Source organism: Mytilus edulis, chromosome 12 (assembly GCF_963676685.1).
Source record: "Mytilus edulis chromosome 12, xbMytEdul2.2, whole genome shotgun sequence".
Classification (NCBI taxonomy): domain Eukaryota; kingdom Metazoa; phylum Mollusca; class Bivalvia; order Mytilida; family Mytilidae; genus Mytilus; species Mytilus edulis.
In genome coordinates this window covers 43,560,763-43,679,434 of record NC_092355.1, presented here as the reverse complement: position 1 = coordinate 43,679,434, position 118,672 = coordinate 43,560,763, and the positions used below count along the sequence as shown (strand labels likewise).

General features: G+C 31.6%; 3 protein-coding genes and 1 long non-coding RNA gene across 7 annotated transcripts; 2 read left to right on the top strand and 2 right to left on the bottom strand.

Moving 5' to 3' along the window:
* Positions 1–52,276: 52,276 nt before the first annotated feature.
* On the bottom strand, positions 52,277–55,094 carry LOC139498537 (uncharacterized). The gene has a single exon (XM_071286966.1). The coding sequence runs from the start codon at positions 54,857–54,859 to the stop codon at positions 52,556–52,558; it is 2,304 nt and encodes a 767-aa protein (XP_071143067.1). The 5' UTR covers positions 54,860–55,094; the 3' UTR covers positions 52,277–52,555.
* Positions 55,095–62,187: 7,093 nt separating this feature from the next.
* LOC139498538 (uncharacterized) lies at positions 62,188–66,349 on the top strand. Its single transcript, XR_011657959.1, has 2 exons — positions 62,188–62,244; positions 63,328–66,349. It is a non-coding gene; the product is annotated as an uncharacterized lncRNA (long non-coding RNA).
* Positions 66,350–70,260: 3,911 nt separating this feature from the next.
* LOC139498536 (uncharacterized) lies at positions 70,261–80,716 on the top strand. The gene is made up of 6 exons (XM_071286965.1): positions 70,261–70,305; positions 74,021–74,174; positions 74,467–74,605; positions 74,846–75,028; positions 75,999–76,160; positions 80,078–80,716. The coding sequence occupies exons 2-6, from the start codon at positions 74,022–74,024 to the stop codon at positions 80,677–80,679; spliced, it is 1,239 nt and encodes a 412-aa protein (XP_071143066.1). The 5' UTR covers positions 70,261–70,305; position 74,021; the 3' UTR covers positions 80,680–80,716.
* A 7,944-nt stretch (positions 80,717–88,660) lies between these two features.
* On the bottom strand, positions 88,661–107,321 carry LOC139498535 (uncharacterized). Of its 4 annotated transcripts, none has more exons than XM_071286964.1 (7): positions 106,851–107,321; positions 104,825–104,985; positions 99,519–99,660; positions 97,992–98,168; positions 91,703–91,870; positions 89,839–90,835; positions 88,661–88,953 (listed from the first exon to the last, which is right to left on the bottom strand). In XM_071286964.1, exons 2-6 carry the CDS (start codon positions 104,978–104,980, stop codon positions 90,195–90,197), a joined length of 1,284 nt encoding a protein of 427 aa, XP_071143065.1. In that variant the 5' UTR covers positions 104,981–104,985; positions 106,851–107,321; the 3' UTR covers positions 88,661–88,953; positions 89,839–90,194. The 4 variants fall into 4 exon arrangements, with proteins under 4 accessions (XP_071143065.1, XP_071143062.1, XP_071143064.1 ...); XM_071286961.1 differs by having other exon boundaries at positions 88,661–88,876; positions 89,586–90,835; positions 106,851–107,221; XM_071286963.1 differs by having other exon boundaries at positions 89,670–90,835; positions 106,851–107,221.
* Between the last annotated feature and the right edge of the window lie 11,351 nt (positions 107,322–118,672).

Below are 118,672 nucleotides of genomic sequence, written 5' to 3'. Positions count from 1 at the left end.
ATCAATTTGATGGCAGAAAAATAAAGGCAATTAAAAGATTTTATTCCAAATAAAACAACAATCAAAAGCCAACTTCTGAAAGTGCTGCGTCTGGAAAAATTGATATGAAGGCATTTTTCCCTGTTATATCAGAACTAGTTGCTCTTTCGAACAAGATCAAATATTTATTTTTAACCTCTATGTAAATCAGATGAAATGGTAATGTATCTGCGGGGCTAAAGCCCCTCAGATCAGAGAAGTTTACATTTGAAAATTATACTGTATATTGGAAAAAATTGATTGTTACATTTGAAACCTTTTTTGTAACTTTCACGCATTCTTTAATGCCCCATCTGATATGAATATACTCTATACAGGCTTACATTGGAAGCATTTAATGTATGCATTATAAAAAAAATCATTAGTACGTAAATAGACTCTGGCGATATTAGCGATACATTAGTGCAAACTTTGAACGACAAAATCACTCATTCCCTGCATGGTGATTAAAGATTTAGACTATATATGATCATCTGGGAAACACCAACGAGATGTTTAAACAAAAAAAAATGATTTTGAAGAATTGATATCAAAATTAATTGTTCAAAGAAAATCGATATGGACTTTTTACTGTATAATTTGACAACTATATCAAATAATCTACTACTATCTATTGTTTTACATGCAATAAAACTTTAAATATTTGACAACACGATCTTCTTTCGAGAGATTAATTGACTGGTGACATATTTTATTGAACTATTCTAGACAATCACTGTAGAATACATGTAAACAAACGTACTGAACTTTGAAATATTTGAAAATATAAAAGGAGTTTGCTTCTCAGTTTGAAAATAATTAACTTCTTAAAACACTATTTTATATTGTCAGGGGATTAATAAAGGAATCAAATGAGCAAAAAAATATATGGGTCAATGTGCTTGTTTTCGAGATAATAGCCATGTGAATTTTGGCGGGAAAATATTCTCTCTTGACTTTTCATAGCTTTATCATTGACAGGTTTAAGTTCTCAAAAACTATTAAACAATAATTAAATTTTATAAGACTTTTACAGATAGCTTATCATCATACATGTAAGAGATTTTTAAAAGAAAAATGGGAGTCAATGGGCAAATTTTTTTGTTGCATTCAAACGGATAGAACCAGAGGATTCCGAAAATCTGACAAATATCCCAAATCATGACAAGCGAACTTCCTTAAAACGGTAAGATGAATTGACCATTTACTTGAATTCCTTCGTACATTTTACAGATGGCACCAAGAGTTGGTTGCCTTTTATGGAATATATGTGTTTCACAAATGAAGACGGATATGTTGTAATTGTTGTCAATTCAATTTCATCTTCCTTTCCCCGAATATTACCTTCCGAATAATATTCTTCCCCAGATTTGTAATTACATTAGTAACATAACGGGTGTCACATGTAAATAATTGAAAACAACAAGTTTTATAATTTCAATGCGTCCGAAGCGCTTTTCTGGATTTACCTTCATCAGGAACGCTCAAAGCCAAACATTTTAAATTCGAGGATATATAAGTACCGAAACCGTTGAAGAGCCATATGACAAAATTAGGCTAAAATTGGGAGCCAAATTCATCTGAAGTCAACTTTGCCTGAGGGAGTTGAAACCTTGGTTTCTCTATAATTTCGAAATTTATAAAACGTGTCACATGTAAAGCAGCATTGCATACTCTTCTGTAGCACCAGAAATTATCCCTGATTTGATGGGTTTATATTTACTATAAATTAATGCACAAATCAGAAGCACAGTATCACATGCTTGGAAAGATCACCCAATGAACACTACATAATTTTGCTTGTTTGAAATTAAACAGACAGTAGGCCCGTACCAGGATTAATTTCGAGTTGTACATGACTTTTAGTTTCTAAACTGTGCATTTTACAATTTCATCATTCCATTTGTATTTTATTTGAGGACACAATAGCAATAACGATATGATCTTTATCCAAGAATTTATGTAAATTCTTTATGAATGATGGTGGTTCTCATTTTAGTCAAACATTTCAAGCCTCTGTCACTCATATCTCTTGCATGTAACTTCACTGTTAAATTGTTAAATAGAAATCTCCAATGCACACTGAATTGAAAAACGTTAATTTCTAGTTTATTTTATGGAAATATACATCTAAATTTAAAGATCTTATTGTATTCATATCAAACCCACAAAGATGCAAGAAAAGTTTGTTGTATACATTTGCAATGAGTCACTTTATCCTTACCCACCAATTTGTTTCATCCTTAGCATGCTACTTAGAAGAAAAGTTGAACAATGATACCACAGTCACTTAAACACTTCTTAATTTACATATTAGATAAACAAATTATATTAATACGTATCATTTTAAATTGATAAGGAATTTCCAAGAGGAAAGGGTGCATGCTGCAACACCACCGAAAGCTTTATTATTGCGAAGCCCAGGAGGCCGTGTGGTCTAGCAGGACGGCTACAGTGTAGGCGATTTGGTGTCACGATATCTCAGTAGCATGGGTTCGAATCCCGGCGAGGGAAAAACAAAAATTTGTGAAAGCAAATTTACAGATCTGACATTGTTGGCTTCACGATAAAAAAGCTTTCGGAGGCCGTGTGTTACCTTTCTTCGTCAGTTTTAATCTAGGGTCGTACTACAGTACATGATATATAAGGCATGGAGATGTTATTGTTACAGATCAGCTAAATTATTTATAGTAAAGGATCCTACAAATATATATATTGCACGTGTGTTAATGTAGATAATGTAATTTTCATTAGGAACTCCTTTTACAATAAAACTATGCCACTTTAACCATGAAATTTAAAAATAAAAGGTATTTTGTAAAGGACAATTCATATAAACTACATTTTCTTGCAAAAAAAAATAGGGTTGTGTGGCATATTTTCAAAAATGATATGCCTTGAATATTTAATAGTAAAATTATGTACAACCCCTCCCTATGTTTTGAATCTTCATGAGAATGCAATGTGTCTGGTATCCAACAATATTTATACAAGTAAAATTCCGAAGTTTTGTCTCTCATTTATGATACATTGAGATCATTACTGGGAACTAGTATGTTAACAAAAGTACCACCTTAACACTCAGACAATAAATTTCCAATTCGTATGACGTCTAAACGCTAAAGCAAGTCTGGTCAAAATTAGAGGGTTATACGGTTAATTAACATCAAGTTAACGCTTTTATAAATAGTTTAACTTAACTTATATTGACTTATTACGCTAGTTGGTCAGTATACCGCAAATTTACCGCAAAAAATTCAGGAGAAATAATTACTCAAACATACAAAATAAGCATTCTGACGTCAGGATCTTTAGGAAAGTGAAAAAAATATCAAAATTACATAATCTATACCCATAAAAGATAATAACAACAATAAAACGCTTTTTAGCAATTATATTGGATTACGTAATGTTCTTTGTGTTTCCTGAAGATATATTTAATAGCCTTACAAATGCAATGTATCGTACTGAATTCGTTCATTTTAACGGTTCCTGATCTAATTATTTGCCCAGTCGAGCAATTAACTCAAACTTTTGAAACAAATTACGACGTGTTTTATTAATCCATAACAATGGTGTTTCTAATAATTAAGTTATGATTTGGCAGATTATTGTATACGTTTTTAAATCTAATTACTGGATTGTTCAATGAATTTAAGTAATAAGTAATTAATCGAATTTCAAATCTCAACAATTTATTTGAGTCAAGGTTACAAACAACTTAAATATTTGCACGAACTCTTAGCGGTGCGTTACTGGGTGAGTCGACGGGGTAAACATGTTCTTGCTATGCATGCATCACCAGGCATGTCTCAACACTCAGTCAATATGTCACTATAGGGAAAACACAATCGGTAAAATACACACATGTGGAATTTGTTCATGATAAATTGTAATGAAACACTGCATACATCTATCTTATTTTAAAAGTTTCATATATCACATGTCATCATTAAAGCGGGAGATTTGGCATGCCACAAAACTAGGTTCAATCCACTATTTTGTTTCTTAAAATGGCCTGTTCCAAGTCGGGAAAATTGCCAGTGTTATATTATAATTCATTTCTGTTTGTGTTACATTCTAATGTTGTGTTTCTGTTGTATCGTAGTTCTCTTATATTTGATGCATTTTCCTCAGTTTTTGTTTGTAACCCGGATTTTTTTCTCCAATCGATTTATGAATTTCGAACAGCGGTATACTAGTGTTGCCTTTATTCATCACAATTTCGTCACAAAATACATCTTCAAGTCGTATGTTTGGTTGAGATTGTCAAGTCGAGAAAAACTCCAAATCTAAATGATATTTGGAGAAAGATAAAAATGAATTTTTAGACATAATGTATAAATAATATTCAACTTTACAACCGAATGAGAAAAAAAACCAAGTGAATCATGGACATACATAAATTACCTAATTTTGGCAGATTGTTCGTCTCTCTAAGTCATATTTACAAACAAAATTCTATGATCGTAACTAATTTGAAATGACGTTCAAAATCATGGTACATCCCATAGTTTCTCTCACTCAACTTTACAATAGCTAAGAAGTATTTTACGCTTACAGATTAAATATCTATTTTAACGCATATTTATAATGAATTCTGTCGTCAGTTTTTTGCATGTTGGTTCAAGGTAATATTCACTTTATATAGCACATACATATAGAAATTATTGATAAATCATGTAAATTAAATAGATCTAGAAATCATTAAAACATAGATTTTCTGCAGTTTCAAACATACTGCAAGCCATACGGTCATCAATATCTATAGAAAATAGAATGTAATTCTATCTGTAGGGATTTGTAAATTAATTTGATTCACATTAATCCAGTAATGACAATTGACTTTTTTTCATTTCTGACAATGATTTATTAGATTTTTGTTATTTACTAATGACATGGAAAAAGCTGTCATGAATACAAGCGACAGTAACCATAATTTTGTTGAGTACTGAAGCTTAATCTTTATCTTAAGGTATGCTCGATTTAACAAGTGTTTTTGTTCGTAGTCATTTTCCTGAAAAAGAATCAATTGACATATGTAAGTGCATTTATCTTTTTCGGGTCGTGAAATACAGTTATAGAGGGATTCTTCTCTGTGAAATAAAATAAATTCAAATTTCTTACATTGGCTACATTTGTAAGACTGAGCATGCTGAAAGTCAAAGACAACAACTACCTTCATGGACTTGTTTAAAGAATTTGGACAAGTCTTGCATAATCTAATCAATGAAATAAGAAGTACAAAACACCATTAGAATTTAAAACAAATTAGGCTTGTTGCTGTTATCTCGGCATCTTTTTATTTAGTTAACATCAGCTATTACATTCTTATGTATATCTAATAAACCATATGTAGTTCTTGACCTATCTATGGATCGACATTTGCGTTGTGTCCTCACGAACCAATACGAAACACCTGACTAAATTTAACTTTATCGAACTAAGGAGAACGTAATAAATATATAAGTACAACACCATATTGATAAGTATGTACAATACAAATAATTGAAAACAACACGTTTAATAATTTTTTGCGTCCAACGCGCTTTTATGGATTTAGCTTCATCAGGAACACTCTATGCCAAACATTTGAAATCCGAAGATGTACAAGTACCGAAACCGTTGAAGAGCTATATGTCAAAAATACCTAAACTTAATAGCCAAATTTATCTAAAGCCAACTTTGCCTGAGGGAGTAACATGCATCTTAAAACGTTTTATTGTGAATAATTCATTGCTGTATTTGCACATTTTCTGAATAAAAAAGAAAACAGAAAATATTTATAAATAACCTGTAATTGTTATATATCTTAACACTTTAGAGTTAAGTTTGGAAATCCAGAAGGCGAATATGTCTATTTGAATTTGACTTTTTTATTTCTATGTAAACAGCATCTGATTATACCAGAACATATAAAAGTTAGTCCAGAATTGGTGACATGTGATATCCTTACACGTGATTTTTTAAACTGTTTTTATTTTGTTTTTCAGTTTGTATGGAATCTACTAGAGAATTGATTAATGGTAATGTGTTAAATCATAAACAACATTTCGTAACAAGGCATCTCCATTTGCCATTGCCCAACCTCATTCTAAATTTCAAACTGACATCCATTTTGAATTGATTGTGATACCAGAAAGAAGTAATTGCGCACATATTTACGATTGGTACCCCTTTTATTAACATTTACCATTTTGCATTTGATACACTATAACAATGGCATTGACAAAAACCTGAAAATTATTTTCTAAATGCAACGAGTCAAACGGTTAAATTTTAAACTCCTGTCATGAAATTCTGAAGTCAAATAGTAACTATAATTGCAATATTTTATTTTTGTACTTGATTTTGACAAAGAAAAATTCATTATATAAATTAAAAACCAATTGTTCAGAGAACAATTGAAGGTCTTTCCACCAGTTAATATCTATTTTGATATTGAAATATAAAAAATCAGTCTAAAATGTCAGTTCATATGGCTTTATGATGTATAGTTATGAATTTAAAGCAAAGGTCAAAATCTAGAACGTCAAATTAACCTATGACCTTGACCTCAATTTCAAGGTCACAAACTGAGGATTTCAAATCAAAAGACCCTAGTCTCTAATATGTATGGTTAATAAGTTATATCATTTTAAACATAATTTAAGATATGATAGGGCTAAAACTCCCATTCATTGTTTATGCACCCTTTTAACTAAAATTATTTAGTTACAACATGTCGCAACTAACAATTTATACAAAATAATTTGTCGATATCTTATAAGGTTAATGAAAATGAGTGAAAATAAGACAAATTCAAAAATTAAAATATGACCTTGACCTAATTTTCATTTTTTTGGACCAAGGACCTCAAATCAAAAGATCCTAGGTCTCTATCACTTATGGTGTTCCAGTTTAAAATACATTTTAAAATTTCAAATACAAAAAGGGAAATAACTCTCATATGGAGCGTTTATATTGCTTCGGTCGAAATTGGACAAATCATGCGAAGGATATAACGAGCAATTTTATAAAATAAATTTGTCGTAATCTTTTACGGTTGCGAAGGAGTTATGGACACAAGGAAAACAGTGTTTGGGGAGATAACTCCTACAAAGAAAAGTATTCGGTTACACAGGGTAAATTTCAAAAGCGCATAAACTGTTCGATATCATATACCAAATATCTAAGCGACATATTGCGAAACGAATGTTTATCGCAAGAACAAAATTTGGCAGAAGAAAAAAAAAAATAATCAGAAGAAAAACAATAGGTCTTTCCACAGAAAAGTGGAAAGACCTAATAAATGTCAAATAAACTTAGTTGGCCCTACACTAACCATTTTACAGTTGTTGCATTTGTCTCTGAGATCCAACGTTCATTGAGAGGAGTGTAAAATTAAATTGAGTTGATTCTGCAACAGAACCACATCTTTGATATTTAACATTTAAATCCGTGTTCAATTCTATTTAATCAAGATAAACACGGCAGGAATCGCAGGATTTCCAAACGGAACTGGAGCAGATGAGTCGAGAGGATATGCATTCATTACTATGAATACACATCAAAACTTATGCAAATGCGCGCGGAAATATACACATACTGGTTTTTAGTAAAAAGTCAAAAAGAGAAGAAAAACATGTTCTTCTTAAGTTGAAATCTTTCAACTGTAATAGTTTAAAGCATATGGTTATGTTTACAAATACTTGTTAACTTTTTTTATTGTACTAGTATTGTTGATAATAATCAGAAGTCACAAATTATCAATATGCAGATGATTGGAGTATGTAGTGCAATTGAACTTATGTCTTCATTTGTCCTTCACATAACCGTGTTTGTCTTCTTTCTTTTTGATCAAGATGAAAACATATGTAATACACTTTAATAAAAATATTGTCATGTGATTCTTTCATATCATATTGCGATATTTTGTCTCAACTATGGATAAATAACGGCTATACAATTTTCTCTAATAAATGCCGTTTGATTGGATGTGATTTTGTGAACCTAGACTTTTTTTATTCTATGATAGGTTATTGCGATACAATGTATGATATATTTGAGTTTCAACTAAATTTCGTTTAAAATATCACTGACGAGAAATATTTTTTTGTAATTGATTCCAACATTAACATTATTAAGTTACAAGTCCAATACATTTAAGCCATAATTTTTTTCTCAAATGTAAAAATAGTTTTAATTCCTTACGAAGATACTTGGATAATATTTTATAAAGCTATAATTTTACTTTTGAGGTCAAAATTTATCAATTATATTAAACTAATTTCTTATGTCGTTGAAATGTTTTGTTTTGTATTGTTTAACCTGATTAACTTCGTTTCGTGTAGAATGGTACAATAATCAGACAGTTCAAAAATAGATAAACTCTGGGTCAGGCATCAAAGTAAACATCAAATCAAATAATACATTGATTAAAACGTAATTGAAACCGATAATCACACAATTATATAAACACAATGTCAACTAAATGGGAATAAAAATTAATCAAATTATATTTGTACAAGACAAAAGAAGACCTTTGCCACAATTGATTTATAAAGTCATTCGTTTGTTTGTGATATTCCATTGAACAAGGATTGAATTGACCAACAGTGTGATTGTCAGGTTAGATAAAACCATACCGTATCATCATTTAATGGATGATTTCTATTTATTATCTGAAAACATATAGTCAATAATATAGCCTTGTATTATTTTATTTTCGTATAATTTAGACAGAAAGAGCATGAGATTTCTGATTTAGTATCTAAAGCATTATTGAGATAATGAATTATTATAAAAAGTATAAAGTAATTATTAAGGAAATGGTCGGTCTCTATACGACAATAATGTACGCATCATTATTGCAATAAACGAAAATATAATTATAGTGCGTTTATGGCATGAATCCAAACTTCCCGGCACTGGCATTGCAATACGGATATAGTTTTATTAAAAGTGACTGTTTAACAATTTTGTAAAAAAATTGTAGGAATGTATGACGTATGTCTGGTCAATGCAATGCTCTTATTACTGATCACAATTTTGTATTACGTTTTGTCCTTTTTGGTTTAACATGTTCGATCGGTTTGATATTTAAATCTTTTCTTTTTAATGAATGAAAATGTATTCAAATAAGGTTTGAGTTGTGACTAGTATGCAAATAATACATCAGCGATCTTTTTTATTGCTTTTTTACTTAACTAATCCAAACAGACTGCTAAAAGCAAAATATATTTTGGTCAATATACTGCATTATAACAATGAAATCATGTTGTTTAATTCGAAGTTAATGTTCTCTAATACTTAAATATCAGTGATTGTGTTTCGTTACCCAAAACGTCGTGAAAGAAGTAAAGATAAATAGTTTAGAACAATTGAAATATCAATCATTTGTTAAGGCAAAATGAATTCATTTTAACCCATCTGCAATATCCCAAAATCGATACCCAACTTTAAAGTTTATATGTTTATGTTTTCTGTCTTAAGCGAAGTGTTTGAATCACTCTATCTTAAAAGTAATGGCGGATTAAATAAAATGCAGTATTCGTCATCTGAATTAAGACGCTTTGACTCGAGAGACTTATGTAGACGAAACGTACGTCTGGTGTACTAAATGGATATCACTGTTTTTGATATCCTGTCGTGTCTGTCGTTCATGGAACAAGTTCGTTGGTGTTCTGCAGTTTGTATGATGTGTCGACTATCATATTATACATTTGTGCGTTTCTCTGTGATGAATTCTCTTGCATGTGTTTGTGCTGTATTTCTGTCATGCAGTGTTCTAATTTTAGCGATATCTATTTAACATTGTCATAAAGCGGAATGTTAGGCTAGCCATTAACATGGGTTCAACCCACCATGTTTCTTAAAATGTCCTGTTTCAAGTCAGGGCTATGGTATTTGTTATCTATTAGTTCGTTTGCATGTATATTAGGGTTTGTCTTTGATGCATTACAGTGTTCCTATTAATCCTTTATTTTCCTGTTACAGTTGATGTGTTTACCTCGGTTTTAGATTGTAACCCGGATTTGTTATTTCTCAATCTTTTTATGACTTTTGAACATGGGTATACTACTGTTGCTTTTATCTGTTTAATTTCAATTTTTCAATTCAGAAATTATAAAGTTAACGTTTTAACAAATATAGAAAACAATCATGCATTCCAAATATTTAAAACAAAATGGAACTAGTAAAGAAGATCGATAGAAAGACGAGTTTACTTATTTGTCTATCAGAAAACAAAAACGACGAAAAATTATAAAATTGAATAAAAGGTTCAGACGGAAAGAAAATAACAAAACAAAAAAAAAATGAAATGAGAAAACATGAAAAAAAAGAAAAGAGATAAAAAAACTGACGATATTAATTTAATTTTTGCGATAATTATTTTCCATCAAAAAAGTACAACATTGCGTTTTCTCCTATAAATGATATACAACATGACGTTTGAGCGGAATGCGTTAGAGAAATTCATTTTTAAATGGCATAATACGCAACATTTTGCTAATTTTAATAATCTGCAATATTACACTTACGAAAATTTGGCCAACCTAAATAAATTTATTTATAGCTTATTTCGTTATATTTAACCCTAAATATTCCTCTTATAGTTTAGTTTAAATATATTTATTTATAGTGGATTGGGAAACAAGTTTTGCAACTTATATTAATCCCTTTCCACTTTGCGGGTGTGAGTGCTGCCTTGTAGCGGCATTTGCCTGCTCTTTTTCGAAATCTACAAGGGTGTCTTTAACGTGCAAGAGCTATGGCGCTCTCTTAACACGGGTCAACCATTTATAGTCCCCTTCCGACGGACTAGCATCGTTTCCTGAAGACCATACTCGCAAATTTTGTCAAGGGAGAGCCGAAAATTCAGTCCCTGACATTTTCATCCCAGACGGGAATCGAACCAGGAACCTTTGTGTTAGAGTTGATGTGTTTCCCTCGGTTTTAGTTTGTAACCCGGATATGTTTTTTTTTATCAATCGACTTTTTAACAGCGTCGTACTACTATTGCCTTTATCTATACCTTAAGTGGAAACATGACCAACATATTTTTATTAGTTATCAAAAGTACCAAGCTTATAACGTTTCGTCCCCGAGGGTATCACCAGCCCAGTAGTCAGCACTTTGGTGTTGACCTGAATATCAATTATATGGTCATTTTTATAAATGTCCTGTTACAAAACTTTGAATTTTTAGAAAAAACTAAGGATTTTCTTATCCCAGGAATAGATTACATTGCCGTATTTGGCACAACTTTTGGAATTTTGGATCATCAATGCTCTTCAACTTTGTATTTGTTTGGCTTTATAACTATTTTGATCTGGACGTCACTGATGAGTCTTATGTAGAGGAAACGCGCGTCTGGCGTATTAAATTATAATCCTGGTACCTCTGCTGACTATTTACACCACTAGGTCGATGCCATTGCTGGTGGACGTTTCGTCACCGAGGGTAGCACCAGCCCAGTACACAGCACTTTTGTGTTGACATGAATATCAATTATATGGTCATTTTTATAAATTTCCTGTTACAAAACTTTGAATTTTTCGAAAAACTGAGGATTTTCTTTTCCAAGGAATAGATTACCATAGCCGTATCTGGCACAAATTTTGGAATTTTGGATCCTCAATGCTCTTCAACTTTGTATTTGTTTGGCTTTATAACTGTTTTGATCTGAGCGTCACTGATGAGTCTTATGTAGACGAAACTCGCGTCTCGCGTATTAAATTATAATGCGTATTATAACTATAAATTATAATCCTGGTACCTTTAATAACTATTGATATGCTAGACATGGGTTTCGTCTACATAAGAATAATCAGTGACGCTCAGATCGAAAACGTTAGAAAGCCAAGCAAGTATGATGTTCAAGAGCATTGATGAACCTAAATTCCAAAAATAAGAGGGACGAAAGATACCGGAGGGACATTCAAACTCATAAATCGAAAATAAACTGACAACGTCATGGCTAAAAATGAAAAAGACAAACAGACAAACAATAGTACACATGACACAACAAGGAAAACTAAAGAATAAACAACACGAACCCCAACAAGTTGTGCTTAATACGGCTAAGGTAATCTATGCCTGGGATATGAAAATCCTTCGTATTTCGAATAATTCATACTTTTGCAAACAGTAGATTTGTAGAAATGACCATATAATTGATATTCATGTCAACACCGAAGTGCTAACTACTGGGCAAGCGACATGCTTCCGAAACGCATGTCTGATTTAGCTTTCATCAGGGACACCCCAAGCCGATATTGGAAGCCAAAGATGTATAAGAATCAAAACGTTAAATATTTGAAAAAAAAGGATCTAAATTATTACCCACATCCATTAAAAGTCAATTTTACCTGAGAGAGGTAACTTCAGAATTTATATACGGACACTTTACGAAAGATTAGTGATAAATAGTGTAAGTACCGAAGTAGGTATACTGAATTCAAGTAAGATTTATGTATTCACCATGATTGTAATAGGCATTTTGTTTCGCAACCAGCACATAATTTCTAGTACATTTAAAAATTACCTATACATGATGGAGAGTGATTGAAATCATTTTGATTCAGCCGTCTTATATAAAAGTTAGGACAAATAAATGAATGATGCTGATTTCTGTAATGTAAAATTAACGCACTTTTGAAATTGTAAAGATTTTCTTTTGAGATAGATCATCATAAAATGTCGATGTTTAACCAATGATTTGATGTCAATGAGTTTTATATCTTTAGTTACATTTAGTTTTTTTAAATGATGATGAGAAAAACGATAGAGGCTTAATGATGTCATTAAAATGTAACATCATATGTTTCCTTAGAACATTTAATTCATTAGAAGAGTATTAAGATAAACGATTCGCAAAATTAATAAAAGAAACTACTCTGTATCTCTCTATAATTATATTTCTATATTTCTATATATGAATGATGTTCGTAGGAAGATACTTTTGATGTGATTTTCTCTAACAATCTTTTTTATGATACATTGTTTTTTCTAAGAATACAGGTTGTAGCCGTTGTTGGTTTTTTTCTGTCTTGTTACTTTTTATTTATGTTTTGTTCTTTTTTTGTTATGATTGAGTTGTGGTTTTTTGTGTCCGTTTTCAAAAAAAATTATATATTTTTTTTTAGGTGGGGAGGGTGTAAAAAAGTGCTGCGTTTATTAATTTCCAAGTTTCTTTGTTTCAAAAGGTTTTTAGATGAAATGCTGCTAATAATTTACCTAAAAAAAAAAATATTAACAAAACAAATAAATTTACTGTTATGAAATATTTGATCAATCAAACGAACAAATACCAAACTTTTTAACCTATTTGTACACTAAACAAAAATGCCTTGGTCGTTTTCTATTCATTCTATTTATAAAGCAATATTTGTTTTTCATACATTTGATTGTCGTTAGTTGTGTATTCGTACTTAAAGTCGTTGATGTAGATTGGCAGTTCGTCACAGAAGCATGGATAGTCCAAAAAGAGGGGCGAAAGATACAAGAGGAACAGTCAAACTCATAGATCGAAAATAAACTGACAACGCCGTAGCTAAACAATAAAAAGACAAAGATACAAATAATAAGACAAAAGATACAACATAGAAAACTATAGACTAAGCAACACGAACCCCATCAAAACTGAGAGTGATCTCAGGTGCTCCAGAAGGGTCAAATATGAAGACCTTAATATATCAATAGTCAAACCAAAAAAGGTACCCTCTGAGTAAGAGATCAAAACATTGTGTTAACTCTTTGACTCCGGCATGTGAATATAGTTTAGGGAAGCGATTTCCTAAATTTATGAAACACTTCACTGATTTAGGATTTAAGGACATTCGCTTCTTAGTTTATAAAAAACAAGCTTTTCATAAAAAAAAGTATATATTGTTAGGGGATTAATAAGGAAACCAAATGTACGAAAAAAATTATGTAGGTCCATGTGCTTGTTTTCGAGATATTAGCAATTGAAATTTTGGCGGTAAAATGTTCTCTCTTGATTTTTCATAGCTTTATCATTGACAAGTTTAAGTTCTCAAAAACTATAAATAATAACAAAGATTTTATAAGACTTTCACAGATGGCTTATAATACAGATAATTGATTTATAAAAGTAAAATGGTGGTTAGTAGGCAAATTTTGTTAAGACATTTTTAAAAATGGATAAAACCAGAGGATTCTGAAAATCTGACAGAAATTCCAAAACATGAAAAGAGATAATGCTTAAGTAAACTTTCCTCGTTCTGTATTATATAATCAAACTTATGTATGCTTGTTTACCTTACTAAGGCCTTGTTCACATTGACCTAAACTCGGTGTTGTGTTAGTGTAACTCACACATAAACTAAACATAATTACGTTCCCATTTATAAAACTCAATGTTTACATGTAGTTTAAATCATGTTTTGTTTACATGCAGTCGATAGTTGATGTAGGCCTTGTGTAGGTTAAGTGTATACAAAACTAGGCATTCAGAACATTTTGCAATGTATATTTAAAAAAGGAAACGACTTTTATATAAAATTGATATTTATAGCACTTATTAATAAAGTTCTTTACAGATATATTTATTTGTTATAAAAACACTTTACGTAGCCTTATTAACCCCTTATCAAGACTCATCCATCATCATTGCCGAACACATAATTCATTTGAAAAGGTCTTCCCGAATCGACTGGACGTACATACTGACAGAAATGTTTGCCGCAGATCTTTACTCAAACAACGATTCACTCATAAATGCATTACTGAAAAAGGGTGAGGTTAATTGTTTGTTTGTGTAGTATCTCAGATCCGTTAAAATACCATTAGAAATAAAAAAAAAATATTACACCCATCCTTTCCAAATACTCCTTGGAGAAAAAATACCATTTGAAACAAACAGAAAAGATAGAAATGTAGTGATCCTTAACATCGCAATTCTTTTTCTTCGTCTGTTAGCACGCTGATGCAGCCTACTTTTTTAATGCGTAATCGAGACATCTTTAAAGTACTGCAAATCATCCAAAAATGACTTTCTTAAGGAGCAACCACTTTACTTAAAAGGGGGGGGGGGGGGGGGGTTCTGAATCAGAATTTATTCTATTTAATTATTTTTTTTGATGTACCAATTCAATATTTAACACTCTAATGGATGAGCTAACTTTTGATTCAGAATATTTGTTCCTTCTAATCATCTGTATGACCCGATTTAAAAAAAATATAGAAAAATCCACCCCCCCCCCTTTTTTAAATTCAAATGGTTGTTCGATAACTGCTAGAAAAGTTGTTCGAAAATTTGAATATGGTTCTACGTAATGAACATTTAAATGATATATAGTTTACAAGTGTGAACAAATCCTATGTACAGATAGCTAAACAAGGTGTATAGATGAAAACAAATTTAATGTGAAACTAGTGTACATTACATTAAACCAAATGTTTACTGTACACGGCGTTTGGTGTGAACACGGCCTTAGGCTACAAACGATGGGCAGATGCAAAGGTATAATTATTTATAAAAAGAATATGTATTTATTTTTATAGACAGCACATGTGTTTTAAAGCATAGAAATACTATTTATTGTACTTCAAGGTCTAGTTTTATTGCTCCCCATTACGACGCAATTTTATTTTGTCAGTACTTAATATTTAATTAATTATCTGTCAACACGCTAAACTGATTTATATGATTGTTTCTGTTGATTATATTAATTCTTTTATTTACAATCACAAACCAGAACTTTGATTACTTGTTGCAAAATTTAACAATATATATTGAATTAATGCAAAATGAAGATTGTTAGCATTGCTTCGTTTCTCGTTAATATCCTACTTCGTATTCTTTGATCGAGTATATCAATTGTATATTAAGCGAAAGGACGGCGAAAGATACCAAAAATGCAATCCCATATGTCGAAATCAAATCAAGAAAAACAACACCGCCATGGCAAAAAAGAAAACAAACAACAGTTTACAAAACAGAACATATAAATTTAAAAGTGGGCAGCACGAACCTTACCAAACACCGGGTGTAATCTCGGGTTCTTCAACAGGATAAACAGAGGCTTATCCGAAAGTGGTTACCATTGTTTTGCTCTTGTAAATACAAACCCGGTGATAAGTCTTTTGTCATTTTTTGTTATTTGATTTACAATTAGTCTTATATTGATTATTGAAAGTTATTTGCTTCGATCACAATCACTTGAATAAGTTGGCTTTTTTCTTAGGCATATTTAACACAAAAGAAATGAAAATGATAAACTTGCTAATAATATTAAATGCAAAGTTGGTCGAACAATGGATATCTGAACTGGAAATTAAAATTAGAGTACAGTTTGAAAACAGGACACGGTGGAAAGACCGAATGATTTTCTAGATTAATACACTAACGGTTAGGGATTACTCAAAGAATCATTGCAAGTACTTTAACGTTAAAAACACTGAAGCCATTCTGTTTCAAAATAACAAGCTTTTTTACAGATTATTTTAAAAAGCATTTTGATTAAGGAACTAAAAAAGCAAAAACAAATAAGGAACCATGTGCTTGTTTTCGATGTATAATCTGACGGAGAATGATTCTCTATATTTTTCATACTACTATCATTTCCCGATTTTGTGTTTCATAAACTATGAAAAGTAACCAGTATATAAAAGGGGCACTATAAATTACTAGATACTACGAATTCAAAAGTATGACTTTTTTTTATTCATTTATGAAACTGAAATAGTGAAATAGTGAAATATATATTTCGTTTTTAGCAGCCATTATTGTTCATTTTGTCAAGTTAAGCTGAGAAAAATTGATGATGAATTATTTACATGCAAGTGAATAATTCGACCTCATTGAATCTGTATTCATGTCAATTTTATTTTTTAATCTACAATATAAAATTGAATAGACCTTAGAAATCCAGATGCACGATTTCGCGTTCTATTTATATCTATATTTATGTTCATAACGCTTATATGACCATCGGAGGTATTCGAAGGTCAACACGTTAAGCCCCAGTCTCACTAGACCACGATCGCACCACGCTCACCGCGATCTAAAATAAATTAAGATCGTGGTGAGGTCGCGGTATGAGCGGCATGAAAATGTTAATTTTCGTTGCTTTCACGATGCTACTATGTCCTCATTACGCTTCTTCAACGATCCCGCTACGATTAAACCACGTTCTCACCGTGCTTATTCTGCGACCTCACTACGCTTATAAAGATCTTTCTACGCTCTTCACGTTCTCAATACGACCATACCACGAGTTATTCGATTGCAACACGAGCTTAATGCGATTATAGCACGTTCTTACCACGATTATACTACGTTCATACCGCGATCTTATTACGTTCTCAGCAATACCGTCAATATCGTGTTTCATATCAATATAGTTCCATTCCTTCTATTTCTGATTAAAACGGAGATTTCTCGGAAACAATACAGTCATGCCACCAATATCTACTAGAACACGTGGGCGTGATGGTGGGGTTGATGTAGAGGCAGAGGGAGCAAAGTATGAACGCCATACTAAACTCCAAATAGTACACAAGAAACTAAAATTAAAAATAGTATGAGACTAACAAGGGCAAGAGGCTCCTAAATTGGGACAGGCGCAAAAATAGTGAGATTAAACATGTTTGTGAGATCTCAAACCTCCCCCTATACGTCTAGCCAATGAAAAGTAAACGCATAACAATACACACATTAAAATTCAGTTCAAGAGAAGTCCGAGTCTGATATGTCAAAAGATGTGACTAAAGAAAATAAACAAATTGACAATAATACATAAATAACAACAGACTACTAGCAGTTAACTGACATGCCAGCTCCAGACTTCAATTAAAATGATACTATACACATAAGTAGTATAATACTTGTCATCAAGAGATGTCGGAACGGCCAATCAAACCTAAATTACAACCTATTGCTGGTCCATAAAGCTCAAATGACGATATTTTAGTGAACGATAGCAGAGATGACACAGATGTGTCAATATATATAGGAAGATGTGGTATGAGTGCCAATGAGACAACTCTCCATCAACGTAAAACTCTATAAAAGTAAACCATTATAGGCCAAGGTACGGCCTTCAATACGGAGCCTTGGCTCACACCGAACAGCACGCTATAAAGGGTCCAAAAAATACTAATGTTAAACCATTTAAGGGGGCTCGCGGGTCTAAATGATTTTTTTAAAATTTAATATAGGATTTCTCTATATTTTTCTATAAATGAACTTTATCTTATACGTAATAGAAAAATGAAATAAAAAAAATGGGGTCACCGTTCATTTACGCTCACAATCTGCCTTCGAAAGAAGCATACATTTTTGTTAATGTCCTTTTTTTCTGTTGAACTAATAGGAGAAATAGCGGTAAAAAAGACTCATCAGTGACGCTTGAATCATAAAATGTTCAAAGCAGATCTCTGCAAAGAGCAAACGTTAGGTTTTGATGTAACGTTGATATTATTGAATGATTTAGAAAACTTTTTTGTGGAAAATGATGTAAAAGATTTAGAATATATTTCTAAAAACTGTGAAGAACTGTTACAAGTGTTAGTTAAAATCTTTGTAATTTTGTACGCAGATGACACTGTTATTATGTCTGATAGTAAGGAAGAACTACAACATTCACTCGATGTTTTTGAACAATATTGTAACATATGGAAACTCCAAGTTAATATAGATAAAACAAAAATTATTGTATTTAGTAAAAAAAAAGGTACGAGACAACTTTGATTTTCATGTATATGGTAATGCTATAGAAGTTGTAGACTCTTATAATTATTTAGGAATAACTTTTAATTATTATATAATAACGGTAATTTTTGTACTGCTAGAAAAAGGATTTTTGATCAAGCCCAAAAAGCAATGTTTGCTCTCTACAGAAAGATAAAACATATATCATTGCCTATTGATATTCAGTTACAACTCTTCGATGCTGTAATCGCACCTATATTATTATATTCATCAGAGGTTTGGGGGTTTGAAAATAAACAGAATATTGAGAAAATGCATTTGCAATTCTGTAAAAATATTCTTGGTGTTCGGAATAGTACACCAAATTTCATGGTTTACGGGGAATTAGGTCGGGTTCCGTTAGATATCTCTATAAAACTTAGGATGGCATCATTTTGGTGCAGAACTATTAAAACAGAGAGCAAATTGTCAAATATCCTTCTAAGACTTATGATTAATACCAAATTTAAATGGATTCAATATGTAAATTCTACGGGGATGAGTTTCATATATTGTTTACCTGTAAAAATGCTGATGTTTCTGCTCTTAGATCAAAGTTTATACCAAATTACTATGTAATGAATCCAAGCAAGAACAAATTCACTGGCTTGTTGTCTATATGTAACGTACAAGTTCAAAGGAAATTATCAATTTTCGTGAAGAAAATCATAAAATACTTAATCTAATTATACCAATTGTCTTTTAAAATATAATATGTATTTATGTTTCGTTTGTCCTGTCTCGCTATGTATTATCTTAATATGTTTGTATATATTGTCCTCTTGTACACAAGTATGTGTCTGAGGTTATGAATAAATCTTGAATATTAAAAGATTAAATTCTGAAATTTTGAAATGGCAAATAGCCTCTATTTAAAGGTGATATTAATTGATAGTTTAATATCGAAATAAAAAAAAAACTAAATTACAGAAATCGCTAAAATTTTACAATTATTTAGTTTATGTACAGCTTATTCGAAAACAACAATAAAAAATATAGGTCACCGATGAGTTAAAAAAGATATTTCAATTTTAATGCCAAAAAATGGCATTTTTGCACCAAAGGAAGATAATTTGGAGCTTTTTCAATGATATCTACATTTTAAAAGTCCGCTGGGGCCAACACGAATTGATTTTTTGGAATGATTTTTGTACCATATGATAAAGTAACAGCTACTTAAGGTAATCAATAAAATTTGTAATAAAAAATTAATGTTTATTTTTTTCTGAAAATCTTATACCCGCGAGCCTCCTTAAACGGGAAAAACCAACGGTCTAATCTATATAAAAACGAGAAGCATGGTTGAACCGTTAGGGCAAATGGATAAATACATTCAGACAAACAAAATCTAGGGAGTTTTTTTTATATATTTTATGTGAAAATGACAATAAAAATGATGGTCGTAGTGATAACGTAGTAAGGTCGTGAGAAGAGCGTGATGAGGACGGCAAGGGCGTGCTAGAATCGTACTATGGTCGTGAACAGCGTGGTAAAGTCGTAGTGGAAGCGTAGTTGGGTCGCGGTGAGAACGTGATGGTCGTAGTAAGGTCGTGATAACGTCGCTGTGAGATCGTTGCGCAATCTCTCCGAATAGAATCACGCTTTCGCTACGCTCTCGCTACGATTGTACAGCGATCTTTGCGATCTTACTACGATCTTAGTGCGCTCTCACTACGCTTCTACTACGACCTTATTTCGCCACGACCGCACCACGATTGTTTTGAACATGTTCAAAGTTGGCGACGCTCTTCACGATCTTGAAGACCTCACCACGACCGTGGTACGATCTTACTGAGACCTACACGATCGTACCACGATCATCAAAATTTGCATTTTTTTCACCGATCGTGGCCTAGTGGGACTGGGGTATAAGTTGATTATGTGGATTTAAGACTAAGATACACAAGAAATGAAGCTACATACTATCCAGTCCATGACCGGTAAATTGAATATTTAAACTTTTTAGAATTTGGATAAATATTCTACATGGTTATAAATCAAATATGAGAATTTGAGTCAAATCTGTAAACATGAATTTGACAGCTAGTGCCCCTTCAAAAGATTTTCAAATATGATTTTTTTTAACTTTATATAATAAAATTAAGTAAATAAAAGCAGGGGTTATCGTGCATTTTTTAATAACAATGCATGGAGGATTCCGAAAATCTGGCAAAAAGAATATTAAAAAGAAAATCAAGGGGCAAACATCCTTAACATTAAGAAATAACAGAATATCGGAATATATATGTCCTAGTTTCGCAACAAAAGTAATTAAGCTTTCGACACTTTTTGTTTATTTAGTGGTATGCAGGGTCAATAAAAAAGAGCTTATGATGTAAATACAAAAATTGACAAGATAAACGTTATCTTTGAAATTATGCCTATTGCAAAAACTCAACTTCCTGTTGGAAAACAAAATATGCATCGTTGCTGCCAAGAACTGTTCAGCTAATGTTAACATTATATAATTAAGAACTGCAATTGTATGTTGTTGTTTTTTTTTACATTTTTGAAGACCATTTAAAATTCTATATGTATATCTATCAAGTTTATAGTTAAGTTCGCTTCGATTAAAGTGGAAGTTTGCGATTGAAGAATTCGAACAAAACAAAAAATTATATTGCAGTTCTTTAAATACCTAAATTGCAAACGTTTAGGATAGGTTTGCAAGAATCAACGTCATTGAAACGAATCAAATTACGATAATAATAATTGAAACATTCTATTTTGTGACGTTTATTTTGCGTTTGTTTTTATTAAAGATGATTCGGATAGTTTGATTTAAATGATAAAAAAATATTTTTTACGATTTAGTTTATTTAATTAAAAGATAACAAGCAACATATCCCAATTTATGATATGAATGGTTAAGAAGTTATCGACAGGCCAGTTTACTTATGGAAATAACAGGATGAACTCCTAAAAACTTGGACCTATAAGTTTAAGCGTTGCAACAGGTCAACTTACATTTTGACAGAAACCTTATGTCGACATCAGGGAACGTTATATATATAACATGACATTTTCTTTTAAATTTGACCTAACTTTGTGGTCTACGGATGTACAAAACTACTCTAGAACCCTTTTATGAATTGCACCGACATACCATTATGTCGATCACAAAGAAGGAAACAAGTATTTGATATTTTACTCCATCACTAAACAGATCATACTGGAAAGTTTAAACAAGTAACTAACATTCGGGAGACAGCGATTTAGTGTAACAAGAAACAAGAATACAGGGAGGATGTAGGAAAACGTTTGGTATTAAAGTTGAAAAAGTATGAACAAAATCAGTTTTACTGCATCAGAAAGAGTTTTTCGAAGCACAATAACTGTTTTACTGGTTAACTGTTTATCAAATAAATTCATCAATATTATGCATTACTAAAAAAGCAATATTTCAGTAAAGAGTGCGGAAAATAAACAAACAATTAGAACAGAACTGACGGGGTTTTATTCAACGGAATATTACACTGTGTCTAAAGGGAAAACGGTACAATTTATTCTGCCATAGGCGACAATACTAACATTTTCTAAATTTACCAGTTTTTATAATAAAAACCTGGATAAAACAGTTATGTGTGGTTTTAGTACTTTATTACTGTATTCTAAAAATTGAAGCCAAATAGTATCATGACCAATTTCCAACGGAGCTTGTTTATGTTATCCATGCCCACCGTCATTTTGCACCAAATTTATGGATTTTTGGAAGCCTTTTCGAATAATTCTCTAGAAAATATTTCAATAGGTTTTAAAATTTATATTGTAAATTTACACACTGCAGTTATTCATAGATAAATAAAAAAAATATATTGTACCCTTACATCCAATCACAGCGCTCCTAAGTTGACTTCCTTCATTTGTCTTGGGTACACAAAAGGCCAACCTAATGCTGGGAAAATGTAATACTACCGTTTTCCCTAAACCACACCGGCAAAATTTGCTCGGACTCGATGGTATCTAACATCCGGCACAATGACGGAACACCAATAGACAAAAGAAAGGTAGGTTTCTCCTTATTTTTTTATTTTTTTTATGATATCGAAGAATATATATACATATACAACTATTTTCTATTGTGAGATGCAATATTTTCTACAACCGTTCTATATTAACGGAGAAATAAGTCAAAATGCACGTCAAAATGACGAATTGAGTGAACCTTGCCTCGAAATTGTTTAATTTCTCGTTAAATTGTTCACATTGTACGGAAAGAAAGGTACGGGAAGATAGATATTGACACGGAGATTGCAAATTTAGTTATTATGAGCATCTCAATAATTGTATTTCTGTGTATGGAACGAAAGAAAAGGGTCATATCAAATTAAAATAAACCAGTTTCGTCAATGTTGTTACTACATTATCACCAGGTTTCGTCTATATATATCACCCGGTTTTTTTTTATTTTTTATAACAAACAATTTATGAAAAGAAACTTTGGCACGGATCTGAACATTGTCTTTCGAGAATTTAAATATATATTTATTGTAAAGTAAACTTGGCGTGTTAAAATCTATTTTAAACGGGCACTTTTGGACATACATGTAGTTAATTATGATAATACACATTTTCCTAATGAAAGGCGTATCCCTTATTTCACTTAACTTCAAACTAATTTTAAATGGAATATAAATACTGAATAGCAAACACTGGTATCTAATTATTTTGTAACATTATTATATTTTCTTTGTTTATAATACATGTAATAGTAGTATGTAAAGATGAAAAATAAAAGGATGTGTTTTGATTGTGCCATAATTTTAATTTACTATACTATATTATATACACTTAGTTTACAATATTTACTATCAATTATTAATACATTTATGCATTCAATCATTGACGAACAGTCCCAAACCGACTATAGTCTATACTGTTCTGCACAAATTAATCATGCATGCAGTCCTGCCAGATTTTCTGGTACTATATATACTGTGTTACTTGCGCACTAAAGCGAGTTTTCACACTTAAGCATTCATAACATAGCAGTGAGATTTGTAAATTTCTCCCCGTTTCTGGTAGGCACATTTATTTTCATAGGCATGTTTTTCACATTATTTCTACAGTTCAAATTCATTTTTTGTACAGTTCAAATTCAATTGAAACTTCAAGATAACTTTCGAAAACAATATTTTGTATTTTCAATGTGAATAAAAGTTGGTTTGCAAAACATGACCGTCATTTATATCTAGGTCTTATTAGAGCTTTCTTACAAATTGACGAAAGGTACGAACGAACGTAAAGGGAGCACGTATTTCATTTCACAATAACAGTCAAAAGAGTCTTTGTTTTATCCAGTAAAACAGCATTCTTTTCTAAATCAAGTTTATTTTAAAAAAAAATAATATAGCAAATAATTCACGATTTTAATATAATCAAACAGAGAAAAATAGTGTCAAATACACTTACGTCCGATACGTTACTTACGTAAACCACGAGTACACACATTTCCGCGGGAATTTTTTAAGCACGAGTTTCACGATTAACATTTAAATGACATTATTGAAGTACGTTACTCTAAATTTAACGACAAGATTCACATTTATTTAAATTTTTTTATTTGTTACAGTACACTTTCAGCAAATTGTCAAAGTGGAATATCGAGATTTGCTTAAAAATGATGCTACAATGTTTTAAAAAGTTATATTGAATAAATCTAGAAAAAAAGACTTTATATATCAAGAAAAATAAATCTACAATTTTGCACCATATCAATTGTGGATTTTATAACGACGATTTAACAGTACACATGTTTGGAAGATAGAAGCGAAGTTGTTACTTATCGTCCAGTGGCTAATATTTCATGAATGTTCTGGACTATAGGCAAAACGCAGTTATACGCTAAAATAACCGTTCCATTGCTCCGGTGTATCATATATACACATTTAGGGGGGGGGGGGGGGCAATGAATATTACCAGGGGAGAGGCGATGATTCATAAGTTATGAAACGAGCAGCAGCATATAGCATAGTATGAAGATCATCTTTTTTTTCTTTATTTTCATTTTATTATTTTGAGCATATTCTAACCTATCGTACGTTCCGAAATCCTAAATATATCTCAAGAAAAATCCAATTTAATAAGTGTCGTTGCATGCACGTTAATTGTCCGAAGTCACGACTATTATTTAAATATGTCAAAATAAAGGATCCCTAAAACGAGTCTTACGTATGATTCGTCAAGCATACGTACCTATCGTCAATTTGTAAGAAAGCTCTATTAGAGCATTTGCATTAATCAAGTATTTGTTGGCGTATCCGTATCGGCGTATCGTATAACAAGTTTATGAGGAAAGGATAAATTAAGTCAAGTTGGTCCCGATGAAGATATTTTATAATGCATTTAATTTTAATTGAGATCGGGGTTAAGTCATTATTGTAAACAAATCTGTTCGATACGTATACTTCGATCCGTGCACGTATCCTGATACGTGAATAATGCAAATGCTCTATTAAGAAGAAGTGACGGTAACCACTTATCCCATAAACATTGACAATGAGACAACTTTCTTTTAGACACAAAAATTATGTTGAATTAATCTAGTTTAGGTCAGCGTATGCCTTAAACAATGAGAAAAACACACAAACTGCATGAAAGCAAGCTATAACAGGGCTCTAAATTATAAATGTAAAACAATTCAAACAAGAAAACTACCTGCCTATTTTATGTTCAAAACGCATATGGTATAAAGCAACCAAAGACAACCATGAAATTACAAGCGTGTGATTCGGGAATGGACTGAGTCAAAGTGTTGTCGCTGACACAAACAGTACAACAAAAGTACAAATAATAAAAAATGATGAAAAAACCTTAACTCGTCCGATGACAGAGCCTGTATAGTAAATGCATGCGCGATGTGTGCCAAAACTTGTATCATAGTTAAAATTATCCCTTAACGATTGTAGAAAAGATTACATACATAGAATGATTAGATTATTATAAAGGTGTCCATCCTTTTGTGCGAGAAAATCACATATCAATTGTGTGTTTCGATTTTTAAGACCGTAAACTTTAATTTCAAGTTTAAACATGTTCAACATATTTTCCCATAACTCATATAGAAAACTCATATTTAGAGAGCTTTAATCTCAATATGTTGTTAAAAAATTTCGGAATGCAAAGTAAATTAAAATATTTGTGTTCTATAAGAGTAGGAATTTAAGTGTTTGCTTATTATTTATTTGAATCTGAGACTCATATAAATAATAAGCCGTTGTCCGGTGAACGAACTTGTTTTCCAACGACCCACAAAACTCCTTTTGAACGTTGAAGTTAAATAATCAATTATAATGTAATGCGATTATGATTTTTTTTTATTTGACCAAACCGGGTTATGCATTTTGAAATCTATGACGAAACCGGGTTGTATACATTGACGAAACCGGCCAGTTCCATTTTGACATGACCCATTTCTTTCGTTCCATACACAGAGATACAATTATGGAGATGCTCATAATAACTAAATTTGCAATCTCCGTGTCAATATCTATCTTCCCGTACCTTTCTTTCCGTACAACTTAACGGGAAATTAAACAATTTCGAGGCAAGGTTCACTCAATTCGTCATTTTGACATGCATTTTGACTTATTTCTCCGTTAATATAGAACGGTTGTAGAAAATATTGCATCTCACAATAGAAAATAGTTGTATATGTATATAAATTCTTCGATATCATAAAAAAAATAAAAAAAATAAGGAGAAACCTACCTTTCTTTTGTCTATTGGTGTTCCGTCATTGTGCCGGATGTTAGATACCATCGAGTCCGAGCAAATTTTGCCGGTGTGGTTTAGACACAGTGTATTAATGGCATTTATTACTATAACGTAGAATGTGCAATTAGTACGGACAGCTGTTCTACGAACACCAAGGACATGTCTTAGTAACGAGATTTCGAACGTTTAAGTTCGTTTGACTTGTAAGTAGAGCAGTTTTCCATTCTGATGAATAATTCCATTAGAATATTTGAATGAACAAGAAAAAGTTATATATAAGTTAAAATATTTGGGCAATCATTTGTTATGCATAAACAATATAAGATACAAACTTCCTGGTCTTCGATATAATTGACTGTCATTTAAATTAAGTATTTCTTATGTAACTCATTCGAAGCGAGTCAGATACTAATGCATTAGTCAGACATCGTAATCATTAACTAATCTTTGACAAAAGATATATTTTTGACGTAATTCTTATATATTCATATTTAACATTAATCTTTCTGATTAATCCTAACATCATTAATGTCCTTCGGTTTTTCCTTCATATCTTCCAACATAAACATGTGTGTATGATTTAGAGCGTACGAATCCAATATTTGTTTGCACAATGAAACATATAAAAATTCTAAAATATAACCAAAATAGGTCAAAGCTATCTACAATGCAACTTATTCATAGACCGCCTCAATATAATATGTATTGAAATTTCAATTTCAGAATTTTGTCTAATGAGGACTCACAATACAGAATCATATCTACCTGAACATATCTCGATGTTGGTATTTAGTCAAATCTTAACCGGGATTTGTGATAATTTTAAAATTTCCAAGATGGATTTTAATGTAAACAAATACAAAATGATTTGGCTTTTAATAAATATATATTTGGGTAAGTTGATGCAAGCATACGATGTCATATTGAATCTTATACTGTTATAGATTTATAATGTTTAACCACCATATTTTATCAATGTGTAAACATGTTAATTTTGGGCAATGGAAATCAAGTAGTTTGTGCATTTTTTTCGAAAGTCTTGTATAAAATGGTAAAATCAAAAACTGAAACACATCTATCGAATGGATAAAAACCGTCATTTACCTGACTTGGCACAGGCATATCCTTATGTTAAAAAGGTGAATTAATTATGGTTTAACACCTACCCGCCCACATATTTGTGATGATGTATGGGATCGGTAAGAAAGTATATCATGCCACTAGAGCCACCCGTCATGTTGATGATGGTAAGAATAATTTCCGTATTTCTCATTGAGTGGTGTCGAAATATCAACATAAAAAAATGAGACGTAAAAATCAGTAGAAAAGTTCTTTGTTAATCGTACCATAACAAATAACATATAAACGTTTAAAAAACCAAAGTACTGATCTAATATACATGTACTGAAGCTATTTCAGTTCTTATTGTATTGATGTTCACCAGTTTGGGTGAAACAATGCAAATGACTTTATCTCTTGCGCACGAGTTTTAAACTGATTTTCGTTGTTTTTCTAAATGGTACACACAAGTTTAAGATAATTCATGTTTGTCTCTAGTAATGTCAAATATGTGATGTTATAGCTGGTCTTTTGAGTATAAAGTATAGTTCACTGAGAATTAAACCACTCTGTTTTCATATTCTAAAATTTTACAGAATAGTTATACAAAGTTTTTATTTGTTCAATATTTTCAAAAAAATAATCTGGTATTTTCTTTTATTAAAGAATCATATAAACTTAATGAGCATTTTAAAATTAGAAAAGCTGTGAATAAAGATGTTTGGTAAAATTATTTTTGCATTTTTCAAACACCAAATCAGTTAATGTGAGATGAAGGTGCATTTATATCTTGATAAGAAGCATTTGAAAGGAATGGTGCATTATGTATTCTTTATTATCACTCCTAGCTTGATAAGCAAAATTAAATCAAATATTTAGTACGTAAGCACTGACGACGCATTTGTTCTATGTTCAGTATATCTACTATCATGGCATTTGAGTAGCTTCTTGCATCACTTGAGAGTCAAAGAAATCGTTTTACGTTTTAATATCTTTTTCAACAGGAAGTAAGTGCCTATCCTACAACCACACAAGAGACGACTTATTAATGTACTCACATGAAAAATAAATAGGTATTATCTCTTTACTACATTCATTATAAATAAAATGAATCTGGCCTTTCCCTAAATATTCCCTAAAGTAATACGCACCTATCAGAATTAACATTGAATATGTTTTTTTGACAACAACAAAAAACAAACAAAAAAAAAACAATAAACAAAACCGCTTAAGTTGCGACAATATATAAACTAGCATATCACGAGCACATTTTAACCAATTACCAAAACCACTCTATATATCGTTATTGAAGACCAATATATAAAGCAGTATGGATCGTAAAATGATATAAATAGAATGGAATGCAAACCTATTAATCAAAACGAGGTAGAAAAATACCAAAAGAGAGGGGAAACCCGTAATTCCACAAATACAGAAAACCCGAAAACAGAAAAACAACAATATGAACAACACTACACAGAAAAACACAAAAAAAAACCGAAAGGGTACGTCAACCGTTTCTACTACAGTAGAAACATTCAACATGTTATTATATACTATGTAATTCTAAATGATTTTACAGTTGCGGTTTAGTTAGTCCTCGAGTTAGTCATCAATTTCTTAAACCATACATTTAGGTAATAGTATATGCAACTTAATTGCTAGTAAAAAGTCGCTAAAAAGTGTCGTATTCAAAAATGTCATTTCAGGGGAACAGATGTGATCATTGCAATGACATACAGAACAATATTCATGGTCAAATTTTACACAGATATTTCATAACAGCCAAATTAAGATGACGTTGGATACACTTTGAAGGAGTGATTAACATTTACCGTTCTGAACCCTAGTCTAACTTTTAGTTACTCATCGTAAAAAGAAACCTTCTACATGTTCTATCAAGGCGGTATATAATTTATTGATCAATAGGCAATCAACTTGAAATATCTGCAATATCTCTATCAAGATAATGTTGTTTTATATGTAACAAATGGATATGCAGTTTGATGGCTAATTAGACATGACAAACCAAAGGATAAAAGTGTACAACAATTTAATTATAATGATCAGCTTTCAATTTATGTAATAGAATTTCGTTATTTAACGAAATTAATTTTTAAAAATTATCATTATGATAATACATATTAACATACTAGTAATCAATGACCGTATTAGTAACTGTTTTTGTTCCTTTATTTTTACCTTGGCATTCTATCAGTTTATCTATCTTCTTCTAATACACATTTACAAATTAACATTTTACGATCGTTCTCTCTGTGTCACGTAATATCTAAAACATATGCCACAGTAGATAAATCGTGATGCCATCGATCAGGAAGTGAATTGTTTGAAATCTACTCTAATACCTAGTATCTGGTATGTCATTTTTCGTTGATCTGCACCGAAAAGCTTCATAAATCATTTGTAATTACTTTGATGGACAATATAATCATTTCTGTTGACTCCCGAGATATCGTCTTGTCTACATATTATATGAAACAAGAGCAAATCAAACAAAGTGTGTATTGTTTTAAAAATTTATCTTTTTGTAAATTGTGAACCAGATGGCGCAGATTGTCTAATATTTCTAATAACAATATAATTTTTTTTCGATAAGACTACCAGCTGGACATTTTGGTGAAATTGATAATGAGAAAAGATAAAAGCCATAGTTTTCTGACCATATCAACTTTTGTTTCCAACAAAAGTCAGAGAAACTCTATTTTTTCCGGTTCACCCTAATTTCATAAATGCAATACTTAATGTAACATGAAAACAAAACTAATTTATTTTCCAAATAAACTTATATTCAAGTGTAATAAAAATAACAATTTCACCGTTTAAGTTCGAATCATTCAATCGCTTAGGTTTTAATGTTGTAATTAACTTTGCATTAAACATGTTAAACAAAATGAACATGTCTCTTTCAAAGTTCATAGATAGTTCATTCAAGACCGTTGTTTATTTAATTGGTCGTTGTGATTTTTATATGTATTTTATTAATGATCAATACAAAGACTGATCTTTGGGTTGCTTAGTTTAAACATGTTTTTTTTTGTGTTGAGGATTGGTAATCAAGTTATTGCAACTTATATTAAGCCCTTTCCACTTTGCTGCCTTGTAGCGGCATAAGCTTGCTCTTTTTAGAAATATACAAGGGTGATTTTTACGTGCAAATGATATGGCTCTCTCTTAACATGGATCAGCCATTTATCGTCTCCTTCCGACGGACTATCGTTGTAACTAAAGACCATAATCGCAAATGGTGTCAAGGTAGAGTTGAAAATTCGGTTCCTGACATTTTCTCCCCGGAACGGGGATCAAAATTGTTTTGCTTGAACAAGGGTATGAAAATAGATATAAACAAAAATGAGACATACAAGTTACTGTTGATTCAATTTTAGGTAGCAATTCGAAGACACATGTTTTTAGTATACGATATAATGTAAATTAGAAAACAAATGTTTTGGACAGTACAACCGTTCTGAAACTGTTTCTATATACTTCAAATTGCAGTAAGGATAGGTCAGATATTTAATCTAAACAGAATGATGAAAACGGGTATCAAACTTAAGAAACACGCAATTCTGATCAAATTATCTTGTTTAACAAATCTTTGTAAAAAAGTATGAGTAATTTAATAAATATGCAATTTTAATATTATTGTCTTGATTGAGAAATTAAAAAAAAACAGGAAACGAATATAGTATTCAATTTTAAATTTAAGAATTTAAAAATGAAATTAAATTCTTGTATTTTGGATATCAAACATGTTGCTGGAGTAACGTTAAAAATAGCATTTGCTCTTTGATGAATCCGTTCATTTTGAAACCGATAAATAACTGCCATCTCAATCGTTTTGTTACCACTTTCGGAAGTTATTTTGTGGCCTTTTGTGTACAAGGCTAGATATGCACAATTTGATACATTTGAAACCTACATAGCGAACTGCGTTTATTTATCCAAATCAAAATTAATTTTCCTCTGTGTCAGGTAAGTGGGCAATAGAATTTGAATCTTTGTTCTCTCTTTGATAAAACGATACCGTAAAACGCCATGGATGAATAAAAAAAATACGTGAAGTGGCATGAACATATATCTATTGGAGTAATTGATCGCCGTTAAATTTGTTGGTGTAGGTGGCAATACTAATTTTACGTTAATTTACACATGATTGGGTCTATTGTAATTATTTAGAATTAAAACATAACATGAATTATCGAGGTAAATGTTGAAAATTTATTGACCAATAAATAAGTTAAGATTTTGTTTCATTTGAATAATGTAAATGACAAAAGATTGATATGATTTTACTGACTAACGCAAATTATTTTTGAAATTGAATACACTGTATTTCAAAATATCTATTCACAGAAAGAAATCGTAGAATATGACATTGTTTTCGATACATTCGATACATTCATTGTATATCAAGTATTGAAAAATATCAGGACTTTCCTTACATAAAAAATCTTTAATTACTAAATAATTAAATGGATTCAGTTATCGTTTCATCAGAATAATGCACACAACAAATGATGGAGAAACGCAAATTATATACTTGAATAAGTCAATTAATCTAGTCAAAATAGTAAATTAGAAGAATATATTATTGGTTTTCGATACATTCATTGTATATCAAGTATTGAAAAAAATTAGAACTTACATAAAAATTTTGGATTTTTTTTCTCTATTATTACTAAATAATTAAATAAATGAAGGTATTGTTTCATCTAAATAATGTGCATATCAAATGATACTAAAGCAATAAATCATGAAGTTTAAGTGACATGTAGAATATAAAAATGTTAAATTAGGGACAACAACAGGGGTTAACCGAATTAAATTCACACAAATCCACTCAGAAGATACAAAAAAAGAAAAAGAAACTGCGAGAAAGGGATTAAGGATGGTGTGTCGATATAGAAAGTGTCTCTTGTAAAAAATGCATTAACCGCCAAGGGGATCTACATTCAGTCAAAATGTCACAATTAGAAACAGGACATAAATAAATGTAACAAAAATCATGAACTTTAAGTAAAATTCAAAAGTAGGGAAGTCAACAAAAAATGCAAAAATTAACTACTTTCAATCAATGAAATATATGAGAAACAACTGTAATATTCCTGATTTCGCACAGGATTTTTAAACTCGGTTTTGTGGCTATCTGAACACCCACGTGTATGACAATTGTCTATAGTTGTCTATAAGACAGGTTGATCACACTATTTGAATCAAAAGACTAATACACCTTTTCAAAATCAGACAATCTGGACATTTTCATCGTTGGTATACCAACATTAGGGAAAAAACCGTCAACTGTTTGTTAGATATCAATCGTCTAGTTAACTGTTAATAATAATATTGGTAAACACACAAATAAAGATATTAGGTTCATAAATTGCTACGCCTGACGTGCGTTTGTCTAAAAAATAATTCATCTTAAATGAGTTTAACGGCCAAATAAGGTTCGAAGAGTTTTTGAGGACCCACACATAACTGCATAACGAAAGTTCGAAAGTTTTGAGGACCCAAACATAACTGCAAAACGAAGTTTCGCAAATTACAGCGTGGGGACTTCATTGCTTGGTGTAGAAAATCCTAATTATTTCCAACAATTAATATTTGAGTAAACAGTTTATTTATAAATATGACCATATATAAAAAATAGTTCATGTCAACCAATAAGTGTTTACTACTAGACTGGTGATTTTGTAGAACACTTTTTGAAATATTACCTAGACCAAGTATGCATATTCTACAACATCGCAGTGTAAAGGTTTATTCCCCAATAACGGGAACATACGTCCAATATCTGACAGAGTCTAGCATATCACTTTGTTAAACTCAACAATCACAATGAAGTCGCAGTTATCGCAATTTTTTCAACATTAACATCATTGAAATAAAATAAAAATGAAATGAATTTGCTTTTGGTGTATTGTCGTGTTTACTCTACGCCAAATCGGAGCACAAGGCTCCAATGCGAGAAAGCGATCCATGCAACGATGCAAATCATTTATCCGAATATTTTGAAACACAGAGTACTACATGTCATTAACGTCTCCTCGGAGACGTTATTAAGAATTGAACGATGGACAGTCTGCGCGCTGAATGCTTCTTACTACCTGATTGGAAAATATTTCGAGACTTGAATAATAAAAGTTCGTTGATTGGTTAGGACAATCCAAACCTAGTAAATGTCTTTCAATCCCGCAGAGTATCGGATTATTCCTCTCTATTTTAGCAATTAGATTTTGCCTGGTCATTAATCAATCAGATTGGTATAATCTACAAAGCGAGAACACTTCCATTTTCATCAGCTAGAGACGACTAGCCTTTTTGAAAAGCTAATACTTGTTTAAACTATGTCTTCAGATCCGTATTTCAAAAAGAAACGCAACTACTTCCGGCATTAAAAGCATTCTTACAAAAGCATGCCCAAGAGAACCAATCTTTTGTCGCTATATTGCTTCTTTAAAGCATTTGATAATGTGTCACACAATGAACGATATTCAATACACAAACGGAAACACAATAGCATTCAAGGAACGAAAACATACTATCTTGAATAACAACATCCTAACAAAAAGGACAATGCGAATAATTGAAGGAAAAATATGAGATGAAGCCTCAGTAGGCTATGGGCAATGATCGGGTAGCTAGTTAAGTTAGACGACTATTTTTATGCAGAGTTTACAAACTGACAAAGACAGAAGAATATTGCAAGCAGACCATAACATCATAGAACATTACATCGGTTGTGATGAATTATCTTGACTTCCCAGGGAAACAAAAACATAACTTGACATGTGAAATAAATCTGAAAACTTCAATCATCTAAGGTCATAAAACAAAGGGTGTTGTCAAGACGTTGTGGGTGACGTTTAGTGAATACTATTTGGAATGCATTGATAGAAGAAATAGTTCATCTCTTCTTTTCCTTTGTTTCCATTGAAATGCACATTGTCAATGTTATCAAAAGAATGACTAATCCAAAAATTCAAATATAAAAAAAAATCAACATGCTTCCAAACAACATTGAGTGAGTTATCTAATAGTTCGTTTCTATATAAGTTGCATTGTTGATCGTTTTTTGTTGCACCTCAGTGTTCTGTTGTTCCGTTGTTTTCTTCTTTATAGTTGAAATGTTTTCCCTGGAGTTTGGTTTGAAATCTGGATTTGTTTTTCTCTCCATCGATTTATGACTTTTGAACAATGGTATGCTACTGTTGCATTCGTTAACTAATGTGTTTTTTGGTCACTCGTTAAATTTTTAATCTATATTTGAAATTTTGGACTATTTTTTCTATAAATAATATTAATGCTATTAAATGCATTATCCTCTCAATCAACTAAAACATCATAAAAAATTGGTATACTTAAGATCCACATAATGCAAGAGGTACATAAAAATACCCCCCAAAATATCAAACTAACTTGATTTGAACATTCATAAACACAATGTCTGTATGGAGAGCCCTTGAAATGTATTCGAACCAAGCCTGAAAACAGCATGGTAAGATCCTTGAAATGTTGAAATTTTACAACTAATGACCAGAAACGTATCCTTTAATTTTCTAAAAAAAGACTCCAAGTGCTATAAAAAGGTGTAAGACAAGAATGCACTAATAAACTTACGTCAAAGTCATATAGATTAATTTGACTCTTCTTGAAATTTTCAGATTCTATTGACTTGTGGCAATTCTCAGTTTCTGATATTTGATTAAATTGCACAATGAAACAATTAACATAATTTTCCAGTTATCAACACGTTCAAATCTACAATGTAATTGCTTTAAATCACTTAAGTTTATTTCATTATCTGCTGAACCATATGTTCTACCTATTAAATAACAAGAAAAGATAAATATTGTTGAATTGATAAAGACATCTTATATAACAGGTTGGTAAATACAAATCAAATGGGTATCCTTACTGATTATAATAACTCATGTTTCAACTGATGTGTACTTTAGTTTCTAACTTTCGTTTAGTAGACATTCTTTGTAATTTTATTTTCAAATGTTGATATTGAAAAAAAAAAATGAAAAACGTTTGATAAACATTTATTGTCTAACTTCAACCTCAATGTTCTCCCTATATGGTCAGGACAAAAGGCGTTTAACGAAAACCGAGAAGACGATAAGAATTTGTTATAACAATAAGTCTTTTATTTATATGCCAATGAAACGAATTTACATTCCACGTTTCTGGTTTCACAGATACGTCTTTTGAATGTCCGATAAAAGACAAATATAATATACAAAAAAACACTTCTAAAATTAACCATCCACGTTTCTCCATTATATATTAAGTATTTATATCTGATGGAGACTCCCTGCCTCTTTCGTGCAGTTGAAAATTTCGTAAGCACTATAAAATTTGCATATGCGTTACGACATGTGTGATGAAGTATAAAATTGAGAATGGAAATTGGGAATGTGGCAAAGAGACAACAACCCGACCATAGAGCAGACAACAACAGAAGGTAACCAACAGGTCTTCAATGCAGCGAGAAATTCCCGCACCCAGAGGCGTCATTCTTCAGCTGGCTCCTAAACAAATATATATATATACTAGATCAGTGATAATGAACGCCATAGTAAACTCCAAATTGTACACAAGAAACTAAAAGTTAAAACAATACAAGACTTACAAAGGCCAGAGGCTCCTGACTTGGGACAGGCGCATAAATGCGGCGGGGTTAAAGATGTTTGTGATCTACATTTGAATATAATATATAATCATGACAACAAAAGAAGCAAGCAATCAAATGTAAGTATGTATATTCATCTGGAAATAAATCATCAGTGTAAGTCATGCAATTGACAACCATTTTAACAAATTTTGATTTAATAAGATATGGTTTACAAAGCCAGACAAACCAGACCATTTCTATTTTTAAACAACAAATGTTTCCATTGCTGATATTCACCGTTCCAAAAATTAACCTTTATAAGCATTGACTCAATCGGTGCGTGTTGATACGTATTGCCAGACACTGTAAATGTTCTGTTGTGTTCATAATATGTTAACATAAATACATTGCACGTAAGTTGATTGTTGTCTTACACTATAAAGTCCTCACGTTTTTACATACTTTATGGGATGACCATTTTACTTCAAAGGAGGTGGGAGGAGGCCCAATCCACTATGGGGTTTACTAACCCTCTATTATATCCATTGGGGGTCAGTAGCGAACCATGTATGAAAAAAATCACAAAAATACTGAACTCCGAGAAAAATATATAGATGATAATATTAGATGTTGACTGAAATTTTTACCAATAGAGCTGTCATTAAATATATTGTTATACAAACGATGGATATGAAACGGATTCATCTACAACTTTGGAACAATTTGATTTTATCTTTAATCTATAGAGATACAACAGGGAAGACTTGGAGCCAATAAACCAAAGCATAGTTCGTCAACGTTTTAGTGAGAAATAGTATGCAGTTTTATACCATGTAAGTTTCCGAAGCTTTCAGCCAGTGTTTACACAGAGCACAGCTGAACAATAAAAAGAAGATGTACGTTTCAGTTGCAGGAATATAAATTTATAAAAAGAAAGACAAACATTTATGTTGGAATCTGATAACCGTATGCTAACACTATAAAGTGTTTTGTATAACGCTTTTGAGAATGATAACATACGTATCCGAATTATTACTTTTAGAGAGAGAGAAAATATGTATCACAAAACGATTTTTTTTTTTACAGAAGTCAATCTTACTTTCATTTATTGCAGAATTTGAAGCCTTGTCCCATTTCTCGTCTTAAATCAATCATTATTCAAGGCAAACAAAAAATGTGATACGAATGAGTATTCCAAATATTTATGCACTAGTGGATGATAAAATTGTGTAAAATGTAGATATTTATGTTTAGAGAAATTGTATATGAATGTATCTCGAAAGTATCATTTTCAAATATAAAAATTCTTCGGCAAAGAAACTGCACTTATTTTATTATAATAACTTTCGGTTGTTAACACATCTATCCATTTTCAATGGACCTGAACACATTTTTGTTTGAAAAGCTGAAGACCCATTAAATTTCGGCTGTGTTCTACTCTTTGGGCGGGTTATTGTATAATTGATATATTCCAAAATTCCCTTGTCAATTTCATTCAACAACATGAAACTTAAAGAACATGACTATTCTTATCTTTTTTAAGTTTTCTATATTGTGTTTAGTGAACTGGTGTATGTCTGTTTTTTTTCTCCTTTTTAACCATACCGTTGTCTATTTATTTTTTACTTATGAGTTTGATTGTTCCCTTTTGCCTCTCTTATTGCATTTAATACTTCATACGTATAAATCATTTTAAAAAAAACATTGTTAGGAGCATTTTTCTGGCCAAAAATAAAACAAGCGTGCAGGTCTAATAGTAGATGTAATTTTCACATCTGTGTTTTTGATATGTAAAAAGTTGACAGGTTATTTTTATATTTGGATACATCAAAAACAGAACTATACATCACTGCTTGTTAGGATGAGAATATTAGTAGAAACATTTACTGAAATGAATGTAGATTGAGGTTATCGAAATATTGTAACTATTGACCGGGTGTTACGTCCTATAAGACTAGACGAAGCTGGTTTGTTTATATACTAGTATCCTGCATAGCCGAACATAATTAAGTCTTTCCACTTTTCTGTGGAAAGACTTATTGTTTTTGTTCTGATTATTATTATTATTATTATTATTATTTTTTTTTTTTTTCCGCCAACTTTTGTTCTTGCGATAAATGTTTGTTTCGCAATATGTCGCTTAGATATTTCTCATATTGTATCGTATAGTTTATGCGCTTTTAAATTTCACCCTGCTAAGCCGAACCATTTTCTTTGTAAGAGTTATCTCCCTTTTCACTGTTTATCATCAAAGCGTATCTCCTTCGTAACAAAAAAAGATAGCGACAAAATTCTTTTTACAAATTGTTCCTTACATCCTCAGTAATTTTTGGCGTATTTGGATCGAAGCGATTCGATGAAATTTTATAGGAGTTATCTACCTTTACAAAATAAATTTGTCGGTATGTTTATTTAACTCATTAACAGATAACCGTATAACCCTGGGATGTTTTTATTTGAGTCCCTTAGGTCCTAACTTAGAAAATGAGGTCAAGGTCAAAGGTCAAGGTCAAGTTCTCAATTGTGACTTTTGCTTGTTTTTGCATTTTCTCACTCACTTTGAGAGATACATATAAAAGAACAAGTGCAAAATGTCTGCTTAATTGTTATGAAGATATGCTACATTTAGTCTTATACAATTAGATGGGATCTTATAGGAGTTGTCGCCCCTGAAATGTCTTGATATGAGGTTATTTGATTATAACTTCAAGTAAGTTCATTATAAAGACATTTGACCTGATACAAAAGGTTAAGTGACAAATGACCTTGAAAAATGGCTACCGGAAGTGACCTTGAGAAAAGCGGAAGTAGCTTTTTTTGCAATTTTTTCACATAAAAGTACTCAGAATCCATATATTTTTTTCATATAGATACATGAACAAATTACTGAAGACTAAAAATGACTTCCAACAAACCGGAAGTGGCCAATTATCTCCCATTCTACATACAAAAGTATATAGAAACTATATATTTTTGCAATCAGTGTGAAAAAGCTATCATATGAGACCAGATGTGACATTCATTTCACCGGAAGTAGCATATTATCTCCCTTATATCACTCAAAAGGATAATTAAACCATTATTTATCGCATCAGTATGAAGAAACTACCTTCTTATCCAAATTTCTGTGGTGTGGAAAGACTTTCAATTGTTCTCTGAACAATTGGTTTTTAATTCTTTTTGTTTTTTTTGTTGCTTTTTTTCAGCTGAAAACATTTATCAAAAAAAAATATATGCAAGAAGTAATGGCAAATGCCAAAGCAAAACGAAAGCAGTAATGTATTTTAGTTATTCAAATCCAATTTAGTTACTGTACCATGATACTGTAATTTTCTTTGTAAGATTCATTTTACTCGACATATATTTCTTTTAACAAATCGTCTCCTCAAAACTTTTGAGCAGAAATTGGTTAAATATTTTGTCATTTGAAAAAATAGATATGTCTTGAGTCTTAATTTCATTATTTTTCATTTCTGTGTGTTGATTATATTATCCCCTCACAAGTGATTTTGTATCCGTTCACCTCCTTATTTCGACTATCTAAAAAGATGTTAGTAATGGTAAAATATTGTCAGAAACAACTCAACAGAAAAACCTACTTCGTGATTATGAGCTATTATGTCATTATTATATTATTATATCATTCAATTTGAACGCGTGGTATTCAGTACATGTGCATCGTATTTTTTATGTCATTTGTTCATAGACAGAACAAATATTACAGTCATTCCTTAAATATTTTGCACTGTAATTTAACAAAACCGTTTCAGGGATTTCTATTGTAAAAGCAATTCAAAAGCCTTTTCAAAAGCAGAGCGGCTTATTGTCAAACGATTAAATGATGTGTTCCTGTAATTTAGTGTTCGAGCATTTCTCTAAGTATTACTTGTAATTTTTATAAATCAGATTAACTCTGAAAACAACTGGCAAAGTATTAAAGTTATCTGATAATTCCATGTTTTAATACGGATGCAGCTAAATGTAATTGGTGTCAATAAGTGAAAGATGATGATATCCCATTGGTTAAGGTATGTGTAGAGAATTGAAAATGCATGTCTATGTTACGATGTACTAGTTAAAATAACAGACAAATGGCATCCATAGCGTTATCAAACAACTCATCCTGGTATTGCTATTACATGTACCTGATTCAGTTTCAATTATGAGAATATTTTTTTTCTTATTTGATAACATTGAAGATACTGCTTCACAGATTTGTGTTCCTTACCTGTAGCTAGCTATGACATGTTTGTCTGTTTAGGTAGTTAAAATTAAGTGTTTGACAACTCGAGTCGCAGACTACAAACAACCATGAAATTCGTTGACAAAAGACACCGATACAGTTTATAATTCAATTATGATATATTAATTTATTTATTATTTTGTTCAAGCGACAAAATTCGTCTTTAAAAAAAACCATATAGGTTTAATTTTCATGTTGTCGCTTCTAAATAAAAGATGATTTGCTGCTTTATTGAGTATACCATACCTCAGAGTACCATACATCTCCTTTTGTTCACATATGTCATATATAATGATTAACTTAGCTCATAAAATGGCCTCCCAATTAAAAACGGACAATAGTAACCCTTGTCATTTGTAAAAATACATGTAATAAATTATATGCAGATATAAAACCTTTGAATGTTTAGTGTGTACTAATATTTACTATAGTCTTCAATGCAAAATAATTAGATCAAACGTTATCATCAAAGAACCCCATTTACAAAAGCCTGTTCACACGTATTCGATAAGATGGCAATAGAAATATAAAGTACAAAATGTATGTCTGCTTTGCAAGATTTATGTCTGCATTTAAAAAAACCAGTGATTTCAACATAAATTGATCAATTTATCAATTCAAGCTTGTTTGAATTCTATGAAGCTCATAAGTCAAAGATCATCTCTTCGTAGTAATAAATGTAGTTAAAAAAACAGATATGCTATAGGAATATAAAGAACATGTTTTCCTTATTTCCAAGAATCTTCATTATAACTTTAAGCTTGAATGTTCATAACTTATGTTACAGGAAATTTATGGCTCTCTTTTGAATTTAATTTATTCATTGATTTGTGTCATTTTCCAGTGAGTGTCTTTTTACTGGGTTGCTACAGTGCTTTGATTATTTAAATATGCAATTAAAGGTATTTCAGTACTTTTGATATTTTAAAGTTTGTATTTCAAATCTATCAATATGTCGACATAGCTATGTTATTTGAGACAGTGGTTTTGAAACGTTGATTGTAATATGAACGAAAATTGATTTAAAAAAAAATAAGTTGATATCATTTAACACAAGATAAAAGTTATTGAGCTAAAAAAGCTGTCAGATAAAAGATAAGTTTACATTGAAATCAATTTTTATATTGCAAAATAAATATCAAATTGCATTCAATTCACTGTGACTCTGTAACTACATTTTATATTCTGTAAAACAACATTAATCTTTATAGGCATGTCTCGTTGAAATTTCGTTAAAAAAAGATGGAGCTTGTATTCATAGATTTTTATCTTTATTTTGATTCGAGCGATACGGATGAGTCTTTTGTAGACGAAACGCATATCTGGGGTACAAAATTTTAATCTTAAGTCAAGATGAGTTGATTAATTGTGCAAACGCATGAAAATATTAACCTTGCGTTCACATGAGATGTGCGAAGAAGGGTCGAGTTTTAAAACGATTCAAATCCCTTTAGAAGGTGTTAACATCTACGTCATTTCGTCTCTGGTGTAGAGTTGTCTCATTGGTAACCCCACTAAATATTCTTATTTTTACATAAAAAAGAGCTCTGTGACACCGACAAAGTCCACAATTCCTCTAAGTCCACAACACCGCTAAAGTCCACAACAAATGTCAGCTAAAGTCCACAACGCCGCTAATGATCAGAGATAATGAAAAATTCCATAAAGGTCTTATATTTTTAACTTGTCATGAGCATAACAATTAGTACCAATGGGATGGCATTATTCAATGATACATTATTAGTACAAACTTAAAATCAAAGACAAATAGATAAATTATTTGGCATCTTTTGATTTTTCATTCATTATTTGAGTTTTACCCTGTGTATATGTAATTTGTGATGTTTGGTACAGGTTGTTGCGTCGTCCAAAACTTGTTTTTATTTAAAGGCAATTAATATTATTTGTTAGTTTAACTTCGACTATTTTGACTGATTTGTTTTGAACCTTTAGGTTGTCTAACGTTTGATATATTTTGCTTTACAGAATTTCGGCATCAAGCTTCCATAATGTCAGAAACACATATGATACGCATAAAATGATAAAAATTGTGTCATACATTTATTCAATTTGATTTAACTACCACTTGATTATACTGCCTATGTACATGTTGAACTATCTGTCTATGAATCAATGCTGGAACCATCCACCCAGATGCCTATGCGTCGAGACTGGTTATAATAATTTTGAATGGAACATTCTTGCTGCAAATTACACGTATTCATGACATTGCACTGTTGACCTAAATTGCAACGCTTTCTCGAAAAGTTACCCAGACGGATTTGGCAGTTCTGTTTATACCCGTGTTGTTTTAGTGCACTGACACGCTTTGTACTTCTGATTTTTAATTTATTAACTTACTAAAGTGTACCTTATGAAGGTTTTACCTAGAAGCTTTTGTCTACTTAACACAACAAGAAATCAAATTGAAATGTCATTGTGTTTTTAAATTTGAAAATTAATTTAATAGAATACCATAGATCAATAGTTCTACATTATCTTAAAAATCTTTTTTTAAGTGTTTAATTCAATCATGATTATTTCCAATAATGTTTTTTTTTTATATTTTTATACAAATACATTTTACGTGCAAGGTCTAAAAGCAATAGTCTCAAATTTCCTTTTACTGAAATGTTGGCAGGTGATAATAATTATTAAAGTCAACATCAGATAGTCCTTTCAAGTGGTAATGGATCAAGTCATACAACTAAGCTGATTGTGGCTGATTTGTGGGCAAACAGATAAATCCAACCTATAAGCACTGTGCGCTTTTAAGTCAACGATAATCGTTTCTGCAAACATTTTAAATCGAGAAAAGAACAATATTATTTGCAAAACATTAATTTTCAATTTTAAAGCTGCCATTTCATGATGTACATAATCAAGCTTGTGCAGAACAAAATGGGAAGATACAAACAGTTAAGCTCCAGCAATTAAACTTTTGTTGGGTACAAGTATCGATCATGATTTTGTTTATTGGGACAAAATTCCTCCCGACTTAGATAGATAAAAAAAACATTTCTAAACATAAGTTTCAGGAACAAGAATTTTAGTTTGAAATTTGTGTTACTGCAAAAAAAATAAATATTGTGTACACAGAATTTGGCAGCTAAAAATGTTGAAAACCGTTTCCCGACTTGCCCCACCCCTTCCCTTTTCACAAATAAAGATTGGTCGGTACTTAATGTGCATATTCAGTAGCTGTAAACTTCATTTCTTTTTGAAAAAAACTTTCTTAAATTTTTCTTTAATGTGCATTTGCGGTAGCCTTGCCAAGTAATTGCACGTTTCAAACGGATAAACGTCAAAACTTCAGCCATTATCTACATACAGCTGCCGTATCATACTGTGTTCAATCCTTTCCTTTTTTGCCGGCGATACCAAAGATATCTCTCTTGATTTATTATTTTTCGCGTAGGCTTTTTTGTCCATTAAGCATTATTTCCTACTGGTCAGCCTATAAAAGTTTAATTCGAAAGTTAAAACCTGTTTCGTCTATAATAGAAAATGGGGTTTTTATGGCCTTTACCTTTGAAATTTTAAAATAAATGGAAAGTGATTATGCATGTATAAATGTTTAACTCTTAATTCAATATTACGTTATTCGTCCAACAGTTTTATGTTGTGGTTAATCTGAAAACAATCATTGAAGTAGTTTTCTTTAAATGAGCTTTATACATAAATATATTAAATACTTTCTCAATGTAATCATACAGCAACATTGAAATCATATATACCAATAAGATATATTAGGCACGTGTAAGCACTTCTGAAGTGTTTAATCATAATCTAACAAACACGCTGTTATTATATTTGTAAATGATTGTAAATTCGGGGGTTTGCTTGAACATTATCTGCCATCAGCATAATCAATTTTCAAAACTTTTTACACTAAATTTAATCTCATTGGATATGTATTGATTGATATTTTAGTCTTGGAACCCAGAGTAACTTTGTATTTATAAATGGCTTTGAACTAGCTTTCAGTAACTGGTGGTACTCTTAGACCAGTACTTTGTGTATATAGTAAATTGCTATTTGTTTTTGTGCATTGTGTCGATCAGACGAGACAAGACTTTTTCAAGTTGTTTTTAAAGTTGCTGTTACTCCACTGTCTCCTGTTGGGATATGGTTGAGCAAACCAAGCATGCGTAACCCTGTCACGTTTTATATGTTCTAAGGGGCCAGCGAATTTCTCGCTACATTGAAGACCCATTGGTGGCCTTCGGGTGTTGTCTACTCTATGGTTGGGTTGTTGTCGCCTTGACACATTCCCATTTTCATTTTCAATTTTAAGACAAGAACCTGTTATTTAGTGGTTCTTATTTGTTAATTTGTTAATTTGTACAATAAATATATATTATAATACCGATGGTTTTCTATTTGAATTTTTCTTTTATTTGTCAAGTCGGGGCATTTTATAACTTACTATATTTACTATATGAGATTCACTCATTATTGAAGGCTGCACGATGACCTATTTTTAATTACGTCTACATTATTTGTTAGAATCTGGAGAATAGTTGCCTCATTGACAATTATACCACATCTTGTCGTTGGTTGTGAATTTTGGGTCATGAACTTTTCTAACTGCTTGAACCCATAAGTTCCTGCTATGTTCAATTTTGGAGAATCTGTGAAATGACAATTATGGATGTTGTCGACAAGTTGCCATTGTACAATGGCAAACATCAGTGTTTGTCTTGGCCTGTTGCAAATTCCGAAGCAAGGTGTTCGTCTCTCCGGACATTCCCGAAGTCCTGCGTTGATTGCCGAGTTTATGAACTTTGGTCCTTGCTTGGAAGTTGGCCCTTTTAATGTCTTATCGGCGTTCATTTTGTTTCACTTACCAAATTTATTATCGATTTGAGTTTATAGGCGGAACTCATGAATATTAGTCGAGAATGGAATATAAGATGGTAAACTTTCATTGGTATATTTCAACTCAGAGTACATGAAGTACTGTTATTGATAAACTTACTGCAAATCAATCTTTGGTTTGAATTAAAAACACTTTTGCCTCTGCATTTGAAAGAGTTTCAAATATTTAATGATTTATAGAACCGCGTATATTACGAAATTTTAATTTTGATTTATGAAATAGTTTAACCCCTCAAATCAATCTTTGTGTCTTATCCAAGCAAATACAAAGTTAATTGTAAATAAATTGGCGCATGTCATGTGCTATAAGAGGTTCGTCTATCTGTACAATGTAATTAAATGCTTATGTTTTATCTGCTATGTATCAAACAGTTAACTGCAGATGGTAAAACAGACGCATGGTTGTTTCATCGTACGTTAAAAAAAGTACAATTTGTTTCATTACCTTCACATATAAGATCTAACGTCGTTTTTTATTTGGTCATGAATCCAGTTACTGTAGATAACTTTGTTTTATAAATTGAGGGTAAATTGTATTTTTGTGAATGTTTGGTATAGTGGTTTTACCAAATTCTGCATACAAACAGTTCGATAATTGGCCGTTATACGGAATCTAAAGGACTATGGGTAATTTCATTGTTCGTACCCCAAAATGAAAGTAACGTTACGTCATTGGTTGAATTTCGATTGTTTAGGACGTTTAAAACCAATCACCACGTTTTGGTGTACACTTTTTAAATATTACCCAGAATGCATTAGGTTCTGAAACGGTGAATTTGAACTTCATTGAACATCAAAATGCATGGTCTATACTTATCCTCACGAAATCCACCATCATTGGTATCTCGTGATTCTCAGTTAATCTACAGTAAGACTTTTCATGACAAGTTAAGCGTGTTGACAATTAAAAACGAAGTGTACGTAATTAGAAGGATGTTCTGTCCTGTCCCTTAAATCTGCATAAAAGTAACATGCTTCGAGTTTATTTAAGTTTTATTGCTAATTAAATCAGACGACCCATAGTACTGGAATGTCAGTGGTGTTTCACTGTGACGCCATACGTATGTTGACATTAACCATGCAGGTATCCTTAGAAGGCATTTTTTCAAATCGGTTTTGCAAAACTAGATATGGTTTGAAGGCCTTACCAAAAAAATATTTGACCAATACTGGCATCATTGTATAAAGACAATACTATATTTATCTTGTAGAAAAACATCTGACTTGGGAATAGAAATGATTTGTGTATTTCAATGCTTTGACAATATGTTACATCTTGTGAGAGGTTTTTATATAATGTTTCTTTTTTCTGATCCATTGATAATCATTATAAATAATAAAGTATGAGAGATACAACGCAAAGTACCTTTTTACAATTATATACACTCGAATACCAACTCAAAGTTATGACAGAGTTTAGCTTTTTAAAAACCAATTAGAAAATTGAAGAGAAATTAATCTTTTTTAAAAAGTTTCAGGTTTATCTTTTTTACGCATTATTGTAACCAATATATATTTTAAAAGGATATAAATAAACATTATTCAAACATAAAAGGCAATAAATAAAACATCATTTTTCCATTTGTAACTTATTTATTTGTACAAATATTTCAAACAGTTTCAGAAATGATAAAAAATTCAATAATTTTTATATCAATGATCTTTTCATCAGCAGTAACGGTTGTCTTTTTGTAATAGATTGGTATCGCTTGTAATCAAAATTGATAGAGATCTTTAGTGGCAGATAAATCAATTTCTTTTTTTAATGTGTAATTGTGTGATTGCTTTTAATAGCATTTATCAGTAATTAATCTGTTTTATGTAGTTTGCTTAAAACACCATTGTCAATTATCTCCTAGTACAAAAAGAATTTTCAACTGTTCTGGAATCAAAACGTAACAAAAATCTCGACAACGTCATATAACGTATATTTATGTTGTACATATTGAGATCAATTGCTGCAGATTTGCTATGGCACCGCCGCCACATTTATTCATATTAAGAAGATGTTATCCTTAATATTTTCATTCAGTTTATTTTTTCCTATATTGTAAAATTATACTACTCGTTTTTATAATAATCTTTCTGTGAACTATTTTCATGATACCTAACACAATTATAACATGCGCTTTTCAAACCATATTTTTCCAAAAAGAATCATTATTCTTATCTGATAAACCAGAATAGAAAAGTTTATATCCATACCAGAAATACTACAAAGTTTTTAATGTTAATTATTGAATTTGAAATTTTGCCGACAACGACCAACTCGGTCTACATTACAAAGCTCAAGTCTAAGGGAAATAAATCAAATACAAATTGTTAAAAATGCAGAATAGATTCATTTAAGAATTGAATGCTTCTTTTTGTAAATTTATTGGGGTGTAAAAGCGTTGACCGAAGTACATTTTGTATGAAGCGCGGAAGCTCTTCATTCTAAAAATGTACGCACGGTCAACGCTTTTACAACCCTATAAAGTTACAAAAGAAGCATTCAATACTTATAATTACATTTTTTAGCTATGATCATGAAAACACGAATTTTATATATTTTATTATTTAATTCACCTGTGCACTTTATTGTTGAAGCACGTGTTATCACGAGTGAAAAGTTGTATTGAGCAATGCAACTGCTTACGGAATAACACGTGATGTGCAGTTAGCCAATCAGAATAAAATATTATAATGAAACATACATCTAATGTAATTATTTACATGTATTATTCACGTGTATCATTATGCATAAGCAGTTTAAACTCACGACACAAATGAGGTTAATGCTTCATAGAAATAAAAGAAGCTGTAAAGTAAACGAGGATTCCTAAGATAGGGAAATTCCGCGTTCTATTTTAAAAATGAAAATTACCCTCCCTATATTTAATTCGTGCGTTTGAAGAGCTTTTCTGTAACTGTTTTGAAGCAGCTGTATTAGGACGACGACATAATATATTGGACATGGACATAAGCACAACTCAACTGGGATTACCAGGTTTTTTAAATTGCATAAAGTTTGTGTTGAATAAAGGTAACTTTTTGTTCTATTGGATAGTGTAACTGCATAAAAAGCCATACTTAGATGTTATAACTATATACAGTGCGTTATTTGTATTGAAATACTAGTGCATTTGTAGTATGTTTTAAAAGCAAAACTTTTGCACTCACGGTGACATCCATGCGCCGAGGCGGTAACATTCAAAATCAAATTATTAAACATTAATTTTCATCATATTTAAACTTAATGCAGATGTTTGTCTATCAATTATTATTTAAAGGGTCTAGCAACATGTATTTCACTAATCAAACAGCGAATGCATTACGTAAGAATTGTCTGGCCATCTAGCCAGAAGAGACTTAAAATCTTATAACTAAGTATTCTAACTTGTGACTTTATAGAAAACAGATTGCTTCATTTATGTTAGTATTAACAAATGTTGTAAAAGGATAGAAGACAGAAGCGTTAAAATGCAAAATACATTTCTGAAATCCACTCATGAACCAGTAGTATTGTTAAGATGCATAGCAGATATTCACTGCAAATTTAAAAAAAAAAAAAAAAAAAAAAAAAAAACGGTCCGTCAGTGTTAGTTAACATCGCATTGTACAAAATGTGTAATAAAACCTTTTACTTTATATTCTTTTAACATATTGTTTTATTTGTTCTAATACTAGTAGAATGTATATGTATAAAACGGCAATCAGTCAGACAAACAACAACCAATCAACCATCTGATTGAAGTAAAACTTGGCGAAACCTAACACATCTGTGATAAGTCCCCAACAAGCCATTAGTACATGTATTTTCTCGAAAAGAGGGACGAAAGATACCAGAGGGAGAGTCAAACTCATAAATCGAAAATAAACTGATTGGCAATCATACCACATCTTCTTTTTTTATATTGACAACGCCATGGCTAAAAATGAAAAAGACAAACAGACAAACAATAGTACACACGACACAACATAGAAAATTAAAGAATAAGCAACACGAACCCCACCAAAAACTAGGGGTGATCCCAGGTGCTCCGGAAGGGTAAGCAGATCCTGCTCCACATGTGGCACCCGTCGTGTTGCTCATGTTATAACAAATCCGGTAAATAGTCTAATTCGGTAGGTCACATTCATCGAAAGGGAAGGGGATTGCAGTTACGACCTAAGGAACATATCCGATATCATCTGTGAAACGGTTATTCCATAACGGTCAACCAACTCGTGATGGCGTCCGTAAAATTTGCGAAGGGATGATTTCAACTTCACCATTTGGAACTCTTGGTTTAATAGCTTCATTGTGAGCAACAACCCTCTATCAAGAAAATCATGCACGGGAATATAGTATCAATTGGGAGATATATACCCTGTATTCAGTTGCTGCTGGAATGTTAAAAAAATCGAGCTCCCGAATATTCTCGAATGCTTTTATGTTTATGTATTTTTTGTTTTCATTTCTTTTCAGTACGTGTAACTTTAAAATATGTATATAACATATGTAAAATGGAACTCATTCCGCCACCTTACAAAATAAAAAAGATACATGTAGACAAAACATATATGTAAAGAATAAAAAATGTTCCTTCCATAATATATTTGTAAATAATCAAATCAAATCAAATCAAATATTTGATTTGAAAATTTGTGTTGTAATACAAAATACTTGTCGATTATATACTGATACTAGTATTTACAAATCAAATCAAATCAAATTTTCAAATCAAATATTTGTATATAATCGACAAATATCAGTATATAATCGACAAGTATTTTGAAAACGAAATGACATTTTTTGTTATAGACTTTTATGGTATAAGGGTCTCAGTAAATTGAAGTTGCGAATGGAACCAACTGCTAGAAGTGTAAATAATCATTTAAACATTTGTTAAAACTAAATTCTTCTATTTCAGTACACATTTTAACACAACATTTTATAAAAAAAAAAAATGATTTATTTACATTTTTCTGGTTTATTAACTACAACCCGTTATGTAAGATCGGGATTATAGACACGGTTTTAGTGATTTCTTTACTGATACATGTACAATATGTCATTTAAATATCAGACGTAATATCAGAAGTCAATTACTGGTAAATAAAAATATTTGAAGATATAACATCACATGGCCACTCTTAAGTAAACGACTAAATTGCTTAAATTAATGTATGTTAAACCATGGATGAATTATATTGACTTTCCATGGTTAAACTTGTAGAATAAGTATTTATGTGAGAGAACAAAAATCAGCTTTTGTTGAAAAAGACTCAATAAATGGTAATTAATTCTAAATTATGCAAGTAACTCCAGCATATGTTCGATTATTTGTACCTTAATGACGCGAGATTACAAAATAAAGGAATATCATGTCGACAGATTCTAAAGGACGGTTCGGGTGTAGGTTTTGCGTATTACAATTTCACAAATGTTATACCCAGATAAACCTGCAACCGTTATATTATTTTGTAAGCAATGATTTTGTATAACAAGTTCTTCAAATGCCGATTATCCCGCTTCAGGGTGGAAATCGCCTTTCAGTTTTTATCTGGTAGTCCAATGTTAGCATACTCGAGAGCGGATGTTATTTTTAAGTGGCATTGCGGCATCAGCAATATATCAGAATGTGTCAAAAAAGGGAAACACGTTATAATAAAAGCTTAATCAGCATTGAATACACTTTAAAAAGGTGTATTGCTTACAAATTTTCCTACGACTTGTTCAAGTGACAAACTGACAATTTCCAGTGCCGCCCGGTATAGTAGAAATAAACGGTTAGAAGAAAGCAATCTAGCCCAGCTTTCCAGCAAAATGCATCCCAGATAACCACTCTAGTAGAGAGTAATCTGACTCACCGTTAATAACATGCATTTAGCATAAAGATGTAATATTTGCCGCTGGACATTATACTTGCATACATCTACCTTTTGTGATGTTTTATAGCAATAATTGTGCACATTTAATAATTACGAAGAAAAGAATTAACTAAATGTACAGGAGTAGGTGTATATTATATAAAATCCCTTTAATTTAGACTAAAACAAGAAACGGGTATTCGGCCAATAATATACTCAAACCTTCTTGTCGAAAACATTTATGCAATGTCAACCCACTATTCTAACAAACTGCAACAATGTATTCCACTCAAAATAGTACAATGTCAACCCACTATTCTAACAAACTGCAACAATGTATTCCACTCAAAATAGTAGCAATCGCAAAACCCCATCTGGACCCCTCGTCAATGATCGAGGACAAATAAATAAAAGTCTCATTACTACCCTTTTATAGTGACTCGCGTTTAAAGTGGGACAATTTTTAAGTCAACGTGCAATGTGACGTCATAGCTCGTCCCATATCAAAAGAATAATATTTGCCCCTCCAAAATGGTTGCCCTGCTTCGTTGCTCTAATTAATTAAATTCAAAGTTTTGTCACACGATGTGCAAGTACTCGTAAATGTCAATTAAGTAATCCTAATATTTAAAAAAAAAAACCAATGCAATTTTTATTAGTTATATGTTTTGTTTTGTTTTACTAAAACAAGGAAATAATAAAGCTAGCTCAAACAATTGACAATGGTTTGATGATATAAATATTTGATAGACTATTTCCGAAAAGCACTTCTATATAAAGTGGTATATCCTCTAAACTTGTTTCACACCAAGGTCATTACATTATCAAAAAGTCTATCAATATTAACGTACACCCACAACATCACAACTCTCAATAAATGTTTTTTTTTAGTTTGTAGCACTATGACTCTAAAGACAACCCGCAATTTTGACACATTTTATGCAAATTTTGAGTGGATATAAAAAAAAGCGTCTAAGATGGCCAAACATTCCAAATAAAAAAAAAATTAAAAAGATACAATTATGTATATGGGAGATATCGATTGATTCTGGTAGCATTTTAAAAACTGTAAAAGTTTTCAATTCTGTATCAAAATGTCTTTAACAGCAACATGTTTGGCAAATAACATTGTAAAATGGTGAAACAAATGCTTTTAAATATGTTTCTATCATAATTGATTGAGTAATTGATTGATAATCTATACTTCCTCCATATAATACGAAGATTTTGCAAAAAACATAGTTTTCTACTGAACAAGTCGACTTATTTTTAAATTGAATAATTTATAATCTAAATATAATTAAAGATAATGATTAAATATCATAAAGTTTTTGTATATCTTGGAGTTTCCAAAGTATTTGCTTTCAAATGATCCGTCCTTACTGTTCTCATTTTGACGAAAACTTGCGTATGCTAAAGATTGCAGAAATTATTCAACGGAGTTTATATTGGTCTCCTGCTCTCAATTTATGAGCTTTGTTCTTTCGTCCGGTTCTTTTGAATTAAAATTGTCTAACTCAACCGAAGTATTTTCGTCACTGTCCCGTATTTGTAATTTTTGTTTACAATAATCTTCAACTAGTTTCAGGATGGCTATGTTTTCTTGAATGTCTTCGTAGTTTTTATCCTTTAATAGTAACATTCGCCAGAGTTTAGGTAACAAACATATAAACAGAGCTGTTATAACCTGCGTAAGTGGATTCAAGTCAGTTAATCTGTGTAAAGTGACAATTACATGAGCAGCTAAGTAGAACATAAAAGTTATAAATGCAAGTTTTAAAAGAGAGAAGAAAATCTCAACACGTACTGGTTTATGGCGGGAAACAACGTACGTAAAAAGCTCACGCGAGATCATGTAATAGTCATCCTCTTCTTTTGCTATGCCTACTTCCGGAAATTTGTTTTTGTTCTTAACGACAACACAACTTTTGATGGTATATTTGAATAATTTGGAATAAGTTAACCTTATTTTATGAATTGATTCAGTAATATAAATTACAATTGTCATAGCAAATACAAAGTACGCATAAGTGCTGCCCGGGTACGCAATGAAACCCGTAAACGTGAAAATCATAATCCTTGTTATAAAAAGAAGGCTATCAACAAATACAACTGTCAAAATATACAGATTGAAGACAAGTATCGCAAGTGTTAATGTCGTAATAGAGTATTGTACAACCCTCCCGGAAGTTCCTAGATGAGAAACCGATCTCTTGATTCCAATGTAATAGGACATTATAGTGATCTTGAAAAACAAAATAATTGGTAAGCTGTAGTAAATCAGAGTTAATAACAACTCCGTGGTACATATCAAAACGAAATACGGAATGCCAAAACCTATTTTCACCGCATTTGTCGCTTTTCCTTCTGTTATATTGTTCATTACTCCGGCAAATCTTTTCACTTGTATTTGTATCGCAAGACTCCAGAACGACGGATTAATCAACATATATATGTGAGCTCTCATTAAATTATACAGCTTTGGATATCCCGACTGTCTTTCAAGATGATAAACTGATCCTAGTTTACCTTTAGTTTTTATGTCTAATGTTAAAGGAGACATCGATAGTCCTAAGTTATTCGGAATTCCTCTGTTGATGAACGTTTCAAGATCACGTGGTATACAGACGAGCATGATGGTTGTAAATAAGTAGAAACCGAGTCCTACATATGGCCCACCAATAGTTGGAATAAAATTTGTTTTGCTGCGTTTGTAGCCGGCTACCATTGATCGAAAATCCAAAGGAATATCGTGTTTGGCCAATTCAACAGTATAGTGATGATCAAAGAAATAGTGAATTCCTACTTGAACAATTACAACAGTAATAGTCATTAGCACAATAGCTACACGGCGTAATATTATTCTACAATATCGAAACTTGTTGTTTTGTGGAGTAATGCTTTGGCTCACAATTGAGAATAGTGACAATGGGTTACAAATCAGCCATTTGTTGGACCCTTTGTTCATGGTGTCATCAATCTGTATGTGTCCTCCTGTATTGGAACTTGCAACTTTCTTGAACACTTTAACTAAAAAAAGAGGAGAAAATGCAAACAACAGTAGTCCTAACACAAACGGAAACCCCCACCATGCTCCGTCGTAGTGTAAATTTTCCCCATTACAAACAATACTCGTCTCGTTAGCCGTGCAACATCTGTAACTTGTAGCTTCCACTGGACAGGATATGTGTTTACACAAAAAATATATGAATGGCTGTATAAATACTTTAGAGTTGTAACACACGGATCCATATAGAAAATCTCTTGGAGCACCTTTTATGGTAGTGCTTTTGTTAACCATTTCTAATACAGCAGTAGCTATTCGCTGAGTAGTTTCTTTTCCTCCAATAATAACAGGACAATTTCCATATACGTTCACTTTAATATTCATTGAATAGGAAAACAGGTCAAGCAAACCAAATGACCATATACCATATTCTTTCGGCCATTTTAAAAACTCATATGCACCTTCTGGTGCCGGATATGTCCATGTCCAGATATGAGGTTCAATAGCACATTTGGTCTTGAAGACTTCTGTGGGTTTAAAACGTAGATTGAAACGAAACAACTCCCAATGAAAGTCTCTGTTTTTCAAATTAAAAAGAAACTGGGTAACACTGATGGGATCTATCTCCATAGAACAATTATCGAGTACTCCATTTTGAAAAGGATATTCTTTTCCCCAGTCTTCGCACCGAAATTTCAATTTAGTCATATTTTTAGCATCGGCAATGATAAGTACACTTAAAAACAACAGGAACATCATTTTTGTTGCTGCTTCTAATTGTTAATTCGATTATCATCTACTTTAGTTTTGACTCCACTGAGGAAACAATTTAGTGACACATATATTCTAGTTTGTGTTGATAATATCCTGTCATTTTCATAAACTAATATGGCCGTGTTATTGACGTTATAGTTTCTATCCGAAAGTCTAAACTAATATGGCCGTGTTATTGACGTAATAGTTCCTATCTGAATCTCAAAGTAAGTACAAGTCAACTTTATTTACTATTTAAGGAAATAATAAAAAAGTTGCTTACAAGTATTGCTTTCGTTTCCGGTGTGTTATATTTCTATCTATATAAAGCTATCTGTCTGTTTTTATTCATTTTATTTATAAAAGAATTGGATATTTAACATTTGTTAGTCTAAAAATCAGTTAGGTAAAAAGGTAAAAAATGGTTCTAAAATATTGCAATAAAAAATTCATAATAGATAAAAGGATTAAAATCCTGTACGCCAAACGTGCATTTCGTCTACAAAAGATTCATCAGTGAAGCTTGAATCCTTCGTGTTGATTTGTATTATAAGGATACGGCTATTGGATGTTCTGTGGGAGGGGCAGGAAGATGTCTTTTTATTTTCGTTACCATCTGTTGATTATTCCCATTTAACAAATCGCCCGTTAATGCTAGGTATTGGTATAGAAGCAAAGTTTTATATATCATTTTTTTTGCGCATACACGAAGAAACTAGGAATTTTTAGGGATTTTTAAAAATCATAACATGGAATTTTCTTTGAAAATAATCCTTGGTTTCTCGTTTTTTTTAAATCAACATTACACGGTAGAAATATAAATAAAGAATTTCAGAAAAAATCCCTATACATAGATGTAATTTATAAAATGTAAGTGATGTCGAAGAATACAGTCAGATGATAATCCAGGATTCCGAAGACGAGGAGGATAAACTAGTCAAATTAAAGAGGAGAACATCTACAAAAATATATGCATTAATCATATATGTAGCTCAATATGACGCTCGCATAAATCCGCCTCTATTTTGAGTTCGCAAGAAAAAAGTTTATAGGTATAAGAAGATTTGGTATCAGAGCCAATGAGACAACTTTCTATCCAAGACACAATTTATGAAAATAAACCATCATATAGGTCAACACGGAGCCTTTGCCCGCACCGAACAGCAAGCTATAAATGGCTCCAAACATGACTAGTGTAAAACCATTCAAACGAGAAAACCAACGGTCTAATCTATATAAAAAACGAGAAACGAGAAACACTTATGAACATCACCAACAAACGACAACTACTGAACATCAGAATCCTAGTATGTAAAGTGAAGAATTACAATAACAGTGCTGATTCCTCAAGTTAGGGTTTTGTCAAGTGCGCTCAAAATTTTATATGGTAAGTTAACACACTTTAAATATAGAAAATGATACAATGTGTTATGACTGCCAATGAGACAAAACTGCACCGGAGATCAATTGATATAGAAGTAACCGACCAACAACAAACAATAAGCAAAACTCTTTTTTTTTTTATATTATCTTCATTTAAACATATGTACCGGTTTCAACAGTCATGAAAGATGAAAGTTGCAACAAGCTAATAGTCACTATTTAGTATATACACATAGTTGAGGAAACATACCATATATATAAAATTATTCTAATGCAACATGGATAACGTCGCAAATTTTCATGGCATCAATTCTCATTTGATGCTTTGAAAATGTACGCGCTAGCGCAGACGACGTATGACAGATTTTGAATGTATGATTGACGTTGTTTTCTGTCAATTTCAGTAGAATGGAGATAACAAACGCGTCGCTAGTAAACTCAATTTGCGACCATCAAATCACTAATTGATGCCGTCGGAGCTTAAAATGCAATACAGTTATCTCCTAAACAGTGATGATGAATATTTGGTTCTTTCTATGCAGGATGTATAAGTTCTAAGCCCGTCAGAAATCCAGATATTTTCAGTTGCCGCATATATTTGTTTGTCATCCCAACCCCTTTTTCATTTCATGTTAATGTCATATGATCCCTTTCAATTTCCTTGTATCTGAATCCTTTTGAACTGGTTGGTCCTCAATGCTTTTCAACTTCATACTACTGATAAGGGTACATATTCGTTTGCTGCAGGTTGAAACATTTAGATGGTGAGTCGTTTAATTTTCTCTATGACATCGTTTATGTTTCGACAATACAGGTATAATTTGGAGATGTATGGGTTATTGTAATTATGAATTAGGTTTGCAATAATGATAATAATCATCACCCCAATGACTTGAAAGAAAATGATACAATAACAAGAATATATCAACACAAGTCTAACCAAACCCAAATGAACCCATGTGCTTTAAAATGGTCAGAAGCTCCTGTTCTTCTTCACAAGATACATATAGTAGGCATCACTTATGTACTGACATGAATTATCATTGATATGGTCATACTTATAAATTAACTGTTTACAAATTTAAAATTTTCAGAAAATAGATTATCTTAGCTGTATTTGGCAAAACATTTTGGAATTAAGGGCGTCAATGCTCTTCAACTTTGTACCTTATTTGGCCTATTTAAATTTATTTTTTGATTCCTTGAGTCCTTTGTAGACTAAACGCGCGTCTGGCGTAACTACAAAATTTAATCCAGGTATCTATGATGAATTTATCTACTAGTATAATATCCGTTTAACAGTCACCTTATACCACGGCCGACACTCGGCTAACCGAGAGATTGGTCGGTTAATCTATATTGAGTATGCGGCTATATCGGCAGTGGGTCTGTTAATCGGGTTGGCTATACGTCTGTTAAGAGTAAAACGCACAATTTAATGTTAAACTCTATCAAATATACAGATTTTTGGCATATTATAAGAATTAAATAATAAAAAAAAAGTGTCTGACAAAATGATATCTATCAAAGAACATTTTCCACCTTTAAAAACATTTCATAGTCTGCGCAGTTTTCAGTAAAAGTAAAAGGCGTCGCGCAAGTATGAAGTATTTATGATTACACGCATAGCAATTTTTAAATAAAAGGCGAAACAAACAATTTTAGATATCATTTAAAAGACACAAAATACTACTTTGGTTCTTAAATATAAATTGACATTAGTAAATATTTCATAATTGTAATATAACGTGAGTAGTACCACGTTTTAGTGAAAATTATGTGAATAAAGTCTGTTAATGGGTTGGACAATTGAAATTGTGTCAGTTAAGAGTTATTTAGCCACGAAAATAATTGTGATACCTTTATATTTTCCCATTGAAAATGTTAAGAATGAGATGTAAAAAAAAATATTGTAAGGGTTCCGCGGAACCCAGTGTCTCGCCTACTTTTGCTGTAAATCGCAGGCTCAACAAAAATGAGGAAAACAATCAATAAAAATATTCCTCTTGATACTATCTTATGATTGTAAGAAGCTTCTGTCCAAGTTTGGTAAAAATTTCGGATAGTTTAAGAAAGTTATTAAAACTTTAAAAACTTTAACCACAGAGTGAATGTAATGTTTCCCCGCAGAACAAACTAAGTCCATGATTTATAGGTAAAATACTGAAAAAATGGAACTTTATTTTTACAAAATTTACTTCTGGATACTATCTTATGATCACAAACAAGCTTCTGTCCAAGGTTGTTAGAAATCCAGTATAGTTCAAGAAAGGTATTAAAATTTCAAAAACTTTAACCACAGAGTGAATATTTGTGGACGCCGCCGCCGACGACGACGGAATGTAGGATCGCTTAGTCTCGCTTTTTCGACTATAGTCGAAGGCTCGACAAAAACTAATAATAATACGATGCAACACTATCCTTCCAGTAAAAGCATTTTTATTTTGACTTTCTTTGAATTTTATTCAAGAGTGTGTCACTTCAATATAGCGTGATCTGGGTTGGTCGCTGGAATATGCATGAATTTATTATTAACGATTTTAATCAGCCTTAATTTTTGTGTCTGCTCAAAGTAGCATGTTCTCAAATCCGATTGAACGTGTCTTTCTAATACAACACAGGGTACATATATAACGTGTTGTCGTTCTCATATGCACATGACATTTGTCACTGGACGTTTAGGTGGTATCCAACACTACAGGGAGATAACTCTGTAAAGTCAGTGATACGGTTTAATTACGTTGTGTTGTAAAAGGGAATAATAAGCTTCTCGAAGATCAAAATTGGTGTTTGTCAAACTGCTATATAACCAGTTACTTTTTCTGACAAAACGGTTGGTTCAAATTTTTTGAAATTTTAATATTTCTGTTAAAGGGTCAAATTAAATACTTTGTCAAAATTTTATCCAAATTAAAAGAACCACATTGATTTTAGTGAAAGTGTTCGGTACCACCTTAATCCTAATTCGTCAGCATCATCCAATTGTTTTTTCTTCTTCTATTACTTAATCATCTGTTGTTTACAAATCATTCTAAAGAAGTAAATGGAAAGGAGCGAATGCAGCTACATTTGGTTGTATTAAAATTTAATTCATTTTATTCCGTTTAGTTCCTTTTCTGCATATGTGCAGAGGAGAACTGCAGGTGTCCACATGTAAACGTCAAGCATTTATATACTGGTTACCAATGTAGATGACAAATTGGTGTCATTCATTACAATTAAACAGAATCCACATGATATATGCGACCATTCTCGGATAAAATCAATTTTACTTTAATTTAACACTTTTTGAAACCATTTTTTTCAATTTTCAATTTCCATTGCCTACATTGTTATTGTTCATGTGTTTTGTTCCGTATATTTTATATTCCATTGCTCATGTTTGTTTCCGTATATATTTTATGTTCCATTGCTCAAGTGTTGTTTCCGTATATTTTAGCCGCTCGTCTTGAGCCTACCAAATGAACACACCATAAAGTAATAAAATTATACTTTCATTGCCATTCATAACTCTTAACAGACCAATTAACAGACCGGGTTTTATACATCCGACCCTTTAACAGACCAGGTTTTAAATGAAGATTGATTTATGTCACCAAAATACAGATTTTCGTGTAGATTTTTCACAAAATGATATCAATTTGGTTAACACTCATAATGCCTGTCTTTTTTCGATGTTCAAAATATTTCATGCAAGTAAATTCTACCCAAGTGTCATTTTGTGTACATTTTGTGTGTGTAAAATGTGTATAAATTTACTGATGAGTAATTTGCCTTTTCATTTTATAGATCGTACATAGAAGCTAGAAAAATAATAATTACACCACTGGATTCAGTACATTGAATAGTTTTGTCAGACATAAATATTTTTTTTGATAAACATATATTTAAAAGGTTATACAATGAAACATTCTGAGTTTTCAATGATTTTCTCGATATCACCTGATTAACAGACTTTAGCCAACCCGATTAACAGACCCACTGCCGATATAGCCGCATACTCAATATAGATTAACCGACCAATCTCTCGGTTAGCCGAGTGTCGGCCGTGTATACACATGTATATAAAACACATTATGAATATAAATAACATCCATATGGTTGTCCGTTATAAAGTTAGTTTTAATCGACATGTTTCCTTCCAATTCGTCTAAAGTGTTTATTTGAATAAATAAATCTGCACAACCGTTAGCTTGAAACCAAACAGTACTAGTATTATCTCTTTTTGAAATACTAAGGCTTTTCTACCTCAGGAATAGATTAGCTAAGCTGTATTTGGCAAAATTTTAAAGAATTTTTGGTCCTTAATGCTCTTCAACTTCGTACTTTATTAGGCCTTTTAAACTTGTTTTGATTCGAGCGTCACTGATGAGTCTTTTGTAGACGAAACGCGCGTCTGGCGTAAGTGTAACATTTTAGTCCTGGTATCTATGATGAGTTTATTTACAACCACTGGGTCGATGCCACTGCTGGAGGAGATTTATTTCCCCGAGGGTATCAACAGCCTAGTAGTCAGCACTTCTGTGTTGACTTAAGCTATCATTGATAGGTTCATAATGATAAATTAACTACTAACAAAACTTTGCTTTTTTGAAATACTAAGGCTTTTATACCTCAGGAATAGATTACCTTAGCTGTATTTGGCGAAAATTGTAGGAATTTGTGGTCCTCAATGCTCATCAACTTCGTACTTTATTTGGCCTTTTAAACCTATTTTGGTTCGAGCGTCACTGGTGAGTCTTTTGTAGACGAAACGGGCGTCTGGCGTAAGTGTAAAATTGTAGTCCTGGTATCAATGATGAGTTTATTTACAACTCCATTGCAAACTGCTCAAATTGTTTAATTGAGAATTTTATTCAGTTTGATGCGACTTTGTGCACAAAAATATCAACACCGTTATCCTTTTGGAATAACCGTTTTACAAATGATATCGGATATGTTCCTTACTTCGTAACTACAATCCCCTTTCCTTTCATGAATGTGACCTACCGAATTAGACTTCTTACCGGATTTGTTATCATATAAGCAACACGACGGGTGCCACATGTGGAGCAGGATCTGCTTACCCTTCCGGAGCACCTGAGATCACCCTTAGTTTTTGGTGGGGTTCGTGTTGTTTATTCTTTAGTTTTCTATGTTGTGTCATGTGTACTATTGTTTGTTTGTCTTTTTCATTTTGGCCATGGCATTGTCAGTTTATTTTCGATTTATAAGTTTGACTGTCCCTTTGGTATCTTTCGTCCCTCTTTTTTAAAGTGGTAGAGCTACGCGATATAGAAAAAAGTATGATTTGTGTATGACTAAATCATTAATAAAAGTGAAATACTAATTCGCTTTTAACAGCCAGTTGGATTCAGTCTCAATATACTAAAACTCATTCTCAAACAGGCAAAAAACGATTATTTAGATATTGTTTCTCCTTAATATAAAATCAAAAATACCTACCAGAATCCAATTGCTTGAGTTCGTTATTTTATTTTTATGTCTTTATCGGATTATTTAACTTCGACAGTCTTCGGAAGGTCTACCTTATGGGTAATAGGAATATGTGGCGTCTACACTAAAATGCACACGAGATACTGATACATACCATCTAGTTTATTCATCAATGCTTGTTTATCTTAGACTTGTTTGAATTTGGATATATGATTTGGCATGTCAGAAGTCGAATATGAGGGTTCGTGTCTAAACAAAATGTTTACAGGTAGTTCCTTTTTAATTATTTGATTTCACCTCTCATTATTCATTCATATTATTATTGTGAGATTGCACAGTTCGAAAAAATAAAAAAAGCAAAATCAAAATAAACATCATTGTTGCAAATTATTTAGAACGATGTTAAATCAAATATAAAATCTATTTCAAACATATTGTTGAGGTTTCCTGAATTACATTCACATTTTTAGATGAAAACAAAAATCAATTTCCTGTTGAATCATATTGCGTGTTAATTTTTTCATTTATAAATCATTAATTGATTTTATTATATACACTGGTCAAGGAGTGAGGTAAGTGATGTATTATATATCAAACTTATTGTGATTTATATAAAAAAAAAAGAAGTTTGTTTAAAAAGTCTGCAATTTAGTCAAAACATTACTGAAGGTCATCTGTTAAATGATAACAGCACTTCATAAATTTAAATTTGAAAGCAAAACGAGTAAAAACTCGTTTAGATTCAAATTTACTGATGTCAGCTAGACTTATTATTTTGGTTTGTGTTTGTTTAATTTGCTATATACATGTATCGTATTAAAATTTTAAAGGTAAATTGTCTACACAATATGACAAAATAAATAAAAGATGATTTGTCTTTGTTTAATCACTTTTAAAAGTAAATTAATAATACATTTATAATTCGATTTTTGATGTTTAGCAGTCAGTTTACTTCAATTTTGTCAAATTAAGATAAAAAGAAAAAAACATGGCCGATTTCATTTGCAAATGAGTAATTCGACCTCAATGAATCCGTCTTCATATGACCTTAAATTTACCTCATCAGAAGGAGATGGGTTATGCATATTTTGACAGTGAAATATGGATGACCAATTTGATGGACTGATGCGATCCACAAAAAAAAATCTTATACAGGTAAAACGATGATGAAAAATAGTTTTAACCTCAAAATCTAGTATACCTGAAAAAAATACAGTTGCACGTTGTCGCCATCTATTCATATTTATTAATTTTAAATATGTATGTTTATATCGGATAATATTACGGTCAGCAGTCTCCGGAGGTTATCTTGGTGTTCAATTAGATGAAGTTAGGCAGCAATACATGTTTAAAACTGATTCATATCATCGAGTCCATGCATTGTTTATGGTTTATTTTCGAATTTTTGTTATTGGAATATGCGTTTAAGTATTTTATAAATCACATATGAGAGTTTGTGGTAAATCGAATTTGACAGGTAATGCCCGTTTAAACATCTGTTTAGAAGGAATGAAGACATTGTCATAAATTGGCCCCTTTAAACGTTTGTTTGCGTGGAGCAATGTATATATAGCACTATGTCACATGTTTTTTAAAATTAAATGAAGTTGACGAATTTCTAGTTTAATACACGACTTTACTGTCTTTTTTTCCAGATAATATATATCTTATTTTGACTAAGATATGGCAAACGGAACCTGTCACGCATGGATTCAAAAATATATAAATGGGAGAAATATTACGCTAGATTTTCTTAATGAACTGCACGTAAAGAGGAATTTTGGCGGGATTACTATGTTGACCATCTTTTCTGTAATTGGTGTTATTGGCAATGCGCATGTTTTATATGTATACTTCCGGTACTTCAAATACTCAAACTATAGGATATATGTTTTATTTCTCGGCATACTTGATGTTATTAACTGTGGGTTTGCTGCCCCTTTAGTGGTATTTTACTTATTATATCCACTAAACTATCCATCGCATGCATTCTGTAAACTGTTCAGGACGATTATTTATTTTATGGCAATAGCAAGCACGTTGTTGTTAGTGTCCATAGCAATTGAAAGATTCCGAAAAATCCGATATCCGCTTAAGGAAAGGCTATCTGCAACTGCTGTGAAAGGACTTTGTATTGGAAGTTTAGTAGGTGCTGCTGTTTTATCCTGGCCTGCGCCAATAATATGGGGATTGGGAACAGTTGAAACTGGGATTCCAGGCTTTCAAGGAAAACGATGCTTCACCGAAGACAGATTTCAGAACTACAATACAAATTATCAAGGAATTTATAACGCGTGTTTGATTTTGTTTTATTTCATTGTCTCGGCTACCTTGATGGTAATGTATATTTATATCGGAATAAAGATACATACACAATATGAGCGCGATAGCTTACGGCGTGATAGCTTAGAGCCTGGAACATTTAATTGTAAAGAATCAATCAAATCAAACAAGAACAATACCCGGAAGTCGACAATCACATTGTGCGTGGTCACTTTTACATATGTACTGAGCGCACTGCCCCATCATTTGTTATCATTTTTTATTTTTCTTATTCCAGATTTTGACTGTTCATTAAGTTTGATAGGTTCACAGCTATATTATACGTTTGTATGGTCTTACTTTTTCAATAGCGTTGTTAATCCGTTCATTTACGGAATTCGAGACCGGAAGTTTAGGTTGGCAGTGAAAAACATTTATAAACGGAAATGCTAGTCATATACATATAAAATGAACGAATATTAAGGAGGTAGACCTAGGTTAAGGGCAATAACTCTTAAAATCATCAGTACGTTTGTGTCAACCATTTTCAAAAACATATTCTAAGCTTCTAGGTTACATAGATTATTTTTAATCTGTTTCAGGTAAATGCTTAAAAAACATTGATGAACTTGACTTTTACAAACGCTTAACTGATTTAAAGAGTTATCTCCCTGAACCAAGGTCTACCCCCTTAAGCTTGAAAATTAAAAGAAACACAATGAGAAAAGACACATGTAATGATTTTAGTAACTTCTTTGAGAGTGTACAGCTTTAGGAAGATGGTTACTCTAATATTGTTCGCAAGAAATAATATTTCATAAATGATTATAACAGGAATGAAGCATAGTAGACTTAAATGTATATACAGGATGGTTGTGAAATATGATGAATTTACAGATAGCTTTTTCATCAATGAAATACATTTAGATTTTTAAAGTTAACATTGTCAAGTACTTATACTTATATTTTTTTGTAATTTTATTTAGAGATTTCATTAATATTCTACTAACTGTTTAGAGTGCCAACGTGCTCTTCAATTGAAATTTTTATTTGTCTTATTTTTCCTTTTTTATATGGTTGATAACTACATGACTTTAAAAGTCCTATTCTTATAGCTCTATTAAATCATTTTAAGTAAACATTTTCAGACAGAATCATATAGCTGGAATTGTTTATCTCTGCCCTTTTGTGGATTAGCAATACACTCAAAATTTGAAGAAAAAAACATTCTACTTGACAGCTATTTTCTAGGTTTAAAACATACCTTTCCTTTTAACAAGCTTAGAAGATGCTAGAATTTTCACTGAATGATGAATACACTCCATGTAATACCATAATACGAGTTACAAATGGAGATTGGTCTGTTCATAGGTACTCTGTTATAAGACATAAAACTGCCCATGATGATCTTCTGGAAAGATGGACGATGGGTATCATTTTTAATTTCCTTGTGCATTATTTCACAATGATTGCCATTGCTTATGGAATTTGTTGCGACTCTCATAAAAGTGAGAGGTTTAGCGCTATAAAAACAGGTTCAATCCACCATTTTCTACATTTACAAATGCCTGTACCAAGATAGGGACTATCTGTTTGGAATTTTCCTCGGAATTCAGTATTTTTGTGATTTTACTTTTTGCAAACGTTGAATAGATTCATATTTTTCATGTCGGGGCCTTTTATTTTCGGTTATTTGGGTTTATGATTTTCTAGTTGTTGAACGCCGTTTGGTTGTCTATAATTGCTTACTTCTTTTGAACTATGGTGGATAGTGGTCTTATCGATTATCTTACTACAGCTCAATCTTTTTATATTGAATTGTTTCATATTTAAAATGGTTTTTACAGCCAACTTTTCGTAAAGACGTCAGACAGTCACAACCATGACTTGACTGTGCAACACCAAAATATAGGTACGGACATATTTTAGTTCCACGAAAGTGCATACTTTAATTTGTTTTGTTTTACATTTTAATGTACTGTATTGTATTATAATTTTGATATTTGGATAGAAGAATACTATTATAACATAAATGCAAAGTCGGAATATATATAACTCAAGTTGCGTGATTTTTTTTATATCAATGTTAACAAAGTAAGGATTACTAATCATACTTGTTGTGTGTTGTATAAATATCCATTGCTACTAATTGAATGCACAATTTATGAATATTTCATGAACTTAAAATTAAATATTTGTATGTCTATCTTTAATTTTTAATTCCCGATTTGATAGGCAATTTGTATATCATTTTCATTGTTATCTAAACTGTTACACTCGTGCTAAATTTGTAAATACATTTAGCAATGTAAAAGAAACAAAGTCATGAACATATTAGTAGGTTCACAAAATACGCAAAGAATGTAAATACTAACTTACAAAACACATTGAGCATTAAAAGAAAAAAATATAAAATGTTATACATCATTGTTGTAGAAATGTGCTGATAAATGAATATAACAGTCATAGTTCAATATAAAAAAGAAGGTGTGGTATGATTGCTAATGAGACAACTCGCCACAAGAGACCGAAGAACGCAGAAATTAACAACTATAGGTCACCGTAGGCCTTCAATAATGAGCAAACCCCATACCGCATAGGCATCTATAAAAGTCCCCAGCACTGATTAAATGACATAGAACCGAATATGAGTGCTATGTTCATTAACACTTTTAATATCCCACAACGACAAGTAGTAGAGTATACTTAGAGGATTCAAAATTAATCGAGATTTATATGCTTGTTGTATATGGTGTGTACAAGTCATGATTTTATACAAATTATAGTCAAACAATTTGACTAAAAGTGCAATAATTTAAAGTATGGATTTTGTTATAAAACAAAAAGTATTGATAGTCTATAGAATGCGGTATTACCCTTAATATATTGTTTAGGGTTGATCATATTGAGGAATTGTATATTACCCCTTCAGTAAGTTCTGATGATTTCCATTGCGATTTCGTGGTTAGATATTTGGCTTGGGACTGTTGGACAGACAGCGCACCTTTCCTTGTTGTGTGTTCCTGGCACGTATGATTGGTGGTTCAATTTCACTGAGGAAAATTTCTATATTGGTATCAGAATTCTGACTGAGGCCAATTTCTATTATACTATCAGATTTGTAACTGATGCTAACTATTATTTTATTCAGAACTGTAACTATCAGAATTTTTACGTGGGAAAATTTCTAGTATACTATCAGAATTAACTGGCAGACATTTATCACTTATATTTCCTGTCATTGTCTGGATATTTGTGTATTTTGTAAATAAGGTTTGTATCAAAGCATTATTATAACAAAATCCATACCAAAAAATATCGTACAAATTATAAGTGAAATTGAGTGAATTTTTGTACGAAATTGAAATTATACAAGCACTTTTCGAGTCAAAATACGAATTATAATATGTAACAAATGATAACTGTGTCTTTAACAAGTTTAATTTGATTTCTCGACAAATGTCATGTAACAATTCATACAGCTGTTCCAATGCGGTACCAGAATAGTCAAATTTCAATAATACTGTCAGATTTGTGAATTATTAAACGTGTTGTTTTCAATTTTTCATTTTTTGTAACTGAGACCAATGTTTATTATTCTATCAAATGTCTAGTATACTTTCAGAATTAACTGGCATGCATGTATAAATTGTATTTCCTATCTGTATCTGGATATTTTGTATTTTGTAAATACGGTTTATTGTGTGGTCATTGAATAAAAATTCTATTATGTGTATCAATGCTTTTTTATAACAAAATCCATGCTATGATTTATTGTAAAAATTATAAGTGAAATTAATTGAAATTTGTACAAGCACTTTTGAAGTCAAAATACAAATTGAAAATTGTACCAAATGATTACTTGTACACACAATATTTAAAAATGTTCTTTATCATAAACATGATAAAGGATCTTGATTTTCTCTGCATGTTTTGGGCATTATTCTTTTTATTTAAACAATACCAAAAGTAAAATCACAAAAATCTAGAACTCCGAGGAAAATTCAAAACTCAAAGTACCTAATCAAATGGCAAAATCAAAAGCTCAAACACATTAAACGAATGGATAATAACTGTCACATGGTACAGAAATTTTCTTATGTAGACCAAAACCTTTCTATAGCGTCCAAAGGAATTTGAGTTGTATCAAATCAAGAGAACTATAGTTTAACGATGTATCAATTTCATTAATTGATAAAGAAAAAAGCAAGGAAAAGAAACAAAAATGTGAATTGCAACTTTCAAATGAGCAAGACCGGAAGAGTCAACAGGGTAAGCATCTTCTACTAGGTATCCATCATCCGCAATGTGAATCCATATCCAGTTAATATGTCTCAATCAGGAATTAGACACAATCAGTTTATTTAACGATCGATCGAATAAAGGGTACATAAAGACACAACACTTCGAAAACGTGCTGCGAATGACTTGAGAAGTAATACTATGTAGATATAAGAAAATGCGGTATGAGTACCAATGAGACAACTCTCCATCCAAATCACGATTTGTAAAAGTAAACTATTATAGGTCTAAGTACAGTCCTCAACACGAATATTGACTCACACCGATCAGCAAGCTATAAAGGACCCCAAAAAAGGCACAGTGTGAAACCATTCAACAGGAAAAACCAACAGTCGTATCTATATAAAAAACGAGAACACTTATGAACCATATCCACAAATGACAACTACTGACTGATGTGTATGATTAAAATAGGTTATACAGAAAATGAGTAAAAGTTAAAAACCAAGATGGTACAATATGTTACATAATGAAATATATTATCTCGGCCGAGAAAACACAAGACAAAGAACTGTCCGCAAATGACAACTCTACAGAAATGTATTGAGTACTTGATACACGATGCCGCAAAACCGGGAGTTAACTCGGATGTCCGGAAGGTTAAGCATCTAATGTGTTTAAAAGCTCATGAAAAGTAAAAGTGAAATTCAGTGGACAGTTGCATGATATATGGTCAATTACAGAAGAAAGACTGATTGGATTGTAGCAAATTGAAAGGACAAATAAAATACGTGATTAACAATGATTGTGACAAAAGTTCAGTCATGAATGTTTTGAATTATTTACTGTAGATATATTTTACATTAGAGTTGTCTTTCTTTGCTAGATAGTATAAAAAATGTTGTATAAACATAAACATAAACGTAAAATTTAAAACTTGTGTATGAGAAAGTAGACTTTCAAACTCACGTTAATAAGCAATAAACTGTCGTCGCTAGGACTAAAAATTAAAAGACAAACGGTTGTTTGTTTATGTAATTTATACGTGTTTCTCGTTTCTCGTTTTTTATATAGGTTAGACCGTTGGTTTTCCCGTTTGAATGCTTTTACACTAGTAATTTTCGGGCCCTTTATAACTTTTTGTTCGGTGTGAGCCAAGGCTCCGCGTTGAAGGTCGTACATTGACCTATAATGGTTTACTTTTATAAATTGTTATTTGGATGGAGAGTTGTCTCATTGGCACTCACACCACATCTTCCTATATCTATACACAACATAACACAAAACATAACATAGGCTATTAAAGACTGAGCAACACGAACCCCATCAAATCGTTAAGGGAGTTCTAAGGTTATAAGGCTAAAACTGCTCAACATGTAGCTCCCGCCGTTTATGGTCGATTGATTATCCAGGAAATTTGATTTTCTCAAATTGGGGATCAGGTTTTTTTTTTGAAAACATAATATTTGACATAAAAAGCAGGTTATGCAAGATTTATTGACGGTATCAAAGACGTTGAATCTGGATTGTTATTAGAAAAATCAGTAAATGTTAGATAGTTGGATAAGTTTTGTCTTCCAGCAGACGTTTCAGTCACGAAGCATCTAATTCACTTCCCCATTCTGAAAAGACATGACTGTGTATTCACTCATTCTGCACAGACAAACGAGCACCAACTTACGCAAGATGGGAAAACCCAGTAGACGCTGGGTCGGGGGTTAAATTGTAACTCATAAGTGCAGGTAAAGGATCTGCATTGTTGTAATTCAATGTATCAACAAGGTAATTGCTACATTTGTACTTGTTAGATTATTCTGCTATGTTTCATACGGCAGTACTGTCGAGCTTTTATCTGTTACATAATATAAATGTTGGTATCAAACTTAATCTGTTATATAATACATAAAGAGTGGTAAAGGTATAAATAATAGTCTTCCTGATCTGATTTGAACCAACCACAATTGCAATGATTATCTATTGATGTGGCCTAGAAAATATATATGAAATATGTGTGACATGTTAAACAAACAATGTAACATTTTATCCATTATCTTCAAATGAAACTATAAATATATTTTGACCTCCGAAAGTGTACATCCATAACTTTTTGGACCAATTTTTACTACCGGGTAAGGCATTGTTGTGTTGCTTTAAACGAATTTAATTTGTACCAAAACAAACTAATTTTCAAGAGGAGGCATATACTCATTAATCAACTGCCCTACCTACCATTCTATAACATACACAAGTTGTTTGTTTTGCATCCCCTTTCAGGAATGAGAGATCCTAATTGCTTAAACGACGGCATGTTTAATGTGTACACTTGGTGATAAATGAATGACAACCTTAGACATTTGGGACTTTACGTAAATATTAGTTCATTTAACAAATGGCAAAATAGGGTTTAACTCAGTGTTTTTCGTTTTTCGTTTTGATATTTGTGTGAATTGAAAATAACCGGTCTTTTCCCATATTCTTTTCTGATTAAAATTTAGGTCATTCGTAACCCGCTCAATCGTCTAATGAACGAAGCGAAATAACAAATTTATTTTTCAATTTGTTAGAATAGCAATATGCTTAAAAATAAGGGGATGCGGTATGATTGATAATAAGACAACGCTCCACAGAAACCACATGCCACAGAACTGAACAACTATAGGTACTCATACATTGCATTCAACAAGGAGTTAACTTATACCGCTTAGTCAGCTAGAAAATGCATTCATGTCCAGTGTAGGATGTTTATTCAATATTGTCGACATCGCGATATCTACTATGTTAGCACGATATCGTGTCAACATTGTTTACATTGTTTGAACCCTTATATAATGTTTACATCGTTGACATCGCGATGTATACAATGTTAAAACGATGTTGTGTCAACATCGTTTACATTGTTGTACATCGTTGACATCGTTAACATTGCAATGTATACAATGTAAACACGATGTCGTGTCAACATCGTTGACATTGTTTGAACTCTTATATACTGTTTACATCGTTGACATCGTTAACATCGCGATGTACACAATGTTAAACCGATATCGTGTCAAATTCGTTAACATTGTTTGAACTCTTATATATTGTTTACATCGTTGACATCGTCAACATAGCGATGTATACATATAAGAAGATGCGTTATAAGTTCAAATGAGACAACTTTTCATTTAGGTTACACGTTTTATAAGTAAACCACTATAGGTCAAAGTATTGTCATTAACACGGGGATTTGGTTTTTATCGAGTAGCACGCTATAAAAGGCACAAAAACACTAGTGTAAAACTATTTAAACAGGAAAAATAACGGTCTGATACATGTAAAAACGAGAAACCAGATACACGTATGAACAATTCAACAAACGACAACTACTGAACAACAGATTCCTGACTAAGGACAGTGCAAACAAACGCAGTTAGTTTAATGTTTATAAGTACCATATACTCAATATAAAATATAAACACGATTTTGACACAATATTGTTAGCATTGCTATATAAAAAAAGGAGAGGTGGTATGATTGCAAATAAGTAAAAAATTTCCAGTACATACATACTAAATGGCACATCTCTAGATAACCGTATTGCCTTTAACATTGAGCAAAGGTCATATCGCATCGTTAACAATAAAAGACGCCGAAATGACAAATGGAAAACAATTTAAACTATATAACTAACTGCATAACTTATTTAAAAAACAAAAAAGAACGAAAAAAAAATGTATATACAACAACAACAAGATGTTGACACTATATTGTTAACATTACGATGTATAGGATGTGAACTATGTAAACAGAAAGGTATAGACTTTATATATATATTTATACTGCACTCGTTCTATTTGAGCAGTCAAAATGCGTTGACTGTATATTTCTATGTCATATACAGTCACTGACCCGATATCACTTTTCCTCATGAATATTTAAATAGAAGTTGCCGAAATAACATTTAATTATTCATACGACCTCTTCAACCTGTTCTTGTTTCCAATGCATACAACGATGCATGGAACGACATAACCTTGTTTCTTTTGCAATTATTGGAAAAACATATTTCATTTATTAATGCTGTTTGTTTGCAACCTATAAATCATGAATTTGTTATGCTTATGGTTGATATTTTAGTCCATACTCAAATGATTTCGTTCACCATCGAGTGTGGGTTTTAACAGGTAAATGTACCTTTCATTGTGTTGAAAATTTTACCGTGAGCATGATATGAGGCCCTTTTAAAGAGGATTTCCCCAAATATTTAAATCAAATAAATAACCTTAACGCATTAAACAAAAATTGAAAATGTTTTTTAAGATTGCAGTATAAAGACAATAATAGTGCATTGACTTGACATATCAACGATATAAGGATTCGGCCCGAAACGGGGAAATAGCTCGGCGCAGCCTCGCATTTCCCCGTTTCTAAGCCTCATCCTTATATCGTTGATATGTCAAGTCAATGCACTATTATTGTCTATATACAATATAAACACGATGTTGACGCGATATTGTTAACATCGCGATGTATACGATGTGAACGGTGTAAACAGAAATGTAAAGACTATATGTATACAATATAAACACGATGTTGACACAATAGTGTCAACATCGCAAAGTATACGATGTGAACGATGTAAACAGAAAGGTATAGACTTTATATATACAATATAAACACGATGTTGACACAATATTGTCAACATCGCGATGTATACGATGTGAACGATGTAAATAGAAAGGTATAGACTTTATATATACAATATAAACACGATGTTGACACAATATTGTCAACATCGCGATGTATACGATGTGAACGATGTAAATAGAAAGGTATAGACTTTATATATATATATATATGTATACAATATAAACACGATGTTGACGCGATATTGTTTACATCGCGATGTATACGATGTGAACGATGTAAACAGAAAGGTAAAGACTATATATATACAATATAAACACGATGTTGACACAATATTGTCAACATCGCGATGTATATGATATGAACGATGTAAACAGAAAGGTATAGATTCTATATATACAATATAAACACGATGCTGACACGATATTGTCAACATCGCGATGTATACGATGTGAACGATGAAAACAGAAAGTTATAGACTCTATATATACAGTATAAGCACGATGTTGACACAATATTGTCAACATCGCGATGTTTACGATGTGAACGATGTATATATACAATATAAACACGATGTTGACATGATATTGTCACCATCGCAATGTATACGATGTGAACGATGTAAACAGAAAGGTATAGACTTTATATATACAATATAAACACGAGGTTGACACGATATTGTCAACATCGCGATGTATACGATGTGAACGATGTAAACAGAAAGGTATAGACTCTACATACACAATATAAACACGATGTTGACACGATATTGTTAACATTGCTATGTATACGATATTAACGATGTAAACAGAAAGTTATAGACTACATACACAATATAAACACGATTTTGACACGATATTGTTAACATTGCGATGAATGCGATGTGAACGATGTAAACAGAAAGGTATAGAATATATTGATAGGATACAATGTAAACACAATAACGACACTATAAAGTTGACATTGCGATGTTGACAATATCGACAAAACATCGTGCACTGGACATAGTTCATAAAAGACCCCGAAATGACAAATGTAAAACGATGTGTGTGATGCCTTTGATTTATAATACAAATGTAGATCATTGTATATATAATAATTATCTTGTTTATCATGTTTATGGTAGTACTAACATATTAAGACGGACACTTGAGTTAATTTGGAACTTCAAGATTGCGTTCATTAAAACAAGTATCCGATTCTCTGTATATTCAGGATGTCACATAGGGATGACTATAAATATGATGTCGAACAACAATTACCTCTTCCTGAATTCTTCAGAAATTACAAAGACAAACTCCCTTTACTAGTGATTGTTACAGCCGGATTCTGTGGCGAGACAAAGAATGACGAGTATCCATACAATGAGGTAATATAAGGATTTTGTTTTGGTGTGACCAGATTGTAAGAGAGTGTATCAGAGTAAAGAAAGAGTGTATCAGAGTAAAAAAAGATAAATGTGTTCTCAAAGTAGACTTGCCTGGATACATGTATTAAAGGTTTTTCAATGAAATATGCATATTTTTTTTTATAGTTTTTAAAAATTATTATTACAATTTAATTGGAACCACGCCTTATACATGCAAATAATTGCAATTTTTATTTTATTTTGTATTACCTTAAAGTCTATATTTACCTTTACCATTAATCTTCAATTTCAGATAATCCGTTTACATAAATCCTGTTCGCAGCTTAGAGTAATAGGAAAGTTTTCATCTCACGATGGTGCGAAACAGGAGTTCCTTAGTATACCCGTCGATAGCAGCTGTATGTTTTCAGTAGTTAAAAAATCAAAACGAGGTAAAAATGGAATCTCACGTTATGCTTGTAAGTTGAAATATAAACTAGCTTGTACAATGACCATACAAATGTTGAAGCATGTTAAATTTATTTAGTTTTAATCGTGCATATTAAACTATCTCTGTGAATTCTTCTCTTATATATCAATTTGGTAATTTTTATGGATTGAAGATTTATCTGTATTTTTAAATAATTTTCGTAGATGATATTATTTATTGTTGTATTTCTACTTTATTACAGTTGGGAAACCAAAACTGATGTTGGAGTTACTGGCAAAGAAAGATTTACCAGTCCATGTTCGCTATGCTAGCTCCTCGAATGGAGAGATAAAACCTGCTGTGCTGGCGTGTATAAAAGGAGTTGACATACTGTTAATGAAGACTTATGTTGAAGATTTTATTCAAGGAAATTGTTTGCAACAAGGTTTGTCATTTGAGCAAAGAAACAAAGGGAACATAAATATTTAATAAAGGTTTCTATTTACGCTCTTGTGTGGGGCTTTTTCAGCACTGTTTTCTACGAATAACAACGAATCTAGACTAGAAAAAACGGTGAATGTTTTTGAAGACTCCTTATATTCCACCGGCATTGTCGATATAAAGGAAGTGTGACACCTGATGTATTTTACCTTTAACCCAAATAAAAGATGTGCAATCACACTATATTCCACTGTTTGAACAATTTGAACAATTTCAAGTATAGGAAATCAAACATAAAGGCCAATGAACCTAGCATTGGATTGGTCATGTAGATATTATCTTTTAATCCTAATAAATATCGAAAGTCAAAAAGAAAAGAATTGCGTTAGAGCAAAATTTGATCACAATCTTCCATTCTCAATTTCACATGTTATATCACTTTAGGGATATTATGTTTTATATGTTATGAAATAACAAATAGATTTTGTCTCAACTTTTTCATTGCAACTGAAACTTTGTGGTATTGTTTCCACGGGGCTGGTCAAACTCCAAGGATTTCTAGATATAAGAGAGACAAGTTTTGTCAATCTTTCTCTATTCTCTTGACTTCACAATACTAAATAACAAAACAGTTCCATATGGTGTATAGAGTATGTGTTTGGGCTTGGTGAAGTTTCAATAAATCGACATTTGAACACCCATAAATAAAAAGCACGTTGGGACACCTTGTTCTTGAATATGTTAATATATCAGGGTAACGTGTTTGTGAAAGCTGTAGCAATAAGGTACGTAGTTGTTATAGATTCAGACCAATAAATCAATTATCATAGTAAAAAAAGAAAAGAATAAAAAAGAATGTTGAAATTAGTTAGACTGTCTTAAACTTTTAAATTGCATAACACGACCGTATGTTGATAGCATTTGTACTTTTATTTAATGGATGTCTCATTAATGTACATGTAATTTAATTGCAGGTGTGCTGTCACCGGATCCATCACTAGTGGCGTTGTGTGCAAATATTTCAGTGTCAATCATCACTGGATATGCTAATAAACCCCAAGATAAATTCCATGCAAAACTCCGGTCTATGGAGGCTTTTGTTGACCACAACATAAAGTTTTATGAAGGTTGTTTGGGTAAGTATTTATGAACACGCACAAATAGATATAGGAAGATGTGATATGAGTGTCAATGAGACAACTCTCCATCCAAATAACAATTTATAGAAGTAAATCAATATTGGTAGTTTGGTTCCATCTTTTTCAATGGCTCGGCGTTTTTGAACATCACTTTTATTCTCAGAAAGAAGGGACGAATTGTAGTATACAGTCATATAACTGTGTAGAAAATAGAGAACGGAAATAGGATTGTGTCAAAGAGCCAACAACCCAACCAAAGAGCAGATAACAACCGAAGACGACATATGCATGCGGCATAATATAGCAACTATGATTAAGTTTATGCAAACGGAATATAAATATATTCTGCAAACTTGTAAAGCAACCATTTATATTTTATCACGATTCTGTCTTTTGACTTTTAATCATGAATATACATCGCTGATCGTTAATATCACGGTAGGTATAGTGTCCTGCTAGGATAATGGTTTTTCGAGTGATTTGATCGGGCTTTATCGAGTGAGATCACTTTTTTTCGAGTGAATATGTTCAAAAATGTAAACAAACAGACTTCTTTTCTAACGAGACGTGATATAGAAGCTTGCGTTTGATATACAAGGTTAAACATGATTTGTTAGTATTTGAGATATAAAAATAGTATCATTCTGACATTGTTTTCGTTTAAAAAGTTAAATTTAGCCTTAAAATGCTTTTAATCCAAAAAACAGAATAAAGCAATTTTCTTACACATACCAATGCAAATGTCGACGGAAATGCATACATGAAATCTATATATCCTTAGATATACAGACACTTTACAAAAACTATTGTTATTTCATTGAACACGACGTTTTGAGACTAAATTCAGTTTTTCATGTCCGGGTTTTTTCAATAGCAGTCTGGGCTTTTTGGAGTGTGACCTTTTTTTATCGAGTGATTATACACATTTCTTATAGCTAAATATTTTATGTGTTTACGTTTAAAAACTATAAAATAAAGGTTCAAATTGATTACTTTCAAGGCACATGGTGCATCAACACTTGTATTTTATCATGAAACAAGTATCGTTCATTAGTATATATTCTTTTTCTCACATCTATAAATTGCACGTACAGTATATATCCGTGATGTCAACAATCTAATGTGAGTGTTCCGGACCATACAAGTATTTGGACCTCATGGGATAAATATTACTGAACAGAAGTCGACTTGGAAGATAACTTCCAAAAATGTCTTAATGAACTGTTAAACAAGAGTTCAACTGTTTTACTAACTGACAAAAAAAAAGTCGATATGATAAAGAGTCTAATAATTGACACTAGAGACGACAGACAGATAACAGATACACCCAGAATAAGACAATTAATTGATAGACGATGGGTTTCAACTTGTGCTGTTTTTGGGTAGACTTTGAACTATAAAATTAATACATTTCATGTCACCGTCCTTGTTATAGATAAGTTTATTGTTTTATTGAATCGTTTCTAATGTATACCTATATGGTCCCAAATTGGGTTTCCCCTGGGGCAATTATTTTTTTCACCACCTCTTTCGCCAAAACAATATATTTTTTGCCACTTTATTACTTTTTTCGCCAAGTAACATAAATATATCTTTAGTTTAAAAAAAAACATTCTACCCCATCCCAGCCCTAAACCGTTAGTTTTTCCCGTTTGAATGGTTTTTAACTAGTTATTTTGGGGTCCTTTATAGCTTGTTGTTCGATGTGAGCCAAGGCCCTGTGTTGAAGGCCGTACCTTAACATATAATTGTTTACTTTTTAATTGTTATTTGGATGGAGAGATGTCTCATTGGCACTCATACCACATCTTCCTATATCTATCATATGGTCCGACCATACGCGTACAGTTAAACCATATGAGTATACGTATATGGTCGTGACCATATGCGTATGGTCCTAATACTCCGGAATGTTCCGGAACATAAGCATAGACAATTTGAATTTAGACGTACATACACATATTGTATAAGATGAGATGTATGTTTGTTCTTAAAAGAGTATACATCTTAGATATTTCATTATCTATTTGTCTTGTATCATGTATCTTGTATTATTTATTTCATTGTTAAAGAAATGGAAACCTAAAATGACTAAATGCTACAACTGTGAGGGGGAGTCTGATTAACTATGCAAAAATAATTATTGGTCATACAGCGACTAAACACCATGATAACTTCCTTTCAATAAAAGAAAAGTGTCTAAAAAGTGGGAAATATGAATATCAATCAAGACATGACAATGTTGTTCCTTGTGTCGTTCGAAACACGGAACAATCTAGCTGGTGATAGCATATAATATACACATTTTGTATTTGTCTATCATTGCTAAAACATCATATTTAGGCTAATGGACTATTCATTTCATTGTTGATTTTATCTGAAATTTTATCTGAAATTTTGTGTTCAATGGCAATAAAAATGGGGTGGATTTTGTGTGTGTAATTTTATGTTTTTGCTTCGCATCACGATGCGGAGCTATTATTTTCAGTCGAAATACACGCCATCTTGAACATATTACTTATCACGTATAGATTCTAATTGGTTGTATTATAATGAGGGGTAGATACAGCAACATCTATTGGCTTAAATGAGATAAAGAAGTACAGACTTTTCTCGTCCAGGATAAGAATCAAATGCCGACAAATTAACTATATGTATTTCAGTTCCGATCAACTGTCATTAATTCATGTTCGTTTTATTATGCATACATTTCACAAATAAATTCAAGATTGAAATATCAATTATTAATACATGATTGTTTAATTGCTTTGTTTCACTGCAATTTGCACGATTTGCTTTGATAAACAATGTTCCTATACAATGTTTACAAAAGTGCATTATCTGTATTTTATAAATTCTGACAATATAGGCACACCTCCAGAAAGACATCCCTCAAGAGTCGTGTCTAAATTTATAATTGTTTTAATTTTCAACAAGAATTTTTTTTTAAAGCATAGGTGTGTAACGCACACTCTTAATCTACATCAATCAATATCTAAAAATACCACATTTTCAATACTAATTTAATAACCACATGCACACATATAACCTTAAATTAGTGTAGAGCAAAACGGTTCTACTATAGCTTTTAAGAAAGCTAAAACTTGTTTTATTAATAGCTTTTTTTTTATTTATCTCCGGAGTTCACCAGAAGAAATATTATTAACTGTAAAATCAAAGGTAGCATTAAATGAAGTTTAAATGAATATGATTTCCCTGCATAATGTTCTAGACACCGTTTTGTTAAGGATCAAGTTATTTCTAAATGAACTATGGAAAGTAGTTGTATAACGCTCGCAAAACATAAAATTTGCAGTAAATTGAAAACAAGATTCATATTGATATGTTTTTGATGACTTATTGGTAATATATGATATTGTCCTTCACTTAATTACAGTTAGAAAAAGTATTTTTTAAAGTCTAGAATACCTTCAGATTTTCTGTAAAAAATACCAGATCATTTATTTAAAAACCCAGTTTCTCTCAAAAAAAACCCGGACTATAACAAACACGATTTTTTTTATTAAATACACGAAAATTGAGCTTCTTTGTTGATCAAAACAATATATAGTATTCAATATAAGATGGGTAGTAATGTTAAAAACTGTTATAATTACGAAATATCCGTTATTTGAACTTATCGCATGTTTTATCATTCGAAAAAGCCCGAACTACACTCGAAAAAAATGGACCAAATCACTCAAAAAACCATGATCCTAGCCGGACACTATACCTACTGTGAATATGCTGTTAACTCTTGTGTTGACTTCAGATTTTTGAATATAATCAATTTTTAAAATATGATCAATGCTGGGTAGGGTATCAGAGAAAGCAATAAATAAACTGCCCAAAATACTGCTTTGCTCCATATTAATTTTATTTAAAAAAATACAATATTCTAATGGGCTTTTCAGAAATAACAAAATTTAACAGTGATTCAATGACAACAGGAACAGGCAACCCCATACCAAGAGATCTGTTACCTTTTTACTCTATGCAGAGCAGCGAAAAAACTGATACACCACCAATACTTATACCTAGGCAAAAGAGTAAAAGTTTCCAAGATGAAACAATAGATATGCATGAACCGCCGCCGTATATAGGTCCAGATCAAACATTTCCGGAATTCGTACAAAAGACCTCGTCAATGCCAACAGAATCAGATTCAGTTTACAGCGTTATCGAAGAAGATAACAAAAATGGAAAATCTTCTAAAAATATGAAATGTATTACTGAACCAATTGCTTCGGACAGTGATGATTATAATTCTTCAAACAACAGCTGGTCAGGTGGATTCTCAAAATCTTTTGTCAGTGAGAAATCCGTTCACGACATACAAGAAATTCTAAAAACTCTTAACTTGTCAAAGTATTGTAAGACTTTTAAAAAAAATCTTATCGATGGTACTGTGCTTCAAGAATTAGATGAACAAAGTTTGAAAAAAGACTTTAAGTTTATGCATGTTGAGGCTGTGAGACTTATGAAATATGTACGTGCAGGGCACATACCAAAATAACACTTAAAACAATAAAATTGTTCGTTGCTCTTGAAAACTTTTAAAATTCTTAGCGCAATCAACTATATATAGTTTACCAGCTGTTTACAGCAGATTCCATTGAGTGTGTAGCCAAAGTAATATATATGGTTAGCTTGCTTGTTAGCTGAACCGTGAAGTCATTGTTAGGTAAGGTAAACAACCCTTCTTTAAGAATAGACTCATCTGACAGAAAATCAATCGATCTGTAAGGAGGGTAGTATACCTGACCTTATAACGACTTCACGGTTTAGCTAACAAGCAAGCTAACCAACGATATTACCTTTTGCTACACACTCAGTGGAATCTGCAGTAAAAGATTCTCCATATTTTCGTGTATTTAAATATTTTGCTGTTGCAAAAATATGACATTTGTCTCTTCGTTGTATCATTTGTTTTAGTTATTGTAAATTTGATTCAAAACGATCACTTAAACGGTAATAATATCATAATATCCAGAACCAGAAATTCAATATCAATAGAAAAAAACACGAAAAACTAGACATTCTTTGAATGATTGTTGGCTCCTATTCAATCATTGACGGTTATAAATTTTATAAATCACAAAGACGAAAACTTAGAAATTTATCTGTTTACCGTATTTTGCCTTTTTTAAGCCTCCGTGGTAGTTCTTTTGTAGACGTAACGCGCGTCTGACGTTCAAAACTTTAACTCTGGTATCTATGGTGGGTGTATTCATTGAAAAACTAGAATTTAAAACAAAACAATTTAATTACAACCAGGGGTATTATCAAATTTATTTTCTAACCTGTATGCGATTATTTTTAAATTACAAACATTTGATGGAAAATACTTGAAGGTTCTTTTAGGTAAATTCAGGTATAATAGAACCAGATAAATCATATTGTCAATGTGCATTACAAATGGTGTATCTGTAATGAATACCATAAAGAGCTCCTTGACTTATACACTTAACGTCCTAGTCCTCAATGCTCTTCAACTTTTTACTTGTTTGGCTTTCTAACTATTTTGACTTACGTCTAGAAATTGAAAAAGTTAGTTGAAAACAAAACACATTTCTCCCAATTGATACGATATTTGCGCACTTGTATTTTTTTTTATCATGATTTCATTGAAAGAGTGTTGCTGCTCGCAAGGAAGCTATTCAACCAAGAGTTCCAAATAATGAAGTAAATTTATCTTTCGTAAATTTTACGGACACCATCACGAGTTGGTTGACTGTTATGGAATAACCGTTCCACAAGAAGATATTGAATATGTTCCTAATGTCGTAATCACAATCCACTTCCCTTTTTACACCTTTTTTATGTTGTGTATTTTGTACTATTATTTGTCTGTCTGTCTTTTTATGTTTTTAGCCATGACATTGTCGGTTATATTTTGATCTATGAGTTTTGACTGTCCCTCTGTTATCTTTCGCCCCTCTTATGATATGAGTGTCACTGATGAGTCTTATATAGACGAAATGCGGCATAGAATACCTAGGTCGTATTCGGCACAACTTTGAAATTTTTGGTCGTCAATGCTCGTCAATTTTATATTTGTTTGGCTTTCTAACTATATTGATCTGAGCGTCACTGGTGAGTCTTATGTAGACGAAACGCGCGTCTGACGTATCAAATTATAATCCTGATACCTTTGATAACTATAAACACTTTTTCTATTAATTACGGAAATATAAGGGATATCTTTGTCTCCAGCAATTGCATTTTTATTTTTTTTTCATTGTGGAGAAATAAAGAAATACAAATAACTAGTGTACCTTAACCACAGTATCAGCTTACCCTTCCGGAGCACCTGAGATCACCCCTAGTTTTTTGGTGGGGTTCGTGTTGTTTATTCTTTAGTTTTCTATGTTGTGTCGTGTATGCTGTTGTTTGTTTGTCTTTTTCATATTTAGCCATGGCGTTGTCAGTTTGTTTTAGATTTATGAGTTTGACTGTCCCTTTGGTATCTTTCGTCCCTCTTTTAACGAGTTCTGTGCCATAGGGCCGATGATCGGCCCAAAGTCATACTCCTTTCAGTGCCAAAGGGCCGATTCATCGGCCGATTGAAATGATGTTATGAACTACGTAATGTACTATGACGTCGCCGTTTTTGTGATAAATTTAATTCCTCTGTCTTTAAACATTCGCGCGTTTTTTTACCAATATTTAAAAAAGATATGAAAGGGGAGCTTTTTTATGAAATTTATGAAAATAAAATTATGTAAGGATGCGTTTATGAATATTTTTAAAATTATATAATATTTAGAACTATAGAGTTTCAAATCCACTCTTTTTTCCCGACGCTATTGCAGTAGGCCATTTAGTATATTTATATATTCTAGGCTTACCTTTCCTAAACTGCCTATTTAAGCATTTACTTTCCAAAATTGTAAGAATATAATAAAAATAAAATTTTACATACATAAAATATAGAAGATAGAAGTTATTCAAATACCTTTACAAAGAACGGATTAGAAAAAGCGCAAAAAAAATCAAAAACTTAAAAAGATGAAAAAGTACGCAAAAATTGCACTACATGTTAATGACGTAATTAATCTAATGACGTGATTCGTTTATAACGCATCCATCGGATTATTGCTAATCCTTATCCGTGGTTATCCTCCTGAGTGAGGGATCACACATTATTTAACCAGAATGTAGGCCATATAAAAGAATATTGCAGGGAAATTTCAAAACCATTGCCTATATCGTGCTGATTTTCACAATTCATTCGACGAAGAAGTTTGTCTTGGTAATATACATTTATGCCCATGTTCCATTAAAACGCCACCAGAGAATTTTAATGCATGGAATACATTTCGTTAATTTCTTTTTGTTTTGCTGCGTTTAATTTTTCTAGGCTTTATACGGCATACTTTTATATAATTTTCAAAGGCAAAACAGTTAAACATGAATAATACAAGAGATACAAGGAAAATATTTAATATTGTATTTATCGTGTGAAATGTCCTGTATAACATCGTAAAAAATGAGTATTGCCGGATTGTGCCGGCCAAATTAATATTCCAGGTCAACATGACACTTTTAATTGATACATGTAACATGTTTCCTAGTAAACTACATGTTCTTTGATCGGTGCATGTCTGTACTCATTTATTATTTATCCCTTTTTCCATTTGTCTTCCAAAATAAAAGATAGCAAAACCGCAAACAACATTAAAACTTTGTGAACAATTCTACATTCAAAATTACAATCACAGTAAATTATTATTGTACGGTTGTCAAGAATTAATGAACACATTATTTTTAATATTAAGATACGATAGAAAATTCCTATTAAAAAAACTCTGACGATGTTCGATCAGGTCTTTATTTTATACAATTAATTGTTTTATGACATTTCCGAAGATCATATAATAAGAACAAAACGACATTTGAGAAAATTGCTCGGTCGAAAAGAAGAGAGTGTTCTGTATGTTCTGTACGAAATGTCCCTGGTTGCAGGAAAGGGCCGAAACATGTATATGCATGTGTGCTCTCTGTCGTAAAATTGTTCATAAACCATGTAGTAAATATAAGAAACACGACAGACGATGTAACACCGACGAATAAAATATCTTTCTTGAGAAATGTTAATATGAATCTTGAATTTTGTATCCCAAGCTCATATAATGAAGTTGTTCATCAAAAATAATGACAAACTTTCTTTAATTTATAAGTAGTGACAAATTAATTTGCATTATATCTTTTCGTATTACCGAATTTTGACTCGGCAGTATATGATTTTTAGACAGGTTACCTTCTCTATAGTAGGGAATTTCTGGTATTAGTTCAAGTGAGGGCAACTAAAAGAAGTAAAGTCAAACTTAAAATCGGTGCAATTAGTTTTTCATGTTTCATGGAAAACATAAAATAGTGACCCCTCCCTCAAAAAAAAAATTACCTTATCTTGTTGCTTTTACTAGAACCGGGACCAGAATATCTTATTACACGTAACTTGTCTAAATATTATAACTTCGGAGTCAAAAATCGGTATTATATGTAAGAAAATGGACTATTAGTAAAAAAAGTTTAATTTTCCCGCCACTTGCAGTTAACATCTTTTGGCGCTATTATACCTTTACTATGACGTCGACGTTTTTGCGGTCTTGTTAAGACAATCAAAAAAAACATTGGCACTGAAGGGGTTTTGTTAACAATTTGTTTGGCAGCGAAAGGGTTAAACATTTTATCTTTTATATACACAGCTACCTAAACCTGACTCATTCGTAGTCGAGAACTGTTCTAAATCATGATCACAGCGCAGAGTTGCTCGTATTTAAGCAGTTTAGAACTCAATCTAAGTTCAATCTAAGAAAAGTTGTGTAGTTATTCCTTTTAATTAATTTTGACAGTTCTACCTTTAAAATATTTCCTGGAAACTTGTTTGCTCTGCACTTGTCTTTGGTGTCGGTAAATTTGTTTGACATTTGTTGATACCGGTCTACTTATAGCTTCGTATATAGATTTTGCTTATTGTTAAAGAATTTTCAATGTTCTTTAATTGTTTACATCCTCTCTCTTTGATTTACGGATGGTACAGATGGATTATTTAAGAAATAATTCATGGGGGCTTGAATATATCGTGATTTTACCACGGGTTGGCCCTATATGACAAATATTTTACCCTGAGCGATAAAGGGACAATCCGTGGTAAAATCACGATATATTCAAGCCCCCATGAAACATTTCGATTCTAATAGGACAAATACGGTAATTCTTTTGGACCGAAGCGCTCTAGGTGGAGGACACTATCAAATTGGCGTGAAAGAACGGAGCAAACTGAAACAGTGAAATGCTTAAACTATTCTTAATAACGTATTTAGATAGTTTTGGGTGAATTTAAATGATAATTTACTTATTTGTCTCATATGTTTAAAAACATTGGCGTATACCACATTTTAGCCTCTACTGTTTACGTTTCCTTGTTGTGATGATTTTTGGTTTCACAAGCGTGTAATTTCCCGTAAAATACTTATATTCTTACGTCACCGTTCTATGACGTCGAGTACCTCATTCATAAAAAAGCATATGACGTGGTAGTACAATGGGAACAGCCCATGCAATATATTCATATTTTACCACGGGTGAATAGTCAAAGCGTTTGTAGGACGTCATGTTAAAATAGTTATCATATCATATCTACTTTTTTATATTTCTATATTGAAGACACATATTGGAAAAAACTATAAATGACTTACAATTATGAATGACAAAAATAAACCGTTTCACAACAAATTATGCAATCTTCTTCAATTTTCTAGTGTAAAATAAATTGTACCAAATTACTTCTACCTGACATCGAATAGTTGTTGTCCTTTCGTTTGATATGTCTGAGCTTTTAATTTTACAATTTGATAAGGGAGTTTCTGTTTTTGAGTTCAGTATTTTTGTGATTTGACTAGTACACTGAATGAAAGAAGAAAGACATTTTCCAAGAATATTTATTCAATTTAAACATATTAAACATGTCATAAAATGCACTTAAGGAGGAAGACCCAGGTTAAGGGAAATAACTCTTAAAATCATCAGTACGTTTGTGTCAACCATTTTCATAAATATATTTTAAGCTTCTAGGTTACATAGATCATTTTCAATCTGTTTCAGGTAAATGCTTAAAATACATTGATGAAACGTGACTTTTACAAACACATAACTGATTTAAAGAGTTATCTCCCTGAACCAAGGTCTACCACCTTAAAATACTAAATGGCAAGTAGTTACGCAAAAAAACTATTCAATGATAACAACATACACGACTGTGCGCTCTTGTAGGTTTTTCTATACACTATGGTACTTAAGACATGACAGTTGTTAATGTTGTCACCATGGTAATGCAAATTTAATTTTCTTAGAATAAAATCGCGTATCATTAAACGCATATACACAAATAATAAACATATCAGTTTAGAACCGAAATTACAATGAAAATAATAGAAATCAAATATAAATATGTAACAAGATTGTGATTTGAAAACAAACAATATATAACCTTATTTACTGAAGATCAAATCGGTTTAATTAAAAAATAACGTAACCACTAGCCTTGCTTGGTATATATACTCGACGAAAGTTATCTATAGCAGCAGTTCAAACGCAAAAGTATACCTACGTATATGAGAACTATTGCATTAAATAGTCGCAAAACAGATGTCATGTGTGAATTTAGAGTTCAAACGTCCGCTTATTTTTCTGATACCTATAATTGCGTTGACATCACGTAGAATGAAATGCCAATGACATGCTTATAAATAATATTTCCTGAATGCAAAATCAACTTTAAAAACCAAGAACGATTTGAAAAATTCGATTAACAAATTTATTATTAGTTCTTTAGCCATTAGTCATATATTTTCTTTTAACTTACATAGTTTAATAATTCTTTTCTTTTATGAGAATTCAATTATTTCATAGAATTTTATTACGTTTTATAATTGTGAAGAAGTATCAGTAATATATATGTATACGAGTTTTTTGTCAGAAACTTTTATTTTTATTTAGAATTTGATTTATGTACAACATAGACGAACATTACACTATATCGCTCTGTTGACACAATGTTAAAATATATTTATCTTGTTTACATTTCGTATCTTCTACTGACGAAGATTGTGACAATTTTAAGATAACTCAAGAAATGTACCGGTTAATCAAATATGGCCAAATGTTAACAAAAGACAACTTATATTATAAGTTTAGTTCTAATATTGTATGTTTTTTTTTTAACGCAATGATAATTGTAATAATTTCCCTAAATCATGTTATTGTCGTAAATACAAATTTTCGACAACGAACGATAGTTGTGTGTCGTTGTTAATCAAATAGTACATCTACGGTCTGGGATTTTGGTATTCGCAATAAGACGGATAAGGTTTCTTCGTTTATTTCAAGATGAATGGGGAACTTCTATTGAAAATGTCTCGAACTCATCTACTCTATGTCATGAAAATGGATAAAAAAAATACATACAAGTCTTGTAAACTATTGAACGTTTTGTGCTCCAGAATCTTTTTTCATTGTTTAAACACAAAAAGCATGCCGCGTTCTTGTCACGTGCATTTGCGGAATCAAAAAGATGAGCCAGGAGTTGGAATCCTCCCCTTTACTTTTTCTTAATTTATTTTGTTAGTTATTTAAACGTTTCATGATGTTCCTGGGGCTGCAAATCCTATTTTTAGAATAGCTGGATCTGCGCTTGAAGTATTAGGGTATATGTTTGTCTGTCTCTATTCTCTATATTCTATTTTTAATAAATAAATGAAAGAAAAAAATTTAACAATAGACGTCTATTAAACCTGTTTATTAGTTTTGAACTAGATATTGTCTTTTGTTAAGATTTCCAAACTAACATAATGCAAATTCGAATTACAATTATACTCTTGCCAAATTTGCAACCGCCATTTATTTTAATTGTGTGCATATTAAAAAAAACACAACATTGACTAAATATTCTGAAAACCGATTGTTTCAACAGGGAAGTTATCAAAATTGCTTGTGTAAATTAGTTTTAATAAACACAAGTTTAAATTGATATTGTTCCTGTTTATAATACCGAAAACACAGTTAGTTTCAGATACAGTTTGTCCGAATAAAACATGTAAGTCCTATCTCCAACAAAATGTAAAAAGTGGGTGCATTAGTTTTTACTTTAGACGATTTTTTGCAGTTCATTCAGTCTACACAAAAATAGATTTTGTTTGTTTTCTATCTCCATGACACATGTTTGCATATTTTAAACTGAACCAATTGCTACACATGCAAAAATATAGGTCAGCACAGTCTTGTGATAAACTTGAAATTTGGCGGTATTAAATATGCAACTTCTACTGGGTATATTTGCTTATCTGTAAAATTTAAATATTTTTCTGTATTTGTTCATATCATCGTGTACCGTAAATTATAAAAGTTAAGTAATTTCCTTTTATAAAAATTTGATAAGTATCCATAAAGGTTTCATCTAGAATAACAAAAAACCTGCAATAAACTTGAGTATCTTTTCTTTTTATTTGTTTTAGATTAAATACCTTAAGCATGTTAAGTGTTTGATTGATGTATAATGTTTCTATGTAGATGCACTTACGTCCTTAAATATTAAGGTACATCTCAATACAGTTTAATGTGAATGGGGTAAAAATGTAATAAAATGAAAAAAACCTAGTATAAATGAAGAAATGAAAAAATGAAAAAAGGGGAGTTAAACATTTAACAACCTAATGTAGTTAAGTTGAACTAAATTCAAATAATTGAGTTACTTAATTTGCCAATGCAACAGTACAATTTATACAGCCTTTTTATGATAATTATATTAAATATAGACATATGTGTCGTGTAAATGTGTTGCAATGATGGACCTAATAAGAATAAAAATATGGATACTTTTAAATGTTCAAAACCTTCGAAATAATTTGAACCCATATTTTAAGATGAAACTTGCTAAAACATGAATAGCTTTAAATAAAGAATTATGAAATAACAGTACTGTAGTTGAAGAGTTGCCACCGTCAATTGTAGATTTGACGGTCGCAAATGCAGTTTTACTGGCGACGCGTAGCGGAGACCGTAAAACGGAGATTTGCGACCGTCAAATCAAAATTGACGGTGGCAACTCTTCAACTACAGTACTGTTATTCCGATTTTAATGCATTTCAAAAAGACAAAAATACGATAAAATTGGTAAACGTGACGTCATACAAATGACAAATTTCAAACTGCAGGTTATTACGTTACCTGCACGCTTCAAATTCGGATAAAATAATTTTAAAACGGCGAATTCGAGTTAGGTGTTGTTTTATTTTGGATTATATAGTAGTAATCGAACATTTGTTTATTCAATCATTTCAAAGTGTCCCTCCTTAGTTACACCTGGTCAACTGTGGATTTGACGGTAACTTTTAGCCAATGAAAAAAAATGTTACATACAAATTGTATTAGAAAATTTTATTTTTCAAAATACTTAAAATAATTGAGTTCCTTATTTTGCTTATGTAGCAGTATAATTTATACAGCCTCTGTTTGCCATTTATTTAAGATACAGACATATATACCGTGTTCAGATGTTACGTAATGAACACAAATATTTAAACACATGAAAAATTTTAAGCTGTCAATCATATGGGCGCTAAAGTAGTGCTTATTTTTTCATTTATGCGATATTTGTATAGCTCTGTTCCACTGAACATATTTTAGTTTTAAACTTTTAAAAATGATTGAGATATGTTAGCTTGTATCAAATAATGCGATATGATGACCTTCGAAAATTTTAAGAAGAACATGCTAAAAGATGATAAGTTTTCAATAATCTTGAATAGATTTTAACATATTTGAATTGATGTGAATTTGCAAAGATTATGATAATCAAACACATCAAAAACTACTTGTTCAATCCTCAGCAGAACTACATGGTATATTAATACTTAGAATATTGTTCTCTATTAATGATTTCTTCTAATTATGATAATTTCTCAAGAAATAATGAACTCTGAATCAATACTTAAAGACACATATTTGAAGCTAATTTGAATGTTTGCTTTATTTGGGAATGTGACCAGATCTAACATATTTCATAAGTCTGACCGCTTCAACATGCATGAACTTGAAATCCTTTCTCAATATTTCTTCATTTAATTCCTGCAGAACAGCACCGTCGACTAGTTGGTCTGCGAATTCCTTGCAATACTTTGACAAGTTAAGTGTTTTAAGAATACCAAGTATCTCCTGGACAGATTTCTCTGTGACAAAAGACTTGGACGATCCAGCTGACCAGCTGTTTGTGGATGAGTTATAGTCACTGTCAGACACACATGTTTCACTTATGTACATGTAATTGTCAGATGATTCTAAATTCAAACTTTCGTCTGCATGCATAACACGATAGTTCTGATCCTCTACAACTGCACTTAATGAATCATACGGCCGCGCTGGTAATGGGGGTCTTTTTTCTGCGGAATATTTTTGGGGTCGAGCCGGTAACCACTCTGGATCAGGTTCGGGTAAGGCTTCATAAATGTCGTCTTGTTCATCACTTACACTTTTACTTTTTTGTCTAGGAATTAGTTTTGGCGGTACATCATTGTAGTCACCGCCATGACTGTAATCACGTGGAAGTAAATCTGGAGGTACAGCATTTCCGGTTCCCGTAGTTTTCGCACCTCTTTCAAATTTTGTAAGTTCTGCAAATAAAGTGCATTTTCTCTTACTCAAATGTAATCTTTAACACTTAATTGCTTTTTTATATTAAGAATTGACATAATCTTGAATGTTTGAAATTTCATAGCGTTTGTTGTTTTTTTTGTTTTATGGGGAAAAAGGTTGGCTGGTCTTTTATACTCCTTCATAATGCAGTTAACCATGGCCAGGTTTTAAAAATTACCTGTGATAATATAAACGTCACAAAAAAAAACGTCAATTGTGTGATGTCGTTAATTCATAAGAAGTGTCCGTTTGTTATGCTGCGGTGTCCATCTTACGTAATTTGGTTTAATTTATTTATGTATTTCTCTTTGCTAAGTGTTGTCATTTTAGAGGTATTTGTAATATTATCATACATGCAAGAGGTTTGGCTAGCCAAACCATCTGGTTGAACCAAAAAAAAGTTTCTTCAATAGTCCTGTCCATTTTTATGTCAGTTGGAGTTTGCTTTTGTTGTAGTGCAGTGTATCAGTTGTCCTGTTGTTTTCCTCTTATAGTTGATGTGTTCCCCTCCGTTTCGGTGTGTTATCCGGATTTGTTTTTCCATAATCGAAATATGGCTATTGAACAGCGGTATACTACTGTTGCTTTTATATAGGAGAGACGGGACGATATATATTTGGTATACTACAGAGTCACCTATCTTTTGTTGGACACTATATTTTTACATCAATTTTCTTTGTCGTTGGTTTGTATACTTACTGACCCATTATTCCCCTAATCATCTTTTATTCGTTTTGCGAAATACCGAATTACTTTTTTTGTATTTGAAATTAATTTCATAAACATATAGAATTCAATAACTGTACACATACCGTTCCAGTATTAAAATATTTATTGATGTTTACCTGGACTACCCTCGTTATCCTGAAATTTGATATTCTTCTGTACAAAAATATCCATTGATCTCAGTTTAGCTTGGAACTGTTCCTGCGATTTATGTGTGTAACCAGTAATAATAGACACTGATATATCTGGACATAGAGCCACCAGTGCTGATATCGGGGATATTACACCTGTAATTGAATATTCACTTTTAAAATAGTATTTTGGATTTAATAGAATTGGCGTCACTTCTTTTACCCCAGGAGTACATTCGCTTCTTTGGCTAAACTTTTAGGAGTGTGGGATCCTCAATCATCCCAATTTTGTACTTGATTTGGCCTATAACTTTTTTTTATTCGAGCATTAATGACGAGTCTTTTAAAGACAACACGAACGCCTGGCGTACATAGTTTTAATCCTGGTATTTATAATGAGTGTATTGTTCAACATTGAAGTTTTTAATTAATATACGCGAAAATATATCCATTATAATTTTTATTTTTGGCGTCGGCGTCAGCATGTGGGTTCAGTCTGTGACAAAAATTTATAAGACATCAACAACTTTGTCAAAACTTCATAGAAGGTTATGAAACTTGGACATTTCCCGTATTTAACCAGGACTGTTATAAATGTATACAATTAAGATAAAAGAGATATAAGCAATAGCAAATTAGGCGGGAATAAATCTCTCTAGAAAAATATAAAATATTTTATGAGACATTATAATATGACATTTTTAACAATGTGTAATCAAATTACAGAAAGACAAGTAGAAAGATGGCGTTAAACCCTACCTGTCTTGATATATGAAATATGTAATATGCACATTGATCTATACAGGCGAACCAGTCTAGGTTTAGCGGGCACATTTTTTAATGGCACAACATGGATAAAACCAGAGGATTCTGAATATCTGGTGAAAATTCAAAACATCATAAGGATCGGGAAGTTTGCTCCCTTTGTGTTTTGAATTTTTACCAGATATTCGGAATCTGTGGATTTATCCATCAGTCCATTTCAGACAACATTCGATTATCATGTCAATTTTCACACTTAACTGATGTATAAAAAAGAAGATGTGGTATGATTGCCAATGATACAACCGTCCACAAGAGACCAAAATGACACAGAAAACTTTAGGTCACAGTACGGCCTTCAACAATGAGCAAAGCCCATACTGCATAGTCAGCTATAAAACATATTTAGTAGTTTATTTATGTCACGGGAACAAAATCTTTTAATTTAACTATCGTTGATATCTTATTTTTAGACTTATATCTCGAATTCGACTTACACAGTCATCTCAGTACAAGAATCTATGACAAACGAGACGATTTTAATTTTAAAATCATAAATTTCCCCCACCTTAGTAGCAATATACCAACTTCACCTGCATATGGGATATATATTTCCCAACTTATTCGATATTCAAGAGCTTGCAGCTCCTACTCAGACTTTGTAATACGTCATCAGTGTCTGAGTAGAAAGTTGATGAAACAGGAGTATGTCAAAGAACGTCTCGTTCTTTTTCTAAAAAAGTTCATCGGAAGGTACCAAGACCTTGTTGATAAATATTCCGTATCAACTTCTCAAATAATACACGATGGTCTTGATGTATAGATTCTTCGTACTGATGTTGTTTATCATCTTAACAACGTGTTTTATAGTTCTTTCATTTGTCTTTGTTCTATTATTAATATTACTTTTACTGTTGAATGGTTTCATGTGATTTCCGTTTCACGTGGCTCGGTACTTATACACCTCGTCAATGTGTTTGTATCGGCTTTCATATAATTGTGGTTTGTTTTGTATTTGCGACTTTTTGTATTTCTTTTGTTCTTATAACGTGACTCTGTACTTTAAAAGATCCCGTCAGTATGATATTGTTCTATTTATATGTCATTATGATATATTTCTATTATGAATTACAATATACATTGAACCACAAACGTCAAAATCATTCAATCGCGTAGTGGAATTCACTATTTTTGGATTCTTATATATTTTATATATAACTTTTGGACTAGTTTAAATCTCGGTCTATTTCTTAAATTTATTCTTACATACTTTTGATTTTTTAACCCTGTATACTAACATTCCCATGAAAATTTTAAAATTGTTTGTACGTACATTGAACGACAAATTTATGTGACGTATAAAATTTTCTGACGTCAGACACTCAAATCAATAAATGTGTTCGTAGATAGTAGATGTTTTTGTGTTCTGTTAAATTGTTCCTTTTAAAATTGTTAAACGATGATGACTGATGTACCCATATTTTGACTATTATATTTATTGTGTCTGTTTATTTAACGCATCAATGTAAAAATATCGGAAATTGATGAGACTGTCATTAAAGTGAGAGGGTTAGCGCTATAGAACCAGGTTTAATCCACCATTTTCTACATTTGAAAATGCCTGTACCAAGTCAGGAATATGACAGTTTTTGTCCATTCGTTTTTGATGCGTTTTGTTATTTGATTTTGCCATGTGATAATGGACTTTCCCAATTGATCTTCCTCTAAGTTCAGTATTTTTGTGATTTTACTTTTTATTTGATTTATTCTTCCACTTTTTTGTCAGCCTTAATTCGAAGAGACAACAAAACCGAACTTAATAAAAAATTGAAATAACCTCCATGAGATAATGGGCATCTAGTTTAAATCGGTCACAGTTGCCATGGAAACAGTAACATTGTGAAACTAAAATACGTTCAAACTGTAATGACACTTAACAGAAACGTGACATGTCATGAATAAAATCCTGTGCAGTTTAAGGGCTTGAAAGTTTCGAAATAGCTGCTGTTACCATATGACCGGAATGGCATCTGCTATTCCTTGTAATTGCACATTTAATTGCTATTCCTATCTTTTATAATCAATAAATATTTTAATAACACCTTATACTCTTTTGAACGTATCTTTTGACCGAATGTTCAGTGGGTATCTATGATGAGTTTATGTATATTCAAATAAAATGTTGAATAAAACTGATTTTTATTAAACAAGGAAGGATAATTACTTCCTTCCTCATATGCGTTATCTAATAAAAGTAGTAATCTTAAAATACTTCGATATTTTGTTTAAGCAATTGAAAACAGTGTTTTATCTAAAATTACTATCTGTTACGATTAAACGAATTGGTTTTCAAATATAAGTATTTGGAGTCCAACAGAAATGTCAAAAGTACAAGTTTGTTATTTCTAACAGATAAGACGTGACGATAACCGATGAAAATTTCTTTTCTGTTAAAAAAATCATATCAATAAGTTTGTTTATTTACGTTTACTTTCGTCTAATTGATTTGCCCATTTTTGTTCAAAAAGATTAATGAAATTGATATGTACTTAAAATATAACCTGATATACGACATTTAAGCTATGAAGAAAGATTAAAAGTACTTAAACTACCTTCCCTAACTCACAGAAGGCGAAGAGGTGATATGATACAAGCTTTCAAAATATTAAAAGGAATCGAAGATATATCTTATGAAAGATTTTTTACTGTCATCAGTACAAATACCCGTGGGCATAATTGGAAATTAGCAAAACCTAGATGTAACACTTCTTTTCGATTAAGACATTTCTCACAACGAATTATTAATGATTGGAATAACCTACCAGTGGAAGTTATTTCATCAAAAACTGTGGAAGCCTTTAAAATTAGTATAGACCGTCATTGGGAATCAGTCATGTATCAGTTAAGAAATTGATGAGGACACAAATAGTTTTCTATATAACTTTTTAATTGTGTGAAATATTGCACCAAATCATGCAGGATTGATGATTGTATCAGTTTTGAAAGTGTACCAAAATAGGGTGGGCTAAAAAGGATAGGATCCTTCCATATGAGCCCCACAACGATCTTACAGGTATCTTACAGGTAAATTCTTAATATGTTGTTCGGCGAATGCAAAAGAAACAGACGCTCTTGTTTCCATATCGATAAAAGGGGAGAACAATCAAAATGGTTAATACGTGATTAAAATCGAACTCTCTTTTTACATTTGATTATCTGATTATCTGAGTATCTTATTTATCAGCGTCGGCGTCAGTATGTGGGTTCAGTCTGTGGTAAAAATGTGTAAGTCATCAACAACTTTGTCAAAACTTCATAAAAGTTTATGAAACTTCGACATTTTCTCACATCGTACTTAGACTATTATAAATTGATACTATATAATTAAAGGCAATAAAAACGATAAAAAAATATAAAGGATTTTATAAGACTTGCTAGTATGACATTTTAAACTATATGTAATCTCATTATGGAAATAAAAGTAGGGATGAGCAGGCAAATCTTTTAATTGCACTACATGGATAAAACCATAGGATTCTAATTGTGTGGCAAATTTACAAAAGCAACAAGAGAAGCGAACATCGTTCATTCAATCTCAGATTATCACTCTTAATACCAGTAGCACAGTCATGTCACCCGAACAAATTCATTTAATTTTACTATCACTATTCATATTAATCTTCCATTTTTTGTCCGCCTCAATTCTCAGAGACGACAAAACCGAACTTAGTAAAAAATTTAAATAACCACCATGAGATAATGGGCATATAATTTAATTTTATTAAATCGGCGACAGTTGCCATGGAAACAGTTACATTGTGAAACTGAAATATGTTCAAACTGTTATGACACTTAACAGAAATGTGACATGTCATGAATAAAATCATGTGCAGTTTAAGGCTTGAAAGTTTCGAAATAGCTGCTGTTACCATATAATAGGAATGGCATCTGCTATTCCTTCTAATTGCACATGTTTTTATGATTGCTATCAGTAAATTTTATTATCAAAATATTTTGATAACACCCATACCCTTTTGGACGTATCTTTCATCGAATGTTCTGAAGGTATATATGAAGTGTTTATTTATATTCAAATAAAATATTAAATAAAACTGATTTTGATTAAACAAGGAAGGAGAATTACTTCCTACCTTATTATTCGTTATCTTATAAAAGTAGTAATCCTAAAATACCTCAATATTGTGTTTAAACAATTGAAAACAATGTTTTATGTAAAATTACTATCTGTTACGATTAAACGAATTGGTTTTTAAATATAAGTAGTTTGAGTCCAACAGAAATGTCAAAAGTACATTTCTATTTTTTCTGACAGATGAGATGTGACGATAACCGATTAAAATTTCTTTTCTGTTAAAAAATGTCTATCAATAAGTATTTTCATTTACGTTTCCTTTCGTCTCATTGATTTGCCCATGTTGGTTCAAATATATAAATAAAATTAATGTGTACTCATAAATTTCGCCAGTTGAATTCCTAATTTGTTGTTCGACGAATGCAAAAGAAACAGACGCTCTTGTGTCCTTATCGATAAAAAAAAAAGAAAGAACAGTTAACATGATTAATACGTGATTAAAATCGGACTCTAATTTTACATTTGATTATCTACTGAATTTATTTACTTGTCGATTAATATAATGCATAAATACATGTAACAATAAACATTACCTAATAAGTTATGATATTTTCATAAAATACTTAAAGGGGCATTGGATGTCCAACTCGTGTTCTTCGATTTGACTCAAATTCTCATATTTGATTATAACATACTAAAGCGTATATCTAAATCATTAAAAGTCTAATAAACAGTTTACAAGGCATGTGCTCGATAATATGTATCATTTTTTCGTATGTATTTTTTTTTATCTCAAATACATCTAATTAGCTAATGAGTTTCCCTCCGAAGACTGCTGAGTTAATATAAGCGATATAAGCATAAATGTGGATATAGATAGATAGCGAACTCGTGCAATTGAACTTTTCTAGGTCTGTTTCATTTCATATAATAGTTTAAAACATATGTTAATGATAGTTTTTACCTTATAAGAATGATTTTTTGTGTATCGAATCAGCAGTCAGTCAAATGATTTACCTTTGTTTCACCTTCAATGTTGACATTATTTTCCTTTTAATGACGACTGAACACTCATAATTCAAGCATAATCCATCTCTAGCTATATATATGGCTTACGCATGAATTATGCGTGTTCAGTCGTCAATTGAAGATCACATGAAAACGGATTCAACCAGGTAGATTATTATTTTTTTTTGTTACATAACGAATAAGAAATAAGAACTTCAAATAAAAGCCTGTAAATACTATCAATCACCTAAGTGTATACTTTTTAGTATATTGAGACGTCAGAATGCATTATTCACTTATGGTCTTTGCTTATTGTTGCATTCTAAAGTTAGAGCTATCTTTATGAACGGTGTTTTAATTTTTGGATGTTAAAATCTTATCTAAGTTAGCAATTTCGATCAAGTTAATAATTACCATCTTCTAAACAGTTCCCTTGTATGTTATCTTCTACGTAAGTCTTCATGATCAGTATATTGACTCCTTTAATACTTTCCAGAGTAGATCTTAGTTCTATGTTGTAGCTTGAGTATCTAACTTGGACTGGTAAATTATTTTCTGCTAATATTTCTTCCATAAATTGAGGGTTTCCAACTAAGTAAACATATAATATATACGTAAAAATATTCTTACATGGTAATAGCTCATAAAAGACTATCAGACTAGTTTTAAATGTTGACCTACATCGTATGTGTTCTATGAAATGATCACATTCCTTGAATTGTTTTTCTTAGTTTCAAAAACCAAATGGATGTCTTGTACTTTTTATGTTTAATTAAACTATCCTTCCACCAAATGATGGTTACATTGAACATCTCAATATAATTACAAAGATTTTCCATGCATATAAACACCTTCGTCAATACGCGTTTCGGGCAGAGATAATTTCTTTCCTGGTATCTTTGGTGAATTAATTTAATCAGTAACTCATTTATGATTGTTTTAATGCATTGCATGTTTTGGAGGGGGGAAAATACCTAATTCCAAGCCGTATTCAAAGAGGGGAAGTTCATAAAAACTGATTAAATCGAATAATATAAATGATTCTAATGCAATTTGTATGTAACAATTTTTTTCATTGGCTAAAAGTTGCCGTCAAATCCACAGTTGACCAGGCGTAGCTAAGGAGGAACAACCATTTTGAAATAATTGAATCAACAAATGTTCGATTACTACTTTATAATAGAAAAAAAACCAACACCTACCTCGAATTCGCCGTTTTAATGTTATTTTATCCGAATTTGAAGCGTACAGGTAACGTAATTACTTCCAGTTTGTAAGTTGTCATTTGTATGACGTCACGTTTACCCATGACGTCTTTGCGCCAAAATCATTCATGAAGTTTCTCGAATTTTTTTTTTATTTGTCAAATTAGGCCATTTTTCCAAGTTTTATCGTATTATATCTTTTTGAAATGCATCAGAATCGGAATAACAGTACTGTAGTTGAAGAGTTGCCACCGTCAATTTTGATTTGACGGTCGCAAATATCCATGTTACTGTCTCCGCTACGCGTCGCCAGTAAAACTGCATTTGCGACCGACAAATCTACAATTGACGGTGGCAACTCTTCAACAACAGTACTGTTATTCCTTAAGTATAGGTGTTGATGCACGATCTTTGCTAATTTTCTGTTGAATGCATATGCATCATTTCTCTAGCGATTAGCACAATCAAGTTGCTACATAAAAAAGGCCAGTTTTACACCGTTCAATCGGTATGATGACAGATAAACATCTACCTATATTGTGTAGTTTTGTTATGTTGCCATCTCATAGACTCCTTCCTTTTCCTATCCTTCGATTGTGATTGTTCTGTCTTTATTTTAACAGTGAGATTGTAGGTGTTTACTTTTCAAAGCAATCTGTTGAAGTCTTTTGGCAATCTTCGATAATGTTATACAATCAATCACACTATGAAAAAAAACTTTCGGAAGCAAATTTACCTTTCTTTGAACTTTTCACAACAGCAAACTTATATTTTCCATCAACTGGTATACTAAGAAACTCGTCTCTTAGATTTCCAGCATCCTTTGATAGTCTTGCTAGAGCTCTAAGTTGTTGGCATGGTCGATGAAGACGAATTATCTATAAAAAAAAAATGCATCTTTTAGTTGTTTAAATGATTATGATTCCCATTTAAAGAACAAAGGGTTTCACCTTGTTATATCGTTGTGCGTTTTTTCTTTTGTTTCTTTCTTTTGTTTCTTTGTTGTGTGTTTTGGGCTTTTTTTTCTTAAGAGTTGTTGTTTTATTGATATGGAAACTGTTGGATCTATTTTATTATATTCTGTTTCCCTAATTTAACGTTCTCATTATGATTTAAATATCTTTTATCGAATAAAGTGTTCCCCTACTTGCATGAGTCGGACATTGTGTTATTAAGTTTTGCTGTTACAAACATTTTGAAATCATTAGAAACACAGGAATGTATCCCCCTCATGCACAGCTATGATTACGTTTCCGATTTTGGCTATCATACTTTTTTTCTTTTCGTTTTGTAAGCTCTTCATATTTTGAAGAAGTTTTTGAACGTGTAGAATTTTGCCCTTGAGCATCTCAGATACGATATTTATTGTCGAAATGGGCACTTGGTGCAGTAATTTTGGCATCGTTAATGCAGTTACTAGTGATGTTTAAAATATATTTTGGTTAAAATTGTCTTTTAATGAGAGTTATGTTATTTCAAGAATTCTAAAATTTTTATTAAGCTTAACCAACATTTATGATTTTCAGATCGTGTGTTTTCAAAATTGAAAAACAAAAACAAACATCATTAACTATGGCATTTTCATTAAGAATAATAAAACAATCCGTGTGATTAACGTCTATTGTAAAAAAAAATGCAAAATATTAACTAGAAATGTTCAAATGTGTACAAATTTGGTCAAAAGATACATTCTATTGCTCCTAATTAGTTGATTTTGGATAACTTGCTTAGGTAAATAGTAATCAAAGGTACCAGGATTATAATTTAATACGTCAGACGCGCGTTTCGTCTACATAAGACTCATCAGTGACGCTCAGATCAAAACAGTTAAAAACCCAAACAAATACAAAGTTGAAGAGCATTGAGGACCCGAAATTCCAAAAAGTTGTGCCAAATACGGCTAAGTAAAAGTAATTGGTTCAAACATAGAAGGTAAGTGACATTTCAAACCGGGAAATCACGAGATACAGCATTCCTAAGAAGATAACCTATCTGCCAATACGCACGTCCAAGGAAGTGTTTCAGTTACTATATTTAATAACTTTTAAATAACTAATTGGTAAAACCAGATTTTGATAACTTCAAATTTACTACTTGTGAATTATTATTATTTGTTGGACACCAATTTTCATGGATATCGTGTTTACCCGATACCAAAAATTTAAATGTCAAACGAATTACAAATTTTGTATACGAATGTATGTAGACGTTTGAAAAACCACGAAATCAAATATCTACGAAGTTTTCCTCAATCCACGAAAATTGGTACCATAAAGAAAAAATAAAATCCACAGAATCTGATATTTCAGGAATGTCTCGGAAAACAATATAGAGGCAGGACAGTGATTAACTGTATTTACTAATCATTATAACATTGCAAGGTAGTTTTGATTTTGTGATGTACTGTTCTGTACATTGATCTATTGAACATAGTCATTTATCTTCCACTTGTTTGTATTATTCATAGGTGAACAAGGGATCACGGTCTTGTAATGATGAATCAAAATTTAAATATTTTTGAACTGTTACAATTAAAGTATTTTTATAGAACTATACCAGAATTAAATGTATTTTATTATTGATATATTTGTAAAGGAAGATTTCAAAGTTTAAGTTGTAAGCTATTTCAAATTGTATTACAACGTAAAGTATTTTGTCAGCTACACAACAGTGACTTACTTTACTATTGTAGCAAATAATATTTCTTTAGATTTGGAAAAAAAAAATGATTTGAAAGAGAGGTTAATAATATTTTCTACTATATTTATATCGAGTAACTGTACTTGAGAAATGAGGACTTTTTATTAAGATTTAACGGTCAAGAGATAGCTCAAGTATAGTTTTTCTTACAAAATAAAATATTTTCTTTTCATTGTATTTTACTTTGTATCAAGGTTTAGTTCTTATCCAAAGTGCTACAGTTAAGGTATGAAAAATTCTTTCCTATTATAGGTTTGATCTAAAACTTTAACGTTGGAAAAAACAAGTGAACAACGTTACAACAATACATTTACAAAAAGTTTTAAATTTGATATAATGTGTTCAAATTATTACCTGGCAATCCATATTGAAGGCAGATTGAAACGCTAACGGACGCGTAAAACAATAAATCAACTTTTCTTCTTCGTAACGTATGTATACCGACACCAACGTAATTGAAATTCAGGACTAATTTTGAATTGATATGCATATTTGTTTAATCTTGATAATATTTAAAGATAAAGAATACAGTCAGGTAGTTGGTATTAAGTCATCGGGATAAACTGGTTTCTTTATTTGAGATTGCTCCCCTTACTGAGACATGTGAGATGAGTCGTACTGTTTGACTACTACATTATAAATAATCCCGTCGCAATAGAATCTGAAAGATATTTCATTTCTACTTTCTACTTTATATTTAGATTTTCATATAGTCACTGAATAATCGATTTTTGCTAGGTGTACACATCAAATTAAAAATATTAAGTACATTTCAAAGTAAAATCTCATCGTTGTAACTTTTTGTATTACAATTTCTCTCAATTAATAAATCTTCAAACCAGATTCATAGCGATAATTCGACATTGATGGTGTTGCGTTAACTATATATATGATGGAAATGACAAAAAACATATGAACAGATTTTCAAGAAAGAAAAAAAAAGAGCAGCTATTTCAGACATTTATCTAATTGTTAAGAGGTGCATTGGTATCAAATCCCTACACTTAACGACGCAACATTAACACAACGTTCGTATACCGATCAGCTTTAAAATGAAGTTAATTTTTAGTTTGTTATCCGGGATTTATTTTCTCTCAATCGAATTTTAACTTTTGAACAGCGGTATATTGCTGTTGCCTTTATTTACCTTAAAATGGTTGGTGTAATGTGAAATCTAACTTATATAATAAATCCCTATTACAGTTAAATGTATGACTTATAAACTATATGTATATGCCCGTTTTAAAATTTGAAAAATCCCAATATATCTATATTTGAGCATTGTGTGACATAGCTTGTGACATTTATCTTGTGGGGTTCGTGTTGTTTATTCTTTAGTTTTCTATGTTGTGTCATGTGTACTATTGTTTTTCTGTTTGTCTTTTTCATTTTTAGCCATGGCGTTGTCAGTTTGTTTTAGATTTATGAGTTTGACTGTCCCTTTGGTATCTTTCGTCCCTCTTCTTTTACCTCCCCTATTACTTGGCCTCTCACGTAACTAAAGTAATCATTATGAAATCAATTTAGATTTTAAATGCAAAAGTAACTAGAGCATATAAATTCAATTTAAAAATGAACAATTTTACAATAAAGCATCCAAAATTTATGTCGAAAGAAATAATATCTAAATTGTGTTTAAGAATAAAGGGCTATAACACTTGCCCAAAAATCATTGCATCACCATTTGTTGGTTTAATTTTACAGTTCGCGAGTTCCAAAATGTTTTGGTATTATAATTCTGTTTATACCCTTACATTGGGAATATCAACGTTAATTTGGCTGAATGGAATTGACTCTTTAAAAGATGGAGAAAATAACCAGCTGCACTTTGAAAACTAAATAAATAAATAAACATTAAGACAAATACCTTAAGAAAAAACAATACGACTCCAAAGAACAACAGGGTATAAACTTAGTTTTTAAGTTGCAGTAGAATCATTTTTCTTGATCCTTTTCTCTTAAATGCCTGGTACCAATTATAAACCATTGCACATATAACCAGATCATTCGGTTGTGTCTTCATCGAGGGAAAGACAACGACAAAGATAACAAGATAAAATATGTATTCATCTGCTACCCAGATGTTTCAGAACTGTAAATCAATCATAATAACGTCTGGAAACTTTCAACAAAACCATGAATGTCCCATGGTGAATAGAGGTTCATTAAAGCCATAACTCTGCATCGAGAAAAGCAGGTTAGGCAACGTAAACGCTGAAACATCGTATCAACTAGGATTATATACTATTTAAACTAAGCTAGAATCTGACTACATAGAATTAGAAATATGAAAATGGAAAAATAAATTAATTGTAAATATCTGAATGTAAAAACGATTCAAGTATTTCAACTTCGAAAGACTCATCTGTGCCGCTAAAATTAAAACAGTTAATACCGAAGAAAAAGTGTTGGAAATGGGAATGAAATATGCTTAATTAGGGCAACCGTGGTATACTGCTTCTCTATCTTAAATCGATAGAAAAACACAAATCCGGGTTACAAACTGAAACCCAGGGCAATTCATCAACTATTAGAGGAAAAGAACGGAACAACAGAAACAGGACACACTGAGGTAACCGTATTTGTTCAATACAATGGATGTCAATGGATGCAAAACTATATTATTGGGTAAATTCATTTTGAATGTGAGGGGTCTTCTGATTGGCTGACAGTGTTTTGTTTATCATCTCATAGACATAATTGTGTCATGTGAGCGTGACAACATCAACGTTTTTTCCCCCTTATTTACGTCGGTTTAAAACGGAATTTAGAATTAAATTATAAGGAACGACTGTAATATTGTTTTCTGTCTATTCAAAATAACATATAAAATGTGGTGCATACTTAATAATAACCCTACATTTTTTATGTTATTTCTTCATAGACTGAAAAAATAGTACAGTCATTCCTTAAATGAATGCATCATCTTTATAGCAGCAGGTGAAGAAGTCAGATGGTTCTAGCTTTATTTTGTCTTTTCAAGAAACTATTGTATAAAGTCTAACTAACAAGGAACAGTTCGACACAAAGGAAGTTTGACATCAAATCGTTGAAATTAACATTTCAATCATTTAAAACTGTTAGTTTTAGGGAACTGTTCTGGTTTCTGTCTCCAAATTTTCTTAAAATTTTGAATGAGAATGTATAGAAAACGATAGATTAACTTACCAGAGGAATGTCAAAAAATTATTTGAAAATATATGATAATTTGATAAAAAAAATCCGACTTTTTCTGTTATATTATATGCAAAATGCAATGACAAACATATATTGACGTTTACTTACAAATACTAATGGTCATACATTAATATACGGTATATGCCCTTTATATTTAAGCCTTACCTGATCGTTAGCGTAATCGTCATACTTTGTCTCACCATAGAATCCCTCTGTCACGATTATTAAAAGAGGTAGTTTGTCCTTGTACCTTCTGTGGAATTCGGGTAATGTCAATTGTTTTTCCTCAGAATACTCATAGTCACTAGGTCTTGACATCATGGTAGCTGCAAGAAAATGAATACTCACTATTGAGAAATCTTAATTCAGAATTGAAAAAAGTACTTGATCTGAAACATTTTTTTATAAAAACTTTCTATCAAATTTCGAGAATCCTTTAATTAGGAGATTCTGTAATAATCAGATTCGTCGTTAATAATCATTTAAGATTTTTAAAGTCTTGATTTTATAGTAGTACGTAGCTGTCTTTAGTCTTAACTATTGAGATCAGTTGAACTTGACAGTTACTCAACAATGTTCAGATCTGAGGGTCTTTTTTGTACTGGTAAACTCGTATTCAGGTATGATAGACTGTAGTTAACATCCATCATTTAATCCACATGTACTAAGTTTTGTAATAGACTACCTTACATGCATTATTATAATAATTTTAAAAAGACAAAAGACTCAAACTCAGTTTTTTAAACAAAAATTTCTGGTGCATTTTCTCGAATGAGTAAATGTTTAAATACTGCAATTATTTTATTAAGTTGATATTATTTAAAACACGATGATTACGTTGAAATTAGTCACCACTAAGTTCTATTATTAGACGAAAGCCATATCATATTAATTAGATACTCGAAGTACAAAAAGGTGATTTAAAAAATGTAAAATACATGTTTATCTTTAACGTTATCTATGATCTAATTGTAGACGAAATACAATTGTTGCCAATCAATGTAAGATCGGAAAACCCCACCATATCTTGTTAAATGTTTCTGTTGTTCTGTTGTTCTGTTATACTGTCAAACTTTATAAATACTTATTGTTCTATCGTTTGTCATTCAATAAAAACAACAAGGGCGATAAGGGTATATCAATATGTTAAGCTTTGTCTTCTTTTTACCAGCAGTTAAACCTTCTCCGCCTGTGTGGGATGAAATTTACAGCTGCTTGTCCAAAATGCAGCGTTTAATCTTATACTCTCTTTGCGCTGTAAACACTACCCTTGTAGTATTACTTTTTAAAAATGTATAGTCTTTACTATGCATGTTATCAATGCAATGGGATGTTAAGCAACACGCTATCAATCAATCGTTACGTATAACGATTAAAAGATATTTCATTAAACAAGTGTTTAAACTTAAATATGACATTTTAGAAGAAAAAAAATAGAAAAAAAATCCTATTGACTTTTCCATGCCGGTTTTTAAAAAGATGTTTTACTGTAAACCTACTAAAGAAATACAATTGTCAATAAATCATTTAAGTACATATTCTAATGGTAATTTTTTTTTTCAAATTATTGTTTCAAATTCATATTCCTTCAGAGAAGGGGAAACCTTAAACATTGCATATTGTTATGATTATAATGTAATTATGATTATAATGTAATTATTGGTATATTACTTAAAAGATCTTTCAAAAAACACAAGTGTCACTTTTTACTCACCTCAGCATAAAAGGTTCAGAGTAAAATTGACCAGTCACTATTCATTATAAATTTGAAGCGATATTGTGATTAGCATTTACTTAAAATCCATTTTCACATCAGTATAGGAATCACAGCAATACGCACAGAAACCTCAGTTTAAAAAAAAAGACCGAATCCGATGTCTCAAAATTTTTGCTTGTTTGGTTTTCTACCTTGTACTTTTAGCAACGCTGGTGTCCCTCATTCTCTTTCTCGTCTTAGTATTATGGATTGCCTGTTAATATCTTCTTAAATGTTATGGTGTTAGTTATATGTTATTCATTTTTGAAGGACTAACACTAATATATACATTAGATACCAATACAAAAAAAAGAAAAAAAACATGAAGACGAACTGAGGATCATATGATCTTTCAACAGTAATCAAATATTGACTGATTTTAATAAGATCAATTCACATTTAAAAATATTAACTAATTCATTGTCAACTACGTACCTTAGTTATAATAGGCCCCGTCAAAACAATACATGTACATGTTTACTAATGATGCATCTATCACCTTGTTAATTATAACACAATTAGCACACAGGTTAGTAAAATAAAAGTAATATATTCCAAATGTAATGTGTACACATATGAATGATTTAAATGTACTGCGCAACAAGGACAAATCAACCAGGAAGTTTTGATATTGAATGCTTTTCATTTACTGATCGTTTAGACGTTATCGGGAAACTAAAATAGTTGATAATATTTATTGAGGCTTACATTATAAATAAATTCAACATTTAAATCTTATATGCGTTTTGTCACATCACACATCCGTTACGTTATATATTACTTTCCAACAAGGTTTGTCGAATACCTATATCGATTTGATATGTATTTAATCACGTTCCATAGATAAAAGGGATTTTCACCCTTCCAGAAGAAACCGGTGTATGGATTTAACGGTCTTATAAAAACACAGCTTTGAATTGAACAGGAAAGGGAGAAAAGATTATATAGAACTCTAAATTATATAGCAGTAATTGCATAAAATAATGAATCTAAATAAGCCTTTGATATTTTGTTTTCATTCTGTGATTCTTTCCACCTTGTTTTGGTACAAAACTACATAAAAGAAAACGATATATTTATGCTTTTGATAGTAGTCAACTTATTCTTACAACCCAGTTGTACGATAATAATCCTCGTCCAAGCACTGACATTGTATAATAGAAAAAATGTTCTGTATTTTCAAAAATAGCTAAATTTAATTGTAAACGAAAGGGATCAAATAAAACGAGCACGTATGTGCAGAATTGAAATGTCACTTTTAAGTCATAAATATATTGAAATGGACAGATTTGACTTTTTCAATAAATGTAATTTATTTCAAGATTACAACAGGTTTAATAAATTTATATTTGAACTAAAGCTATATCATAGGTACCAACATATTTGTTAAGTTAAAGATGTGACTCATAATACTGAATTTCAGGGTAAATCCCAAAAGGAAAAGTGCTCAAATACTGATAAAATCAAACTACTAAGTAAAGCAACCAACGGGATAAATGCAAATTAACTGTCTTCTTCCTGACTTTGTACAGGAATTTTCTGAAGAATTTATTGGATTAAACCTGGTTTTATACTTAAACATACACCCATATGTTTAGAAACCTCTAAAGGGTGAGCACAAAAGTGGTCTCAAAAGACAGGTATGCAATTATTACATGGTTTATCTACCTATAAGAAATTCACTTCATAGCGACCTAAAAGTTTTTGTAGTAGATAGTACATACGTACTCAACTGAAAATATGAATTTCTTTTAACAGGGCCGTCAAAGGTGCAAATATTTCCTACACAGACACAACCGTCTTAATTTTATAGATAAATCTTGGTTTCTAAAACTGGCTTTATCTTTAGTAAATGTATTTCAGAAACTGCTAACAAAATGCATCAAATTCAGCAGAAAAATAATCTATTTGATTTGAAAACAAAATCCCACAATGTTTATATTTGACAAGACTTTTAGATAATTGCATGAATCCGTACTGTATGAGGCAATGCTACTATCAAAGATATTAAACTTGGATAACATATGTAAATAGATATTACAAAGTAAGCACATGTAGACTTAACGTATAAAAAACGTACTAAGTATCCAGGGAACATCTGGAACTTGTCTTCGATATTGAAAAATATGGACGCCCTTAAACAAGCAACTATGACTAAAGTGATGACTTTAACTTTCCATTACTCTGCAGCAATAATTTTCCATCGTATGGTGTATGTCTTTTTCAATTCAAACTTTACGCTTGTGCATTTGAGTGGTTTAGCGCTATAACACCAGGTTCAATCCATTATTTTCTACATTTGAAAATGCCTCTATCAAGTCAGGAATATGACAGTTGTTGCCCATTCGTTTGATGTGTTTTATCATTTGATTTTTCCATTTGATAAAGGGACTTTCTGTTGTGAATTGTCCTCAGAGTTCAATATTTTTGTGATTCTACTTTTTTTACACCATTCAAACAAAAAATGCTCCAACAGATTAATGAGGAACCTGAAGAAATATTAAAATCGTCATTGCATTACTTTCACAGTCACGCTCATCAAATGGTTGACTGAAATAATGAGTCTGTGTCTCCACTCACTAGCAAAGGAATTCAAGATATTTAGAAATCAGTAATATAAATATATAATCTGTTATTTTACTGAATATGACATATTGCTTGAATTTGCATTTCTGGTGAACCATGCATAGCAAAGGACGATTGTTCTGTCTCTCTGCGTCTGGGGTTCGTGCGATTCCATCAGTTATGTCTATTACCTATATTTGTCTCGCCTTAATCGATTTACAAGATTTACACGATTTGGTAATCGGTAGACTACTATTGTCCAAAATAACGATCACAACTACTAATTAAACTAATCATATATACCAGGATTGAATTTTGTATATACGCCAGACGCACATTTCGTCTACAAAACACTCATCAGTGACGCTCGAATTCAAAATAGTTAAAAAGACCAAATAAAGTACAAAGTTGAAGAGCATTGAGGACCAAAATTCCTAAAGGTTTGCAAAATACAGCTAAGGTAATCTTTTTCCTGAGGTAGAAAAGCCTTAGTATTTCATATATTCAAAAGTTTTGTTAACAGTTAATTTATAAATATTACCATATCAATGATAATTCATGTCAGCACAGAAGTACTGACTACTGGGTTGGTGACACTTATGTAGATCAAAACGAAGTGGTTTTGCCTCAACTCAAAAAGGTCATGATTTCGCGTTCTTGGATAATTATGTACCTTAATAGTCGTTTAATATGTAGAATTTTTTACTCTGTCCTATTTCTCATTTTAAATTTTTGCATAAATTCATATTCGCATGGCACATTATATACTAGTATACAAAATAAGGGTTCGCTTTTCCTGTCAAGCCACTAATGTTTGCTCCATTTCGAGTTCATGCTAGGCAGGTTCTGGTTTAACAATAAGTGAAGCACCTAAGGAACAATGGGAGATAAATAACTCACTCATTATCACATGATTATACAGGAAGAAAATTTTTAATTAGTTTGACAGATTATTTGTTGGATATAGATACTGAACAAATAAAGATTTGTTTTATAATTTCTTTTAATGTTTGTGCAATAATTTGGTAAATTCAAATACATTGACAATCTGTCCGAATGTTTATTAAGATGTAAAGAAAGGCAACAGATGTATACCGGTGTTAAAAAGCCATATTTCGATTGAGAAAAAAATCTGGGTTACAAATCAAAACCGAGTAAAACACATAAACTATAAGATGAGAAAAGGGAACGACAGGAACATCGAGGTGTAACAATAACCAACGTCAACACGAACTAGTTAATAAAAACTATTTGTAACACTTTTTGTAAATGTTCAGTTTCATGAAAACCTGTAATACAAGCACATCTTTATAATAAAGCAATAATTTAAATTGAGGAATTTCTTTTTTTCAAATATTACCCCAAAGTTCGAGGTCTTAATGTTGAACCAACCACTGACATCACTTAACGGATAGAATATCATTCAGAAAAAAAGTAAACGATATAAAACTATTATAAACGTTGGAATCTTTTTATATAAGTCTATTGTTAAATGGGTCTGCTGAGTGTTGAAGCAGACTAAGATGGTCCTGTGTATTCTCTCTTTCGAACACGATGAACGATTTATCAAGCCGTAAGGTCGTACGGAATAATCATTTTGTAATATTATGGAGAGCATTTAAACAAAACTACATATTAGCTTCACACCTCTCAGTCGTGAAAAAGCGAAACTCAAGGTTGACGACTATATTAAGTTGGAAACCCTAATAGACTCATTTTTATTTACACTCATCTTACAATTTTCCAGGTGAATACTCAGTCTGAACAAAAGATCGACGGAGGCTTTTATGTATAGTTTGTCAGTCTGCAGCCGAGTTTACACATTAGAAAGCATTAAAAATGTGTTAAATCTTTATAATTTAAAAAAACAAAAACATCTTTAGTTACTTTTAACTGTCAAGTACATAAAGAGTAGGCAACCAGATTGACTTTGGCAGCAAACACAGCAGCTGGACTTTTATAACGTCACAATGTTCAACGTATGACTTCTTGCTGTATCGCTTAAAAAGGCGGATTCAGACGGTGTAATCTTTTTTCTTGGTGGGTCTCAAAGTAAGTGTCATCGGATATGCAAATTCATATAAGAACTATATTGCATGGTACACCTTGTGATCATATTTGATGGAAAATAAAATTATCGCCTACACCTCCAAAGAATAAACCTTACAGCATAACAAAATAAAAATCCAGAATTAAAGGACTTTATTATAATTGAGACTTCATCGAACAATGAATCATAATTGAGATGAAATCGTGAACAGCAGGAAAGGTATGAAAATAACATGATGTGTTACTACCAGTTTTACTAATTTTTCTAGAGAGAAAAATGTGTGTCTACAGAAAGAAAAAAAATCATTTTAAAAAATATTCTGTGAAGTTTTAGGACATCTGGTTAGGCATCAACCAGGCATTATACAATCATCGAAATGAATTGCAACATTATTCCTAAATGTGATTTATATTAATGTGTACATTGTTTATATATTTATGGCTTCGTATTTGCAAGCTTTTCGGTTGTGGTTTTGAAACCGGTATGTGCAATTTGAGTAGGTTAATGTAAACGCTGTATCTAGATCTTTTAATATTATTTTATACGTATAGATATTGGTTTTTCTATCTGTAAATTAAATCTAAATTAAATATTATTGGTATACCCATATGCACATTCATAGCTCTACAATCTGTCGATACATGTATCTAGGCGTTGCGCAACTTCATGTTTTTCTATGACTGTTATTGCTGTCTTCACACTCAATTCATTGGATGTTTGATGTGTACTGATTGATATACCGTATAGCGGGTTATTTTCGCAGGGTGTAAACTTTCGCTTTTTTCGCGAATAGAACAAAATCGCCAAAATAAATTCCTCTAATTTAAAAATTACATGCAAAGGAATCCATCAAAATGTTAACCGCCAAAATATTTCGTTTACCTTATTCAATAAAAATCGCGAAATTTTACACCCGCGAAAATAACGGTATCTTAGATGCACATTTTTTTATCAGTTGTTATTGGCTTTGAACAAGCTGCCAGTGACTGCGATTACCCTCGACCTGTACTAAGTGTCTTTTTGATGGGATGATGTATAAATACTCTGTCATGTCTAGTCTGTGTTTTTGTATGTTTTCAGCTGTATATCGATCTGATTATTCAATCCTTTTCAACTGTGTTTTTAGGTATTATCTTGTACCGTTACACAACTGTCCAAGATTAGAGGGTTTGGCGCCAGCAAACTGGTTTAACCCCTACACCTTTGTACGTGTCTGTCCCAAGTTATAAGGAGCCTGGTTGTTATTCAGGTGCTTGTCAACTGAATATCATATTTGTTTTTGTTCATTGTTTTGCACATAATTTAGGTCCTTAGATTTTTTTCTGGTTTAATCTGTTCGGTGCATTTGATGTAAGTTTGTATCGTTGCTGAAGGCTGTACAGTGACATAAGGTTGTTGTAAATTTCTATGTCATTTGATTTCTGATGGAGAGTTGTCTCATATATAATCATACCACCTTTTCGTATGTACATGAAAGGAATGCTCGAATAACTCAAAATTAAGGTATCTGTCTGTGTGAATTACCAACCCTACTGCTTTTGTGAAATGTTTCAAAACCTGGATTTGAGCTTTATCTTCTTAACACCAACACTACTTACACAACTGACCTACGATAATTGATCATAAAAGCATCGTAAGAATAGCTTTTGTTAGTCGGCTTACCATGTGTTCCTTCTGTTTAATCAAGGATTGTAACCCAGTTTATGATTCGTAGTTTGAAGGCCAAATTATACAACGTTTTAAACAATATAAAAAAAGCCAAATTAGTGTTCTTCGGAAGATTTCTGCTCTTTGGTCGGGTTGTTGTCTCTTTAACACATTCCAAATTTCCATTCTAAATTTTAAATTGGATAAAACAGAATGTCCCAATTAAAACCCTATAAGGACAATAACATGATGAAATAGTTTAAGACATCATGTAACTGCTAGGTCACGAACAAACAGATATATATATATATATATAAGTACGTCTGAGTCAGTGACAACTCTACAACAGATGTATCCATCGGATCGCCATCAATGATGGTGATACATGGCTGTGTACATAATGTATATACAACTCGTCTAAACATTAACCCAACAATGTTAGATCTGTAAATTTGCTTTCGCAAATTTTTGGTTCTTCCCTCGCCGGGATTCGAACCCATGCTACTGTGATATCGTGACACCAAATCGCCTGCACTGCAGCCGTCCCGCTAGACCACACGACCACCTGGGCTCTCAAAAAAAGAGCTTTCGCTGGCCGTGTGTTACCTTTCCTCGTCAGTTTTAATCTAGCGGCGTACTACAGTACATGATATATAAGGCATGAAGATGTTATTGTTACAGATCAGCTAAATTATCTATAGTAAAGGATCCTACAAATTAATGTAATATACAGTCACAGAAAATAATTATATTTATAAGTACGTCTGAGTCAGTGACAACTCTACAACAGATGTATCCATCGGATCGCCATCAATGATGGTGATACATGGATGTGTACATAATGTATATACAACTCGTCTAAACATCAACCCAACAATGTTAGATCTGTAAATTTGCTTTCGCAAATTTTTGGTTCTTCCCTCGCCGGGATTCGAACCCATGCTAATGTAATATCGTGACACCAAATCGCCTGCACTGCAGCCGTCCCGCTAGACCACACGACCACCTGGGCTCTCAAAAAAAGAGCTTTCGCTGGCCGTGTGTTACCTTTCCTCGTCAGTTTTAATCTAGCGGCGTACTACAGTACATGATATATAAGGCATGAAGATGTTATTGTTACAGATCAGCTAAATTATCTATAGTAAAGGATCCTACAAATTAATGTAATATACAGTCACAGAAAATAATTATATTTATAAGTACGTCTGAGTCAGTGACAACTCTACAACAGATGTATCCATCGGATCGCCATCAATGATGGTGATACATGGCTGTGTACCTAATGTATATACAACTCGTCTAAACATCAACCCAACAATGTTAGATCTGTAAATTTGCTTTCGCAAATTTTTGGTTCTTCCCTCGCCGGGATTCGAACCCATGCTACTGTGATATCGTGACACCAAATTGCCTGCACTGCAGCCGTCTCGCTAGACCACACGACCACCTGGGCTGTCATAAAAAGAGCTTTCGCTGGCCGTGTGTTACCTTTCCTCGTCAGTTTTAATCTATGGAATTCAAACTTACGATTTACTTTGTTCATTGTAAAAACTTTCCTAATAATTTTGTACTAGTATTGTATTCGTCCATAAATGTCTAGCTTTCCTTGTCACGCTGTCAGTTCTGACTGTTAACGTCTTATACAAACCCATTATTTTTTTATATCGTTGAACTCATTTATTTTTACAAATTAAACCATTTATCTGTGTATATCTAGAAAACAATTAAGCAGATATACACTGTAACATACAAGTTACACACACAAAAAAAACACCTGTAAGAAATGTTTACGGCAGTTTATACTAAAGTAAAATAAAGTATTGATAAGTCATTACACTTTTTGCAACTTATCAATTGTTTTGGCTTTGCGAAAAAGAATTTCCACATTTATTGAATGAGAACATTTACTGTTTGGATTACCAGCAAGGTATTCTGAAACTCTTGCTTCGAGTTCAAGAAAAGCCTCTTGTTTTCCTATGACGTCATTACGATGATGTAAACAGAGAAAATGCAGGTAATGAACAAAAGATACAGTTGGAAAAAAAATAGTCGGATGTTCATAGATCCAAGGTTTTAGCACTGTAGGTAAAAGGCACGATTCTGTCTGAAATATACTTTCCGAGGTGACGTCGGTGGACGATGGTACACGATTTGTTTCAACTGTGCACTTGGATAACCATTTTAAACAAAGTAATGCGCATAAGTTTTATATTCCACACAAGAGATTAACCGTCGTTAGCAGATCATAAAGCACTGTATGAAATTTTTTTTCTCCATTTTGATTGTTAGACTTCTTCTGATAGCCAGAGCATAATTGTTTTTAGGAAATATGAACATAAACGGTCCATATAACCCATTTCCGCAATATATTTCAATAAGATTCTAAGTAATCCATAACACAGTATTTGATTATGGAAAAGGGAACAAATAAGTTGCTTCTCTGCAACTGCAAATGATACATGCCCATTCTAAGTTCTTGGTCGAGGACCCTTTACATCATACAGGTACAAACTGAACACCATCATTTACTACAGATTTAACCAAATTGATAGGAGGCCATACTGTGCGTGATCTGCTTATCAATGGCTGAGCACATGAGATCCATTCATCGCATTTTAAGGTAGCACAATACAAAGATTTTATAACTCCAACTCCCAAGTTTTAAAATGCTGTAACTTTCTTAATAATGCTTGAAAATTTATAAAAGTGGTAGTTTTGGATAGCTAACAGATTACTCTTTCAAATTAATGCAATGTTAGTATTATGCAACAATTATGTAACCAATTATAATATTAACTGTGTCTCAAATATTTTTCACCAAATTTCCACTTTCAAATGAAATTAGCTTCTTCATAGGTATCCCTAGAGGGTCGATTTTATTATATGTTGTTCTTATAGCCATTATCTACAAAAGGGTGTCTCAGATTTTAGATAGAATGTATAGAACAAATTTTACACCTAATTAAACATTATCTTCTTTTATGTGGTTAGGATGTTTACACTAATTAGAGATTTATGAGAGAATGGAATACCATAGAGACAATCTGAGACACCCTTTTGAAGCCCATGATGTGTTGATTAAGATTTCGTTAAAATTTTCTGTATAGTTAAAAAGATGATAGAGCTAAATTCATTCAAGTGAACTTACCCACATTTTGCCACTAATTACATATATAATAATAATTGATTACATAATGATTGCATAATAAAAATATTGCATTCATTTAAAAGATTTATCTTTTATCTATCTATATATACCTCTTTTGTTATTTTCTATGCATTCATAAGAAAGTTACAGCATTTCAAAGGTTAGTGATTGGAATTAAAAAAATCTTTGTATTGTGCTACCTTAAACATGTAGCACAATCAAATAATCCACTTGGATCAGAATAACAGTGACCATTAATTATGAAATTAGGAATCGATCCATGTTTCCGAAACTTTTTACTGGAGAAAAATATGCTTTGGCCATATTACAGGCAAATTTGTCCAGGACGATAATTCATATGAAATCTTCTCAACTCTACAGTTAAATCATATTTCAACATTTTATATCTGTATACCTTTGTTATGAAGTTACACATAAAATAAACACACCAAAATAGGAAAGTTACATTTCACACCACTGATGATAATGTGTTCCTCCTTACACAAGTTCCTTTGCTATTAACAATGTTAAAATGGCTGTTCTTGTTGGAAGAAATATTCTATACCCTTAAATATCCTAAAACAATAATGCATTATTTCTTCCGGTAGAAATTATATAACAATGTTTTTTTTTCCCCATTGTGCTTAAAACTAATCGGAACTTCTATTCCATGACACCAAAACTACAACGTAAAAACAATACACATTGCAAGTATATTGCATAGCTGCTAGGAACTGTTGAAATCGACAAAAAGTTCTATCCTGAATCTGGTTTTCATGTTGCAGAGAATTAATTTCGTTTAACTCTAACAACTAGTAATAATTTTTTTTTAGTAATTTTGCGACATACGCTTTGGTTTCAGATTGGTTGGAGTTGCATATTGAGGTCTAGATATATTGATAATCATGAGCATCTGATACATCTATCGGTTTCTATTTTCAAGATTTTAAGTTTAATTTTGTTAGATGTACAAACAGACACAAGTATAACTGTCACACTAATTTTGCACTGATGTTGTGTAGTTGTGGTTTTTCTCGTAATTTTGTATGATATCCTTTTTATGTAAGCAGTATAAAGTAAAATCACAAAAATACTGAACTCAGAGGAAAAATCGTATTTTATTACTTAGGTTGTTTTTTCCACAATTATTCTTTATACGTTTGAACCACATTATTTTCTTCCTTTTTTGGTGGGACGGGGGATATTTGCTCGGTTGTCTCTATTCATAATTGTTGTCATTATTTACCGGTAATCTGTAAATATGGGATTTTGACATTTTGCTTGTCATGTTGTCAATAAAATCATGTATGTATAGTACAAACTGCATATTCTTTGATATAATAGAATGCATTTATTGAAGGACATCATTCGTAAATATAGCTCAACATGCAGACTTCTTATACGTTTAGGTATTTCACATCCAATTTTTTATGGAAATATTCCTTATTAAAGCACAAAAATGTCAGTTTTCACCACAGAAACTAACTAAACCTTTAAATAGACTTATTAAGAAGGGATATAGTTACGATACTGTTGTCAGATCATTAAAGATTGCATATTTTGGCGTTAATATTGATTCACTTATAGAGTCTTTGCATCGGAACTAAACACATTTATTCAAAACCCAGTTGTTGGCATGATACGGGTTATGTTCTTCTCATATATGTTATGATGGTATGATACTAAACCCCTAACGGGAAGGATTGTGCCTGATATTCATATGATGAAATCATAATCTTTCAATCAGTTAAATTGAAGTCTGGAGCTGGCATGTCAGTTAATTGCTAGTAGTCTGTTTTTATTTATGTATAATTGTCATTTTGTTTATTTTCTTTGGTTACATCTTCTGACATCAGACTCGGACTTCTCTTGAATTGAATTTTAAATGTACGTTTTGTTATGCGTTTACTTTTCTACATTGGCTAGAGGTATAGGGGAAGGGTTGAGATCTCATAAACATGTTTAACCCCGCCGCATTTTTGCGCCTGTCCCAAGTCAGGAGCCTCTGGTCTTTGTTAGTCTTGTATCATTTTAATTTTAGTTTCTTGTGTACAATTTGGAAATTAGTATGGCGTTCATAATCACTGAACTAGTATATATTTGTTTAGGGGCCAGCTGAAGGACGCCTCCGAGTGCGGGAATTTCTCGTTACATTGAAGACATGTTGGTGACCTTCTGTTGTTGTTTTTTCTATGGTCGGGTTGTTGTCTCTTTGATACATTCCCCATTTCCATTCTCAATTTTATTGAAACACAAATTTGAAGAAATATCATCGACACAATCGATAGCAGCATTTTCATACAGTAATGATAAACACGATATAAGTACACGAAATTATAGTGTTTGAATCGCATTTATTTCAACAAAATCAACAGCAACTTATATAAAAAAGCTATCGGTAATTCATTACACTTTTTTGCAACTTATTAAGTTGTTTGGCTTTGCGATAAAGGATGTTTACATTGGTTGTTTGCGAACCTTCAATGTTAGAAGATTCCTTACGGAATTCTAATACACTTGCTCTCAGATCAATAAAAGCCTGTTGTTTTCCTGTGAGGTCATTTACATGATGTAAACAGAGAAAACGTAGGTATTGGGCGAAGGCGACAGTTGGAAAAATGATACTAGTACTCAGACATTCGTCGACCCAAGGTTTTAACTCCGTAGGTAAAAGACACGACTCTTTCTGAAACATAGGGGACCAAATTGTGCACTGCTTACATGCCGTGAGAAATCCATTCTTTTTGCTGCAATTCATATGATTCTGAAATATACTTTCCGAAAGTATTTCGTAGAACGATGGTACACTAATCTTTTCAACTGTGCACTTCAATGAGCAATTTTCAA

Excerpts from the sequence above, each read along its gene's own strand:
- LOC139498536 (XM_071286965.1), top strand. The coding sequence starts at position 74,022 with ATGTCACATAGGGATGACTATAAATATGATGTCGAACAACAATTACCT. Across the intron at positions 74,175-74,466 it reads ACGAGTATCCATACAATGAG|ATAATCCGTTTACATAAATC; the intron begins GTAATATAAGGA and ends CTTCAATTTCAG. Across the intron at positions 76,161-80,077 it reads GTTTTATGAAGGTTGTTTGG|AAATAACAAAATTTAACAGT; the intron begins GTAAGTATTTAT and ends TGGGCTTTTCAG.
- LOC139498535 (XM_071286964.1), bottom strand. The coding sequence starts at position 104,980 with ATGATGTCAAGACCTAGTGACTATGAGTATTCTGAGGAAAAACAATTG. Across the intron at positions 91,871-97,991 it reads AGGGAACTGTTTAGAAGATG|GTGTAATATCCCCGATATCA; the intron begins GTAATTATTAAC and ends ATTCAATTACAG. Across the intron at positions 90,836-91,702 it reads GGATAACGAGGGTAGTCCAG|AACTTACAAAATTTGAAAGA; the intron begins GTAAACATCAAT and ends CTTTATTTGCAG.
- LOC139498537 (XM_071286966.1), bottom strand. The coding sequence starts at position 54,859 with ATGATGTTCCTGTTGTTTTTAAGTGTACTTATCATTGCCGATGCTAAA.